Consider the following 136,355-nt stretch of genomic DNA (forward strand, 5'->3'; position numbering starts at 1 on the left):
TCATGCAGACAGTGCGCTTGTTCACAGCACACATCATGTATCCTTGTGGAAACTGTTGCCACCAACTGTTATAAGAATTATAAGTTCTCAAATACAGATGTTCATCAATGTACCAGGCAAACACACATACATAAGTATATAAACCTCGTGTATGAAATAGTACAGGAGAGCAATCCTGAAGCCATTTTTTACTCTCTCAAATTGACCTCAAATATTTCTTTGTGCAAGGAGGAATGAAAAGCTTTCCAATTGCTTTTGGACTGTAGGGACTCACACCTCCCTGCAAATACAGTCTGGCAAGTACAGTGGTACCTCAGGTTAAGTACTTAATTCGTTCCGGATGTCCGTTCTTAACCTGAAGCATATGTAACCCGAGGTACCACTGTATCTGAGCAAACTATCAATATGTTTAAGAGATTCAGGCACTAAAGTATTTACCATCTCAAAGGAATGGCCAGGCTACCCAGAAAATGCAATCAAGGAAGGCATTATCAGGTATCCTGGTAGGTAGGAGAGAAGCAACGCTTTCAAATTGTTTTATATGTTTTGTGGGGGTATCTTAGGCTACAAGGTGGGCAAGTGTCTTTATAAAGGCTTGCGCAGCATTGTTTGGGGTGCTCCTCCCTCCTGCATGCGGTGAGTGTGGACCTTGTTGCAAGTTTATTTCCTTTAATAAAGATCAGGCTTTGCTTTCATATACTCTGGTGGGCCTCTGCTTTCTCTCCGACCGATAAAAATCTCCTGAGGGACTCTAGACAGAATCTAGATATTCCACAAGGGAATTACAGGTATTATTTTCTTATAACAGCGCTTAAGTGGTTTTGAAACTACAGTACTGTAGGTACATTTGACGAGGAGGGGGAGGAGGAAGCAGCGTCCATCTGCCATAAGGGCGTAGTAGAGCCTCCATGTACAGGAGCAGAGTCTGCCCCTGAGCACCCGCGTCGAGCACGGGCCGAGGAGGCGCGCGCAGCTCGGGCCGAGGGAGGGGGGGGGGCGAGCGTCGCCGTTTGAGCGCGGCCGAAAACTCAGGAGCCTCTTCCCTCCGCAGACAACGGAGCGGCGCTCGGAGCATGCGCGCCCAAGCGTTCGAACGCCGAGGGGGGTGGTGCTTCCGGCGTGGGCGGGGCCTGCCCTGAGAGAGGAAGGAAGGAGGAAGCCGCCATCTTGTTGTCGCGTCGCCGCCGCCGCCGCCATAGTCCGGAGCAGACCCACCGAGTGACGGGCTAGGAGATAGGCCGACACCCGGAGCGGGAGACCGAGCGCAGCAAGGCAGGCGCGAAAGAAGGGAAGAAATAAAGGAAGGAAGGAGGAAGGAGAGAGCGAGCGAGCAGGCAGCAGGGCCGGTGAGGCGCTTCCCCTCTGTGAGGCGCGGGGGCGGCAGAAGATGGGGCGCGCGCGTGCGTAGCTGGGCCTGGGATCGGGGCCTCCCTTTTCCTCCTCACACGCCCCTCAGCGACAAGGAAGCAGGGAGGGGGGAGAAAGCGGGGCGGCCGGCCGACCGACGGGCCTCGGCTTGTGGGGTCGGCGGCGGGTGCCCGGTGAGGCCCGACGAAGCTGCCCCTGCTGAGGGACGGGCGGCGGCGGCGGCTTTGTCGGCCTTCAGGCCGCGCCCCCTCCCCTTCCTTTCTTCCCTCTGCTTCTCGGTCCAGAAAAGCGCGCGGAGGCCCCGGCAGACGCAGCAGTTTCCCTTAAAAGCGGCGGTCTGCGGGTAAAGGGTTCTTTGACTGCGCCGGGTGGAGACAGTGGCCCCGCGGGATTCTGGCCTAGGTCTTGGTGGCTGCTCACTTGTCCAGCCAGGAACGGAGGGTGTGGAGCTGGTTCCCCACCCCCTTCCCTTTCTCAAAACCCCCCTCCGCTTTGCCGACACATAATCAAAATGGGGAAAGGGTGAGGGGAGAGAAAGAGACGCCCTGGAACTCTCTTGTTCCCTCCTCGGAGGGAAGCCTGGAAGCCTCCTTCGTAATGAAAACGTTGCAGCCCCGCCCCCCCAAAAAAAATCCAAAAGGGGGAAATGATCTTAGTGTTATAGCCAACTAGCTTCTACACGGAGTAGACCCACTGAAGTTGATGGATCTAATCTAGCCATGCCTATTCATTTCACTGGGCCCTTTCTGAGTATGAATAGTAATGGATGCAATCCATAATATGCAGCTTCGCTCCGCAGCCACTACCTGGCCTGGCTGTGGAGAAAAATGTTTTTAAAGCTGCCACTTTAAAATTTACTGTTGGTTTTTTTTTTCAGGGTAGCAGGCCCCTTATTTTCATTTGTGGCAGCTGGTCAGCTAGTCTTAAGAAATGGGGTGGGGGGGTTCTTCTGACCAGTGCTGTAGTTCCAGCAGGCGTTAGGGGGTTGCTTTGTGGGTCTTTTGTGATTCTCTGCCTTGGGCGTATTGAGATGCGGTTGGGGGAGTGTACTACGCTCACGCACATAGTGACATTTTGGCCTGGGAATTTCTGGACTTGCCATTTTGGAAGAAATAGTAAATTAGTTCCTCAAATCACAACACTTGCAAAAGGAGGAATGCAGACTTTATTGAGTACACTATTGTATAATCAAGCTTGTATCAGCTACACTCTTGAGTGCTGGCAAGCACTTTGGGGATTGCTCAGGGAGGCCTAGAGTGCTTTTATCTTAGTCACTTTTCAGCAGAGTAGAAAGAGAGCTAGCTACACTGCAATATCAGTAACACAAACATTTCAGAGGCCTCTCAGCAGCTTCTGTTTAGTTTTCTGGTGGGCTGCAGCCTCTCCTGAGTGACTATACTTTTGTAACATATTCTCAGAGGAACAGTTGAGTTTTGAGGGTACATACCCTTCTCTTTACATGTAACTTCAATACCAAGACTTCAGCATGTGCCATCCATAAAGAGGCTTTGCTCTGGAATCTTTGTAAGCCTGTAAGATGCATCTGGCAAACTTCACTCCTTATTTCCAGTCAGGTGGCTTTAGCTGAAGAGGTGCTCTGCAATTCAGAAGCCAGACTTCCTGCTTGGAGCGCTTGCTTGTGTCTGTGAAGTGCCATAGTTAGAGCTCCCTTCCCTTAACATGATTTGCAAGCATGATTTGGGGCCACTAATTTTGTATGTGCACAGGAAAGGGCTTTTCAAACTCACCCTTTCATAAAAATTGGAGAGGGAACTTGTCACTGTCTGCATACTGTGTACCTCCATTTCATTTCCAAAACAAGTTCCCCTTTAGAAGTTTTTTAAAAAGGCATCACACCAGTGTGCATACTTCATTTGCAGCAATATTTTCAGCAGATAGGAGGTAGTGTAATAAAAACAGTACTGAAAAGAAGAAGACAGTACATTCAGGATCTTAAGCAAAAATTTTGTAGTTTTAGTAAGAGTTTTGGAAACAAAGTTTAGAGAGCTTATGGCTAGTTTATTAACAAAGACAATACACCATCTGTACTGGCATCCTTTTGCAATGCAGAGTTGCAGGGGAACTAGTGGGAGTCTTTTTGGATGTGTATCAAATTTTCTCATTTCCAGAGGTGTGCCTATGTTAGTCTGTTGCAGCAAAAATGAGTTTTACAGAACCCTCATGACACTAGGTCAGATCCATCAGGACACAAAGGATTCACTTTTCTCTCCACCCCCTACAGCCCCCACCGGCCCCAGAGGGTCCTTCAGTGTTTGCTGTTGCCCAAGTGAAAGTCCCATTGCCACAGTTGGGATATCACTGTAAAAAAAATTATTACTTGGTGGATTAGAGTCCACTTCATCAGATAAAGTTTGTTCTCAGTGGGCAAATTTATATACATCTGGGTGTAGAGAGAGAAATGAGAGAGAAATGTAAACAATGAGGTCAGATAGAAAGGAATGCAGAAAGCCTAGTAAGTGAAAATTGCATTAAAGTTTAAAACGTCATAAAATTACATAAAATAAGCAGGGTGATCATGATGATAACTTATTATTTTACTTTAATGTAATTTTCTGGCTTTATTGTTTTATTTCTATCTCATCTCAATGTTTATATTTCTCTTTTTCCCCTCATGTGTATATATATCCACCAACCCGGGAGCACACTCAGTGCGTTTGAAGGGGGCCTTAGTCCATCAAGGCTTGTGCCATAAGAAATTTGTTAAGTCTTTAAGGCACCACAAGACTGTTCATTGGGGTTTTTTCCTTATCAGTAGTCTATTAGTAAAATAGTTCTCCCAATCTGTCTGCATCATTGAGGACATCCTTCCAACTGTTATAGCTTGCAGCAAATAATTAGAAATACTAACAGTATTATCTTATCTTTTTCAGATTGAAGTGAGTGGTTTTTGGATAGAACTCAAGTTTGTCAGAAGACTTTTTTTTTTAAAGAGAGTTGTTCCACAGTGCAAGTTACTGCTTTACTCTTGAGTGACTTTACAGGTGCTTGCCTGCGTTGCAATAAAAGACTCATATATTGAGCAGGACCTTATTTATCTCTTCATCTTGGAGAGTCTAATAAACTATTACAGTTTCTGTACTCACAAAGTTTTGAAGTTGAAAAAGACATCTTTATAAAGCAAAACATGAGTACAGCCAGAACAGAGAACCCTGTTATAATGGGTCTCTCCAGTCAAAATGGACAGCTGAGGGGCCCCGTAAAACCCACTGGTGGCCCAGGAGGCGGGGGAACACAGGCTCAGCAACAGATGAACCAGCTGAAACATCCCAACACAATCAATAACGGCACTCAGCAGCAAGCACAGAGCATGGCCTCCACTATCAAGTGAGTACTTGCCGAACTACTCAGCAGCCATGTTGGTGCTTAAAGGATGACCTCCAGAGTTCTTCCTGTGGGCCTGTTTTGCCAACCGGAGCAGTACTTGATGCGAAGCCTTAACTGCCATCCTTTCTGTTCTGTTAGTTTTCATGCATTCTAATTGTTGATCATGAAATGCCCTCATGTGTTTGTACAGAAAACCCAGTGTTTCCATTGTTAATGAGATTGACAAAATCCACTTTGCTTGTGCTAGGCTCTGAGCACTTTGGACTCCATAGCTGCATTAATCAGACCTTAACTAGTGTACTGTGTCAGGTTCTGGGTGCTATGCTTTGAGGAGGATGCAGGCAAATGAAAATGATTTAGAGGAGGGCAACAAAGCTGATCAGCCATATGTAAAGGGAGTCATATGAAGGATGTGAATGTCCTGGAGGAAAGCCTAAGTGGTAACATGACAGCACTCTTCACATACCTGCCCCAGAGGACAGGATTAGGTCTAGAGCTTAAGTTACAGGTGGATAGATTTTGGTTGAAAATGAGGAAAGCCCTCTTGATGGTTCTAGCATCAAACAGGGAGGTGGGCTATATTTCCTACAAATCACCCTTCACCTCTCTGATTCTGTGGAGCTTCAACGATTTCAGCAAATACTTAATTGGGATTCTTGTACTTCATTTCCTAATGTGTATTTGTATCCATCAATGCACATGGTGCTTTAGAGAACCCTGAGAAGCATATAATAATAATTAAGCACGTTAAACATATTAATAACATATGGTTTACACAATAATTCAGTATATGCAACTTCAGAAAAGCTTTCCTAATCAGAGAAGCTTTGACTATTTCTCTGAGTAGCCTAGGCTCCTTGATCCAATAGCAAATTGCTGCAAGCACAGAAACACTATTGAGAGAGCTGTATTAATAATTGAGGCCAGCTACCCCAGAGAACAGTGAAACCCACAATCTCAGGAATATTGGACTTGTGCCTTAGAGGTAAGAACCATCATACTGATATTCACCTGGAAACAAGCTCATTGGCTACCAGAGGACTTACTCAGAATTGGTGTTGTGTATTCCCAGTAGCTGACATTGGTGATTATACTGGTGGCTGCATTTGTGATGGACTGAAGTTTCTGCATCATCTTCAAGGTCAGCTACACATAGCTGCATATTGGAAGAGTGAGGCTTCCAGACTTGCATAACAGTGGCAAGGCTACTTGCCCCCTGCCTTATTGGTTGAAACTGTTGAAATGTACTGCTGTCCGTAACTTCCACCTAAGAGTCCAGGAGGAAACTCCAGCAATTAACTTATTTCAGGAGTGTGACCCCACTCAGAGCAAACAGTTCCATCTCTTCTCTAGTTATAAGATTACCTACTATGAGCATCTGTCTTGTCTGGACAAAGTTTGATATTGACCCTCATCTTGATCATTACTGACTTCAGGCAGTCATTTAAGAATTATCTTATCTGGTTCAGATAGGAAAGGAATAGAAACTGGGTAATCTCTCCCAGTGGTTTCCTGTCTTGTATTAATATGGTGGGACAAAAGAGATACATGCAAGACCCCATAAGAGAGCTTCTGCAGGAAAGAAAAGCCCTTCATTATAATCACCTGTAATTGCCAGATAGGGCAGTAATGGAAGACCACAAAGTGGTCTCCCCAGTACTTTTTTCTGGGGGAGATGCAGGGCTACGCATACCCCTAAACATTTTGTGAATCTTTGTACTTTTGTCCATTTAATGTATTTATTTTTCCCAATTTGAACTATAAAATGGTGGTTTTCTTGAGTCAAAATGAGAGTACCCCATATCATTTTTGTTTTAAAAAAAAAGCACTGGGTCTCCTTGCTCACAAAACGTGTAGCACTTCCAGAAAGATGCCATAATCATTAGTTACAAAAACTGCTGAGAAGTTCAAGAGTATTGTTGGAGTTATGCTCCCCATGTCTCTTACTGGAAGTCATCACCTATGGTGATTAAGGCAGTCTGCCTGAAACCACAGCCAGAAGCCAGTTTGATATGGACCTAGATAGACAGCTCCTTATCTATAGTTCACTCAACCACTTTGGCTATTAGGAAAAGGAGTAGCATATTGGCCTAAAATTTCTTAGTTTATGGTAACCAGGGAATTTTTTTAAAAGTGGTCTTACTATAGAATTTTTTGGTTTAGATGAAAGGCATCTTTCCCCTAATGAAGAATTGACTATATTATGAATTGATTATAGTGTTTATTAAATCTCTATAGACAACTTTTATGGAAAGACCCAAGACAAAATACATAGCTTATAAAATTTAAAACCATAATAAAAACAATTGTCCATAAAAATAACAAAATCAACAGTGGCAGATAACACTTAAAGAAGAGATATTTATTAATGTGCTGTCAAATGCACATGATGTAGAAGGTTCTTACCTGGCACCACATAGATACAGCAGTTTCTGTGCCAGGTGAGCTTTGGGAGAATATTACAGAGGTGCAGAACCATCACTGAAGAAGCCTTCCATGAACATTTATTGGAGCTGACCAAATAGATTCATGTCAATAGGCACCTTCTACAAAGATAAGTGCCCTGAACCACACAAGGCGTTATGAGTTAAAATCAGAACCTTGAATTTGCCTGGAAACATAGGCAGCTAATGTGGTTGGGTTAGACATGTAGCCTGATCATCTGGCTGCTGCATTCATTAATTGCCATTTCTGCACCTATGTTCAGCAAAAATCAAACAACTTATTGGTTTTTAATACAATTTCAGGTGCTTGCTTGCTTAACATTTATTGTGTACTTGACTGCATAATGAGGGCTTTGGATCATATGTCAGAAGAACTTTGTGTCCTGAAACACAGACTAAGGTGGTGCACTGTCGGTTTAGGGAATCTTGTCTTGCTTAGTTAGTAGCTAGATTAAATTTGCCACTATTGCTTTCAGTTAACTCATTCTGACAAGTTTTCTAAGGCATGGATTTTGCATCTGCCACATGCGTAATATAAGTACAGTATATGGACCTCATCTGACATAGCTGCACAGTAAAGGTTTTACGCCATTTTAATTGTCATGCCTTCCCCATAGTGTCCTGGAAATTGTAGTTTGGCGAGTGCTGAATATTTTCCGTTGGAGAGCTCTTGTTCCCTTCACAGTCCTATGAGAGAAGATGGCTATTATATGAATTTAAGCCTTGGGGTACATTTGAGGAATCATTAGTTTTTCTTCTGTCATGTTCTCTGGTTTGCATTTCTGGCTCTCTGGTACTCTCAGTCCAGAGTGGAATGGTGCATCCTGTCAGCGGCTGACAAGTCTTATTTTCTCACTTCAGACCTGGCGATGACTGGAAGAAGACTTTAAAACTCCCTCCAAAAGATCTGAGAATTAAAACTTCGGTAAGGAGTTTCTAAACCTAGAAAGCATGCAAATATTGGGCTTTAAATATAATTGAGGGAGGTGTGTAGATGTTTGGACTAAAAAAGGTAAAGGGACCCCTGACCGTTAAGTCCAGTCGCGAACGACTCTGGGGTTGCAGCACTCATCTTGCTTTACTGGCCAAGGGTGCCGACGTTTTGTCCGTGGACAGCTTCCGGGTCATGTGGCCAGCATGACTAAGCCGCTTTTGGTGAACCAGAGCAGTGCATGGAAATGCCATTTACCTTCCCACTGGAGCAGTACCTATTTATCTACTTGCACTTTGATGTGTTGTACTAATCACATTGGCTTTGTAGAATGGACCGAAGGGCATGTGCATGCAAGCAAGAGCATCTTTTAGTATATATTCTCCATGATGAGCAAATGAACAGGAAGCAAAGGAAGCTGCCTTATACTGTTGGTCTGTCTTTCTGAGTAGTTTCTACACTGGCTGGAAGCAGCTGTCCAAGCTTCCAGGAAGGGGTCTCCTCAGCCCTATCTATAGAATGCCAGGGATTGAGCTTGGGAGCTTGTACATACAAAGGAGGTGCTGTCCCACTGAACTATCACTCTGCTACCTGCTTTTATCTGGTACTGAAACTGAATATGTGAGAGGGCATGAGCTGAGTGTTTTACTTTGCTTTTTCAGGATGTGACATCCACAAAAGGAAATGAATTTGAAGATTACTGCCTGAAACGGGAGTTGCTGATGGGAATTTTTGAAATGGGCTGGGAAAAACCATCTCCGATTCAGGTTGGTTTGTGTGACAGGAGCAGATGTAAGGTGCTTACCTGGTGAATGAAAATTCAGCTGGTAGAGGACTATTTGAGCTGGATAGTGCATGATATGGTGCTTTAGATTCCTGTTGAGCATGATGCTTTATTTTGCCATGTTGCTTTCACTGGCACTCTGGCAACTTTATCTAGCTGCTGTGTGGATAACTGAGACTCCTCCCTCACCCATGTGTCTCCAGAGTTCAGGAACATTATTGTTCAATACAGTTAATACAGAACTTTTCCTGCTTGAGTCATTCTTTTTCAGCAATTATAAACTTCTTATAGCTGACCAACTAGGAGGAAAGCCATTATTTTCTCAATAGGCCATTGGTGTCACAATAGCCTGAAAAATATGTGGATTCTGTATTAAATTGTTTGTGCATCCAGTCCTTGGCTGTGTGGAGGGCAACAGGGAGAAATCTTGACTCGTTGCTTTTTCTGTGACACTTTTACTGGAGGACAAGGCTCCTGTGCTTTGACTTTGGTTCATCCTGAAAACTATATCATCTGAAGAAACTGGAAGCAGCTATCTCTGCCCATTTTTGAAAAGGAAAAAAAAAACCCTAGCTAGTTAGTTACCTTTGAGTCACCGTACTGACAGGATGTGGGCCCCTCTGTAGCTTCTATCACTGCTTGTGAGAGGTCCAGTTCATGATGATAGACTTCTTGCTTGGGTGGCGGGCCATGCCGGGAAGATATGTGCTGGTTTGCCCTAGGGTCTTAACTAATGCTACATTAGCTCCAGTGCCTCTCCCCCCACCCTTTGCTCCCAGTAGAGGTAAGCATTGTGTTTTCTTGTGCTGATCCTTGTTCCTTCTTTTAAGGAGGAGAGCATTCCCATTGCTTTGTCTGGGAGGGATATCTTGGCTAGAGCTAAGAACGGAACCGGAAAGAGCGGCGCCTACCTCATTCCCTTACTTGAACGGCTTGACTTAAAGAAGGATAACATACAAGGTAAGTTGAAGATGGGAAATAAGTAAGCCCCATGAGAACTTTGTCTAGATCTTTAAATTTCACCCACCTTACTATCTTTAACTTCCCACTTCACAGATATCAGGAAAGCAAAGCATTAGACAGACTTTCTCAAGGTTGATAATGCTGCTTTATCCCTGCCTTTTCAACAACACCCCTTTAACCTTTAGCAGCACCTGTTAAGAAGGCTGTTCCTTTGATTTACAGAACACTTTTACAGGAAGTAAAAATTTGAAGGGTTGAACTGCAAACTTGCCCACCCCAGAGTTGTGAAACAGATGCTGAGATTTTCCCTGCATTATAGAGATAAAATGCTTGAGAGTAGATTTAGTTGATGAAAATTACAATGGGATGCAATTAAGTGTTTCTTGTTACAGTGTGCTCCCGCCAACTAAGAACATAACTTATTTTTTGAATCAGTCTGTCTTTAGTCCAATATTCTTGGTCCAACTGGATGCCTCGGGGAAGCTCATTTGCATACCAGGCAAGAGGGTGATAGACAGCCCCCAATATTTGTTGCTTAGAAATAATTGCTTCTGGACTAGGTGAAACTTCCTTTATTGAAGCTCTCTGAGCTAGTGACTTAAGACCACCACGTTGGTGAATTCAATCAATTAATTGTTCATTTTTTTTAATAACTTTTATGTCCTGAGCTTGCTGCCATCCTGTTTCATTGATCTTTGTAGTCTAGATTTTTATATGTTTGAAGAAAAATTCTCTTTCCATTGCCTCTGTTTACAATTAACACTTTTATTGTATCTCTGTATAAGCTGGTAAGAACAATGGGATTTTTGAAAGTCTTGTGTTGAGCCCTTAAAGGGTACAATATATGAATGCAAAAATCCTTGGTCTGCCCTGAATATTCTTCTTTCTTGCAGCAATGGTGATTGTTCCCACACGAGAACTTGCCCTGCAGGTCAGTCAGATCTGCATCCAGGTCAGCAAACATATGGGAGGGGCCAAAGTGATGGCAACCACAGGAGGAACCAACCTGCGTGATGACATAATGAGGCTTGATGATACAGGTAGGAAGTGTAGAGCCCTGGATGCCCTACGTGGCACCTGACTGTTTAGTTTCAGACTTCCATAATTCAAGTTGCAGCTCATCTCTGTGTGCTTCTGTGTTTTTGCAGTGCATGTGGTGATAGCTACGCCAGGGAGGATTCTGGATCTCATCAAGAAAGGAGTAGCAAAGGTGGACCATGTCCAGATGATTGTTCTAGATGAGGTAATATTAGCATTGCCAGACTCTGGAATCTGTTCTTTGCAAGTTAAAGTATCAGCACGTGGCAACTCCTGTTCCTTGAAATGCATTTTTAAATCAGGCCTGTATCCTGGTACCCTTGCAAAGGTTTATTCTTCTGCTTAAAAGGGGTAGGGGCTGCATGAAAAAATAAGGTCAAGTTGATTCTGGTTAAGGGCTGGGATACATTAATGTCTTTAGTGGCTGGGGAAACCCAGCCAGATGGGTGGGGTAGAAATAATAAATTATTATTATTATTTAGGCAGGCATGTTAAAGTGAAGCTGGAACTCTTATTTGGAACTACAGTAGTTGTAAAGACAGACCAGTAAGGATCTCTGAATGTTGAGCAAGATTTTATATGTTGCATGAAGACTCCAGTGTTAAATTGGTCCACTTGTATTTGCAGGCAGACAAGCTGCTGTCCCAAGATTTTGTTCAAATAATGGAGGACATTATTCTCACGCTACCTAAAAATAGACAGATCTTGCTATACTCAGCCACTTTCCCTTTAAGTGTACAGAAGTTTATGGTAAGTGCAGCGTTGATTATTTTCTTGGACTGTTGGCACTTGCTACAACATTTGATAAATCCCTCTTTTCTTAATGACCAAAAGAACAACTGTCAGGGTTTCCTGCAGGCTGCATTTTTACCCAAATGTCAAAATGCTTCTCTTTCAGAATTCCCACTTGCAGAAACCTTATGAGATTAACTTGATGGAAGAGCTGACACTGAAGGGAGTTACTCAGTACTATGCCTACGTAACTGAGCGCCAGAAAGTTCATTGTCTCAACACACTATTCTCCAGGGTAAGCTGTGACATCAGGCTTCCAATTCTGCCCCAAACTATGTTTCGTACATGGAATCAGATAGACCAAGTCATATAACTAAACAGTAAACTAAATAAAAGATGTTCATCTAGAAAGCACAGGTCTGAAGACTCCTGGAGAGGAAATGAGGGCTTACATGGTGGCCTCCTCTAACGTAGTCCGAATGAAAAGCTGTGTTTGCATATCTGTACTTACTGCTCCCCACCCCCCATAATTTTCCAGTAGAATAGAACTCTGAATGAGAAATTGTCATTTAAGAGGATATACATTGTTGTATGCTTCATGTTCTGGATTGTTCTGAAGCTACATTTCTTTCCTGAGTTGGGGCTTATGTTGTGAGGGGCTCAGGAACTATGCTGAACTGAAGCAGCCGCACCACTTGTTCATCTTGCAGCTGGTAACTTTTTACCAGAACCATTAGAACTACTTTGAACCACCTTTCCTAGCCTGATACTATCCAGATGTTTTGAACATCCAACTCCTATCGGCCTCAGCCAGGGGAGGATGATACATGGTTATGTGTAGGAAGTGTTTGTGCAGTTTATAAATGAGATGCTTTGTTGTGATAGTTTTGTTTTTTAAAAAAGATTAATTGCCTTGGAATTTTCAGACATTGAACACTTTGTATTTGTATTTAGCTCCAAATCAACCAATCAATCATCTTCTGCAACTCTTCCCAACGGGTTGAACTACTAGCTAAGAAAATTTCCCAGCTGGGGTATTCGTGCTTCTATATCCATGCAAAGATGAGACAGGTCAGTATGAAGTTAAAAATTAACAAGCATCTATAGGATTTTAATGCAACTTGGTTCCTGATACTAAGGGTTGGGGGGGGGCAGATGAGGAGATAGATGCTGTTCAGAGGTTCCCTTCTTGCTGCATGACACATTCAAATACTCTCTGGAACCACCTTTAGTTCTGTTACTACTACTCGTATGGCACCGAAGTATGCCAGTGTTTGAAGAGATTTCCTTCAGTTCTTAAATGAGAGTCAGATTGGTACTGGCACAATGGGGGGCTAAACAGATGGCTAAATTAAGATAGAATTGGGGTAATCTAGTGTGAAAGTGGAAGACAGGAACTGATAGGGAGTGGCCCCAAATATAGCACTTCAGACTTGCAATATCTGGTGCAGCAGTTTTTCCTGCAGTAAGTTGTGCTTTGTGGCATGAATTGTGCAAGCTGTTGTTTTCTTGCTGTTTCTCTGGAGATTCCCAGCTGCTTGGTCTCTCAACATCAGGGGATGTTTTGGTGAATAATCTCTTCCTGTTTCTTACCAGGAGCACCGCAATCGTGTGTTCCACGATTTCCGGAATGGCTTATGCCGCAATCTTGTTTGCACTGGTGAGTACCCCTTTTGTTTTCTCTCTGGCTCATGTCTCAAGCCTAGTGACTATTCAATATCAAATTAAAAGTAGACTTAGAATATCTTCTCTGAGCTTCCATTTTGGAAATTTATTAAGCACCTTCAGTCAAATAGGAGAATGCAAGAGGGGTATGGGCATTATTATGAATGGACGTAAGAATGAATAAGGGGGAAAGCAGTTTGGATAACCTCCCCCAGCTTCTTGTTGGCTTAGTAGTTATCGTTGAAGAGCATTCGCAACTGAATGGTGCAACAGTTTGAGTAGTCAAGAAACGCTTTGTCCAGGTTCTGAATTTTCTTGGTTGGGAAAAGTTAGCTATGGGACAACTGTGTATTGTTCATCATAAATATCTGTGTGGCTGTGAAGGGTCCTTCAGGGTTAGTCCTTTAAAGAATCCAGCAGCTCTTGAGGCTAAAGGAAAAACTTAATGCAAAATTAGTTGTGTCTTGGTTTCCTGCCCTGCTAATGCCTGTTGGCAGACAATCTTACCACTTCTTGGTTGAGGAGGGCTGTCCTTGTCACCTTTGTCAAATTATCTAAACTGAAAACTTCATTTTTCAGATCTGTTTACCCGAGGTATTGATATCCAAGCTGTGAATGTTGTGATAAACTTTGATTTTCCAAAGCTGGCAGAAACGTATCTCCACCGTATTGGCAGATCAGGTGAGAAAGCTGTGCAGTGAAAAATGACAGCTTATTTGGTAGCTTCTCGCCAAATACTGCTCAGTGAGCAAGCAGCAGCCAACTTTGACTTTGTCCTTCATGTTGGAGCCCATGGCCAGATTAGGGTTCTGTTGGTGCACCAGCCACCCCTCTGTTAAGCAGAGCTGATGTCATCAAGCTCTTTTCCTTTGAAAAAACAATCCGTGAGCAATATTAGCCTTATTCAGTCACTTATTTCTGCACAGTTGAGATTGCATTGGGGGGGGGGGGACCATGTGGGTCATCCCTGCACTGATACTACCCATGTGTTGGGGAACATGTAGGCTGTTATTGTTGCAGCTCATGTGGGTTTAGGAGGCTTCTCTTACTTCCAACCTTTCTACAATATGTGGACAGCATGGGGTGAAACATAATGGCAGGGGTGAAGCTAATGTGTGGGGTATCACTATCACTTATCCAGCGATCTTGATAGGAACTAGTGTTATTTCTGAAACCATTCAGAGGAAGGTAAACCAGGGGTAGCTATCATGGTACCTCCAGATGATGTTGGACTGCAGCCTCCATCATCCTTGACCATTGGCCATGCTGGGTGGAGCTGATGGAAGTTGGGAGTCCCACCAAATCCAATAGGCCTCATGCTTTCTATCCCAGAGTTTAAACAGAGAAGCCTTATTGAGTTCCCATCATCAATGCAGTCTCCTAACCTCCTGGTGCACTTTACAGAGGGCCGCCCTTGAAAACTCAGCTGGCGTAGTTGCAGTTCACCTGGTGTGGTAGTGGGTTGATACAGATGCATTCTCTGCAGCAGCTTTGTTGACTGCCAGTTTGATTAGGAGCACAATGCAGTGCACCAGTGAAGTCCTACTCAGGCCAAGTTCTTCATGATTCTGTGAACCACACCCCCTGTGGTACTACCCCAACCCATTACACTCTGAGAATGGGCACCTTTTCAAGAAGAGCTGGGGGGAATATTCTGAAGCAGGCTCCCCCCACCCCCATCAGGATTGTTGGTTGCCCACTGCAGGTTTGAGGAAGCTTTGCAGGGGAATAGCCTAATCTATCTTGTTTCAATTGCTATGCAGCAATTAGTTCCACAAATAGAAAGTTATTATCTATCTATTGTAGATAGCAACATATTTCATATGATATATATGTAATCTGTTTGGATTGAACAAGAAAAACAACATGCAAATAGCTTTATTACAGAGATCAAAATGTGAGTGGGCTAGTCATGCTTGATTCTTAACTTTGTACTTCACCCCTCCTCACAGGGGAATAGTAAAATGCCCTTATTATTTTTGTTGTAAGTTGAAAATACCAGAATAAATGGGGATGTGAAACTTGAAAGTGCAGCTATACAGGGTGTGGGAAGGAGAACAGGGTGGCCTTTGAGTCTCGCGCTGGGGTTGAACAGTCTTCAGCACTGCTGCTGAACCAGCCATGCATTAGCTGACAAGGGACAAAAGCTGCTGCAAGCCTGAGGATTTTCTCAACTTATGTCAGCCGATTTCTCTCCTTAAAGGTCGATTTGGCCACCTTGGGCTAGCCATCAACTTGATCACCTATGATGATCGGTTCAACCTGAAGAGTATTGAGGAACAGCTGGGTACAGAAATCAAGCCCATCCCCAGTAACATTGACAAAAGCCTGTATGTGGCAGAATACCACAGTGAGCCTGTAGAAGATGAAAAACCTTAACCGCTGCGTACGTATTTGACTTGGGGGCTGAAGGGAGAAGCAGGCTGAATTAGACTTTCCAATCACTTTTGGAGAGGTGGCTGAATAGGCCATTCCTGCTCACTTACCTGTCCTATGCATGCCTGTGCAAAGCAGTGCTACTTGTCTCCGCACTTTGCCCTTATTAGTTGTTAATTCCCTATATTTATGAGGTCTGATAAGAGTTTATAGCTTGGTCATAAGGATCACTGCTTTCTTGTGGCTTTTGGACTTGTGGAGTATCAGAGTGAGCAAATTTTCTACTTGACTCTTGGATGTACACCTTTCAAAGAGCCTGGGGGCAAGTTTACTATTTCCCCCCCAAACAGTGGTTAGAGAGAATTTTCTTTCTGCTTTCTCAGGCTCCATTAGTGGCTGTGAGAACAGATTGAGGGGCAGCTGATAGCAATAAGGGACTGTAGTTCAATGGTAGAGGATCTGCTTTGCATGCAGAAGGTCCCAGGTTCAGTCCCCAGGGAAGGAGTAGGTAAAGACGCCTGAACTGAAACACTGAAGAAGTGCTGCCAGTCAGTACTGAGTTACATAAGACCACTGGTCAGCCTTAGTATAAGGCAACTTCCTATATTGTTGACATCTGTCTGTCTTGAGAGACAATGGAGTGCACCTTCCAGGGTGAAGTCAAACTGCTGGAGAATCACAGCACCTGCTGTGGCTGCAGAGACGTGTACAATTGTTGGGTGCCTAAGTTGTTGGTGTGTGTGTGTGTGAGAGAGAGAGAGAAGAGAGAGAGAGAGAAACAATTTCTCACATGTACTGGAGTGTAAACAATTTCTCACATGTAATGTACATGTGTTACAGGAGTTTAAGGATGTCTTCCTATCAAAGGGCATTCCTATAGCTCAAAGAATGTACAAAAGAATAATAGAATTGTAGAGTTGGAAGGGACTAAAATACTCAAGCTTCTTGATTAAGAAGTAGCAGGGAATTATTTTTTTAATCATTTTTCAAAATACAAATAATTCTTCTTAAAAGTATACAAAGAAAAATATTATGCAGGAGGCAAAAAGATTATGCATGGGGAGCTAACCAGGAAGCATCTTTCCTTCTATTTATGCTGCCTTGCAGGCAGGCAGCAAAGCACACACCTTGCTACCTGGTTTTGAGCTGTGATCGCAGCTTTGGCCTACACACCCTATAGCGAAAGTGTCAACTTTCAATGCATTTTGTGTGATACTAATGTGAGTGTTTCTTCTTCCTTTCTAGGCTTTGCTTAAACACACAAGCTTAAAGCCCTTTGATCCGGATATGTGATACATTGTTTCTTTCGGGATGCCCTTCTCTTTGTGGGTTTTTCATCTATTGTTTTTGGAACTATGAAGATTAAAGAGCTGAGTTTTTTTCATTTTTTTTTTTTTAAATCTGGCTGTGAGGATGGAAGCAGAAAATAGGAAGGAAATACCTTTGTTTTTCCCACATGTTTGCACTGTGTGCTGACTGAACATTAGTTGCACTAACTGCTGGTTTTAATTTCTTTCTTTGTGGTGGAGAAGAAGAACTCTGAAAAGAGAAGACTCCCAAATTCAAGCTTGACTCTGCAATTTCAGATTCACCCACAGCCGCCTGACTGAGTGCATTTCAACTTCTCCCTGGCTCCTCATCTGTCTTTTAAGCTAAAGAGCTTGTTACTTATTTGTGCAAAGTGCCTTATGCTATGAGACCATTCAGAATATCACCTTTCAGATACAGCCCAAGGAGTCATTTTGGTTCAGGTCAAAGTATCTCTCCCCACCTCCACTCCCTTCCCCTCTCGCACACATGCTGGGCCGGGAGGTGACACTTGTCAGTAATACTTTTTTTTTGTTCAACTTTTTTTTTTTAAATGGAGGAGTTGAGATGCAGATGCAGTTCACCCACTCTGTAAATACGTGTATTTAAACAAAAGAACCCGGACCACCTGGGTTGATTTGAGTGCAACATCAACACCCCAGGAGGAAAGAGCCACTTGCCACCCACCTGCAATATGGAGCCATCCGAAAAGCCCTCCTTGTGCTCTTGTAGAACACTACAGACTGGTTTCCGTGAGTCTCCGTTGGTGGTCACAGCACTTGCTAGGTAGACTTGTCTCAGAGCCGTGGTGTTCTTTCCTTTCTGAAGCGTGTTCCACAGAAAATTGGATGTGTATACTTGTATAAACTCTGTAAATATGTGTTTTTTTCTGTTATGGGTTCATATATAACTTTCTTTTTTCTTTTTTCCTGTTTTGATGAAGTTTGCTGGGGTTAAAGGGATTATAGATAGATCTTGACAGCAGCTAAAGGTGAGAGGGGCTCAGTTTTCTGCAACACTACTCCATGCCAAGCACTACGACTTCAGACCTGGAAGAGATCTGGGGGTGGGGTAGAAGTGTGTCTGGGGAGCCCTTTTGGAGGCACACCTGGATTCCTGCCTACAAGAAACTCCAGGAAGGTGGCATCTGTGCTGGAGGGGGCACAGTCCTCCTTTGCCTTCTTGCAAGATAGAAAAGGACATGCAAAGTGTGGATTTGGGACTAAAAAGAGCAAAAACTGTTGGCCAATTCCAGAGTTCTCTTGGATTGCGTTGCCTCTTTCGACTTCTTTTTGACTTTGTCTCAAGCCTGTCTGCCTAGAGACTGGAGCAGGCCAGGGCAAGCCCCTCCTTGCCCCTGCCCAAGCCTTTGCTCTCCTCTCCCCTCTCTGCTGCAGGTGGCCCGCATGCCTTGAATACGACAGGCAAAAGCTTTAGGTCCAAGTAGTGTTGCTTTAAATTGTGCCCCTCCCAATATGCTTGATGTTTGGCCTGATCTGCAGGCAAAAGGAGTGAGTAAACTCGACCTGTAAACTTCTTAAGAATTCCCTTCCAGCCTGACCAGCAACAGGCTGCCAGGAGGCACCAGGGCAAGCACAGACCCTCTTTGCTCAGACATAGTCAGAAGCTGCACTTGCCACACCATCCTGCTTTCTCGCCCCAAGGAGCTAAGTTACCCTGATTTCTCCCACGATGGAAAATGACAACCTTACCCAGCCTACTGCTTAGAGGTCTGTGCTTAGAACCAGGTACTTCCTGGCAACACCTTTCAAAGTGAAAATGTTTTGTCTAGTAACTCCACAGTAACGTAGCAGAAGCTGCACTAAAGTATAGCTCCACTGCTGGGGACTTTACTGCAGCTGCATCAGACTGGCAAGTACTCTGTGTGGGGTGGGAGGGGGGGAGGGATGCTTTGTGGGTGGGAAATTCTGACCAAAAGCAAAATCTTGCTCTTCTGCTGCAGCCAGTCTTCTGTCTTCCTAGCAGAGGAGGTAAGGGGGTCATTTTAGTGCAAAGGTGACAAGTGTGCAGGAATCTAGAACCTCGTAGGAGCATGCACACCTGACATGGTGCCATGAGTTGAGGTGGCCCCCATGCCCTGTGCCATGCTCAGCCGGTCACTCTTGAAGCACAGCATTTTTAAATGGAAAGTATTACTTTAAATGTGGCCTCCTAGCAGGGGAGCAGCATTTGCCTAGATTCTTGAGCGCCAATTTTGGGTGGCTTTTGTTGGGTCAGAAAGCCACCTGGTGCTGGTTAGAAGCCCTCTCTAGGGCATAGAGGGACATGTAAATGGAAAGATGCTCCAGATATTGACTAGGTAGACCCTGGTCTTCCTCCCATTTCCCCCTCTTAATCTGAATAGAAACCCTGAAGATTATGGGCTCGTGTTCCTAAATTGCCAATGTAGCTCCATTAATATTCATTGTGGCAGCCTAGAGCAATCTATTTTATGTTGTTCCGGCTGGGTCCAAAGAGAATAAAACACTGATGTACCTTGTGGCTGGCTTATCCCCCTGGATTGTGCAAGGAGTAACCAATCTACATGATAAATCCCCCCAGAGCTGGACCAGGGGCAAAGCCAGGCTTGGGATACTTCAGTGTGTTCTTTCCAGAATGCCTGGCACTCGCCAGAGATTGCCCATGAGGGTGGGTGGGGGTGGGTAGGTCTTATTTCCACTCTTTTTTTATTTCTTTTGGAAAAAAAATATATCCAGAATGAGATGGGAGCATCTTTCCTTCACCTGCTTTTGTGTCTGTTGTGGAGCTGGATGAGATCATGTAAACAGGACACAAAGGCAGACGTGCTAACATCGGGCATCTCATTCTTATTTTTTATTTTTATTTTTATTTTGGGGTTGGGTTTACCTACACAGGACTCGTGGACTGCTGCCAGTGAAGGGAGGCCTTGTGCGGCTTCTGGTGCATGGCAGTGTCTGCCACGGTGTGCCATTGTTGCCAGCAGTAGGCTGACCTATGCTGCTGGTGCCAAGCATGCCATGGGTTTGTGGGGCACAGCTACCATTTCTTCCCTGGCAGAATATGGAAAGGGTAATCCCAAGTGGGAGCACGCTAGATCTGCTGTGGCATTTGTGATGCGCCTCTGCTATGCCAGGATCTCCCTTTTGGCAGCATTCCAGAGTTCTGTGCAGGGGGTGGGGGGTGGGGTGGGATGCAGAAATATACAAAGATAACGGCTCTGCTGTGTCTTAACCAGGAATTGTGGGGAGGGGGTATCTGGAAGAAAAATTAGTCTCTATTCCCCTTATTGAAACAAAACTGGAAAACGTCAGGGGGAGGGATGTTTTGTTTTCAGTTCAAGCAACATTGTATTTCATTAGTCCTCGGTCCAGGCCATGTTCACTGTGAACAGTGGGGACTAGAATTTGGAAACGGGATGGGGTGGGGCGGGAGGGAAGATAAAACTTTTTTTGAACTGGTAACTGGCAAATGTCCAGTAGAGCTCATGTTTTTGGTTGGATATGTGTCTGCGCACACAAGTATGTTATAGAAGGCTGACCATATCTGTGTCAGAGGGCAGAAGTGATGGATGATAAAAGCCTGACTTACTTTTCAAGAGAGAATTAGCTCAATAAAAACTCACTGGGACTCAAGCTTGCCGTTTCAGTTTCTTTCTTGGTCCAGTGGTGGTGGTTTACTTTTGTGGGGTGGTGAGAGTCCAGGAAAGATGTGATGCATAGGCTTGTCTACAGGACCTTGACAGCAAAGACTACCCCCCCCCCCAACTGCCGCCACCAATTTGCCTTGTGCCAGTATAAGCCAGGCCCAGAGGAACTGGCACCTGCTTCTGGTCTAGCTTGGCTCTGCTGAACACTTCACGTCAGGCAGCTCAGGAAGCCCGGCTGGTAGAATTAGGGCTTTCCCCAAGTGCCAAGGTGGAGCAGCTGTGTTTGGATGCTGCCTTCCCTGGTGTTTGTGCTCCTTGTAAAGGAATGAGCAACACCAATTGTGTGGGGGAGGTGGGAGAAGTAGCCAGGCAGAAGTAAAAGTGATCCTTCTTTGCAAGCACTTCATCTGCATTCATGAGCGGGGGGGGGGGGGGGGGAGGGGAGAGGACTTCCTTTTTATAGATCAGTCAGAGCCAGATTCTGCTACTCTACATGGAGTGCCATGGGAGCATAAACTAGACTCCTCTAGTGCAGAGTACTGTGCTCCAGTCCCTCCCGCAGGTGCCAGTCTGTGCAGCAGGCTCCACCCAACTTCCATAGCCAAATGATATTGGCCTGTGGTACACAAGCCACACCTACACATTCTCTTAATAAGTCCCAGGTCAGGTTCCAGAGTTGCTTTTTGGTCTTCACATGGGTAAAGTCCAACAGCTTTCTTTGCAGCAATTCTCCACAGCAAATAATTGTTCCACCAGGATGGCCTGGTGGGTGCTCCTGGGTATCTGCTTAGCTGTTGCTGGGCAGAAGGCAGTGGCAAGCAGCTTACCACCACCCTGTGACAGGTGAGTGAGTTTTCTGGGGGCTATGGAGAAACGGGGGTGGGGGTAGGAGGCAGGAGTATGAAGCTTCTCCAGGTTCTACCCAGGACAGCATTTTTGAAGACCTCCTTTGCCACTGCACTAAAACTCAAGGGATCCCGAGTGTGCTGCAGTGGTTAGTGCTGGCCTAGGATACAGGAAGATCCCTTCTCAGTCATGAATCCCACTGAATAAACGTAGGTGGGCTGGTCTCTGGAGAACTGTGCATTGCTCGCTGGGGGAACAGCAGGAAATAAACGAGGTTATCAGAGATGTTACAGTATGTTCTCCCAGGATGGGAGGAGGCACCCCAGTCACGGGGCTTAGATGCTGTTTGCTCTGAACCATGGTTGCTGATCTGATGAAAGGAGCAGCCGCAAGGGCCCCTTGCTTTGCCAGCATCAGGCAAGGCTCACTTTCATCTCGCTGCGAGAGTGTCAAGTGGTCTGAGCCTCCCCCTACTGGTTCCACACTGTCCTGCTGTTCTCAGATGTTCGGTGCAAGGCAAAGTAGCTGGCTGGTTACTTGCCAGGCAGTGTGTGGAGAACCTCTGTCCCCACCATGCCATGCCATGCCATGCTCCCTTTCCAGGATGACTGCAGTTTTCTCCCCTCTGGTCTTCCATGGTGTCACCTCTTCCTCCTCAGGTGTATGCTGTGAAAAATCAGGTCTCAAGTCAACTTTGATTGGGTGAAGATAGTGTGTATTTGTAGGATCCATGTGCAGCCCATGCTCACTGTAGGAAAGGATAACCCCAAGGTCTGGCAGGCAATTCCCTCCCCGCTCCCCACTGCCTTTAGAACAGAAGGATTCCGCTGGCGGTGGTCTTTGCTGACCCTCTTGCACTTGCTTCTTTCTCCCCACCCCTCCAGTGAGATCTACTGCACCGGGGAGCTGCTGAGGCAGGTCCAGCAAGCCAAGCTCTTTACAGATGACAAGTTCTTTGTGGACATGCCGCTGAAGGAAAGTCCAGGTGAATGGCCAAGGCCCAGTCAACCCCACCCTCCACCCCATGGGGAGATGCAGGACCCTCATTATTCCCCCCCCTTCTCACTGAGGCCAGAGCCTCTCCCCCCAAAGGGTGTATCTATTTGGCTTACCGAATAACAGGTTTTCCGGCTTCTGTAACAAGTCAAGGCAATTTGCTGGAGCTTTCAAAGTCTGAAACGTACACAGTTTGGAATGTGCCAGCTTTGGATAACACCCGGAATGGCAGCAAGACAAGCTTGCAGGTGGAACCTGCCATCTCTTGAATAGTGTGGGGGTCTTGGGGGACAGCCACCCAACCTCTGTTGGAGTGGCCTAATTTGCTGCTTGTTCACATGGCAAGAAATGTGCTGATGCTGTGAGGTTAGACTTCTTGGGGAGTGAAGGCTGGAGCTTGCTAGGACCATCCTTATCTCCTATGCCAGGGGTCAGCAAACTTTTTCAGCAGGGGGCCGGTCCACTGTCCCTCAGACCTTGTGGGGGCCGGACTATAATTTTTCGGGGGGGGGGAATGAATTCCTATGCCCCACAAATAACCCAGAGATGCATTTGAAATAAAAAAACACATTATACTCATGTAAAAGCACCAGGCAGGCCCCACAAATAACCCAGAGATGCATTTGAAATAAAAATACACATTCTACTCATATAAAAACACGCTGATTCCCGGACTGTCCATGGGCTGGATTTAGAAGGCAATTGGGCCAGATCCGGCCCCTGGGCCTTCGTTTGCCTACCCATGTCCTATACCCTGAGTCTAGACAAGGCCTGGTCTTTGCTGTGATATCTCTTCCCTTCACAGAGGTGGTTCTGGAGCGATTCCAGAGGTTGGCGAACGAGACGCCTGGCAGGGATTTGTCCCAAGAGCAGCTGAAAGTATTTGTAGATGAAAACTTTTCCCCACGAGGGCAGGAGCTTGAGAACTGGGAACCTCCAGACTGGACAGAGAGGTAGGGCTCTGTTGCTCAGTGTTGACACCACCTCCACCCACTTCCTCTCTCTACCAGCACAGCTTGGGGGCAGGTTTCGGGGAGCAAAAGAGCTGGGTCTGGGCGCTGTGTGCTCCCGTTCTGTGTCTTTAGGGCTGTGAGGTGCTTCAGAGCATTACAATGTCATCTTACGTGGAGCTGCCATCTAGGACTCTTGAGAAACTTTGCTGTAAAATGTAGCAGCACAACTATGAAGTGGGACTGCCAGGTCTTCAACACTCACACTGGCTTCTAAGTCCTTTCTGGGTTCTGTTCAAAATGTTGGCATTGACCTATCAGATCCTAAATGTATTGGGGCCAGGTTACTAGAAGGGCTGCCTCTTCTCCCACAAACACAAACCTGCCTGGTTGCTAAAGCTCAGGGGCTCCTCTTCATCTTGCCACCTTCCGAGGTGAGTTGGGTGGTGACTCATACACAAGGTGCCGCCCTTGTGGTAAGAATGGGCTTCTGTGCCACCTTGCTCATTACTTGAGGGAACACACCGTAACCACATTAAGTTGAGCACTGCCCCATTGCAATAGAAGAAATAAATGCTGGGTCCCTAACTGGACTCACTTTATTTCCTTGGCTCCACCTTTTATTTAAGAAGAAGATGAAGAGTTTGGATTTGATAACCCGCTTTATCACTACCCAAAGGAGTCTCAAAGCAGCTAACATTCTCCTTTCCCTTCCTCCCCCACAACAAACACTCTGTGAGGTGAGTGGGGCTGAGAGACTTCAAAGAAGTGTGACTTGCCAAAGGTCACCCAGCAGCTGCATGTGGAGGAGCAGAGACGCGAACCCGGTTCACCAGATTACGAGTCTACCGCTCTTAACCACTACACCACACTGGCTGTGTGTTCCCTCAACCAGGTGGTTTAGAAGTTCATTCTTACCACACCCTGTCATGAGAACATAGGAAGAGCCCTTCTGGATCAGGGCCCGTCTAGTCGAGCATCCTGTTCTCACAGTGGCCAACCAGCTGCCAATCGGAAAAGCACAAACGGGACCTCTGAGGACAAGTTCATCCTCCTCTCCTGTGCTTTTCAGCAACTGTTGTTCAGAAGCATTGCAGCCCTCTCATCATGCTGACAGAGCATAGCCATCATGTCTTAGGAAAGCTCTGAGTGGTGTGCCTGGCACTGTCCTCCTCCTTTGCCCAGGGCTCTTGTAGGTTTTGAGAACTAGGTGAGAGAGCCTCGTGCAGCGCCTCAAGGTCTCAATTGTTGCCTTCTCTTTGGGAGTTGCCATGTGGCCCTTGAGCAGATGGACTGGCCTCTCCATCACTCTCTTTGCTCTCTTTCTAGCCCCCCACTTCTTCAGAGGATTGCGGACGAGAAGCTGCAGTCCTGGGCCCGGGATCTGAATGCCATATGGAGGCAGCTAGGCAGGCAGGTAATCCCCAAGGGCCTCCAGAGCTGAGGGCTGGCTGTGCCCCAGCAGAGGTCGACAGACAAATCTTTGCGATTTCATTAGATCATTGGGGAAAACTTTGGAAATCAGATATTAATTTCACCACATGCATTACTATCAAAGAAAACATCATGAAGATGTTTTACAGGTGGTACTTAACCCCTGTAAAACTGGCAAAAAATTATAAAGTAACATCCCATCTGTGTTGGAGATATAAGGTATCAGAGGGATCCTTATATCATGTCTGGTGGGAATGTGATAAAAGTAATTTTTTTTTGGGGGGGGGATATACATAAGGAACTGAAAAAAATGTTTAAAATAACAATTGGTAAGAAACCGGAAACATTCCTTTTAGGAATTATAACAAATGACATCCCCAAAGACATGAAGAGAATCTTTTTATATGCAACAGCCGCTGCAAGGTTATTGACTGCAAAAAAATGGAAATCAGAAGAAGTACCAACATTGAAAGATTGGCAACATAATTTTTTTGAAATGATTGAATTAGCAAAAATGACGGCAACAATTAGAATGCAATCTAATCAAAATCTCAAACAGGAATGGAAATGTGTAGAAGAATACATCACCAAAACATGCTCCAACAATAATTTATTGATATATATGTAAACTAATTTCACAAAGTTAAGTTAAGCTAAGAAGATAAATAAGACTAAATGTTTAATTATTAAGATACAAAATTACAATCTCAATAATAAAGTTATAAAATAATAACAAGGAAATCACGCATGGGTGGAGGGAAGACACAGGGCAAGAAATAAGAAATGGATAAATGTTGGTACATAATGAAATGTGAATTTACGAATATAATGTACATATGTAAAGATTTCATATATGTATTGCAACATTAATAGCACTGGGCAACAATTTTTTACTTTTTGAATGTTGTCTAGATTTTTACAACTGATTTAGGGTATTTTTGCACTGCTGAATCAGGAAATGGCATCTGTTTCTCTCCATCAGGTCAGGTTTTTGTGCAATGTTGATTTGAAAAAAATCAGATCTTGTGACAAAATTGATTACATTTTTATGGCATTATCAGCTGATTTTTGTCAACACATATCATCCTAAATATGTTTTTAAGAGAACAAAAATGTTTTTCCAACAACATATACTGATTACCTGATAGAAACATCGATTACTGTAACTGAATGGTGGGCATTGATAAAGGTAAGTACACGTAAATTGCATGTTGCTTCACCATTTTTCAAACTCCAGGGCTTGAACTTTCATTTCTTGGAACTCCTGGAATGCTCAGCGGCAGGGAGGTCTCTCTTCAGAGTCCAACAGTAGTCAGCCATCATGACTGTGTCCCAGCGACCCTAATACCTGGTCTCCATCTCTTTCATGTCCTGATGGAATCTCTCCCTCTGCTCGTTACTCATTGAACCCAGGTTCTCAGGAAACCGGTCCATATGTGAAAATAGGTAGTGCATCTTGACGTTCATGTTGCAGCCCAGGTTTCTGAAAGCAGTCAGCATGTTGTTGACAAGTTCTGCGTAGTTTCTGGCCTTATTGTTGCCAAGAAAGTTTTTCACTACCAGAACAAATGCCTTCCACGCTTCCAGTTCCACTTCGTTCATTGAGTTTCCAAACTCTGGATCTCTGATGAGCTGACGGATCTGAGGACCGTCAAAGATGCCAACTTTCAACTTCTCCATGGTCAATCCTGGAAAAGCCTGGCACAAGTAAGTGAAGCAGTCACCATCCTTGTCCAGAGCCTCGGTGAACTGCTTGATTAAGCCGAGCTTGATGTGCAGCGGTGGGAAGAGTATTCTGTCTCTGTCCACCAGAGGGTCGTTGATGACGTTCCTTTTTCTGCAAGGCACCAATTCCTCCCGCACAGGCCAGTCCTCCTTCGTGTAATGCTGAGCACGGTCCCTACTATCCCACATGCACAGAAAACATGGGTACTTGGTGAAGCCAGACTGTTGTCCCAACAAAAAGTTCACCATCTTCAGGTCAACACAAATAAACCACTTATGCTGATCATAAGCAATTTTCTCCAGCACATACTTCACCGCTTGATAGTTCTCCTTCAGTGTAGTCGAGTGAGCTAGGGGTATAGAGGCAAACTGATTGCCGTTGTGTAGCAGAACACATTTCAGTGATCACTTACTGCTGTCAATGAACAGTCTCCAATCTTTGGGTTCGTACTGTGGCACTCCAAGCTTGAGCAGAAGCTGCGCAATATCTTCACAGTACACCAATTACTTCTCTTCCGAGAAAAAACGGAGGTACTCTTGGTGCCTGTTGCAGAAGAAGCTGATGCGAGCACTGTCAGAGAGGAGGTTTTTTTCCTTCAATCTGGATGCTAACAGTTCGGCAGAGTCCTTTGACAAGCTGAGGTCGCGAACTAGATCATTCAACTCCTTTTGGGAAAATGGATGTGGAGCATCATCTTCAAGAACCACTTCTTTTTCTTCATGTCCTTCAACACTGGAGGTATCTTTGTCACTAATGTCAGGAAGTTCTCTGAAGATAGGCACTGGAATTTCATCACAATGAGCTACAGGATGACGTGCTGATTGAAGATCAGGATACTTGAGGCTGCTCCGGTTCTTTCTGTTGATCCCAGTCACATTAACAGTGCAGAAGTAGCAGTCAGTGACATGGTTTGTCGGCTCCCTCCAAACCATGGGAATTCCAAAGTTCAGACTCCTCTTGCCATTGGTCCACCCACGTAGAGTCTCGGTGCATGCCTTGCACACCATGTGTGGCACCCAAGCTTTATCCTGGTCACCAAGTTTAATACCAAAATAACTTTATGTTTCGCCGCACCAATTTATGGAAGATTTCGAGGTTTTATGACTTCAAACTGATCCCTTTTCGACATAATCACCCAGAACTATCGGACCTGAATACTTCTTGTTATTAAAATAATCATTTCCAATCTAAACAATTATTCGACATGGCATTTTACCCCCACAAACTTCTTCTAAAATGCTCCACACAAGCGTACATGTGAGCAAAAACGTAAAAAAAGACATGTGGCCATAGCTCAAAAACTTGACCTGATTGAGCAAAACCAATGTGATTTTTGGATTCAGCGCATCAGATTCGTCCTAAATCAACTGAAAAAACGCAGACAACAAATTTGTTGTTGACCAGTGTAATAAATAGGTAAATAAAAAATCTTTGCCTTTCAGATGAAACCAGAAGTCAAAACTAGCCCTGACCGTCACTCCTTGATCTACGTGCCCAATCCACTGATAGTGCCTGGTGGGAGATTCATTGAATATTACTACTGGTGAGAACCGTGTAGAGTCAAGGATTTGGCGGGAGGGGCGTCCTGTCATGCCTGGCAGTTTCTTTTCGGTCTCTCATTTGCTGCTGCCGTCCTCTAGAACCCTGGTCTTTTCCTGCAGGGATTCCTTCTGGGTCATTGAAGGGCTGCTGCTCTCCAATATGACGGCCACAGCCAAAGGCATGATTGAGAATTTCCTCTACCTTGTGGACAAGTGAGATTCTCCTGGGGTGATGGGGTGGGTCCCCTCCTTCTGCTCTGGCTATCTCCCGAAGGGTTGAGAAGGGGGGACAAATGGCCAGCCAGAAGTGTTTGGGCTTATCTTTGGGAATGGAAGGGAAACAAATACCCCATCAGCGCACTGTGTGTGCGCATTTCACCGGCGCAAGCTGCCATACACTCTCCTGCTCCAATTTTGCTTCCTGATGACAGATTGGGCCACATCCCAAATGGGGGAAGGGTCTACTATGAGCGCCGAAGTCAGCCCCCCTTCCTCACCCTGATGGTGGAGAGTTACTGGAAACACACAAACGACACCGACTTTTTGAGGTAAGAGCCCTGGTTCTCTCCAGTCCCCCATCCTTTTCTTTTTTTTTTTTTTTGCAGCGGGCATGGAGGGAAACCCAGTTTTGTGCTGGTGCATGCTTCCTCTTCTGCTTCTTCCCCCGCTCTACGTGGGGCTGCCCTTGAAGCTGTCCCAGAAACTCCAGCGGGTGCAGAATGCTGCGGCGAGGCTCCTCACGGGGTCTCTGTCATGGGAGCATATTCTCCCAGTGCTTTTCCAGCTGCACTGGCTCCCGGTGGAGTACAGGGTCAGATTTAAGGTGCTGGTTTTGACCTTTAAAGCCCTTCACGGCCTAGGACCCTCGTACCTACGGGACCACCTCTCCTGGTATGCCCCACAGAGAGCCTCAAGGTCCATAAATAGCAACACCCTAGAGGTCCTGGGCCCTAAGGAAGTTAGATTAGCTTCAACCAGGGCCAGGGCCTTTTCAACACTGGCTCTAGCCTGGTGGAACACTCTGCCTCATGAGACCAGGGCCCTGCAGGATCTGATTTCTTTCCGCAGGGCCTGTAAGACAGAGTTGTTCCGCCTGGCCTTTGGCTTGGAGACAATTTGATTCCCTCCCCCTCTTTCTTTTTTCTTTCTCCTCCTGTGATGAGGCTGCATTTTAATATTTTAATGTTTCAATATTTTAATGTTGTATTTTAATCTTGTTTTTAAGTTGTATTCATTCAACTTGTTTTTATTATTGCTTGTTAGCTGCCCTGAGCCCAGCCTTGGCTGGGGAGGGCGGGGTATAAATAAAAATTATTATTATTATTATTATTATTATTATTATTATTATTATTATTGAGATGCTGGGTGTGGGGAGGTGTTGGACTGCCTGCTCAAGTAGGAATGGAGCTGGTGACGAGAGAAGGACAGAAAAGTGTCCATCTTCTTCCACCCGTTTCAGCCTCTGTGCTCAAATGTGGCTTTCAAGTGCCTTTCCTGATGCCTCTAGGACATGGGCAGGCAAACTAAGGCCGGAGGCCGGATCCAGCCCAATCACTTTCTAAATCCAGCCCGCAGATGTTCTGGGAATCAACATGTTTTTACATGAGTAGAATGTGTGCTTTTATTTAAACTGCATCTCTGGGTTATTTGTGGGGCATAGGAATTCATTCTCCCCCCCCAAAAAAAAAATTATAGTCCGGCCCCCACAAGTTCTGAGGGACAGTGGACCGGCCCCCTGCTGAAAAAGTTTGCTCTAGGAACTTTCCCAGCCGGGACATATCATGTCAATTGTGCCCAGTTGCTCTTTCTGGCTCTTTCCCCCCTACCTCAGGCACAATCTTCATCTCCTTGAGGCTGAGTACCAGTTTTGGCAAGATCATCGGGCTGTCAATGTCTCCTCTGGGGGCAAGGAATACACCTTGAACCGTTACAATGTCCAGGTTGGGGGGCCCAGGTGAGGTGTGCAATGCATCACATTTGGAATTGGTTGGGCAGTCACATGCCCATCTTCTGAGGTGGCGAAGGGCTTCTAAGAACTGAATTCTCACTAAATCCACATTATTTCACCCTCCTCCCAGACCAGAGTCCTACATGAAGGATGTGGAAACTGCTGCTGGCTTAGATGAAGGTAACTAGCCCTGCAAGCTTCCGCCCTTTGCATCCCTGTAGGGCTGCTTTCTAGGTTGGACCCAGAGCTGAGCCTGTGGGCAGAGGAGGCTTTCATGCTCCCCAGCCAGCCAACAGGGTCCCAGGGATTTCCCTCATGACCTGGTGGGGTGTTGCTTGGCCTTGTAAACCAGGGGGAGACAACAGGGGAGCTCCATCCAGGCCTTATTTGGGATACTGAAGGCAGTGCAAGGCACATTGGGGTGGTTTTCCCTGCCCTGCCTCGGTGATCATCTATTTTCTTCTCCTGTACTGTTTCTTTACACAGGAGACCGGGAAATCCTCTGGGCTGAGCTGAAGAGTGCAGCTGAGTCAGGCTGGGATTTCTCCTCTCGTTGGTTCCTCCCGGAGTCAGCCCTGCTTGAGGCCTCTCTGAAACACACCAAAACCAGTGCCATCGTGCCAGTGGACTTGAACGCCATCCTTTGCAGGGTGGAACAGCTTCTGGCCACATTCTATGGGGTTCTGGGTGAGACATCTGAGATGAGGTATCCCCTGGGAGCCCAATGAGAACATAGCCTCCAACACGCCGCAGAGGAAAATTGGGACGTGTATCTTTTGGGGTGGCAGGTTTGTGGGAGCCAAACCAGGACATCTCGGGATCCAATGAGAAGCTGGGATGACTTTTGTAATTCCTGGATGTCATGCTTAAAGTTATGGGGTATGTGGCTGCAGGGGTTTTGAATGGTGCAGCCCACATCCCTGGTGGGTGCAGAGCATATGGTCTCTTGGACTGGCTCCCAGGCACAGGATGACACAGCTGCATAGTCAGGGGGAACCTCGTAGTCCACCTCTGCAGTTGGTGTTGCACAGCTGCTGTGAGTGCCACCTTGGCAGAGGTGAGCTGGCATCCCTGTGTGATGCTGCGGAAAGGAGGTCTAGCCAGCTGGGGAGAGAGGATCCACCCTGGATTAATCGGAAGCTGAGCTTACAGGACAGAGGTTTTTTGGAGCTGCATAAATTGAGGCTGCTGTTGCCTCTCCAGGGAACAACGAGAAGGCCAACTTGTTCCAGGCTGCTCACGAGCAACGGGTGGCTGCCATCCGTGCTGTCCTCTGGAGCAACAGTACTGAAGTCTGGCTGGACTACAACCTACTAGAGCAGAGGCACAACAAGGCTTTCTATCCAACCAACCTCATGCCCCTGTGGATGGAATGTGGGGTGGATGTGGCCACTTCTGAGAAAGCCCTTCGCTACCTGGAGGTAAGCAGACGTAGGGAGGTGCGACTGGGCTGGGGAGAGGGGAGTATCACAGGTGGAGGCTGTGACCTCTCCAGCTAGCTGGAGGGAATTGGGAACAGTTCCAAGAGCTGGGGAATGTGGGCACCCTTCTCTTCACCCAGATGGATTCCTGGGTGCTCTTGGGGGCACTTTGGAGTTTAAGGCAGGCTTCAAAGGAAATCTGCCAGAGCAGGCATGCAGGAGGGAGAGTGTAGCCAGTGGCGAAGCTGCATGCACCGCTACTGGGCGCAGAGAGCAGGCGGGGGTGTGGCTGGCACCCCTGGGGGCGTGACATGCCTTCTGGAGGGGGCGTGGCACCTGGTGTGTGGGTTGGTGGTGCGTGTCCGGGGGCGGGGGCTGCCACAATGGCACCCTACCGGAATAGTGGTACCGGGGGCGGTCCGCTCCCTCCACACTCCTGTTCCTCCACCAGTGAGTGGAGCACTGTTGAGATAAGCCTTCCAAGCGCTTTGCCAAGTTTAGTGGGAGAGAAGCCCTCTGGGTTTTCAACAGGAGGCATGTTGAGCAAGAACTTCTGACCAGAAAGAGCAGTGGTGGAATGAACTGCCAGGGAAACCATGAGGCCTTCTCCTTTAGAGGAAGGCTTTGTGGAAAACCTGCACCAAGTCCCTGGTCAGGCAGCTACCAACTGTACCTCTCCCCAGGGAGGTTCAGCTGACACCTACATGATACACCATTAGGTGCCAGGCAAAAATGCTACTTTAAAGTGACATCCGATGCCCACTGAAAATGTCTGTGTGTGTGTGTGTGCTTGTTATGTATTTTGTAATTTTATATTGTAACCGTCCTGAGACCTGCAGGTATAGGTGGTAAAGGTAAAGGTAAAGGTAAAGGTACCCCTGCCCGTACGGGCCAGTCTTGACAGACTCTAGGGTTGTGCGCCCATCTCACTTAAGAGGCCGAGGGCCAGTGCTGTCCGGAGACACTTCCGGGTCACGTGGCCAGCGTGACAAAGCTGCATCTGGCGAGCCTGCGCAGCACACGGAAATGCCGTTTACCTTCCCGCCGGTAAGCGGTCCCTATTTATCTACTTGCACCCGAGGGTGCTTTCGAACTACTAGGTTGGCAGGTGCTGGGACCGAGCAACGGGAGCGTACCCCGCCGCAGGGATTCGAACCGCCGACCTTTCGATTGGCAAGCCCTAGGCGCTGAGGTTTTTACCCACAGCGCCACCTGCGTCCCGGTTATACATATAGGTGGTATACATATATAATAAAACAACATGCTAAATTTCACCTGCTACTTCTACCTCCCTACAGTACCTGTGATTTGCACTTGCCCAACTCTATGCACTGTGTTGCATGGGTGACCCCATGGCACCCTCTGCTACACCAGCCTCACCCTCTGTCCAGGCCACTGGTCCCTTCTGTCCTGATTCCTGAAGGTGCCCTTCTGCTCATTGTTGCTCCAGACACACAGTGGCAGACTTTGGGCTCTCAATTATTAAAATGGTGCCCTGTGCAATGCCGAAATTTGGCACACACACCGCTTTCTTGCTCCACTCTATAGCATTGTTGAGGTGCCCCCTGCAGTGTGGCCAAACGGGTTGCACTGCCCTAAAACTGCCTCTGAACCACACAGTGTGTTTGTGCCCGCAGTTGAGTTCAGCGCTCTCCTATCCCCACGGAGTGCCCACCTCTCTGGTTCGAACACAGCAGCAGTGGGACCTGCCAAATGCCTGGGCCCCTCTCCAGGACGTGGTGATCTCAGGTAAAGCCCTGTTCTGAAATGTTCTAAAGGGAAAACAGAGCTCTCTCTTTGGAGGTTTACTAGTTCCAGGTGTTGCAAATATATGCCCCTCTGCCAATTGCACAGAAGGGGTGTTTCCACCCACCCCTTCTTGGTCTGCTATTGCCAGTTGCAGCCTTGCCTCACCCAGGGAAAGATGCTGCACTGCTCCTCTGCAGGGCCGCTGCCACCCCTGCTTGCATTCTGACAGCACTTTGTGCTCGCCAGGTCTGGCCAAGTCCTCGTCGCCTCGAGCACAAGAACTGGCCTTCACTTTGGCACAGAGCTGGATCAGCATGAATCTGGCTGTCTACGACAAATACCACTACATGTATGAGAAGGTAAGATGCACACCCCCCCCCCGTGCTCCCAGACCAGCCTTGTCTTGCTGCTGCTACATAGCACATAATCCCGTGCCTGGTACTCTAGGCCACTGCCATCCTTTATTCCCAACGGGGTTGGCGAGCAGGTGTTTGCAAGCTCTCTTAGCTGTCCTCCAAGCCTGCTTCGGGCACAAGAAGAGAAAACCTTCCCTGGGTTGCTCTGGGTGGAGTGATTGTCCTGCCACACACTCCATACCCAGCGTCATCCTTACCCACAGCTTACTGAGGTTGTGTACCTGCCTGTCTGCCCTAACTCCCCCTTTTTTTCTCCAGTATGATGTCGAAGGCGATGGAAAACCCGGTGGTGGGGGAGAGTATCAAGTACAGGTGAGGCATTAAGCCCTTTCCCCCATCAAAGCCATAAACTGGTGCCTGCTTCCACCACATATGGGGCTGGATGTAGGGGCACCTGGCTGCAGCCGCTGTGAAGCCTGGATTGACCTTCCCATCTCCCTTTGCAGGAAGGGTTTGGTTGGACCAATGGATTGGCTCTGCGTCTCCTGCATCTCTATGGCGACCGCCTCACCTCTGCAGGCACATTGCTCTTTCGCTCCTGGCTCTGCGTTGGGGCCTGCCTTGTTCTGTCCTTGATCTAGGAGTGGCGGCTGCTGCTGGCCCAGAATGTTGCTCCATCACCAAAAGTGGCTGTCCTTTTGGTGTCTGTGTGGGTGGGCTGATGCTCTGCATGGTTGGGGCTAGAGAATAAAGCCAACTTGCTTGCTTCTCCTCTGCATCTCTCTACACGCGATAACCTGCCCTGACCACCACATTCCACTTGTGCAAAGCCTACAGGAAGCGAGGCAGTGTTGTGCAGTGGTTAGTGTTCGACTAGGACCAGAGTTCAAATCCCCACATGGCTGTGACACTCATGGGGTGTCCTTGGGCCAGCCACTGCCTCTCAACCTAACCTCCCTCACAGGGTTGTTCTGGAGATTGAATGAGGAGGAAGACCATGAACACCACTTTATGCTCCTTGGAGAAAAATTGGGAAAAGAAATGCAATAATGGCTAAATCAGCGCCTTGGGAGATCAGGTCGCTCACCGTCCTCCTCCTCCTCCTTCTGGATGTTGCTTAACATTGGTCCCTTCCCACAAATATCCATTAGACCAGTGGTTCTCAACCTGTGGGTCCCCAGATGTTGTTGGACTACAACTCCCATCATCCCTGAGCTCTGGCCTTGCTAGCTAGGGGTGATGGGAGTTGTAGTCCAACAACATCTGGGGACCCACAGGTTGGGAAAGGCTGCATTAGACGTTGCTGTCTCAGCAAGTGGTATATTGCCTGTGAAAAGGGCGGCTTGACTTAAGGATGATGCCTCGTAATCACTCCCAGATCTTGAGGAAAAGAGACAGGAGCCAAGGAAGGCTAACTAGAGCATGTCTGCCTGGTCCTACCAGAAGCTTTGACACTGCACTGCCTTTAAGCAGCTACAATACTGTGTACATCTCCGATTTCTCCCTTAAAATAAAGAACACTGTAGAGCAGGAAAAGGTTTGGACAAGAACAACCGGAATGACCAAGGGGCTGCTGCAAACATTTTTAGCGTAGGGGAAGTTAAGGGGGACAGGACTGCGGTATTAAATTTATTTTGGGTTATGGAAAAAGGGGAGAAGGGAGATTTTCTTGTAATACTGGGACGTGAGGGCCACCCAACAAAGCGGATTGTTGGAAGACTCAATTCAGACAAAAGGAAGGATTTCTTCAAACAGGGCCTAGTTAAACTACGGCATTCATAGTACAGTGGTACCTCGGGTTACATACGCTTCAGGTTACAGACTCCGCTAACCCAGAAATAGTGCTTCAGGTTAAGAACTTTGCTTCAGGATGAGAAAAGAAATTGTGCTCCGGCGGCGCAGCAGCAGCAGGAGGCCCCATTAGCTAAAGTGGTGCTTCAGGTTAAGAACAGTTTCAGATTAAGTACGGACCTCTGGAACGAATTAAGTACTTAACCTGAGGTACCACTATATCATAAGAGATGCAGGAATCTCAACTAAAGCATCCATGACAGATGGCCATCCAACCTGTGCTTAAAAACCTCCAAGGAAGGACAGCCCACCACCTCGCAAGGGTGTCCGTCCCACTCTTAAACAGCGCTTACTGTCAGAAAGTTCTTCCTGATTCAGTCCCACAAGTACTGACGCGCCCAGTAATTTTAAGACAGCTTTAAAAATGGGATTAGACTTAATTCCTGGAGGATGACAATGGGAGAGTATCAGTAACTTCTAAAAGTCAGCCTTGATGGCGCTTACAGTGGAACTTCGGGTTACATACGCTTCAGGTTACAGACTCCGCTAACCCAGAAATAGTGCTTCAGGTTAAGAACTTTGCTTCAGGATGAGAACAGAAATCGCATGGTGGTGGCGCGGTGGCAGCAGCAGGAGGTTAAGAATGGACCTCCGGAACGAATTAAGTACCACTGTACTGGTCTTGCCTCTGGCAGAAACACTAGGCCTCAACTCCTGCCTGAGACTGTGCCTTTGCCACTGTGAGACCTTTGCTCTGCCCAAGAAAGGCTGCTCAGAGGTTTCTGTGCAACTAGTGCCTGCCCTCGGTGCGATTCTGGCCAGCATCCCTCCAGGATTTGTTTAAACACAAGCAGACTTTGAACTTGTTTCTAATAATGCCCAAATCAATGCTGGGCATGGCTATGGCAACCAAGAGGGGATAGAGCTTGGCTCTCAGGACAGGCCCCCCCTGCCCAGGGGACAGATGCAAACCTGCCACCCTTTAAGAACACTACATGATGCGCACTGTGGGTGAAGTTGGGGGGGGGTGCTGCTGTTACCTCCTGGCGGTCCCCTTTACATGGAGGAAAACAAGCAAATGTTCAGGCTTTAGTTACATAAAAGGTTTTATTGTCCTTCTCCCCCCCCCCCAACAGCAGCAACCTCAACAGCCCTGAGGCACAGAAGGAGAGCTGCTGTAGTTTTTTAAAGCAAGGTATAAAAGTGACCACCGAGGCAAAAGAAAAGAAATCCATCTCTTCTGGCTGAGGGTAGGATGGGAAGAGGACTGGGCTGAGCTGGATCCCACCTTCGCCTGGCAGCGGGGAAGGTGTGGGGAAAGGTCTGCCTGCTCCCAGTACCCTACCCTGAGCCTTGGACTAGGCCAAGCCAGGGAGAACAGGTGTCGGATGCTACTCTCTCCCCCAACAAGGCACATGGTGGTAGGTGAAGCCCACCCTCCCCTGCGGTTTATAGGGCAGCTGGCACAGGCCATGTCGCTAGTCCTCAGGAGAAAGAAAACTGGGCTAAGCGCCAGAAGGCACCTGTGTCTCCCCCAGCTGACTTCTGCTGCTACGTGGGCCCTGAGCACTTATTTACAGGAACTGAGCATGGGGCAGAGCTGGGCCTGCCCTCTGGGGTAGCATGAGATCTTTGGCACAGGTGGCCCCCACGAGGCTGCCCTCCTGCAGCTGCGGCAGTGATGGAGGCCTAGCAGGGCCTTGTCAGTCCAAGCGAGGCCGACGGGTGTCTCTTCCTGCCTCCCTCGCAGAGGAAGAGGCAGCCAGGCCAGGGCTCACGGTGGCATCCTCTGGCCCTCCCCTCCGTCAGTTCAGGAACTGCGTGTAGCCCTCGGCTCCTGTCACGATGACATCCATCCAAATTCGCATGGCCTCGGCCGATGGGGCCACCATGTAGTAGAGGCGGTCGTGAGTCTTGACGCAGAAGGTGAGGGCAGGGTTGGGGCTCTGCCAAGAGAAGAGACAGGCTCATCTGGCTGTGCAAGCTGCCCCTAGCAAGAAGGTCTCTCCCCTTTCCCCCAAAATTGGTTCCGTTAGCACTAAGGAAGTTGGAAAGAGACTCAGGGCAGCTAGAGGGAGTGTGTTAAGAAACCAGCTTGTGGATCGGAGAGATGCTATATCTACCCCCTGACCAAAAACCACTGAACCCAGTTAAGAGTAAGCAGAGGCTGCTTTTCCACAAACACCCCCCCATGTTGCCCCCCACCCCCCAATGCATGGTAGGGAGCGTTGAGACCAACCTCTCCACTGAAGGGGGCAGGGAGAAGGTCGGCTAGGTGCTGGAAGAGAATAGAAAAACAGGAGAGAATTAAAGGCACCTTAGGAGGAGGAGCTGGGCTTGAAGGCTGGGTGCAGCCAGCAGGCATGGCTCAAGTTAGTAGCAGAAGCGCCCAAGGCCAGTTTGACTGCAGGATGAAACATGGTTGAGAGGAAGCTGGGCTGCGATTGCAGTCGGTGGCAGGGCCCTGTGAATGTTGCCCTCCAGCCTGCATCATTTTAGCTCAGATTTATTCTGCATTCAGAGGACCCAAATTCTTCACCAGGGAATACCAGCCAGTGTCCAGCCTGCACACTTTTCAATGCCATTCTGACAGCCAGGAGGGTTGTTGTTAATTATTATTATTTTGAGAAGTCATGGCACGTTGTTAAATCCTGTCTCTCGCTCCGCACACAGGCACTGAGCTCAGGTCAAAATGCAGCCGAAACCCTCCAGTACAAGGAGGCCGTGTTAGTTCAAATGCTCAAGGCAGTGCAGCATTTAGGGGGAGCCGCCAGGCATGCCTATAAAAGAGGATGGTACCTACACTGGCCAGGCTGAGAGAGAAGAATCCCTTCTGGAGGAGGAGAAAGAGAGAGAGAGAGAGAGAGAGAGAGAGAGAGAGAGAGAGAGAGAGGGGCAGAGAGAGAAGGGAAGTAAGAGTCTAAGAGGGAAGGAGGCTTGGCTGTGTTAAATCCAGCAACACCCTGACTACCGTCCAGCCCCCGCCCCCATGTGAAGTGGCTGCCCCCAGAAAGGGATCCTGTATCCCCTGCTTCGCTCACCTTGGCTGCGCTGCGCAAGTGATCGTAATAAACCTCCTCAATGGCCTGGAAGTAGATGAGGCCCTTGAGCTTCGTCTCATGCTTGTCTGCATAGGATAGAGAAGAGGGAGTCAGCAGAGTGAGGCTAATTCTGGGCAGGAAAGAGAGGGCAGGGCTGTTACAAGAATTCTAAGGTCTCAGATATAGAATAGATGTTCATAAATGTACCAGGCAAACACACATACATAAGTATATAAACCACGTGTCTGAAATAGTACAGGAGAGCAATCCTGAAGCCATTTTGATTCTCTCAAATTGACCTAAAATATTTCTCTGCAAGGAGGAAGGAAATGGGAAAAGCTTTCCAATGGTCTTTGGACTGCAGGGGCTTACACCTCCCTGCAAATACAGTCTGGCAAGTTTCTGTTAAGCTGAGCAAACTATCAATATGTGTAAGAGTTTCAGGAACTAAAGTGTTTACCATCTCAAAGGAATGACCAGGCTACCCATAAATTCCATTCAAGGAAGCATTATCCTGGCAGACAGGAGGGAAGCAACACTCTCAAATTTCTGCTGGAGACCTCTGCCTCCTGTGATGTATGTATGATGTTTTGGGGGGTGGTCTTGGGCTACAGGGTGGGCAATTTCAAAAGTCTTTATAGGGGCTTGCACACCATTGTTCAGGGTCTCTTCTACCTTTTTGCAAGGAGGGGAGGGAACTCCATTGCAACAGAAAAATAAAAATCTGCCTTGCCTTCTATAGATCTTGCCTCCATCCATTAATCTCTGACTAATCATGGACTTAGAGGACTCAGTCCCTTGGGGAGTTGGGCAGCAAAAACCAAACCCCTTAATTTTTTAAAATAACAGGGCTTACCTGCGTAGTAGGAAAGAGTGCGCCGCAGGCGGTCAAAAACGAACCATCGCTTCTTCCAGGACTTGATTTTACCCCCCATCTTGACCAGGTAGCCTTTGCACATCTTCTCGGAGAGGATGACGTGGCTGCAGGTGTCCACGCTGTGGCCAGATGATTCAATGTGCGAACGCAGGTCGAAGTCCTCTTTGCGGATAGGCAGGTAGCGTGTCAGAGGGCGGGCCTGTGTGAGGCAGAGGGCAGTTCCCACGTTGGACCCAGTGCAGCCTCCAGGGCTCCCAGCTCATGGGAGCCACACTGAAGGAGGAGCCAGAGCCAGGAGGGACCCCAACCAGCTGCAATCCCCAAGCCTGTTTAGTTGGAAGCCCCATAATGCCCTCATTTCACATATTTTGCTTTTGTGCCTGATGACTGAGCGGGTTAGATCATGCATGAACCTCATTCCGCGTCAGGGAGTGGCAACAGTTCGTTCAAAATGGCGGCACCCGGACTAGGCCAGGCCCAAGGAGGGAAGGAAGGGCTCAGCAGGGCTGACTATGAAGAATCCTGCCAGGCTCCCCTCTTAAATGCTGGTTGTCCTTTCAGACCCCCCAACCCCAGGAAGTTTCCCAAGGTCCAGTGGGAGAAGCCACATGGCATGATTTACTGGGCAGCGAAGCAGCAGCCTCCCTGCCACCAGTTCTGCCTCTCCTAACTGGGACCAGAAGAATAGGAGCTGTGCTCAGCCCCTTGCCCCCATCCCAGCCCATACCTGGGCAAACTGCTTTTCTCGCATCTTGACCTCCTTCTCAATGAGCTTCTGCCGCCGCGCCGTCTCATCCTGCAGACGCCGCTCCAGTTGCTCCCGCCTCCGCCGCTCGTCCTCCAGGGCCTGGCGCCGCAGCTCCATCTCTTGCTCCTGCAAGGGGCAACCCACATCAGCACCCTGCCCTGTGCCACCCTGGGATACCACCTGCCCATATGTATCCATACAGGGATGCAGACAGTCAGACCCGTTGGACCATGTAGCTCAGTACTGCCTACACTGAATGGCAGCAGCTCTCCAGGGATTCAGGCAGGAGATCTTCCCCCAGCTATACCTGGAGATGCCGAGGATGCAACTGAGGACCTTTTGCTTGCAAAGCAGATCCTCTAGCACCAAGCTTTAGCCTTACCTAGTGAGCTACTTTCTTTTCGAGGTGTCTGCTGTAAGACTCCAGCACTCATGGTTCAAAAGAAATGGATGGTGTTTAATGGGAACATAAGTTGTCTTATGAGATGACCGGTCCATTTAGGCTCAGTGTTGCCTACACTGACCAGCAGTGCCTCTCCAGGGATTCAGGCAGGGGACATTCCCAGCCCCACTTGGAGATGCCATCAAGCATTGAACCTGGGACCTTCTGCACTACCAACGAGCTACAGGCTCCCTTCCCTTCTTGACTCTGCACCAACATTTTCCCCAATTGGCCCATGTGATTGGCATCAGCCAGAGGGAAACAATCCCTCGCCTGCATGCCAAGAAAGCAGAGCTGATAAGAAACCCTGCCAAGGGGGAAGGAACATCTTTCGTTGGTGGAGACGCAACATCCATGCGAAATGCAGAAGGGGCTGCAGTGCCCAACCAAGGGGAGGGAGAGTACAAGAGACAAGGGGAGGTGGCTGGGATGTCTCAGCCCCCAGCTTTCCCCTCACCCGCGATTCCATCAGGCGTGACTTCTCCGCGTGGGCCTCCTTCAGCATCTTCTCCATCTCCTCAATCTTTCCTGCATCTGCCCCGCTGGCGCTGCAAGGCAAAGCCAGGCTGTCAGCAGCGAGCAATGCCAGTGGGCTTCTCTGCTACGGGGCAACACCCGGACTGGGCAGAGGCAACGCTCAAGAGCCATGCGAGAAATGGAGGAAATGGATGAATGGTGGTCGGAGGGAATACTCACTGCTTGCGGGAAGGGCCAGAGGGCAGTTCTCTTTCTGCCTCCCTGCAGGGAGCTCTGCCTTCAGACCCCAGGAGAAGCCGATAGAGACATTTGTGGGGCAGGGGAATGGGGAGAGGGGAGTAGTAGGGGCAGAGAAGGCAGCCAAGCCCAGGGTTGCCTTGTGATCCACAAGAGAGGAAGAGAGGGTAGAGCCAGAGATGGCAGCATCCTTCTCCTTCCCTAAGCAGGGCAGGGGCTGAGCTGCTCTCCCGGGCCTCAGGGACGGCGGCTGTTGTCCCGCTGTACCTGGAAACGTTGTCCGGAGAGCAGGCGGAGTTGCCGCTCGTGGACAGGTTGGTGTCGAGGCTGTCGGAGCTCTCCAGGCTGAGGGTGTCGTAGGCACGCTCCCCGTCTTCGTTGGCGCGCAGGCCCAGGCCCCCCGGTGGGTGGTGATGGAGGATGGAGTGGTGGATGAGGGGGGAGTACGGAGAAGGGGGAAGGGGCTGCCCATGCAGGGCCTCCCACTGGGACTGAGCCTCGGCCGCCGCTTTCTGCTTCAGGTCGGCCAAGCGCCTCCGCTGCTCCTCAATCACCTGCTGGCCTGCAGAGATGCCCAGGACAAAAGCAGGCTGAGCGCCGGGGGCAGCAGCTCAGCGCCCTCCCGCCAGTCCCTGAAGGCATTCCTACGCCAGGAAGACACCCACACACCCCAATCCAGGGCAGAGATGCCAAAGCCACCACCCCTCCCAACAACAGACCAGCAAGCAATGGAGCTGGCTGAGCTGCGGACATTCTCCTGCCCCCCACCCCTACCCAAACCACTCTCTCCCGCTCCCCAGCACCCACCCTTTTGCTGAAGGGCCAGTTGGCGCTTGCTCTCGATATCCTGCAGGGTGCTGGCCAGATTCCGAGGGAGGCTGCCGGTGCCATTTTGTGGGGACAGGGAGCTCTGCGGGAGAGAAGCAGTTTGGAAGACAGACCTCTCAGTCCCACCTGCCCCTAGAGCAGGGTGCTATGCTGTCAGGCTTCAGAGGATCCAACCCCACACGGTAGGTTGCCAGGAATGGATAAGACAAGGAAGTTCTTACCAATGCTTTCTATTCAATATTCACAGAGAGGATTAGAAATGTGGCTTCTTTGAGTAATGGTGTTGCTCTGAGTGAAACCCCACCCCCTCCGTCTCTCCCATTATGCATCATCCCCACGGCGGCTGAGCTGTGCCTTCTGCCTCTGAGCTCTCTGCTCTCCTACTTTCAATGCCCACCGGGTTCTGGGCAAGGGGGGGTCTGGAATACTTTCTAAATACACTGAGTCTGTCAGCTGTCTCTCCCCTGGTTCTTCTTCTTCTTCCTCCTCCTCCTCTTCTCCCATTATTTTCCAGCTTCCAGCTGCCTCTGAACTGTGATCTCCCTCAAACCCCTGTTGTAATTCTGAACTGTCTCCCTCTTCTCTGGAAGGGTCAGGCTAGGAAAGCGGTTTCCATCATTCCTCATCTGCCCAGTCCCTGACAAATGCTCACTGACTGAGGAAGGGGTGCTGTGCTCCACTGATACCAGTTTCTCAGCTCCATCAGTCACATTGGCCAGATCTTGGGGGGGGGCAGTTGCTTGGGGGGAGGGAGGATGAGAGACAGGAGGGTTTTCTGGAGATACTAGGCCCAGCTTGGGGTGCAAGTGGAATGAGGGACCTCAGGGGATGCAAGAGGGAGAAGGGCCTGAGTAAGGGGCTTAGGGGCAAATAAATAATAATAATAATGATAATAACAACAACAACAACAACAACAACAACAACAACAACAACAATAATAATTTATTTATACCCCGCCCATCTGGCTGGGTTTCCCCAGCCACTCTGGGCGGCTTCCAACAGAACACTAAAATACAATAACCTATTAAACATTAAAAGCTTCCCTAAACAGGGCTGCTGGCGAGGCTCCCCCCACACCTCACCCGCTGCCCCACTATACCTTGGGCGAGGGGCTGCGTCCCAGAGTGGCCATGTTGAGCTGTGAGGAAGAGCTGCCTCCTTTGGGCCAAGCCAAGCTGCTGGAGCCACCGTCCATCTTGGAGCGATAGACCTGCAGGAGGGAAAGAGGTTTGGCAAAGAGGGCGTGGCTTGTGCCCACGTGGGACGTGAGGGGGGGCCTCCAAGGGGCACAGCAGCACCTCATCCGGGGACGGTTCGTTACCTGTCGCGGGTCTGGAGACGAGTGAGCTTTAGCAGGCAGAGGAGGAGGAGGAGGGGAGGAGGAGGAGGAGAGACAAGCAGCAGGGGGGTCTGCTTCAGCCTCAAAGCCAGCTGGGAGGTCCTGGGCGAAAAGTGGCAGCCGCACTGCGCTCTCTGCCCACCATGGCTCTCTCTGAGGGTGACGGGCAGAGGGTGGTGGCGAAGGAGGGCAAGAGAGAGAGGAAGGAGACAGCGTGAAAGACTTGGATGGGCAGCTGGCCGTAAAGCAACAACACACAGGCCAGACAGATATTAGGCACCAGCCCCTGCCCAGCCTGCAAAGATCTGTGGGTCTGGCTCTCCTGCACCTTATTCTTCTAGAGGAGAACTCACTGAGTAGCAGGATACACTGTATTTTTCGCTCCATAAGACGCACCTGACCATAAGACGCACCTAGTTCTTAGAAGGGGAATGCAAGAAAAAAAAAGGTTTTAAAGGGAGTGCTGAGCAGAGCCTGTATGCATCCCAGGTTCTGCTCAGCGCTCCCTTTCACGAGCCGCATGGAGCGTGTGTGCGGCGCTTGCGGGCTTTTCCCCAAGAGCTGCACACACGCTCCACACGGCTCGTGAAAGGGAGTGCGGCTCTTGCGGGCTTTTCTACGAGGTGGGAGAAGGACAGCCCATCAGTGACAGGCTGCCTTTCTTCCACCTCGTAGAAAAGCCCGCAAGAGCCGCACAGAGTGTGTGTGCAGCTCTTGGGGGCTTTTCCCGCCTGCATTCCCTCCATAAGATGCACACACATTTCCCCTTACTTTTTAGGAGGGAAAAAGTGCGTCTTATGGAGCGAAAAATAAGGTAAGTATTCTAAATAAATACACCTCAAGGCCAAAAGAATCCTCCCTCTCTCTCTCCCACTGCCCCCAACAGACAGACAGACAAACACACACAGCTATAACTCAAGGCCCCCTGCTCCTCCACCCCTGCCCCAGTGCCTTGCCACGGTGTGCAGGGCAGCCCGCCTATCCCAAAGGAAGCGATGGAGGGAGGGAGAAGGTAGCAAGGGGGTGGAGGTTGCCACAGAAGCACAAACCTGGGGGCAGCTGGAGGAGCAGAGCAGCGCCGCCGGCAGCGCAGAAGCAGTGGAGTCTGCTGCAGGGGGGCTGGGGGAGTGGGCAAGCCCTACAGCCGACCTGACGCTGCCCAGAATCACTGCCAGCTGGTCAGTTGTCACGTACTGGGCAGGAAGGAAAAGGCAAAGAGTGAGAGGCAGGCTGCAAGCAGTCCGGGAGTGCACAAAGCCGGCAGAGAATGCGGGGGGGGGGGAGCTGAGGGGGAGGTGTGTGTGGGGAGAACACCAGCCTCCCCCCACAGCAGCCTTTTTGTGGAGGAGGCTATGCTAGGGACCCCCCAAAGAGTGGGCTGGGCTAGAGTAGGCTCCTTGTTGGGAGGTAGCATGGAATATGGGCGTACCCCCTTTCCCACCTGCCCCTAGACATCTCCCTCAGCTGCTTGTACTGTTGCACCAGCCCCAGCAATGGGACCGGAAAGGCAGGTACCTCATAGGAAAGTGGGGGCGCAGGTGAGGGGACGGCAGGTGCGGCGCTAGCATCTGGCCCCCAGCCGCAAAATGGGAAAACGTCAGAAAGTCTCACGTACTCCTAGAAGCAGCCAGGCAGAGAGGAGGAGGAGGAGGAGGAGAATCAGAGAGGGATTGGGGCACTGAGCCAAGGGAGCAATGTCACACAAACACACACACACACACACACACACACACACACACACAGCATGGCAACCTGGGAAGGATCTAACCTGCCTGTGGCCTGTGGCCCACAGCCATGCCAGGTGGCATCTACCTGCAAGAGCAACCAGAGTAGAGTGTCCTGCCCCAAGTGAGGCCATATTCTTAGTGCCTCTGCCGAACCCAGGAACACTGGCGCCCACTGCTCAATGCAGAGTTCTTGGGATCCGTGGGGAGCAGACATCACACTGGTGAAGAGCAGGGAAAGTCAGCAGGCATGAGTGTTTGTTTGCATGTGGGTCGGAGGGAAGAAGTGATGTATTCCAGAGTCAAGTCTGGGCTGAAACACCTGCCCACAGATCTAAGGCACGCTGCAAAGTCCAGCCACGGATGGGCACAGCCAAGCCAAGCAAGGAGGAGATGTTGCAGCGCATGCAACAAGCGGGAAAGCAGCTCAGAGGCAGGCAGGCATGCAGACAGGCAGCCACATAGCATTACCTCTGTCCTCCCTGGGTAGAGCTGGGCGGAGGAAGCAGTAGCTGCACAGAAGGGGCTTGCAGAATCAGCCGCCTCCCCCAGCTCAGAGAAAGGAAGCGTCTCCTGCGAGGATGGGAACAGCGGTGAGGGAGCTGCAAGAACAGCAGGACGCACGGAAAGAGGGGGGGGGGCACGAGAGGAAGGTGGCGAGGTCTGTCCGTGGCATCCAAACTACAGGAGAACCCTGAAAATGTCAGCTCAGGTTGTGGGGGGAGGGCAGGGGGGAGGAAGGAAAGAGAACACGCACAGCCGTCCCGCCCTTCCCCTCTTCCTTTTTCCTTTCTTCTTCTGTGATGGAACTCCTATTTGGGGACTTCCCTGGCTTTTCTGGCCCACGTAGGACCAGTCTGGACTGTTGGCCTTGGTGAAGACTTGACGTTTTCATCCCCCCAAAAAGTTTTTGATTGAGTTCCTACTGAAATGAGGCTGCATTTTAATGTTGTATTTTAATCTTGTTTTTAAGTTGTATTTCAATCAATTGTTTTATACGGGTGTTGGCCGCCCTGAGCCCGGTCCTGGCTGGGGAGGGCGGGGTATAAATAAAATTTAATAATAACAGTAACAGTAACAACAACAATAATAAAGGAACCCTCAGGCTGTTTGGGCATTTTCAGGCCTTCTTCTGCTTCCTACCCCACTAAGTGCTCTTGTGCCTCATTGCCAGTATGAGAGGCCCCCGCCCTCAAGTTTCCCCAGAAGGGAAAAAGAAAACAAGTCAGAGAAAGGATGTTACTGCTGGGAGTCTGAAAATCACACAGGCAATATAGAAAATGGTTGCAGCGATATTGTCGCCTGAAGAAAAATGGAGAGGGAACATGTATTTCAGGGGAGCCCCAGCAGTGTCCCCCCCCCCAATGTGAACATTTTAAAGAGAAACAACCCCTGCAATATCTTATACAGGTGGTAATTATGCAACACCTGAAAGAACAAGACAGAGCCACAGAATAAAAGTGCAGGAGAGCGGCCCAGACGAGTGGTTTTCTAAATATTTTGGGAGGAACTGCTCAATGCCTTCTGGGAAGTTTCTGTTAAATGCACAAGTTAGGGGCCGAAACTTAATTTTTGCAAATTTTTTCAGTGAAGGGTCTTAAAAATATGTTTTTGGGTGTGAGGAATTCAAATCTGCTATTATTTTCGTGACTGAACAACATTTAGCTTGGCAAATCCAAGTCTGATGAAGAAGCACATGAACTGCTTTCATAAAACCAAAGAATTTTATCTTCTGAAAATGACAGGTAGTGCTTAATAATAATAATAATAATAATAATAATAACTGCAAGTACTTGGCAATCATTTTTAATGATTTTTATGTGATTTTACGCACATTTTACTAACCAAGCAAAACTAAACGAAATATGTTTCGAGTTCCCAATACAACGTTTTAGCACACTTCATTTTTGGAATTTGAAGGTTGAAAAATTCAGCACGCCCTAGACTGGAAGAATCCTTTTTTAAATGGATCTGGAAAATCTCAATAATGGGAGATAATAATAACTAACTATCTCGGACTATGGGAGACTGGCTGGAGAAGCTCTGGGCATGAGGTACCAGCACACGAAGCTTTCCTGGGCAGGGTTTGCCTCTTCACCTCCCTTTCAGCCTCCTTCTAAGGGTAAAGAGAGATTGCCACCGAACTCTGGGCTGTTAGCAGGGTAAGGTGGGAGAAAGGCAGAAACAAGCAATGCTGCTAAGGCAAGGGCTCACTTCCCACTGAAAGTTCAGGAGGCTACAAAAGCCTGCACCCTTGGGGCTTTGCTGAAGCCCCCCACCCACCCACAGAACCTGGGCACCCACAGAGGTCCTTTTACCTCTCGCAGAGCTGTAGAGGCCTTGGGGAAGCCGGAGCCACCAGTAAGCACCCGGTACCGTCTCTCTAGCGCAAGGAGGGTCTCCTTCTCCTACCACAGGGAAGGAAAAGGGAGAAGATTGTTGGGGTGCTTCCAGCCATACCACCCAGCCTCCAGCTGCCTCTCCCCTATGGCACAGTGCCAAGGGGAGAGCCCTGCCCTGCCCCATGTCAATAGGCCAGGTCCCACCTAACCTTACCCCTATGGGGGAATGGTTCTGGCAAGACAGAAGCCCCACTCCAGGTGGCCCTGCCCTGCCTGCAATGCCTCGCCCAGCTCTGTCAGATGCCCTCCCTGCCAGGTGATACCTTCTGCAGCATCTGCAAGGTGGTGGCTTTCTCCTTGCCCAGCCGGTCAGCCTCCTGAGCAGCCTGCAGCCTGATCTGGTTGGCTTGACTCTCCAGCGCTGCCAGGCGTTCCTGCAGAGACATGGAAAGAGCGGGGTTGGGGGCTGAGCAAGTGCCACATGGCCAGTGCTGCCCCCCCCCCCGGCTCAAAGGGCTTCCTTCTCCGCTCTCGCCCACCCACCTTCCTCCGTGCCACGCTGCGGTGGCTCTCGGCTTTGCTGTGCAGGAGCTGCTGGCTGAGCATCTCGCGTTCCTCCTCCAGGCGGCTCTCCTTCTCCAGGTGCTGGAACTCCAGGTCCTCAAACAGCTTTGTCTCCGTCTCCAGGGCCTCCGCTTCCTGCAGCAGGGACACAGCGGCTCAGCTGGGACTCGGGGAAGGTGGCTGGCTTGGGCAGGGGGAAGGAACATTGGTCCATCTAGCTCAGCAAGGATTCCCAGGGGTTTTTGCTTCTGGAGATTCTGCTGGGGATTGGACCTAGGACCTTCTATGTGCATCTGGTCCAAGCCTTCCAGAGGGTCATTGGGCAGGTGGGACAAGGGTCCAAAGGCTGCAGAGCCAGCAGAGGCAACCTGAAGGACAGGGCTGCTCTGGCTCTCCTCTGCAAGCAAACCCTTGCAAAAAAACAACAACAACAAAATGGCGGAAGGCGAGCTCCTTTTTAATCAAAAGGACACGTAACCAGCAAAACAGTTCAAGGAGGAAAGTAGCCTGAGGGGCATTCAAGAGCTGGCAGCCTCCTGGAGACTCCTCTGGTGCCAGCAGGAGCCATGAGAAAGGGGTGTAGGGTGGGTTTCTTGAGGAGCAGCGAAGGACTTGGCAACCCTTGCTCCCTGCCAGGCTGGGCTCAGCTTCCTTCCAGGCTTAGCCCCTTCGTGCTCCGCAAAGAGGGCTCAAGGAGAGGAGGGCCCCCACCCATGATCTGAGCTCCCTCTTCCGGAAAAGCTGTCCTCCCAAGAAGAGCTGCCAGGGCGCCAGGCCCTGCTGAGTTGTGCCCCACCAACCCAAGCCAGCCTGCCATGCTTACCCTCAGCCAGGTGCTGACCCCGGCTGCAGGCGGGGAGATGGTGGGGGGGCAGGGGAGGAGACACTGACCCTTTGCATCTGGTCCTGCAACTGCTCCCTCATTGACTCAGGGCAGTTATCAAGCTGGTGCTTGAGCTCAGAGTATAGTGCCCGCAGTCGCTCAAGTTCCTTCCTTTCAGCATCAACCTTTGCCCTCTCCTGAATCCGGGAGAAAACAACACACACGGAAGAGAGAGAGAGAAAGAGAGAGAAAACACACTTCTCAAGAGCAGGCCATGCAAAGCAAGGGGGCAGGAGGTTAGCAAGGGGGCTCAAACTCTAACAGGGTTACCGGGCAGCTACTGGGAACCTCAGTCTTGCGTCTCAAAGTCACCATGTGCCCAAAGGGCAGGCTTGACCACCCACAAGTCCTCTCCGGCCAATTACTGGCCTGCCCAGAAGAGTCCACCATGTCAGCTGTTGCAAAGGTCTCTAGAGATACTCAGGAGTCCAGGAAATGGGCATTTTCAGGATGAGACACACACCCTCCCTCCAGCCCCAGCCCCATCCCAGCCACCCCAGAGTTGACTCATGACATACAAGCATTGCTATGTTTGAGACACAAAACTAGGCTGACACCTCTCTGGAGTTAGTGCAGCACCGTTTCCTGGGGGCTCTGGGCACTTTGGGGTACATGTCAGTGAGTGAGTTGGCAGCAGGAGAGAGGCACCAGGCCCACACGGGGGGCAGCAAGCACCTTGCCACCCGTGGCCAGGGCTGCATGCCGGATCTGACTTCACAGGCGTCCACAGAATGTGGCAGGGGCACACAATAAAAACCAATAGAATGTATCATCCAGTTTTCCTTGGGGCAGAATCTCAGGATCACTGGCAGAGGAAGAGGCATGCGGGGGGAGCGCACTGCCCCCAGCAGCGCTATCCCGATGGGGTGCCATTGTGGCTGACCCCCCGCCCGCGCTGGGTGCCACACCCCCAGGACGCGCACCATGCCCCCGGGACGCGCTTCACGTGCCTACGGGTGGCGTGCCACGCCCCTGGGACACGAGCCAGCCCTGCCCCGCCTACTCTCCGCCCCCTCCCCCTGGCGCCGGAGCATGAAGCTCCACCACTCCTCAGGGTGGGTGGGTGGTTGAGTGTCAGTTGCCGCTTTTCAATTCTGGGTCAGCTTGCCCAGGCGTCATGCCCTGGCACTCCATCCACACAGACTTTCCTGTGCAGTATTGACCCCCACCCCCTGGCTTTGGTCCTCCCGACCCTGTGAAATGAGATCACTTGCACAGCCCTGAGTTTTTATAGTGCATTTGGTGTGCCAGCAGTAGACCGGGTGGTTCTGCCCTGTCCTTAAGGAATAATCCAAAGCTGGGGAGGCCTACACACTGGGAAACAGAACAGCAAGCCCTGGGCCCGCCTTCAATGGCATCAGCAGTTGTGCATCCAAATCCGCAGTTGTGCATTAACAAACCTGCAAGTTTTCCCGCAGCTAGACTGAAGTGCTGAAGAGGCTGGAGCACCCTGCCTGTTGGGGGGCCGCTGGGATGGGCACCCACATGGGGGAGAGACAGGGCACTGCAGAGCTCCTTAAAGGCACCCAAGCCCTCTCAGCTCCCCAGGAGGTGCCAAGGCTAGGCCCTGGAGCCGTGTCCCTGCCAGGCAGCCTCCCATCGGGTGGGATGTTTGTACACATGCAATAGACCCTCCCTCCTCCTCCTCCACCTGTCTTTTGGGCTTCAGCCATGCTCCGCCTCACTGTCTCAGTTAGGGTGGCCCACCAGCAAGATGCAGGCAGGCAGGCAGGCATCCAAGCAATCAAGAGTCAGAGAGAGAGAGAGAGACAGAGAGAGAACGGAGAGAGGGTTAGAGCTGGTTAGTGCGAGGCGGGGGGTTAGTGGCAGCGCTTCGCAAGGTGTGTGCGTCCCCTCGGGCTCCCTGCGGGAGCAAAGGTTTGAGAAAGGCTGGGAATCGGCAGCCCCCAAACAAGCACCTGGGGGGCTAAATGCCAGGGAGTCCAGGGGGATGGTGGGAATCGGGTCCCAGGGGCAACTTGCTTCCATCCCCAGCCAGCCAAGGTGCTGGTCTGGAGCTGCCTGTCTTGCAGGCAAACATCTTCTTAATGCCTCTGGTCTGGAAAGATGGAATTGGGGCAAGGAAGGGCCCAGCCTTGAGCAGCGCCAGGGAGATGGATGCAAACAGCACTGCCTGGCTTGAGAAGAGACACCTCAGACACCACAGCTTGGAAAGGGAGGGCTCCACTCTGGAGCCCCAAGCAGTTTTCCAGCTTGCCACCAAGCACCAAGAGGAACCACCTTGAGTTCAGCTCCCGAGAGAGTCACCTCGGTTTGAAAACCCAGCAGAGAGGCAAGGGAAAGTGCCAGGGCCCCTTTGGCAACCCAGTTCCCCCTGGTGTAGTGTCCTTGGGGGCGGGGGGTGAGGAACAGAGCAGCCAAGCTGGGCGGAGCAGGGCCAGCCCAAGCCGAGGGCCACATGTGGCCTGGTTGTGCCTTCCCAAAGGGTGGCCAGGTGGCAACTGGAGCAGCCAGGAGGCCTCGGGCGCCAGCCATTTACCTTGTCCCGGTGGATGGCGGCGTCCAGACCAGACATGCGCTCCTGCAACTGCTGCACTGCCTTCTGCTCCTGCTGCAGCTGGATCAGCTCGGCCTCCCGCTCGCCTTGCAGGAGGGCCCGCTCCATCTCCGCCTGGGCAAGAGACAAGGAGCCCCCTCATGCTAAGACTCAGGCCTGCAGGCCTCCCTCTGCAGGAGGAGCCATCGGGAGGTGGGGGTAAGTTAGAGGCCTCCCTGAGCTCCAGCAACTCTTCATTCATGAATGAAGTCTAGGACTGGGCCCCTCCTGGGCTGTGCCCTGCCCATCAGCATGACCAAACGGGGCACAGCCAAGAGGAAGGAGCCCTACCCTTTGCCCTCATCCCTGCCTAACCTCCCGGGCTGTTTCCTGCAGCTGCTGCTCCAGCTCCTTAGCTCGGCTCTTCAGCTGATCGACGCTGGCCAGGACACGGGTGCGCTCCTCCTCCAACAGGGCCGCCTCCTGGCTGGCTTTGGTGCTGGCTGGCTCTTCGTGCTGTGGAGGGTTTGAAAAAATCAGCAAAGAGGGTAGCCTAATTAGAAGACTAATTTGACACCGGGCACAAAATAAAGCTGATGCAAGAAAACCTCATGTGTCCTTGATGACTAGGCCTTCCTGCTTCTCTTGGGTCTTTAAAACCATAGAGAATTTAATAAGAACAACATAAAGCAGGGGTCAGCAAACCTCTTCAGCAGGGGGGCCAGCCCATTGTCCCTCAGACCTTGTTGGGGGGCCGGACTATATTTTTTTTGGGAGGGGGTGAACGAATTCCCAAGCCTCACAAATAACCCAGAGATGCATTTTAAATAAAAGGACACATTCTGTAAAAACACGCTGATTTCTGGACCGTCCGCGGGCCAGATTTAAAAGGCAATTGGGCCGCATCCAGCCCCCGGGCCTTAGTTTGCCTACCCATTACATAAAGGATTGCCATATTGGTATCCTCAGGCTAGTTGCATCAAGGAAGCCTTGAAAGGGCATTTATTAATTCTCCTTTCAGTCATTCTTTGTATTATATTGCTATGTTGTGGTGTTCAATGCTTGCCAATGTTAATAGTCTAGTAAATATGTCCAAGAGGGACTATGTCTTGGTAGATTAACGACTTTGATAAAGTGGGATTATAAACCTTGGAAAGGTTATAATCAAAGGGGGGAATAATGGAAAAAAATCAGTGACCCTAGGTGTATATTTTTTATTTTAATCATGTTTCAATATTAAGTGCATTTAACCTTTGGCTAGAATGCATCCATGAATGATTCCTGCATGTCTGCTTTTGTGACTCTCATGCCTCATTCCTAGGCTGCATTCCATCTCTCCTATCTTACCCTGAAAGTGGCACAAACAGCAGGATGTTTTCCTATGTCTGTTGTGAGTTAGCACTGGCATCTCCTTGAGAGGTTCCAAGGACAGGCATGGGAAAGGAATGTCAACAGCCCCCATTGAATAGTTAGGACCAAATACTTTGGGACACCCCAGGAAAGTTGATTACCAGTGTGAGGTCAAGGATCTTTATATCCCATGACCTGTAACCTTTTTTGAGGTATGTAGAAAAATGCTTGATGTTTATGACTTCTTGTCTGCTGTGCTTGAAATCCTGCATAAGCTTTGTTACGAATTTGCTCTGGGCAGTCCTCCTAACTAGCATCAGGTAGGTAGCCGTGCTGGTGTATCTGAAGAAGTCTGCATGTACACGAAAGCTCATACCAGAACATACTTAGTTGGTCTCTAAGGTGCTACTGGACAATTTTTTTATTTATTTCTCCTAACTAGCAGTTCTGCTGAGAGCCTGTCCTATTGCAATAACTCTAATAGACTGGATCTGCTGAAGCTTGCTCCTAATTCTCTTGGTTCCATGTGTTCTGTTTAATAGGTGTTCCCTTTGTAACAAACAGGTGGGGTAGAAATAAATTCATACCATTTTTTCTATCAGATCTAAATGAGCAGATAACAGCAAAGGTTGCTAGGTTCATAGCAGGGACAATCAGAATAAGGGCCACTAACTGACAGCTGATTCAGGACTTTAAATTGTGCTCTTATATCAAATTTCCTTTCCTGCGTATACCGTAATGTTTTACTGTTGCTATGGCCATTGGCTAATGCGAATAAAGTTTTATCTGAAATTCATACCACAACACCAGCCATGAACTCTGTTAGCCAGATGTCTCCCAGACACACCGGGGCTGGGACAGGCATATAATTCTTCTCCCCAAAGAGATGGAGGAATGCACAAGCCACTCTCTCCTCTCTGAGCCTACTGAGGTTACATGCCAAGTCAGCTGCCCTCAACCTGTTGTGGAACTCCAACTCCCATCAGCCCCAGCCAGCCTGGTCAGGGAAGATGGCAGCTGTATTCCAAAAAAAGTGACAGTGGAAAAAGCTAGTTTGGGGAGCAAAGGAGGACTCCACCCAGGGCAGTCCCTTATGCTCCTCCTTGTCCTCCCAGCTCCAAGCCCTCTCACCTCCTGGCCGGCACTCTCCGTGCTGCTGCTTTCCTCTTTCAGGTGGTCCTCATCCGAGCGCTCCAAGCTCTCCCTCTCCCGCAGGCCCAGGGTTCCCACCAGCTGCTCCTTCGCTCGTCCAAGACTGATGGAGCCCTTGGAGGGCCTCCTTCCCGGCTGGCCAGCACCCTCGGCAGCAGCGCTGGGGAAGGTGTTGTGTTCCTGGCCCGGATCGCCATCGCTGTGAGTGTACTCGGCACACAGGCTCAGGATGGTCTCCAGCCGCTGCCGCTCCTAAGCAAAGGGCAGAGGGGTGAAAGGAAAGCTGTCAACATTGGCATCCTAAGACTTTCGGTGCTCTGACAGGAGCCACAGCTGACCCCACCCCACCCAGGCTCCCTCCAACCTCTTGGCTCTTGTGGTTGGCCGGTTCCCCAACCACTGGCTTTCCCCAGCCTTTTCACAAGGGAAAAGTGAAAACGTAGCATTTCGTGTTTTTGGCCAACCTCTTCAGCATCTTATCGCGCAGCTGCTTCCGTAAGCACAGACCAAAGCTGGTGAAAGACATTTTGGTGCGTGAGCAAAGAAGACGCAAAGGCATTTTGCAAGCACGGACTCCAGCTAGCCTAAGACAATATTTGCCAGGAAGGTCTTGGAGCTCCTATGTTAATTGCAGCAGAAGGGGAGGAGAAACACACCCAGACAGAGGGGCTTCCCTCTCCCTCTCATAACACAAGAACTGGGGTGTCATCTCATGAAACTCAAGGCCAATGAAATTCTGCCCTGGGATCCTCTGGAAGGCAGAAAGGGTAGGGCAGATACTCAGATATTTAAGCGAGGTGCCGAACAGCACCTTAAACCTAAGTTACAGTCGCCACAACGTCTATTCACCTTGGGGGTCGCTTCCAACGCTACAGCTCTATGATTCTATGATCTCAACTACATTGCTTGACTGTAGCTTACTCCATTCACTTGTCCCAGTATGCAAGGAAAAGAAACACACACATGGAAATGGAAATGGTATTAACCAAGACCGAAGTTTTGAAAACTGCGGCTGCCAACCTGGCGCCCAGAAATCTCCGCGTAGTCGCAATTGGACTCGAGCCAGTAGCAAAACGCACCTGGCGCCTGGGGGATTTCAAATGCTGCTTCCTGGGGGTAGGAAAGAATAGGGTAGACTAAGTGGAACCACTCAGGTCTGGACCAACTGCTGCAGCTAGCCATTGGACTTTTTATTTCTTGAAAGCCTTCACACAGCAGCTTACAATATTTATCTGGCATAAATGCAATTTGAAAATTAAGGCTTGTATGAGGCCTTCTATCTGAGCCGTATCACAGAGATCTTTCAGAAAAGTGCTAGCAGCTATCTGTGCCACTGCCCCCCCCCCCAATGCTACAGATGCCCGACTGGCCTCCCCAAGCAGTTGGGTATTACGTGTTGCTGCTGTTCCCATGCAGGCACCTTTATTTTTCACATTCAGGTTACTTTCAGAAGATCTTTTTACCTTCCCGCCGGAGCGGTACCTATTTATCTACTTGCACTTTGATGTGCTTTTGAACTGCTAGGTTGGCAGGAGCTGAGACCGAGCAATGGGAGCTCACCCTGTTCCAGGGATTCGAACCGCTGACCTTCTAATTGGCAAGCCCTAGGCTCAGTGGTTTAGACCACAGCACCACCCGCATCCCATAAAATTGTATACTGTCCTGCTATATGGTGCAGACTGAAGATATATAAAATATTTTCAAACAAGCAAGCAAACATCTGATTCGGCGAATGAAACAATAAAGCCAGCAGCTACCTAAAACAGGAGTCCAAGGAAATTAAAAGAGCCTCCCCAAGCAGGAAGATGGTCAGAGCAGGGAGGGCTCAGGAAACTTCCCGAGGGAGCTGCCTGCGCAGTCGCAGCAGCTGCCCTGGGGAAAGAAAGCGTTTCTCCTGCTCTCGTGCAAGGAGTCACATCATAGGGTTCTGAAGGTTCCACAGGTGTGCTTTCAGAGTATGTCCCCTTGAGAAGCCTGATACACCTTGACTCAAGGCTGGGCCACCTCAACGGGGCTACAACAGGTGCCCTTTAGAGCTGGCAGAGAGAGAAGCCAGCAGCCAGCAGGCATGAGCAGCTTGGCACCCTTGAGCCTCATCCAGCCCACTGGGAGATGGGCCTCGCTTGCCTATGCGCCTTTTCACTCCTGCACAGGTGTCCAGGTCAGCTGCTAACCAATGAAAGACAGAAGAGGCATTGCGGGGGGGGGGCAAGGGGGGTAGGAGAAAGAGAGGCTGCAGGGATACTAAGGAAGCACCAGAAACTGCCAAGGAGAAGCTCTGCCACTTTCCCTCCATGTCATAGTGAAATCCAAGTCTAAGGAGAGCACCCCCATTTTAGCTTGTATGTAGCCCAAGTGGGGGGAACACACAGGATCCTGTGCCAAGCTAAGCTTCACCAGGACTAGAGCAGGCTTTCGTGGGCAACCCCCAACACTCATCTCTACCACCCCACACTACTACAAGAGATCAAAGCAAATTCTGTCCTGGGAGAACAGCCCCCCTGCCGCTGCTTCGGCTGTGCAGAGTGCCAAGTGGGATGGAAAGGAAAATAGCATGCAACATGCACAGAGGCTTACGGTACTCACAGTGAAGTCCAGAGTGACTCTCATCTCACAAACACATCCCTCCAGGCCTTTCACAGGCAAGGAACACAAACACCTCCAGCCTCCGACAACAAAGTCGAGAACCAAAAAACGCTCCCTGCTTACCCCAGCACATGACCAGGCTAATGGCAGGGTGCGTTCCCAGCAGCAACAGCCTCTCCCCCCCCCCAGCCTATTTCTCCTCTGTGAATCACACAAGCTGTGCAAACAAGCAGTTGTGAGTCAGTGCCCAGCCACTGGCGAGACAACAGGCAGCCTGCAGGGTGTAGCTGGGGGCTGGCACAGCAGCCCAAGGTGGCACACTCCACCAGTCTGAGCCAGGCAGACACACAGCCCAGGCCCAGCTGGGCAAAAAGGCTGCAGAGTTACTCCGGCTAGGAGCTGCGTGGTGCAGCTGGGTTCAGAGGCTGGGCAGAGGACCAGGCGCACAAAACACCCTGCCCTGGTGTTAGCTCTGCCAGGGAGGGTCCCGCCCAGAGTCAACAGTTAAGGACGTAAGAAGAGCCTTGCTGGATCCAGCCAATGGAGTATCCGGTTCTCACAGTGGCCAACCAGATGCCTGGGAATCCGCAAGCAGGATTCAAACACAAGAGCCATTTCCAGCGACTGGCATTCAGAAGAACTGCTTCTTCCAACTGTGGTGGCAGAGCACAGCCATCATGGCTAGTAGCCATTCGTAACCACAAATTTGTCTAATCCTCTTTTAAAGACTATCATTGCCTCCTGGGGGAGGAAGTTCCATAGCTTAACTGCACTCTGCATGAAAAAATGCGCTCTCTCATCGGAGTGCATTGGGGCCCCTTCTGTGCCATTCCCGGGGAGCACTGGGGCCCGTGATGGGCAACATCCAAATGTTTGGTTAGAAGGTGCTTATCACCAGATAGGAACCGCAAGAGTTAACTCCAGGCAGGCGGAGCATAAAACAAAGCGACAAATGCCAAACGGAGCATGCTCAGTCTGGGCCGCATGGGAAAATCCCAGAGAATGCACCGTTTCAGGCCTGGGGGTTACAAACCAACTTCCCCCACTCGCAGCTCCACCTCACCTCTCATCCCAGAGCCAGGTGTGCCTTGGGGGAAAAGCTTGTTGTTCATCTGCAGGGGACCACAACCCACACATTCCTGCCTCACTTCCCCAGGCAGACACTCTTGCAAAGGGGTCTGACTCCCCTGTGTTTTGTACAGAAACCGTTCCACGCAGCTATTTCTGCCACCACCTTGCTACCTGCCTGACACACAGGCTGATTTTGCCCACCCCCTGATAACACATCTTGGTAACTGCAGCTCAAGGCTTGGGCAAGTGTGAAGCTGGAAATTCCAGAAATATCATTGACTTCCACCCCCATCCCCCTCAAACAATTAGCACCCCTAGTTGTTGGCTGCAAGGAAAAGCATGTATTTCGCTTAAGATTCCTAATGCTCCTGGCAGGGCAGCCCCCCAACCTTCCCTTCTCTCTGGGGAACAGTTATTCCTTCAGCCTGCCCAAGATTCCCTCATTCATTCCACATCTACAGTATTAGAAACTCAGATATACAAGCTAGTTGCCAAACGGCACCTTAAACCAAGGTTACAGCTGCCACAACGGTGGTGGACTTTTGAAAAAAAATATTAATATTATTCATTTCATTTCTCTACTGCTTTATATTTTAAAGAAAAAGATCTCAAAGCGGTTTACAACACACTAAAACATCAAATACAACAAATTCAAGCTTCAAGAAAAATGCTTCAGTTCATTCTTTAAGGTTCGTTTTGCCTTCCCCTTATTTATTTACCTACTTAATTCTGCTGCCCCCTAGCAGAAGTACTGTAGGAAGACAGTGTGGTCTAATGGTTAGAGTGTCGGACTAGGACCTAGGAGATCAGGGTTCAAATCCCCGTTCAGTCAGGAAGCTCACTGGGTGATCCTGGAGTCAGTCACAGCCTCTTAACCTACCTCACAGGGTTGTTGTAGGAATTAACGGGGGGGGCGGGGCGGGGGTGAACCATGTACTCCTTAAGAGAAAAAACATGGAAAAGAAATGCAGTATGCAAGCTCTTCTGCCTAGCTGCTCAAGAAAGCTGGAGAGGTCAGACAGATGGTGATGTCAGTCTGACCTCTCCTGGTTGCAAAAGGTCCTGCGCAAGTCACAACACATGCCTGGTGCCTGGCTAATTTCTAACACTGCAGCCCAACCACCTCAGAGGCACTGGCAGACCCGCCCCCCCCCCCCCGTCATTACAGAGGTCCTTGTGCCTGCCGCCTGAGCAGGTGCCCACTCACCAGCCGCTCCATCTCCTGTTCCCGGAGCCGCTCCTGGCGCTGCCAGCGGTGGTATTCCCTCAGCTCCCCCTCATCGCCACTGAGCTCTGAGATGCTGTGCTTGCGCTCCCGCAGGGGCCCCGGCGTCAGCTCCAGCCCCCCAGACAACTTCCGGTGCAGGCGGGGGCTCTGGCGCGGCGAGGCCGAGGTCAGGGAGCCCAGGCTGTAGGCGGGGCTCAGGCCGGTTGCATAGCTGGGCTTGCGTTGGCCAGGCTCCCTGGCGAGCAGGGTGGGCGAGGGGCTGCGTCCCCGCAGGCAGGAGAAAGAGGCAGACATAAGGTCCTCGATGGGCTCCCTCCGCCAGCCACAGGGGGCCTCGCCGGCCTTGGCCTGCACTGGGGGGCCACCATGTGGGGCTGGCGACACTGCCCGGCGGGACAAGGCAGGGCTGAGAGGAGGCAGCTCCCGCATGCTCTCCAGAGGCCGCCGGCTGAGTCGGGGGCTCTCGGGGGGCTGCAAGGCCCGGCTCGACTGGCTGAGAGGCACAAACCCGGCAGGCTCAGCCGGCGGGAAGCCTTTCCCCAGCCCTTGGCGGGAGGTGCCAGCAGGCGTGTCCCGCGCTTCCCGGAAAGGGCTGGGAGGCCTCTCCTGCAGAGCCGTGGCCTTGGTCCGTGGGGTGGAGGGCGACTGGAATTTGGGGGCCAGGCGTGGGCTGGTGGGTGGCTGTACCCGAGGGCTGCCCGGCAGGCTCTCGCTCAGGCCAGCGGGCAATGCAGGTGGAGGGGAGCTGCGTGGGCCCGGGCAGGGGTTCTCCCCCGAGGGCCGGGCCCTGCGGCTGGGTGTGGGGCTCCGGGGACTCTCCTGTGTGGCCCTCCGAGCCGTCCGCGGGCTCCCCGGCCCCCGGGCCGGGTTTGGGCATCCGGCGCTGCTTGGCAGGTCCAGGCTGGCCCCGCCGTGAGGAGTCAGCATGGTGTGGTTGAAACTAGAGGAGCGAACGGGCACCACGGGAGGCAGGGCAGGGCCCTGGTCCTGGGTGCCAGGCGAGTGGCTGGCACAGCTGCTGCTGCTTGCGGGAGAGGAGAGGGGAGAGAAGGGCGGGGAGGTGTTTTCGTAGCTGGATCCCACAGACATGGCGCCAGGGCTCTGGGGAGGCGACAGCAGGTAGCGCCCGCCCCTGCCATTCACGACGGAGGAGTCTGGCGACGGAGCGTTGCCGCGGCTGCTGGGGAGCTGCCTGGGAGTGCTGCCTTCCTCCTCCAGCACCAGGGAGTCCATGATGTCCTGCAGGTCCCGCTCGATGGAGCTGACCAATGCGCTGTGGCTGTGCCGGGAAGCCTTCGCCGTATCTTGGTTGCCATTCAGACGGCTCTGGGCCTCTGCAGAGAGAAAAAACAAGGTGGGCTGGGGGAGCTCTTGACCCTCCACTGCTCCTGCTCCCACCCCACCCCACTGTTTCTGCAACTACTGCAGCTCCGTAACCCCACACATGTTGCCTATGAGCCATGCTCAACTTCTGCGGGCGGGAAACTTTTTTTCCTGAAATCAAGGCTTATCAAATTCTCTGGACTCAAGTGGCAGCTGAGACATCATCGCCATCACCATTAATTAAATTTGTATAATTTAATTAATGCGTATCCTGGAAATGATTTCTTTCAGCTTCTGCCTTCCGGAAGAAGGTACAGGGTTATAAAGACTAGGACTAGTCACCAGAGAAACAGTTTCTACCCAAATGCGATTTTGGTTTTAAATGCATTATAAGGAGTCTGTATGGGAGTATATTATATTTAAAAATGGGGTATCAGAGTTTTAGGGGGCTAATCAGGTTAGGATAACTGGGATGGCAGGCTTGTTGGGTTTTGAATGTCTTATGTAGATTTTTCAATTTCGTTGTTCTGTATGGGACAATGACAATAAAGATTATCATATCGTATATTAAATTTCTATATCCGCAAGTCTCAGGGTGGTTGCAACATAAGCTCACGATATAAAAACACAAAATACATAATAAAAACAAAAACAACCCAATAACACAACCCTCCTCAACACATTTTAAAAGGACATTGGATGTCAATCGGCCAAGGCAATGTTTTTGCCATGCGCCTAAAGTTGCATAATGAAGACAGCAGGTGAACTTCCTGGGGGAAAACATGCCACAGACAGGGGGCTACTGCAGAAAAGGCCCGTTCTCATGTTCTCCTCCAGACCTCTCATGGAGGAGGCACCCAAAGAAGGGCCTCACATTTCACATTTTACAAGGAGCTGCAGGAATTCCAAATCACAGCACAGCAGAAGATTCCCCCACCCCAGACATAATATCCCTGGACAGGGAGCTGGGGGTGCTCAACCCCCAACAACCCCATGGTTACGAAGGCCAAGGAAACATCAGGGGCAAAGGGTCATGTGGCTATTCCAAGTGACTGCAAGGATGGGGGGGGGGGCTGTGCTGTGCCTCCCAGAACCCCACCTAAACCTTGACCTTGAAATTCTCCTACCTGCTGTGAGCCCATGCTGGGGTGCAGGGCTTCGCCCCACGCTGGGAATCATGCTTTTCATCCACTTCGCCTCAGCCGGGTGGTTGAACCGAAGGAAGGTCGACTGGCCCAGGCAGATCATACACCCTGAAAGAAAATGAGAAGACTGATGGGGAGGGGGAAGATTCACAGTGATCTCACAGACTGAGCAGGAAATCAACCCTATTAAAACATACTTTGGGGTCACACAGCAACCTCCCCTCTCCCTGCGCTTTGAACCCACATCCCACAGGGGTTGCAAAAAAGACTACTCTGCCTTGGGGCCTCTTCCAAACAGCTGGGGTTCAGATATGACTGACCCTGCAAAGGGCCCAGTACCAAGACAGCCCACTGTCACTTTCCCAGGAAAGTCACATGGGAGAGTCCAGCTGGGTCCCTTTTAATGGAGTTGGTGCAACGCATACAGTATGATCTTGGAAGCACGTCAAAAAGTGATCAGGTGGGTGCCAGATGTGACATGGCAACAAGCTGTGGGCAGAAAAGGAACAGCAAAGACCACGAAACGCAAAAATAGCTACTAGGAAGAGTTAAAGCAGGAGTTGGGGGTGCATCTGTGGCTCCTGAGAGGCTGTCAGGACTTCCAGCTCCCACCAGCCCTCAGCCAGCACGGCCAATGCCCAGGGATCATGGCAGCTCCAGGCTAGCAACATTTGGCGGTCCACAACTGTGACCCACCCCGAGTTAAAGGAATAGGACAAGACCAGTCTGGCCTGCAGGAGGCCAAATGAGGCCACCCTAAGAGCAGCAACCTGCTGACGGGGTTCAGATGCTGGGAAGCTGGCTGAGGTTAAATAATAGCAGCAACAGTTTCCACTGTGAATGCTGTGGGGGCCCAGCCTTGCATTCCCACTCCAGCCCAGCTGTCCAAGTCTGTGAGCAGCTCTGTGAATGGCAGGGCAATGACAAGCTGCCTTGTGCACACAAAAGGTGTGGCGGGGGGGGGGGGGGGTCGTGCGCAGAGGCGGAGCAGCAGGATTCTATGCCTGCAGGGGCAGGATTCCAGCTCCCTGGCTGGCCGACAAGCCAGCTCCTGCCTGGAGCGCTGCTGTGGAATGTGCAGCAGCATTTGCGGAGAGCAAGGTGTGGAAATGAAGAGGCCTGCCACACCCCCTCCTGCGCACTCCTCCTGACACCACCGGTGCACTTGCAGAGGCGCCGACTTTGCCCACCCAGCCCCTGCCACAGAGGCCACCCTGCTTCTAAGGAGGGATTGGGACCTGTCCAGACAGAGAGCCAAGAAGGGCATTTCTTTATCTTACTTATGCAAAAGCTCAGCTGACATCCCACCCCACGGCAGACCCCCTAGCTTTCACCAGGAATTCACAGCCCCCTCCTGGATACCTTGATCATGCAACAAAGCAGGAGGTAGAAGCAGCTTCTTTTGGGAAATGGGACAGGAAAAAAAACTGGCACCAGCAGCTGCCCCTTCTGCAGTGGCGGCTGCTGGCTTCCTGGCCACAAGGAGAAAAACCCACAACTAATTCCGGTCTTGCGCTCCCCAAATGCTAGAGTCAAATCCCTCCAGACTCACCAGAGCCTGGCCAGGGCAGGTCCACAACACCCAGAGAAGACACACACACACATTCCTGGATTTCAGAAACTGCTGTGTTGGCAAGCACGTTCCTGGCCATTTTTAAAACAAACCAAGGAAATTGAAGGTTACTAAAAACGGAGTCTTTGGGTGCTCCGTAATAACACTGAGCAACCCTTCCCCTGGCAGGACTGGATGCAAAGACAGCCCTGAATTCAAGCCAGGAGCACCTTCCAGGCAGGTTGCCGTTCCTCTGGGGTGCAGCTGCTGCTTTGTGTTAATCAGGTGCAGTCACATGGCTCCCAAGATCAAATGTGCAAACATCACAATCATCCCACCTCCTTCTTAATGGGATCGCATGTTTAGCTAATCCCAGGAGTCTGAACCACACAACCCTAATATCTGCTCCTTGCCACATGGGGAGCGGGAGAGGGTGTTCAGAAGCATCACCGCCCCCTACTGGAGACACAGAGCATAGCCACAATGGCTACTAGCCATATTTAGGGCTATCCTCCATGAATTTGCCTAAGACTCTTTTAAAGCCACTTAGGTTGTCGACAATCCCTGCCATGAGTCTGAGTGTTGAGAGAGGAATAAAAACTTTTCTCTCTCCACCTTCTCCATGCATTATTTTATATACTTCTATCGTGTCACCTCTTATCTAAACTAACAAGTTACAATTACCCACACACACGTAAAGGAGGAAAAGCATGTAAAAGTTGGAGGAACAGAGCATTTTTCTCCAAGGACGGCCACCGTCAAGGTCAGTATGCTGAAATGTTCTCGAACTGGTTTCTGAATGCAGCCATCGCTAATGTCTGATTTGTGTGTCTTTTTATTATTTTGTCTATAGAGTGCAGGAGGGCTTTGGTGGTTGGTAATGGAATATAGGGCATTTTGGAGGAGCTGGCAAAGAAACTCGACGTTATGGATCACGTTACTAGGCAGAATTCTGGAGAAGTGAAAATTGCTGCTCAATCCCTGCATGTTTCTCCCCCAGGGACAAAACTGGTGCTGCTACACATCCTCAAAAAGGACAACTTGACCAGCCTCACTGAATTTCTCTCCCAACCCCCACAGCTCTAGAGGGGAGCTGCCAGGTTTATCTTACAACGCAGCAATGAATCTTGCAGCTCTGTGCGTGTGACACAATATGTCTCCTCTCAAGGAAAGGCCTGGGGAAGCATTGGTAGCGCTGCCCCCTCACCACTCTTCCTTCAGGCAAAATGAAAAGAGGACTTGTGGGCAAGCTACTTCCCCAGGGGGTCCGCTTAAGCATCTCCTCCACTGGGCCGCCCAAATGACTTACTGTAAGTTATATGGGCAACACAGACATGTAAAAATTCAGAGTTCCCATCCCACCTTTCCTGAGTCCCCAAAGACTTCATACCAGTCAGGAGGCAGGAAAGATCACTCTGGGGAGAGGGAGGGAGAGAGGAGAGGAAACCATTCTGTCCTGCCTGAACCCTGGGAAGAAGCGGAAGTACGTAAAAGCAGGAGCCAGCAAAAGAACAGGTGGCTGTCCTGCAGAGGAGGGAGGGGGGGCAGGCTGTGCCTCTTTGCCATCCCTATACAAGGCACAGAATGTGGAACACAGCCAAGGAGGGGGAGGAAAGGGGCAGTCGGGAACGTTCCCAGGGCTTTGTGCCCCACCAAGCTCTGGTGTACTGGAGCACCAGAACTGCCACATGTCAAATCCCCCCTCCCAAACAATCTGCTCTGTAAATCTCTCTGCTCCCCTCCCTCCTCGGCAGCATCGCTGGGCCTTTGTGCTGGGATCTCAGAGATAAATCACCCACGGCTGAGCTGCTCCCCATCTGGACTTCTGATCCCGATGGCTGCCTGGGAAAGGCACATATGGACCCTTCTCATTATAATGTCTATAGCAGTTCAGCTATGCAGCAATTAATCACGGCCTCTACCTTGCTCACAACAACCGTGTAAGGTAGACCACTGACGTTCCTTTTTAAGGATAAACTGTGGCTGAAAACAGTGGCTTGCATGACCTGCTGTTCATCTTCTGGTCCTAACAGGCTCAGTGCCTAACTTCAAGTTTGACCAATGTTATAGGGCTGAGTGGATCCCCAGCACAGGACCACATAGCCCTGAAGAGCCTTCAGTCAGGATGGCACAGAAAAAGCGACTAAGTTACCAGGAAACCTGATGTTTGGCGCAAGTCAGCCAGCAGATGCAAACATCCAAACCAGGGAATCGATCCCAGCCATCCAGGGTGCAGGTGGGCTGCAAGCATCATTCCCGCCCGTCCCCGCACCCCGTGGCAGCCCCCTGCCCTGCCCATTTTTGGCTGACCTTCTGGACCTTGCTCCCTCAATTCTCAGACCCCTCAACAGAAGCCACACTCTGAGCGCAATCTGCTCCTCTTAGCCAGCGCGCCACCCACTGGCCGGTGACATAACTACCCAAGCATGGGGGGGGCATGAAAGAGGGGGGCGGTTGGACTCGTCCAGGGAAGGCCTGAGGACCACGCGGCCCAGGCAAACCCCCTGGTCGCTTCCAAGACCATGTGATGCGCCCCCCCCCGCCCCTCCCGGCGGGTGCCACGTCTCCTGTGGGCAGCGGAGGCGGCAAAGAGCGCAAGGGCCGCCAGGCCTGGAGCAGGATCAGAAGCCGTCCCTCGGGGAAAGGGCAGAGGGGAGGCGCGCAAGGCGAACCGGATTGCGGGCCCCAGCCTGCCTCGCTTCCCGGGGCCCGCCCCGCTTCTCTACGCCGGTAGCGACAGCGCGTTGCGCCGGGGGAGGGGACCGGCATCTGCGCCCGGCCAGGTCCAGCCGCCGGCGCCACTTTGGGGACTCCTAAAAATAGCGCCTGCGGCTGGAGCGCCTGTTGCAAGCCCGCCGAGGCCGGGGCGCCCGCCGCCTTTTCTCCCTCGCAAGGCACCGCGGCGGCGGCGAGGACGCGCCCCCGCCCCCGCCCCCGGCGCACTCACCTGCCCCCGTCGTGCCGCCGCCGCCGCCGCCGCCGCCTGCTCAGTGCGGCGCGCCCGATCCCGGTCTGGCCGCGCCTTTCGCGGTGCCAAGCCCGGCCCCAGCTGGCGGGGTCTATTCAGGGGGCGGCTCCTCCCCTGCTTCCGTCGCGCAGCCGGGCAGGGGAGACCGGGGAGGGGGCGCCGCTGAGGCGGACCTGGGGGGGGTCTCGGCAGGAAGAGGGGGCGCAGCGACGGGACCCCTGGAGGCGGGGGGTGGGTTGCCGCGGAGGCCCTTGCTCTGCAGGGCCGGGGTCGCCACCGGCGCTTCCCCCGGAGCAGTGTCTGGGCGGCAGAAGGGCTGCGCCCTCGTCTGGCCACGAGGCGGCTGGCCGGGCTTTCCTTCGCGCAGGTCGGTAGGGACAGAGACTGCCCGTCGAGGCTGGGACTCGGGGGCCGCCCCCACCCGGAGGTCTCGCTATTAGCAGCAGCCCTTTCGCTCGACTCAGCTCCGGCTGTGGGTGGGGGGTGTGGCAGCCATGATACTGGCCTGCCTTGCAGGGCTGTTGGGAAAAGTGCCCGAGAGAAAACCGGAGCCATGACCAGTTGAGAGCTGCGGAAAGGCGCCGCTCTCACCCGCTTTTATTCCGCCAATAAATTCTGTCCTGGTGGGTCCTTAAACTGTTTCAACATCCCTTTGAAAGAAGCGGGCTCTAGTCGAAAAAACAGCGCCAGACACCTCCCCCCCCCCCAAAAAAAAAAACCCTTTTTGTCTCCCCATTTAGGCTCTACACAATTTTGGACTCTTCTTTGCAGGCGGCTGCCAAATACAAGAGCATTATTTTGAATGTCCTCTTTTCTTTGGGGGAGGGGAGAAATCACCCCCTGCAGCGTGGACCTTGCCCACCCGCATCTGCACCTACGAATGACACCATGCAAGAGCCAGGCTGCTTAAATTGTTGCATTTTCACTGTGACTTCCTCCAGATTCAGCTGATCAAGGAGTGTGATTTAATGCATGTCCCCCCCCCAAAAAAAAAATCAGTTTAGTTGCCTCAAGGGAGATAGCAGTGTGCCTGAACAGCTAGCTCACAAGCTCCCCGAGAGACAGTGTGGGTGCAGTGCACATCAGACACCTATGGGAGAGGCTTGCTCTTATCGTGCACCTTAAGCTCCCTTTCGGGGCCATTGTGAAGTGAAAATGAGAGTGAGATGCACTGAGCCCTGAAAGAGGGGCAGGAGAAAAGGTTGACAGACACAGAAAGCAAAGCAGCCACCTCTTCCCTTCACTGGAAGGTGACCACTCTGGGGCATGAAAGGAGGGGGGCAGCAGGCTCCCCCATGGATGCTCACCTGGTGCCTGCCCCAATGCCAGACCTCTTTTCACTTGCCCTGGCTTTTATACTGCTTGGTCCGTTGAAAACTCAGCTGGCTGCTTGAAACTGCTCTTTGGTATGGCCATGTTTTAAAGCTTGGTTTACATAGGTGTGCTTTTTAAGTTTTTCAGCGGGTGGCACTATGGGTTAAACCACAGAGCCTAGGACTTGCCGATCAGAAGGTTGGCGTTGCTCAGTGCCTGCTCCTGCCAACCTAGCAGTTTGAAAGCACGTCAAAGTGCAAGTAGATAAATAGATATCGCTCTGGCGGGAAGGTAAACAGCGTTTCCGTGTGCTGCTCTGGTTCGCCAGAAGTGGCTTAGTCATGCTGGTCACATGACCCAGAAGCTGTATGCTGGCTCCCTTGGCCAATAAAGCGAGATGAGCGCCGCAACCCCAGAGTCAGTCATGACTGGACTTATGGTCAGGAGTCCGGTCCCTTTACCTTTTTTAAGCCTCTCTGGAAACCTGAAGATGGTGCCTGATGTCGGTGGTGGCATAAATAAAAAAGAAACTGGGAGAAAAAGAAGGTACCTCAAAAGAAGAACTGGAGAAGCCCAGTGCCTTGGATGGCCTGGACAAGCCAGCAGAAACTGAAGCCAAATCACCCCTGAAAAGCAAGAGTCCGCAGGCTAGTAGTAGCACAAGCCACCAGTTGACAAAGGGACAGGAGAGATCCAAAGGCCAGGTTGTACCCCAGCTATGACTAAAAAGGGCCAGAGTGAAACCCCAAGCCCCCTGCCTTCAAAACTCGGGGTGCATCGCCCCCTGGGAGTTTCTGCCCCCTGCCAGGATCCCATTTTTGGTCAGGGTGCACCTCAACCTCCTGAGCTGCGATTTGGGATGAGATTTCAAGGGACATGGCAATGATGTGCTTTGAACTAGGGCAGCCTTGGTGGGATTTACTAGCATGGAAAATATAGGGCAACTGCAGGGTCCTTTGAAGGGTGATGGGCTGCTCCGGCTTCTCGCTGCTGCTGCCGCCGCCGTCCCTCCCACATGTGAGATCACAGTTTAGCAGCACAATGCGGGGGGAGGAGAGGGGGGAGGCATCTATAAGAGCACATCTGTGTCTGCAGTCTGCTCTCTCTCTCTAGCCAGGCACAACAGGCTTCGGCCCACGCCTTGCGAAAGCATTTGTGTGTGTGTGTGGCTGGGATTGACTCAGTCATGGAGAGAAGTAGCTCAGCTATTTTCCTCTCTCTGCCCAGGGGAGTCCTCGGGGCTATTAATTTTTAAAATATTTTTAATGGGATTCTTTTTCCAGGGTCTGGGCGGGCAGGGGAGTGGGAAAGAGAGTGATTCAGGCAGGAAACATGGAGTCTCTTGGAAAATCTGACACTGTGATCTTTGTATGAAAGGGCTGGCTGCTGCTGCACCCGGTGGTGTGTGGAGGAGCTCCCTAGAAAATGTGTGTGTTTAGGGCGGCGGAGGCGGGGGGAGTCCATAAGGAGGTCACTAGTTCCAGATCCCCATTCTTTGCTCTGCAGAGAGCAACAATTCGCTTAACGGTTTCTTCAGTCCACACCAAAGCACAGACACCGAGCCCATCCCAAAGAGAAAATGACAACAGGGGGAGGAGGAAATAAGCGACTGAATATTGGAGAAAAGGAATGGCAGTGCTATATCTTGGGGCCGGAACCAGCACATGCTTAATTCCCAGATGTGGGTGCAAAATGGGAGCCTGTGTTGATGTAGGCATGTGGTTTTTCAGCCCCCTTTCAGGCAGGTGAGACCTCCTGGGGAGGCACCAAAGCTCTCCACTGTGTTCCAAGGCCAATGCAAAGAGTGTGTTGGTTTGGTGTTTTTATTAATTATTCTTATTCTTATTCTTATTATTAAATAGCAAAGGCCCCAAGAGCAGGAAACTCTGTGTGCAATGCTATAATGCATCCTGAACATCAGTTCAAAAATGAAATTGGGGCCATTACATTACTAGGCACAAAGAGTGCATACTGTTTTGTGGTATTTTGGTGGGCCTAAACATTATTTTTTAATTTTCTTATGGACCAATACGACTATGCTTTACTTTTTATGTGACCTGAACATGTCACTCGATGTGTCAAATAAATACTTTAAATCTCAAATTAGTCAGCCACGTTAACTTGCAACATCAGGTTAGATCACCATCATCAATAGCTGAAGAAAGCTGTTGCACTCCTGTCTTGCTTTTAGGCTTCCCACAAACATTTACTTGGTCACTGGGAGGAAGAAGGTGCTTAACTGGCTGTTCTAACCCAACAGGGCTGTTCTTAAAGAGGGAAATGAATCTCCAAGGGCCACAGCTGAACATCTGATTTGCATGCAGAATGTCCCAGCTTCAATCCCCAGTGACATTTCCACATAGGACTGGGAGAGACCCCACCTGAAATCCTGGAGAGCTTCTTCCTGCCAGGCAGTGTTAAAAAGCCTGAATTAGATTGACTTAAATGGGCAGACTTCTCCATGGAACTGCTGTGGGTGACTAGTACTGGTGACAGACATGCTGTCAATTTCCTGACAAGTGTTCTGGGAGATGGAGAATGAAGTCAGGGAGGAAGTGGTGTACTAATGGGCAAATTGAACGAATTTCACTCAAGTAAGACTGGGCTCATGTATGCTCCGCTCATGACAAAAAGGTCTATAGATACAGTACCCTAAATGATTGATTGCCCTAGAACAGCTGTTCAAGGAACCAACCAGAGAGGAGGTGACCCTGGACATAATCCTAAGTAGCACCAAGGAGGACTTGGAGAAAGATGTAAGTAGGCAGTTTCCAAGAAAGTACAGTCACATTTGACTTCAAAAGAGGAAACTTCTGCAGAATGAGGCGATGGGTTGAAAAGGAAGTTTGCAAGGGAAAGTCAAAAGTCTCATTGACCTTTGTCAGTAAGCACATGAAGAAGGGTGTTTTGGCAGAGAGTACATCCTTAGACTTTCAAAAAGCATTTGATCAAAGTCCCTCACCAAATATTCCCAAGTAAGCATATCAGTTATGGAATAAGATCCTCTTATGGATCAGAAACTGGTTAAGAAACAGGAAGCAAAAGAAAAGGAATAAAATTGCAGTTTTCCTGATAGAGGGGAGCAAGAAATGGGGTGCCCCAAAAATCTGTATTGGGACCTGTGTTTTTGAACTTGTTTATCAATCACCTGGATTTAGGAGTGAGCAGTCAGATAGCCAGTTTGCTGATAACAGCAAATCGTTAAGTATTTTTTATCTATCACTTTCCAACATGTATGACTTCAAATAAGTTTCCATATGGCAAGTCATATAGTAAAATAAAATAGGCTGGCAAGAACAAAAAGGGATTGCAAGGAGCTCCATGAGGATCTTTCCAAGTTGGATGACTGGGCGTTGAAATAGCAAATCCACTTCCATGTAGGCAAGTCTAAAGGGATGCACTATGGGGCAAAAAGTCCTCAGTTTACTTACACACTAATGGGATCTGAACTGCTAGTGGCTGCCTAGAAAAGCAGTCTTGCAGTCACAGTAGACAGTGCAATGAAAACGTCAACCCAGTGTGTGGCACCTGTGAAAAAAGTGCACAACTGGTGCCTCTCTCTGAACCTGGTATCTGCTTTCTGCTGGCTCTTGTACTGTACCCACCCAGCCAGGAATTCTGTGCAAGTTCACTACAGATAACTGGTGAAAGCGTCACTAAAGATCAAGCACCAGGGAATTCTGAAATCCACCTTCCCATTCCCTAATCCACCTTCCCATTCCCTGTCCCCCAGCTGCATAGCTGCTGTAGGTTGTAGATTGCAGACAGCCCAGTCCTACTGCAAAATTGCCTCCCAACCAGCTGCCTCCCTCCTGCCATACTGGTCAGTATCTGCACCATTGATCGGGACGTGTCATGCCCTTCTACTCTGGGTGTAATTGCCCAGGTGCACTCCATCCTACTTTGCCAGGTGGGACCAGCACCTGGACATTCGGAACCACACATCTAGAAGATCTCCCAAGAATCCAGGATGCAGCCTCAGTCCTACCCTTCCTTTGGCAGTAGAAAGAGTAACATCTAATAGCAGCATCTCAAGCATCTGCAAAACAGTCAAGGGAAGGAAACACTGGCGAGTGGACACATTCAGCAAACCACCTTCCACCCACCAGTGATGTTTGGGAGTGGATCCCAAGGGGGCCAGTTTGTTGAGCGAAGGCAAGGTCTGGAAGACCCCAGCTGGGAGAAAGCCTCTGGTCCTCTCCAGAGTCAGTTATCTACCTATCAAGGTAGCTGCAGAACCACGCAGGCTTTCCCAGTCTGCCTGGAGCCACCAAGTGAGTGTTGCAGAACTGCCAGTTTCATGGACTCCCAGCAAATGCCAGCTTGGCATCCGCCAAGGAACAGCCCCCTCCTCCCCTGCTGTGTCCCTGGCAGCCCCAGGGACAAGGACAGGCAGACGAGCAACAGCTTCTCTCTTTCCCCCCCTTCTCTATGTGTGCAGAGAAAGAGTGTAGCAAAGCGCTATCCAGCAGCCGGCCCAAACTTGGGAGGCTAAAGGCATTCTTTCCCTCTCCGAGCTTGGACTTGTCACTGTTCCTATTTTGTTGAATTTCCCTTTGTTTGTGCCAGCAAGAGCCTGCCTGCCAAGGACAAAAAGCCACAGAGAAGAGAGATTTGCTGCAGTGCCAGCATCTTGGTGCGGCCCCATCAGTGAGCCTTCCTCAGCAACAGCAGCGCACACTTTTTGGGGGTCTCAGTGGATGCTCCAGACCCCCCAGGAAGGGGGTTCCCCAAGTCCCCCTTGGGGCACTGCCTGGCCTGGAGCTCACCAGCCGCCCACTTTCCTCAAGTGTCCTTCTGCACAGACAGTCTCGGCCATTGTTTGGGCCGCCCACGTGCCAGTGCTGCAGCTGTCAGGAAGGACCTTTGATATCTGACAGCAGTCTAATCCTTGCTAAGGAGGGGCCTTGCCTGACAGCAGCCCCTCCCCACAGCTTCCTCAGGCCAGGCCAAAGGCAGAACTCGGCAAATCATCGGGCAGAGCGGAGCCAAAATTCATTTGCAGATTATGAAAAACCACACCGGCAGCAGATTCACCGCTGTCCTCCCTAGTTGTAGGCCCCAAGCGACTCAGCCTTGCCTCAGAAACAAGTACCAGACACAGGCAAACTGAAAGAGTGCCTGACCAGCAGCCACCTATGGCATAGCTGTCAACTTTTCCCATTTTTAAAGGGAAATTCCCTTATTCCGAATAGGATTCCTCGCAAGAAAAGGGAAAAGTTGACAGCTATGACTATGCTGGAGTCAGGCCTGGCTGTCCACAGGCCAAGGACCCACCTAGGCCGCAGCAGGCGTTGCATGGCTAAGCTAAACTCTAATAAGGTAAAAGCAAAATGAGCTCTGCAGCCCCCACCAGAAATCAGGATGCTACCCCCACCCTTCTTCTCCCTTCCCCCAAGGTTGATCCTCGAAAGAATGTGGGCACATATTTTATCTTCTGTAAACCACTTGAGAATTATTGTTTTGATTTTTTTTTTTACATTCGAGCAGTGTATAAATCTTAAGAAAATGAACAAAATGTTTGGTTTCCTGGATCCTCCAATAACCCTTTGGACCTGCAGGACATCCTATGGGTCTGCAGGTCCCTGTCCCACACCTCCAGGCACCTCCTGCATCCAAGGAGCCGCTGCCTCTGCTCATCAGCTGCCATGACCCCTACCTGGGGGAAGAGAACAAAACCACATCCCACTGCATCCCTCCCAAGGGAGTTTCAGGGGTCCCACCTACTGGCTTCATTTTGGGACAAGGCAAAAACATTTGTTGCTTTCCCAGGCCTTTGGAAATGTAATCGGCTTCCTTGCCAACAAAGCTCCTCTGTATATGTGGTTGACAGAGGTTGTTAGAGTCATTTTTTTTTATTGTCGGGCTACAGTGCTAAGTAGCTGTTTGCTCCCACCCGTAGAAAGGGAGGGATATATTAGTAACAAGGAAAACCACCAACCCATCAGCCTCCTTACCTTGAGAAAGGCGTGTGGGGCGTGTGACTGCCAAGCCATCTATGGCACACGGGTTGCCACAGGGGTGCAGTGTGAGAGTCCCGTGCGTGTTCTCGATGAAGCAGTGCTTGGGTGCCACACCAGCCCCCTGCAGCACAATGTCTCCGGCAGCTGAGCCCAGCATGGTTTTGCCTGCAAGGAGACACAGGCAGATGCTCAGCAGGGCAGGATGTGGGGCAGCCATTGCCCCCCCCCAGCGGCTCTTCTGCCTGGCTAGTTCCCAGCAGGAGAAGCAGGTGCCCCCTCTCACCTACAGAGCTTGACAGCCAGGGGCCTGAGAGTAGCCAAGGCTGCCCAAAAGAGATTCCTAAACTGGATGTGCCAGTGCATCAAGGTTGGAGAGATTCTGTTGTGCCACCTTTCCTGGCTGATGCCCTGATATTGTCCTCCACATGGGAAGGGGCTTCCCAACCAGCCCTGCAGGTACTTACCTTCTTCCAGAGGCAGGAGAGTGATGGCAGTGCTGAGACGCCCGCTGCCCAGGCTCACGAGATGTGGCTTTTCAGTCTGCACTTTCAGGCCTTTGCCTGTCTCGGTCAGGTCTAGAAGACTGTTCTGCAAGGTGGAGAATAGCTTTAACTGGCTGCAGCTCCTCTGGAGCCTCCATCTTCACCCACCACCACGAGATGTGGGTCTAAGGGAATGGGGTGGATGGCCAAGGCATGGGGCTGGCTGAGATTCGGGAGAAGGTGGGAGAGGAAGGAAGAGAACTGCTCCAGTTGCAGGCAGTATCCAGGGTCTGTAGCTCACTCTAATAGGATCAGAGAACAAGCCAATTAACCCTAAGGGATTTAGGGCCAATCCTCCTAATTGGACAATAAGAGGAGCAGGGAGCAGCCCTGCTCTGTTGAAGCCCAGAAGGCTGATGAGCCAAGGAGAGGAGGAGGCCATTGGTACTGCAGTGGGGGAGCATCTCCTGGTCATTTGGGGCTGATGTACATAAAGGTTGCAGCCCCTGTGCCTGCTTCAGGGTGGTACCCCTTGTGGGGAGAGATCCTAATAAAACCAACAATAGCACAGCACTTAGTTACAACACAGAACTAGGGAAAGTCTTCAACCGTTGCCAAAAGATAACAAAGTTGACTCCAGGCCAACTCCATAAATAAGGGGCCAGCACCGGAAAGGCCCTGTATTGCCCTCCCTAGGCTCACTCTCTGGCCTGAGGGTGAGAACCCCGCTTTGTTTGCAAGTATTTCCATTCACAATATCCCAAGTTGTTGTTTTTTTCCATTCACAACATCAGCTCACCTGAAGACGTGCCTGCACTCGACCAGCTGGGCTGGCCACATTGCGGTTACAGGTCTCCATGGCAACAGTCCCCCTAAAGGAAAACGGAAGGTCAAAAATCCTAGCCCAGAAGATGACCCAAAGTTCCACCTAGGAGATTCCCCCCCCCCCACAACACATCCTGAGTGACCATCTTGTTTTGACTTCTGCATCAAAGCTACTTTGAATAGTGTAGGGGGGGGGGTTAAAATAAAATCTAGGTTTCTCAGACCCATATGTTGAATCTGGGATTAACCAAGAGTAATCCCTTGCCCCCCCCCATCAACCCCACCTTCAGCACCCAACTGTGTCTGCATACATACCCTACCCCCTTGTTCCCTGATCTCTCACCCCATCTGAAATCTAGATTGTAAACACACCTACCTGCCCCTCTGGCATGATTATTAGAAAGACATGTTGCTTTCTCAAGTACATGGAAGAGTGTACATGAAAAGCAACAATATCACACTGACAAGATGTTTAATGCCCCCACAGCTCCAGCGATTCTACTTCATTGTCCCTTTTCTGTTGTTGTTTTTTTTCTCTCTCTCTCAGCTGCACCTCAGATCTCTGCACCCCCAGCCCCCTTCTCAGGAGCCCACCATGACAACCACAGTGCGCCACCTACAGGCTGCGTCCCAACACTGCCCTACCTTGCAGGAGCCACCTGGGCCCCCTCAGAGAGGCAAAGCAGTCACTCACACACCCCTGGCACAGGTCAGGAGCCCCCAACCCACAGCCCCCTCTGCGGCAGGGCAGAAGCAAAGGTCTGCCTCTGCCCTGAACTCTCCCTCCCTCCCTTTCCCACCTCCCTGAAATGAACACAGGTCCTCTCCAGGGGATGCAAGAGTTCTTCATCAGCAGAAAAGGCAGCCAGAAGTCCTGTCTTTTTGCCTTTCTTTCTCCTCAAGTCTGAGGGAGGGGGGGGGACACCTCCTCAGGAACTGCCTTGGTGAGGGGGTGTGTGGGGGGGTGGTCTCCCTGTTCCCTTGCCTCCCCCTCTCTCCTCCAGAGCTGCTCCAGCAGGTCACAAGCCCTGACAAGCAGCCTCTGTTCTGGAGAAGGGAGGGAGAGTGGGCACCCCACCTTGCCAGCAGCGACAAGGCGGCTTTCTTCTCCGTGAAGAGGTCAGAGAATGAGGCGCTTGTGTGGCTGGGAGTGGCCAGGCAGCAAATGCCAAAGGGTCGGAGCTCCAGAAAAAGTGGGCCTGGGACGGCTGCGAGCCTCCTCTTGGGCCTGGGGACCGAGTGAGTTGCGGGGGCTCCTAGCCGGACCACACACACAAAGCACACAGAGAGAAAACAGAGAGGAAGAAAAAGGGTCCTCTGAGGGAAGGGGAAGGAAGGGAGAAAGGGCAAATCTGCCTGTGAGCCCCAGCTGTGATGTGGCCCCTTCCAGGAGAAGCTGACAGATCTCCTTGTGGGCCACTCCCTTCCCAGGCAAGGGTGCTTTTGGCCTGTCCTCCCCCCCTCCCAGAAAAGAGCCTGGGAAAGTTGGGGGCGGCAGCTGGGCCAAGGCCTGGCCGCCCACAACGGCTGGATTGCCAAAAAGCCTGTGATGACACAAGAGCAGGGTGACCAGCTCCACACACCCCCCCACACACATCGAGCTGGACCAGAGTGAGAACTGTTCTGCCCATCCGCACCCCTCCAGTCCTCATGCAGGAGAGTCCGCCACAAGGAGAAGGAGGGAGAGCCAGTGGTGGGGCACAGATGGCATTGGCTAAAGAGGGCTTGTCAAAGAGCCACGCAGCAGCAGAGCCTTCCCCGCGGTGCCAGGAGGCATGTGTGCATCCTCCCCAGTCTGGGCCTATAGGTAAAGAGGGTCCCCCAAAGGCCTCCAGGCAGGGAAGACTCACCTCAAAAGTCTTCCAAGACAACCATCCTGACTCCTGGAGGGGCACCCGAAAGCTCTGCCGTTCCCACAGCTGGCAAGAGGCTCTGGAGGCCAGTTCCCTTTGCAATCCTGAGTCACCAGGAGGAAACAGTCTTTCCTGTCCCATCCACAGGCGAAGAGGGGAGGCCCAGCCCAGGCCACAGGTTGCCAAGGCAACAACAGACAATAACAGGGGCAGCAGCCACTTCCCCTTGGAAAACAAACCAAGAGCTAGATCTATCCACCAGGCACACTGGCTCAGGAGTCCCTCTCCCCAGTTCCCCGAGGGGCAGAGGTCTCCTTTCAGTTCCTGTGCCCCCAAATAAGTCAGGCAGCAACCTGGCAGCTGCAGCCCCCAAAAGCAACCGTGGAAGCCCACCAATGCCCACTGCCACATGGGATGCTCACAGCCATGTGCTTCTCCAACATTAACATTAGCAGATGGATATTTCAGATCCTGGCTACCCAACTCAAGCTGGGGAGAGAAACCAATAAACTGGGTGAATTCAAAATTGCCACCAGATAAGCATCCAAGTACCAAGAGAGAGGTGTCCCTGGATGGCTCGCTGTGGCTGCCAGAAAATGTCACGCACACACGACGCCTTCCTCATTCCCAGGACTGGCAAATCCTGATTAAATTAAGGGGGGAATTGCCCTCCGCTCATTAAACCCTTTCATGGGGCAGATCCAAGAGCAACAGGCTCCCTGGTTCATTTGTGAAGAAAGTCTCAGAACATTCTGGGCACCGCCCTGAGCACAAAACAGAACTGGCCCCAAGGAGGTTAGCCACAACTAGGCAAGGCAACCAGGCAATTTGTCCTTTGCCTCCAAAGGGATCAGCCGTCTCAATGGTGGACCGGATGCCTCCCACTCTGTTGCTGTAGAGAGAACTGATCTTAAAGATGCACTAAAAGTATTTGCTGTCCCAAGGTCTCCAAAGAGAAACTCCCTGAGGATAGGGATACTATCCTTGGTGGGTCGTAAGGGCTAAGAATTACTTTTAAAAGAGGACTCCGTATTCTTGTTCTTTTTGTGTGTGCTTTTTGTAGCCGCCGTTTTATTATATTATGAAAAACTTTAATAGAAATCTCATTACAAAGAGGAACTCTCTAAGAGTCCTGCAAGTAAGAGACAGCATCCCTCCACTCATCCTCCACCAATGCCTCCTGTCACTATGACAGGCAGGAGGTCCACAGGTTCAGCCAGAACATCATAGCAAAGCCATTCTCCTGTACTGGGAGAGCATTCCCAGGGATTCTCTGCTAGGGGTGTGGGGAGGTTATGGCTTATCAGTCCTGCTGCTGCCCACTCTGGGTGCCTCGGCTTTTGGGGTGGCTTCAGCCCAGTGCCTTTGGAAGACCCTCCACCTTGTCCTAAATGAGTCCAGGTGCTATCCCTCGCCTTGCTCCCCACCTGGGCCTCCCATAAACCAGCAGCGCAGGCAAACAGAAAGAGGCTGTCACCGTTAAAGTCTCCAGCCGACTCCCTTGTCAGCTCAACAAAGGAAACGTGCACTTTTTAAAAAGCCAGAAAAGCATTTCAGGTGGGGAGAGCGACGCACACGGCTTAATCCTGTCCACAAGCCATATTCGATGACCCAGATCTTTTGTCCCTAAGTCTCCACCGGAACTGTTGGAGGAGATCTGTACTCATAACGTCCCTTTAGGGCGCTCGGGATTCTGGCACAGGATACAGGAACCCTCTTTTCTGCTCCCCAGCAGCGCGGGGAGGGGGCTGCATGCGGCTGCCAGTCTCCCCTCCTGCCAAGACGCCGCAGGTCCCCCTTCTCCTTCTCTCCCGTCCCGAAGACTCGCTCGCTGCGCGGATTAGGGAACAGAAATGCCAAAAATGTGTGGAATGCGCCACGTCCGTCCAGGCAGGGAGGCGGGCAGGCGAGCTCCCCCACCACCACCGGTGCCCCCTTCAGGTGCCATCCAGGAAGGAGCTCCCTTGGAGATAGACAAGAGAGGAGTCGAGCCAATCGCCTATAAGGGAGGGGGCACCGCTGGCTACATGGACATCTCGCCCCCACCCAACACTCGTATATACCTAGACACGAATACGAACAATAGCTGGGGGGAGAGGGGAAGATTGGGGGGGGGGGGTTTCGAAGGGGCGAGGAAACCGCCCCAAGCCCAGGAAAGTGCCCCCCTCCCCATCCCAGTTCCATCCCCGGCAGGTGCGTCCCGTCCAAAGAAGGGAATTATCCTTCGCCGCCCCGTCCCGCTTACCTGGATGGTGGCCCCGACGGGGCGCCCCCACCTGCGGAGCCCGCTCGCTCGCGATGCTTCCGAGCGGAGCGCTGGAACCCGCGTCTCCTACTCTCCCAGACCGGACTCCTCTTTCCTCGGCGAGGGGCCGTCCCTCCGCCTCAGCCCGAGGAGGAGGGCGAGCCGGAGGAGCCCCCGCCCCTTCTCCCCGGGCCTGGCCTTTGTTCGCCGCCCTTCCTGGGGCGCTCTGTGCCAGGCTGGGATGAGCCGCTGCCCGGCGCGTGACCTGCCAGGCACGCCGGATGCCGCCCGCCCGGGGACTGGCAGTGCCCTCCGGCTTGTGCCCGAGGAGGAGGAGGAGCAGGCAGGGCTGGAAACCGGAGAGGCGCTGCTCGCTGGCTGCAACCCGAGCCGCCGCCGCCGCTGCAGGAGAGCCTGAACAAAGGGCTGGATCAAGAGAGGTGCCGGGGCGCAACTGGCTGGCTGGCTGCGCCTGACTTCGACGCCCCGTCTGGTCCCTTGGCAGCGGCACGTGCTCCGAGGGAGGGTGGCCTCCTCCTTCTCGGGAGAACGGAGGAGATGGGAGATCTCCTGGTCGCAATGGAGAGAGACTGCAGCTTAGTGGCACCAGCTGCTTGACATGCTAAGGTGACAGATTCAGTCTGCACTTCCAGCGAGGGCTGGGAATGCCCCTGCGTCTGAAATCCTGGAAAGCTGCAGCCTGTCTGTGTGGACAGTACTGAGCTAGATGGAACTAACGGGCAAGGCAGCTCCCTCAGTCTTGCTGCCCTGGGTGCAACACCCAGTGGAGGTAGAGGACAAAGACTCCTTTGCCCTAGTAAGCAGCCGGTACCCAGAGGTATTTTCCTGCAGGAGGTGAGATTGCTGGAAAAGAGGATGCAGCAGGGCAGCTGAATCCACGTGGACCTGCTCTTGTGGTCCTTCCTGAACCACCTGCTGTCTGACCTTCCACAGGTGAGGGAAGAAACAGGGAGTCCCCTCCTTTTGGTGTCTGGGCACTGGGAGGCAACACAACAGCTCTGCCTGGACTCTCCCAGCTGCCTGATTCAGAAAGAAAGGTATGGGGAAAAGAAGAGGAGCAGGAAAGGAAGCGTGAGGACCAGAAAATGTCTAGAGGCAGAATCTGGGCCAGAGACAGTCCCAGGGATTTTCCTAGCCCAGTTTCCTGTACCGAGTCATGGGCTGGGGGTAGACAGGCCGGGCAGGGTCAGATAAGACATCCTTCTGGGTCCCAGCTCCACCGCAGGTGAAGTTGTGGCCCACCCACCACCTTGTGTGGAGCTGGCAATCATTCAGCTTGGAGGAGGAGGGGGTGATGGAGATCATGCGTGCCGGCCAGATTCCCCCTTTTTCCCACAGTCCAAATATGCTGGCAGAGACCCTGCAACATCTGGAGTCCATCAACCCCCCTCCCTGCTCTGTGTTACACAACGGGCTGCACAGCTGTTCAAAAGAGTGACTTCCAGAGGCCCAGAGCACATCAGGCAGCAGCAGCCCCCACAGGACTTCTAGAAAAGGGACAAAGCTACAGCCACAGCTGGCAAAAGAAGACCCCCCTCCCCCTCAACTGGGATATCTTCCTGAGTGTCAGGTAGAGTCAGTGTGGTGCAGTGGTCAGAGTGTCAGACTAGAGCCTGGGAGACCAGGGTTCAAATCTCCACTTAACCAAGAAGTTCACTGGCTGTGTCCTTGGGCCAGTTACTGCCTCTCAGGCTAACCTACCTCACAGGGTTGTTGTGGGGATTAAATGAGGAAGGGAAGAACCATACACGCCACCTTGGGCTCCTAGGAGAAAAAGCTGGGATATAAATCTTCAGATGGAAGATGGAGCAAATTTGTTTTCTGCTGCTCCAGAGGGTAGGACCCAAACCAATGGATTCACAGTACAGTGGTACCTCGCGTTAAGAACTTAATCCGTTCTGGAGGTCCGTTCTTAACCTGAAACTGTTCTTAACTTGAGGTACCAGTTTAGCTAATGGGGCCTCCTGCTGCCGCCACATGATTTCTGTTCTCATCCTGAAGCAAAGTTCTTAACCCGAGGTACTCTTTCTGGGTTAGTGGAGTCTGTAACCTGAAGCGTCTGTAATCCGAGGCACCCCTGTACAAGAAGGGAGATTCTGACCAAATATTAGGAAGACCTCTCTGATGGTGAGCTGTTCAGCAGTGGCAAAGACTAGCTCAGAAGGTGGCGTTGGAGGTTTTCAGACAGGTTAGGTGGCTATCTGTCAGGAATTCTTTGGCTGTTATTTGTACATTGTAGGGGGACGAACTGGGCCCATCACCTCCTGGCAAATAGAAGGGGAAGAAATGGAGGCAGTGAGAGATTTTACTTTCTTGGGCTCCATGATCACTGCAGATGGTGACAGCAGTCACGAAATTAAAAGACGCCTGCTCCTTGGGAGAAAGGCGATGGCAAACCTAGACAGCGTCTTAAAAAGCAGAAACATCACCTTGCCAACAAAGGTCCGTATAGTTAAAGCCATGGTTTTCCCAGTAGTGATGTATGGAAGTGAGAGCTGGACCATAAAGAAGGCTGATCGCCAAAGAATTGATGCTTTTGAATTATGGTGCTGGAGGAGACTCTTGAGAGTTCCATGGACTGCAAGAAGATCAAATGTATCTAAAGGAAATCAGCCCTGAGTGCTCACTGGAAGGACAGATCGTGAAGCTGAGGCTCCAATACTTTGGCCACCTCATGAGAAGAGAAGACTCCCTGGAATAGACCCTGATGTTGGGGAAGATTGAGGGCACAAGAAGAAGGGGACGACAGAGGACGAGTCTTTAAGCAGAGGCTTGACAACCATATGTCAGGAGTGCTCTGATGGTGTTTCCTGCTTGGCAGGGGGTTGGACTCGATGGCCCTTGTGGTCTCTTCCAACTCTATGATTCTATGATTCTATGAGATGGTTGGACAGTGTTCTCGAAGCTACAAACATGAGTCTGACCAAATTGCGGGAAGCAGTGGAAGACAGGAGTGCCTGGCATGCTCTGGTCCATGGGGTCACGAAGAGTCGGACACGACTAAACGACTAAACAACAACAGGGTGACGAATGAGATGACCCTTGCTGGCTCTTCCAACTCTACAATTCTCATTCTATGAAATGCAATTAATAAATAAAAATATAGAGGCCTGGAAGGTCACACACGGTCCCCCACCACAGCAGTATGTGTTGCAGCAAACCTTACAACAGCTCTGCGGGGCTGGTCAGCGCTATTTCAGCATTGTGGCAGAAGGGGCTGTGGGCAAGAACAGGACACCCCAATATCTGGGCAGTTTCCACCCGCCAGTGGAGCCCCTCCCCCATTCGGAGGAAGAGCAAACAGAATAAACAGCCCCAAATATTTCCCAGTTGAAACAAATTCGCTCACACAAGAGACCAACCTAATTATAGCTGAACATTACATCACCCAGGGAAGGGAGGTCCATGGCGGATCTTCCTTTCCCTGCCCCCTCCAGCCCTTTTGAATAAAAAAAGGAGCCCTTGCATATTGAGAGGGAGATGCAATCCCACTGTGTGATGAATCCTTTCATCTTCCAGCATAGTTGAGTTTAAAGGGCCCGGATGCGCCCTGGATTTGCCTTTCCGAGGCCAGGAGGCCAACAGCTGCAGCCTCTTGAGAGGACCAGAACGGGGGGGGGGGGGGGGTGAAGACCCAGCAAAAAGGGAAATGAAAAAAATAACAGCACTGCTGCTGGTTTTTCAGAGCAGAGCACAGGATCCAGCATGGAAGCTGGTTGCCTGACGTGTTGCTCCTCTTTGCAGTGGGAAAGACAGCCTCATATGAAGCTTTCTGTATTGGTGGATACAGGTGGTTTTGCTGGCACACTGACCTGTCAAGAAGCTGTAGGGATGCTCAGGCAACCCAGCTAGCAGGAGATAAACCAGGTGTGGTGAACCCCTGGCCTTCCCCATGTTGTTGGACTCCCAATTCCTACCAGCCCAAACCAGCACAACCAATGGCTAGGGATGATGTATTACAACAACATATGGGAAGTCACAGTGGAGGAGACACCTGGGAGAGACTAGTGGGCCCCCATACTGGGGGCGGGGTGGGTGGGGGGTGGGAAGGAAACTACTGTAGATACATGATTTTTTAAAGAATACTAAACATGAAGTGAATGTAAAAGAAGAGAAGAAAGTGGCAGTTTGGAATGAGAGAATAACACAGAAGTGTGAAAGGAGGAGAAATTACAATAAATGAGTAAAGCTACCATAGTTTGAGAGCCTTTGGGTTGTTAGCCAATAAATGCAAATTCTTGTTCAGGAGCTATTTTTGGACTGGTTCATAAGAGGGACAAAATTGTATTTGGGTTTTCTATTAATTTCCTTTTGTTCCAATTCTTTGGTAAACAGTGGGTTTTCCTGGAGGAGCAGCGGGACAAAAAAATCTCTCTCTCAAACCTGTTATTATTGTTTGCTACAAAATGCTAGAAACTGGTACAAACAAAAGTGTGGTTGAGCGCTAAATTATATCCAATTAAACCCACTGAAATTAAGTTATTCATATCTATTATTTTTAGTGGGTTTACTCTGAATAGGAGTATTGCTGGACACAACCCCCTAGATAAGCAAATTCTTCCCAAAATGTGGAGTTGTCAGAATACCTCCACAGCTAATGCTTATATTCAAATGTGTAATCTACAATTCTGCAGGTGCAGCTTCCTGAAACACTTTACACATACACAGTTGAGAATTTCTGTCTGCTGTATCCATAAAATGTATTGTTTACAATTTCAGAATGCAGAAAGATAAAGCTTTACCTTATTACGTATTTATATTTGGGTGCCACCCTTGTAACCAGAAATTGGGGTGAGAGTGGATGGCAGTTTCATAACCCATGGCTAGATAGATTGCAGTTCTACACAGGCTCTTTCAGGGCAATATCTCTCACCTGTGACCAACAGACTTGAAAGGTTTGCAAGCAGACCAAGGGGCTCAAGGACTCCGCAAGTTAATTACAGTCAAGCAGCTCGATGCTATTAAGTTTGCACCCAGAACCTTATTCCAGAGAACTGTAAATGAATATCCCAAGCTTCTTATTATAGGAAACAGCAATGCATCTTGGGGTCAGTTGTCTCCTGAAGAGCCCCCCTTAACCTCCCGTTAACATACCATTAGCGAGTAATATTCCATTTCTATTTAAATAGAACTTTAAAAGGGAGACTAGACTAGCCATTTTATCAGAGGACAAATCCCAGTTACTACTATTATAATTTGGTAGCAGTCAGGGCAGTGCTCATTTATCCTTCCACCGGGTGAGGAAGAATTCAAAGACAGCAAAATACATTTGGAACTTTTTCAGATCAGCTGTGAACTCCTTTCGGAATCTTCATCAGCTTTCTAAAATTATTTTTCACTTAATAATTATTAGCCACTTAATAGGCATAAGGCAAGTTGCAAGCACATCTTACCCTTCTGAAAGGTACTTCCTTATTCATTGTATTTCTTCATTCTTTGGTTAGTGTGGCATGGTGCCCTATCCAGTTTTGCCTCTACCATGGAGTTTGACTGCTCTCAGTAGCAAAGGGGTGCACAAGAGCCCCAGATTGGTCTGTTCACTGAACCTGGAATCTGTGCAAATGAAGTTCCATTATATGTTACAAGTACCCAGCACCTTTTGATTTCTGCGTGCTATTCAACTGAATTGTATTCAGAGAAGACCCATTTATTTTAACGGGACTACTCAAGAGTATGACTAACACTGGTTAGCAGCCCCATTATCTGTTATCATAGTGCCTGGGCTCTGCAGTTTGGTCCATGATGGAAATCAGAGACAGCCTCAGATGCCTCTGCAGTCTTAAGAGAGTACTCCCTTGTTTGTATTTACATATGCAAACTTTTCTCTTTTCTTTTCTAGATTTTACCAGAGACTGATATTTTGCAACAAGGACCCTCCACCCCACATTCTGTGTTTCTGCGGAAGGGCAAGGAAGTCACTTTGGCCTTGGAGGCTGGTAGCTCCCAGCCTTGCTGTTTGTCAGTGCATGGCCATACAGAGCAAGCTTCACAACTGTAGCAGAGGTAGGCAGAGAGTCCATATATCTTATAGATACACATGTGTCCAGCATCGCCACTCAAACCTTGAGCCGATTCCTTGTTCTCCAAACTGAGCTGTCAACAGGAACCCAGAAACAGCTGCTTCAAATGCTCTGCGTTTAGTTCCCCACTTACAATATTAGCTCTAAGATCAACCCCCGTCCCATTCCAGGCAGCTACATAGCTTCACGCATCTCATTTTAGAATAGTCTTTATTGGATTCAGGGGCAGGGATTCTTTTGTGTACACTGGAATGTGTTATAGGCCCTAGCTCTTTATGTTACAGGGTTACAAAATCTTATTTAAATATCACTCTTCCCCCACCCTCCTCAATGTAATTTAAGAAAGAAAGAAAAAAAGCCTCCTTTGGTGGAACTAAACTTGACTCCATTTTAAAAATCAGACAAGACAACTCTTGAACACAGCTGGATCAGTAAGATTCGTAGCTACTCCTACAGTACAGGCCTAGACCACCCACCCCCGGGGGCATTTTGGAAAGGGTCACATCAGCAATGAGGCAGCGTGGGAGAAGCTGGTGACTTCTCTTAACAGGTGGGCACAAACTGGCACATGCCCATAGCCACTTGGGAAGCCAGTGCCTGCCACCGCCTCCGCCTGCCCCAATCAATGGGCAGTTCAAGGGATTCCCAAGCAGGGAGGGTCAGAGACAGTTGCTTCTTCTTCCTCCTTTGGACAGGCAGCAGCAGCTTCAAGAGAGTGAAGTGTCTTCAGAGAACAGTCCAGGAAGTGGACAGTCAGGAGCAGTGGGGCCAGAGGTTCCCTCACCCAACACCTGGTGCAGGGAAAGGGGTGCCAGGGACTGACCTCTGCTTCCTGCCAGGTTAGAGGTTGCTGGATGTCCAGGCTGGTCTCCCTTGACCAATGCTGGGATTAAGAGCCATTCACCTCCCATCAGAGTAAGGAATCGGTAACGAAAAGGGACACCTTGGGGACAGGGAAGGGGAAAGTTACTGTGAATTAAAGCACAGGAAGAGGAGGAGGAGGAGGAGGAGTGTGCCTAACGAGTAGGGAGGCTGGCTGAACCAGAGAAGCAAGCAGCCTCTCCCTGCCTGACTGGCTGTGACCTTGGAAATGTTGGTGGGCGAGCAAACATGTCAGTGTCCCCTGACACAGAAAGGGTTGCATCCCTCTCCCAAGAGACCACAGCCTCAAAGTCTTGCTTGCTGCTTCCCTGCAGCAACAGTTACAGGATCTCATACTTGTCCACGAGGAAGGTGGTCTCTGTGGAGAATCTCACAGGACTGTTCCCATCTACCTGGGTCACTTTGGTAACCTGCAGAGAGGAAGCCATATGGTCAGTCAAGATGAAATAGCCTACTACTGGTCTTGGATCAAATTGCTCTTGTGGTACAGCGGTACCTTGGTTCTCAAACAACTTGGAACCCAAACACTGCAAACCTGGAAATAAGTGTACTGGTTTGCGAACTTTTTTCAAAAGGCGAACTTGCTCCGTTTTGAGCATTACGCTTCTGAATTGAGTGCCACACTTCCTTGTTGTTACGCTGAGGTCTGTCTGTTTTTGCTACGTTTTTGTGGCTCTTTTTGTGTGTGAATGTGTGGAACCCAGTTCAGCTACAGTTTGACTGATTGTGTGATTGCAGTACACTGTTTATTGCTTTCATTTTATAGATCAATGATCTCATTTGATAGTAAAATTCATGTTAAATTGCTGCTTTAGGGGTTGTTTTTAAAAGTCTGGAATGGATTAATCCATTTTGCATTACTTTCTATGGGAAAGTGTGCCTTGGTTTTGGAATGCTTTGGTTTTGGAACGGACTTCAGAAATGGATTAAGTTTGAGAACCAAGGTACCACTGCACATGCTATGAGACCAAAACAACTCTCAAGGTATGCTGACCTGTGCCTCTCCCTTGCACACTTCACCTCCCAAAGTGAAGGAGACACTTTGAGGAAACATTATTAGCCTATAAAGGAACAAGGACAATCTACACCAATGTGTCCTTTACACACAAAGTCATGGTGCCAAATAGGATACACCTCAAGGGGAGCCCCCCCCCATTGCATGCAGAAGACCTGTATTCACTTCCAGTTAAAAAGCTTATGCATCCCCACCCACGTTCCTGCCCTAGACAGTGTTTGTGGGGGAAGGGTGTGGCTTGCCAGCTGTTCTGGGTGCCTTAGCACACAATTGCCAGGCAGCCCCCTGCCCCCTTGGGAGCTATACCACTGCCAGGAGGATCCTTTTCCCACCTCTGCATTTTCAACGTTGGAAAGGAAAGCCGATTGCTCATCACACTTGCCAGATGGAGAGCATAATTGTGGGCCATATGGAAAGCCAGGGTATTTTCCAAAATAGAAGCGGGCAGCGAACACAGCCTCCACTCGAGGCACTTCCCAGACTCACCTGGATGTTGCAGTAGTTCTTCTTGGAGACGAACGAGACGTGCACAGGAAAGAAGTCATTTGGCTGCCCGTTGATGCTGAACTCCAGGCTGCCACTCTTGTTTTTGGCATCGATCACAGGCAGGCACCACTCAAGGATGTTTCTCCGGCTGTCGTGGCGATACTCGCCATCAATCTCCCCAATCACAGGAGCACCCACGTTGGACCTACAGAAGCAGCAGCGAGTGACCACTCAACTCCCTTGCATCAAGGCTGACCTTGCAGCTGGTGGGTGAATTGGGGATCAGGAGGTGCAATGGGTACTCACGGCAAAGGGATGGCGATCACCACGTCATTTAACTCCAGGTTCTCCTCTTGCAGCTCATACTCAATGTTGACATCACAGCCACTCCCGCTCTCTGATGGCCAGCAGTTAACTAAGACACAAAAAGCACCCCTGCTCATCACATGACCTTCTGCCAGCAGCAATGGGCTCTCCTGAACAGGGACAGGAGGAATGTCTACTGAACCAAGGGAGCTGTGCCTGGTTCTAGGCTAATGGGAGTGTTATGTCCACCAGCCCCTCCTCAACGCCCAACCAGATGTGCTCACACTTACTTGTCAGTGGAATGAATGACTCCTCTGTGGTCTGCAGCCGCCACTTCAGGACTCCCACATCACTATTTATGGGGAAAGACTTCTCTGGGTTCTTCAGGCCAATCAAGGACTCTGTCGTAAAAAGCTTCTTGTCAACATTGGGGTGAGTCTGAAAAGAAAAAACTGGTAAGATTAATCTGTAGATCCAAAAATTAACCGTGCCATGCTCCAAATTCTGGAAGACTTTTACTAGATTAGCACAATAGCCTGCCACTCAAATCTAGAAAGCATTGCCCATGCACAGCATAGACAGGCTGGGAAGCTCCTGGTGAATCATTCGTAGCCAAAGCCTACCATAAGAATATACAATTTTTTTCTGTATTGTCACCATTGTTTACCTCAGTTCCTCAGACTCCCATCCTGTGAAAGATAGTTCAGGCACAGAGATTTGCCCAATATCTTCCACTGTGAAGACTGGTACATAGAATTAATTCAGCTTCTTTGGTAACTCCCTTCTCTTCAGCACACATTTGACTCCCTTGTCAACCAAAGGCTTAGCCACCTTCCTAGCCAGTCTCTAATACTACCATTACTCAAGATTTTTTAATTGTTGGTTTCTATGTTTTCAGAAATTTGCTCTTGCACTCTCAGTGTCTTGTTCTACCCCTGCCCTGTTTAACCCATCACACATGTTTTTGACTTAAATCTTCAGCCCTATTCCAAACCTAATGCTCTTTAGCTCCTACTGGCTTTATACCTGCCATCAAATTCTCCCCTCAAAGACAGACCTTGGAGTACTGCTAACATCAGAATCAAGTGCAGCAGAGCTCTAAATAAGGATGCCCTCCACCCCACCCATGGAGCTCAATTAAACCCCACAACTTGTATCACGGACAGCACCTTTCCACCTGCAAGGGTGGTAGTAGGAGCAGCAAGGCCAGCCATACCTGGAGCTGCACCCCTTTCTTGTCCTCATTCTCAACGTGGATGCGAATCCGGGAAAACTTTTCATCCAGGATCCGCAGCATGATCATGCCGTGGAGCTCCATGTTCTGCAGCCCTCCATCCCGGCCGCAGGTGAGCGAGATCTTCTCCTCTATTTTCATGTGCACACTAGAGAAGAGAAAGCCTGAATCACCCCCATGCATAGCTCTGCACTGCCTTTCCTTTGGCAAAAGTAGGTGGGCCCAAACAGGATGTGGAGGTTTCGCTCCCACTGGAATGGCCCTCCTTCCAAGAGCGAATCTCCCCAGGCTTTGCTAGACTAGATGAGCTGCTTGCATTTCCCATCCTTTAACCTGTTCCCCTCTCCAACCCCAACATCCTTCCCTCCAATCCCTGTGGCTCAGGGTAGTGACTGGATCAACCCCCCCCCCACGCCGTGTTATGTGCAGGACTTATACCTCAAAGAGATATCTCTCACTCCTCATTGGGACACACTCTGGGCACCTGCCCAAAATTCTGTCAACTCCCAAGAAAGCCACCCCCCAAAAGGAAGGTTAAAGTTGATGATACCAGGTGGTCTAGGAAACCACTCTGAATCCCAGCCACAGTTTCACTGTCTTCTCCCACTGCAGAACACAAAAACCTACCTCTCCATGTTGATGGGTGGAGCTAGAACAGTGGCTGCTTCTGAGGATCGCTTGCCAACCAAAGTGACAATGTTTTCTCCTTCAGAATTTAGCTTGTCCACAAAATTGTCCACTTCCTTCCCTTTTGCGCCAAGCTTGAGTGCCTTGTTTGAACCAGATGGCCTAAGAAACAAAAAGCAGTGCAGAAGTTTTTGAGACATCCTTTCTCCATAGAAAGAACCCAGAGAGTGTCTGAGATTCATAGTGGCAGTGCTGCTACAGCCTTCCCCTTATCCTCATGCTCTAAAGTTGCCCTCTCAGGAAGGAAACACACACGGATCGTATGTACAGTATGGCCACCAGAGAGCAAACATGTCATTCAGCTACTTGGGAGACACCAAAGCAGCCCTCCACAAGAACAGTTGAAGAAACCCAGAGGATCCAGATTGGAGCACCATCAACAGTCTCAAAAAGACCCAGAACTCTCCCACTTCTGAAGGTGGCCACTCATAGCAACAAGAGGTCCACAAGCCCTCACCTGCTTCTTGCCCAACCTTTATACCTGGTAGGTGCTGGAGTCACTTTTGGTCGCTCCGTCTCAATGATGGTTTCGGTAATCATGGCAGCTGTGCTGCCTCCTGACATGGCAGAGCTTCCAAAACCACCAAACCCTGGTGCTTTGGTGCCCCGGCGCTCAGCATCCCTTCGAGCTTGCTGCAGTTCCTTGGCTTTCCGACGCATCTCTGCTTTGGCCTCCCGCTCCTGAGTCTACATATACAAATGAGAAGAAGAGGACAAGAAAGGAATTGATGGCCTGGACCAAATGCACCAGAGTACTGGGCCTGGAGGCCACAGAAAGCTTTTGGCCTACCTCACGGACAGCTCTGAAGACTTTCTCCTCATGAGAGTCCATCTCAGTAAAAGTGCGGATCTGGGCCAGGTTGACGTTTTCCCGGTAGCCAAGGGCAACAATCTCATCAAAGGCAAATATCAGATCAAAGCAGTGCTCAGAGATCTCATTCTCCTCCAGGGCTCGGCAGTATTCTGGGATCTGGAGGGAGTCGGGGAAAATGGCATTCTAATGAGGCAAGGCAACCATGGCCAAAACCCACTCCACACATCTTCCTAGACTTGCAAAGTCCCCAAAGCCTCTACACCTTTAGCTGAACCTCATTGGTCCAGGAGCCTGTTTCAAGGGCAAACATTCTCCCAGCTAGCACCCCACACTTATCCTAATGTGATCAGGTGGATCAGCTCTTCACTTTCCAATTCCAGTATCAAATAAGTAAACACAGCAATGCAACCCAAGCAAAAAGCAAGCTCCATAGGACAGCTGCTCCATGTGCAAACCCTCCCTCCCCCCTGGGTATTTTGCAAGCCAGGCAGCTTGAAGCAAGATCCTCACCACTCTAGAGAAAAGCCGGAGAGTTTCAAGGTCCTCCAGGATGTTGCTGTTTTTTGTGGTGATCAGGACCATGTAGAGTTTCTCCATGGGCTGGTAGACGTAGCGGACACTCTCTGTCTCTACGAATGTGTGCTGCTTCCCTGTGTTCATGAGCTTGGGGAAGGCTGCCAGCAGCCCCTCAATGCGGGTCCGTGTCATCTCTACAAACTGGCGTGAGACGATCGCCTTTCCGGCTTTCGTACAGACGGCAGCTGCCAAGAGCACCTGTGGGGACAAGAGCTTTTGTCAGCCTCATAACTACATAGAAAAAATAAGAGCCTTTCAGTTGAATCAGTGGTCAGCCAGATACCTATGTGAAGCCTGGAACAGGGCCTTATGATTAGGGCTGGGTGGTATATCAATATATCATCCAACACCGGTTTGAAGTCCACATCGTGATGTTGCTTTCATAATTTTTGACCTGGCAATATATCACGAATCATGGTGTGTGTGTGTGTGTGTGTGTACTTTGCAAAAATCACAATGTGGGAAAAACCGTGAAGTCACCCAAAGCTACTCTCGATTTCTGCAGTCCCCGTTAACTCAGCCAGCTCAGCTCTCGCCGGCAAAAATCATGATGCGGGGAAAACTGTGAAGCCAGCATATGCTGCTACACAGTAGTTCCATCCTTATTTCAGACATGATATATCGGTATATTGTGATGTTTAGCTGGTGAAACACCACGATGTTGAAAACTAGGTATCACCCAGCCCTACTGACAACTGGTAAGCAGGTGGAGGTAATATACAGGAACTGTGCCTAATAGCCATCATTAGCATTTTCCTTCCTTTCCTGCCTTATGAGCAAGGGGCAAAGGTTCACACAAAGCCTGTCATCTTCTTCCTATAACTCAAGGAGGCCTCTGCCTGAACTTTGCTGCTGAAGAGCCACGTTTAATTCACTGCCACGAGGTAGCCTTGCTCAGACCAATGTCACTCAGCCTAATCAACCTCAGAAAGCTGTTGTGTGAAGAGCCACCATTGTGCTGAATTATAACATCTCAAAAGTCAAAGGTTTGTCTTAAGGAGATCCAAATCAGCTGGCCTGTGAAAACCATGGCATAAAGTTAAAAAATCTGAAATTGCCACGATTTGTGATTCATGCCCAAATAATCTGCAATTATATATAAATATATATATATATAGCAATACAATAATCCATATACTTGACATAAATGGAGAGATTTTCTATATTATCCAATCCAAAACTCAACTTGCCCAACCTTTTGCTCTAAACTAGTTTTGCAACATGATTTGCACAAAAAAAGAACCCTGCTGCTTCATCCTTGGCCAAGCTAACGGCTTCCACAAATACTCCGCAACTCCTGGCGTTTGACACAGGCTTTTGCAAACCGTGAAACATTTTGACACCAGCAAACTCACTGGTGGCTATGTTTACCCTCCTCTCTCCCCCAGTCTAGTTTCCCTACCAGAGGAAAACCTGGTGGTTTTTTTGTGGAGCAAGTGAAAAGTGCAATTGCAAGATTTCTGTGCCTACCAGTTGCAGGACGCCTTTCTCAGTCCCAGCTTGGAAGTAGTATCATCGCGACAGACTCAAGGCTGCCTCTTGTGACACGTTACCTTCCACCGGCAGCCACCGGCTCACGGAGGGAGGTGTTTGGGTGGCGCAGGCGGAGGCGGAGGCCCTTGAAAAGCAGGCAGGCTCCGGAGGGGCTTCCACAGGCCCTCCTCCACCTTCGGCCTCGGAAAGACGCCCCCCTCGCCCCGGGAAGCAGCGCTTCGCCCGCGGTGTCTTGGGAGGCGGCCAGGCAGCCGGCAACGGGCGACCGAGGAGCACCCAGAGCCGACTGCCCGCTGCTCACAAGGGAGGCCGGAGAAGGAGGAGCCCCATGGAGGCCAACGGGATCGAGCAGGGCCTGCCGACACCCCCCTCCTCCCCCAGTAGCAGCCGCTGACCGCGGAGGGCAGCGGGAGGCCCCGGCCGGATACTCACCATGGCGAAGGTGACGGCGAAGATGGCAGCAGCGGCAGCGGCGTCTCCGTTTCCTCCTCTCCCCTCCGGGCCGAGCACCTCTCCGCTCCTTCTGCCTGCCACACAAGATGGCGGCCCCGAGCCACGTCTCCCAGGCGGAAGCGGCGGCGTCACGCACGCAGAGGGCACGCCGCCACGCCCCTCGCCCCAACGGGTGTCCGCCAGGCCCCGCCCACCCGAGCCCATTCGCCGGTGGCAGCGCCGCCGCCGCCCTCCCTACCGGTAGGGGCCGCTGCATCCCCTCGCTCGCTCCTTGGCCACTCTAGCGGGAGGAAGGCGAGTTCTCGCGAGGGCCTCGTCTCCCGTTTCCCTGGAGACGGGGCCGCCTAGGCCTCGCTCGCTCGCTCGCGGGGAAGACTTGGTCCTACTTGGCGATATGGCGGGTGCGCCGCCGCCTCCCGCAGCGCCGCCTGAGGCCGGCCTACAGGTGAGGGAGGGCGAGCCTTTCGCGGGCTGGGTGCTCAAGGGGGTCCGGCTCACGTCCTGTTTCTCGTAGACGCGGATCGTGGAGAACCAGCCTTACGATGAGAGCCTGGACGTCAACGAGACGGAGGACGTGGCCAGCATCTACGCGCCCAGCCCTCCGCAGCCAGGTATGGGGGGCTGGGACAACAGGGGCAGCGCACACGGTCTGGGGGGTCGGGGGTCGCCCCCTCCGCCTCTGACTCGGTCCTTCTCTCCTGCCACCGTCTCAGGCCCTCGCCGCGTCCGCTCCCAGCACAAGAGCCTGGCCGAAAATAGCAGCGAGGAGGACGATGAGGAGATACTCAAGGTACCCGCTGAGCAGCAGCCTCCTACCCCCTCCCGTCCCCTTCCTCCTGTTTCCTGCCTGGAGGGCCAAGGGAGCAGTGGACTGGGGCCGTGGTGGGGCTGATGGGGCCGCTTGAGGGCCGAGTTGGCTCCCACTCCTTCGCTTTCCCCCTCTCCCCCAGGAGAAGAAGGCCTCCCAACTGGCCTCCCAGCCTCGTTTCAGTGGGAACGAGGTAGAAGATGAGGATGACGACTCTTCAGAGACGGACTCTGATGACGACGACGACGATGAAGAGCACGGCGCTCCTCTGGAGGGGTATTTGCCATGTGGGGAGGGGGAAGTTGGCTAGGAAGGGCATGTGCTTGGCCGCCAACATATTTGCAACTTGATAGTAAGCTTACATGCAGTTGTGCCCTAGTTTCCATTTGGCATGGCGTGTGCCAGCCTTGAAGACTAGACTGCCCAGGAAGATGCTTTCTAAGTCGATTGATTTTGGTGGGGCAAGGGATGCCTAACTCCTCCAAGGATCCAGTGAGCAAAAACAAGTCCTGGAGCCTTCCTTGGCCTTCAGTCTCTTTCACCCACACACTCCCTGCATAGGCCAGTTGGAAAGTTGAAAAGGTTCCTGTGTGATAACTTTCAAGCACTGAAGTCACACCTTTTAAGTGAGGCTTTGCTGGCTTCCAAAGTCCCCATATACTGTCATTTGGGTAGGATAGCAGTTCATAATATTGGGTTGGGGAACCTCTCGACCTCCAGATGATGCTGAACTACAACGCCCATTACACCTGACCATTAACCACACTGGCAGCTGGGGCTGATTGGAGTTGGAGTCCGGCATCCTCTGAAAGGCCACCGATTGCCCACCAGTTCTGTAATATAGCAGCCAGGTAGAAGATGGTTGAATGTCCAAGCAGATCACGTGTCCCATGAATATAGTGGCTTAGCTAGACCAGTCAGTCTGTTTGCTGTTTTTGGCAGCCCCACCCCTATTAAACTGTGTGCTACATTAAATGTGTCTCTGTGTGCAACTTAAAAAATGGAGTGTGAGAATAATGCAGTTGCTGAGATTGCAGCAGGTGTGGAAGAATGTAAACCTTCCCCGATGCGGTGTTTTGAAAGGTGCTATTTGCTTCATGGGGGAAATATCTTTGGCGCGTGGGGGTGGCAGTCTTGTTTAAGGGTGGTGGGGTGGATGGAGGAGAGTGAGAGTGCAAGCTGGCTTTTCTTTGTCTCTCCTTGGAGTCAGACTCTCCCTCACCCTGCCTTTGAACATATCCTATTTCCATTGCCTCCTGCCCAGCCTCATCACTGACTCTTTCCCCAGGGCATACAACTCAGCAGATTATGACTACCTGCCAGTCTCCCTGGAGATCAAGGAGCTTTTCCAGTACATCCGGAGGTGAGTTGTAATGTGGATCTTGGCTGCATTGTGGGCAGGCGTGTCTCTTTTCAGGCTTCTGCTCAAGGTGTCTTCTCCTCAGGTATTCTTCACAAATGATTGACCTGGAGCACAAGCTGAAACCTTTCATTCCAGACTTCATTCCAGCTGTTGGGGACATTGATGCCTTCTTAAAGGTATTGCATTCATTCTGACGCTCCTTTACATGCACCTAGCTGAGAACTGCCACACAGGACTCTTTCCCTGCAATGTCCATAGAGAACTGTCGCCTCTCTATGGAGGTGCAACAGGGCAGCACTGTCAATGCTTTGCCTCCATACCTACAGTCAACAGTGCTGAAAGGTTAGCTGCTTTGCAGAATCCTTGTAGATAAGTGGGAAGAATTTTTGTTGCGCTCAAGTGATGCTTATGGCTTTCCCACTGAGCATCTGCTTGGCCACTGAGAGGACAAAATGATGAACTAGAGGGGCCTTTGGTGTGACAGGGCAGCAAAGGTTTCTTTCAGATCCTTGGCTTTCTCAGCAGGCAGGGCCACATTTTGTTTGTTATAGTGATTGACCATTCCCAGCAGAAACTCTCTTGACCGGTCTTGTACCTGGGTGTGTACATGAAGAATAGAATAATGGAAACTCTCACATGCAAAGGACACCCTGGCTTGTTTCTCATAGGTTCCACGCCCTGATGGGAAGCCAGATAATCTTGGATTGCTGGTGCTGGATGAGCCATCGACCAAGCAGTCCGACCCCACTGTTCTCTCCCTCTGGTTAACGGAAAACTCTAAGCAGCACAATGTGGCCGTAAGTGGCAGAGAGGGGGGGTGAAGCAACTCCTCTTGGATGCAAGGCAGCCCTTGGCTCTGTTGAGGAGGCACATTGGGGCATGTTCTGGTCTCTTGTTTCCAGCAGCAGATTAAAGTGAAGAGCCTGGAGAATGCTGAGAAGAATCCCAAAGCCATTGAGAGCTGGATTGAGAGCATCAGTGAGCTGCATCGCTGCAAGCCCCCAGCTACAGTCCACTATGCTAGGTGGGCCTCTTCGAGGGAGGGATAAGGGCAAGGGCAAGGCCTGCCAGCACTCAGCCCCACCTTTGCTCTGTGCTGGGGGTGGAGGAAGAAAGCCACTCTGCAAATGCACCCTCTGTGTGGAGGAACCATGGCCATTTCAAGCTGCTCTCTGGTATTTCTTCCTTGTAGGCCCATGCCTGATATAGACACGCTGATGCAGGAGTGGTCCCCTGAGTTTGAAGAGCTGCTGGGAAAGGTAGTGTCTGCCAACTGTCCCCCTCTCCAACTTCTAGTTTTGGCCTGGCCTAAGAGAGGGGGATTGTCAGCAGGAGGGAGAAACTTGTGGGCCTCTAAAGAGATTCAATGCAGAGAAAGAGAGTACTGAGCTAACCTTTCCCTCTCTGTTTTTCAGGTGAGCCTTCCCACTGCAGATATTAACTGCAGCCTGGGAGAATACACAGACATGATATGTGGTGAGTTCCCTTTTGCTGATGTGGTGCTCACCTATGCCAAGCCTTTTAGGGGTAGAGATCTGCTCCAGTCGGTGTTGGAATTGGCCTCTTCTCAAAATGCCCCTCAGCTATGCACCACCCAGCAAGTGTCTCCTTGCTTTTTGGAATCAGACTAAATAGCCATTATTTTTTCTCTTCAGCTATTCTGGACATTCCTGTCTACAAGGGCCATATCCAGTCCCTGCACACCCTTTTCTCCCTCTACTCAGAATTCAAAAATTCACAGGTAGGAGACACAAGGATCTGAAGAGCAGCAGCTCTGGTCTGGTGTCCATGTTCATGTGGGGGCACTGCTGAATGGATTGCTCCCTGAGTCTTTTCCCCAGCCTCACCTGGAGCGGCCTTGCCCTCAAGCTGCCTAAAATGATGGTGTTCTCCCTGCCCCCTTCTCTCTCCTGCAGCATTTCAAGGCTCTGGCTGAGGGCAAGAAGGTTGCAAGCCCTCCCTCCAATCCCCCCTCACAGGCTGGCGAGACAGACATCCTGAGCTTTACCTGAGACGTCTCCCTTCCCGCCCCAGGTGGGACCTGTTCCAGAGAAGTGCCAGCCTGTGATGCTGCAGGGCCCGAGGCCTTCTTGTTTGGGCAACTGCTATTCAGGCTTCCAGTGGACCTAATGGAGCACAGTCAGGATCTGGCTCAAGGGCCCCTGACCACTAAGAAAGCCACCAGCATCTCATCTACCTTTCTTTGTACAGCTTCTGTGAGAATTTGCCTTATTAAAGTTTTGCTCATAGTGCTACTTTGTCCTTGAAGGAGATTCACAGCTGTGGAGGGTAGGCTGCAGTCTGAGTTGTGGATGGACTCAGAACAATTTCAGAGTACTGTGGCTATTTGGGGCTCTTAAAGTGTCATTTACCAGCTCAGACACTGGCCAGCTCAGCCCAATGAGCATTGCCAAACCTGTTAGTGGTGAACAGACACAATGTGTATTTCCTTCTGAGCCCTGCCTCTTTTGCCTGGGCTTAGGCTTTGGTTCCCTCCATTGGCTTTCTGAAGGGGAAGGACAGGGACGGCACTTTGATCACAGCCATTTATTTGTAAAGTGCAGAAGCTACAAAGCAGCATGCTTCAGCTCAGTTGACAGCAGCAGCGCCGGGGCTTGCCAGTTTCCCGGTGGCCTGGCTGGCCCCCTTCATGCCAAGGAAGAGCCATCACATGCAGATTGAGCCATCCCTGAGGTTGGGAAGAGGAAGGAGGAGTGGGCCAACCGATGGCTATAGTGGGAGGGACGTTCTTCAGGGGAACACTAGTCACTTGGTGGGCCTAGAGATGTACTGCAGCTTGGGGTGGGGTGGGGGCAGCCCTTGGCAGCTGCAGGTCTTCCTTGGACCACAGTCATCAATATCCTCCTTTCAGGCACTGGGGCCTCACACATGGGATCTTGCTTTAGAGGTGCAAGGCCCCATCCCTGCAGTTCAAGCTGCCTTGGAAGTCCGCCTCCTCAGGACTTCCGCTGCTGCTCTTCACACCTGCTGGTGGGTGCAGCAACAGCCGTCACAGCCAGATCTCATCACTGCTCATGCTGGAAGCTCTGTAGATGTATCCAACCATAGGGTATCGGCCAAAACCTGCAGGGCCAGAGAAACTGAATTGGGCTACTGACAGATATGCAACCCCAGCACGTATTGTTTGAGAGGCTAGATTTCAGTTTCTTTGGCCTTTTTGTTAAGAAAGGGCTGAGTATGTCTATCTGAATGGATGTAGGCAGTGTCTTGTAAGCCAGAGTGTGGGGAGAGCCAAACAGCATTTGCAAGACTCAAAACCGGTGGTTCAGGGCCCTCCCTATGAGCATAATCCAGCCAAAAATGTCATCCTGTCTAACTGGGGACTAAGGCTACAGCTGTCATCGTTTGGCCCAAACCCTGGTATATGGAGGTATATGCTGCTTCTGAATGCCAAAGTTCCATTTACCTATTCCAAGGAATTGCCACTGATAAGACTTCAGAAACTTGCCATCTTTTTAAAGCAGTGGATCCCAAAGTGCAAGTCTAAACTGATGTGATATGACAACCCCTTGATTTACATCACATGAATTTTGGGCCTTAAAAGTCTTCTCTGCCACCAGAGTGGTTCCCAAGTGTTAAAAATGAAAGACTCGAGTCTTTCTGATGTTAGAAGTGTTAACACAGGACTATAAAACAACAAGAAATAGAAAAGCTGCAAGAGCTATTCTTCATACTGGTTAAGGATTACCAGCAATGGTTATTTTGTGTTTGCTTATAAAGCCTGAGACCCACTTGCAGACTTCACAACCCATAGGTAGGGAAACATTTTAAATTGATAATTCATTATGTGTTGTATGAAAATGGCCTTTACCTCTATCCTGAAGCTCCCACTAATCAGATTCATTGGCTAACGTGTTATGAATAACCCCACCACTTTTGTCATAACAGGCATACTTGTGTACACCTCTGTTATGAACCCTCATCTTCTTGACTAAAAAGCCCCTGACTTTGTACTTTTTATCATAAGAGAGCTACTCCAGCCCTCAATAATCTTCTGAACGTTTTCCAGCTCCTCAATTACCTTCTCTGAGATGAGGTGAGCAGAAATGGATGCTCTATTTTTATGTATTTATGGATTTGTATATAGAGATGCTATAATGCTGGCTGTTTTGATTTCAATTCCTTTCCTAACAACCTTTCAGGGAATTTGCCATTTTCATTTTCTAGTCACAGTGCACTAAAGATCTCTTTCCTAGTTAAGTCAAAACATAATTTTTAAAATGGTTTTTCTTTTGTCTGACCCAGCTCTTCAGATACCTCCCCAGAAGAAAGCATCTCTTGGGGGGGGAGGCATCTGCCCAATATCTGGTGCAGCTTCCCTTAGCCCAAACTTGCCTCATTAAAACAAAATAAAACTGGCGTTCAGTAAAGAGGGCAAACTGAACCCCTAGCTGTAGAGAGCAGGCACCTCCCAGCCCTCGCTTCTTACCTCTTTCTACAAGGGCGAAGTTGTTCTCTGGCTCAGAGCGGGCCTCTTCCTCCTGTTCCACTGCAGCTCCTTCCATCCTGACCTTGGCTGTAGAGGAAAGTGGTGTGGGGCTGGGGCCTTTCAATGCCTCCCCCCTCAAATACCTCCCAGCCCCAGGGTGAGACCTTCAGGCCCCTTTTCACCCTACCTTTGGTCTCGGGGGTGAGGTCGTTGAGCTGTAGGTTGGAAGGGAGTGACATATTTGCCCGGGGAAGCCGTGCTGCCATTGGCCTCAGGTTGTTGGAGTCACTGTGGTGAGAGCAGAAGAACCCATTGGACTAGGCTTCATCTCTTTCCCCAAGTCAACTCGAGGCAGATCTGAGACCACATTCTTTCAGATTCTCCACCCTGCTCCTGGTTCTCTGGGCTGTTCCAGTGAAGACTGGCTGGCACCCTTCCAACTTGGTTCCTTTGCCGCCAGGACTAGACTGTGGTCTCCTTGTGGCTAGTGCCTAGCAAACTGGGCTGCTCTCTTACTGCCAGGGTCCCAGTGTGGTATCCATATAGACAACGGCAGGGGAAGGCAGGGAGCAAGCAAAGCATTTTTACCCCAAACCCAGTCCCGCTAGAAGAGGAGCTGCAGCTGGGAAGGTTACCTCAGAGGCAGCGGCGCTGGTGGGGCAAGTCCTGCAGGGTGAAGAAAGAGAATTGGGGAGGGCCAGTCCTGGCAGGAGGAGGCAGAATCCTGCTTGGCTTCCCCTTCACCTACCTGCCGCCTTCTTGCCCTGCCGGTAGATGGCACAGCTGATGAGACCACCAAGGGCTAGGACAGTTGCCAGGGCCGCCACACACCCCACCACAAGCACCAGAAGGGAGAGCTCAATGCGGGTGTCCAGGAAACCTGAGGAGACCAGAATTGCCTGTCAGGGCTCTCAGAGTGTTTCCCACCTTCCAGCTCTGCACCCTGAGGCCTTCACTGGTATGGGGTGAAGGGAGAGCCTCTCCCCCAGACTCTCAGACAGGAGACCAGTTATTGGGCAGGCTGTGGCATGCAGGGCACTTGCCCCAAGGACTCACTGCCGTGGAGGCTGACCCAAGCAGAAAAAGGGAGGACTTGCTACTTACTTATTGGGCCCGTCATGCAACCAGGACCCCCAACCGACGGTGACATCCCAACCCCTACCGGGCAGCGGAATAGAGGAGTTGATGATGCCCACATCATTGGAGGCGCTGAAGGAGTAGTTCTGGGCCCGGCTGCTGAGCTGCACTTGCACGGTGTGGTTGGTGAGCCAGGGGTAGGTTTTGGTGTCCACAATGAGGAAGTTGGAGGTGTTCACCATCAGCTGCCCATCCTGGTCCACCCAAGTGATGTTGGCAGGGGGGTTGGCTTGGACCAACACAAAGAGCACCAGGAGGAGTCCCGGCTCCCTCGCCTCTTCATAGTGGGCATCCATCTTCACGATTTCTGGTTTAACTGTTTTCGGGAGACACAAAACCAGACAGTGTACCCCTAGGCATGCCTGCAAAGCGCTGTCTTGAAGCAGGAGGGCTCCAGGGTGGGGGGGACAGAAGGATAAGGTGGAGGTGACACCTCGCCAGATTCATGGGAGGTAGGAAGCCCCGGTTGCAGGGCTGAGCTTGGAAGTGGCTGGGCATTTCCAGGCGCCATCCATCAGTCGCTCACCCACCCACCAGCCCGGGAGCCCCGCTCACACTGCACGTTGAGGAGCACGGAGGCGTTGGAGACGTGGCCCGTGGCCGGGTCGGTGGCGGAGCAGTTGAGCTGGCGATCCAGGCGCCGCGCTGTCACCACGAAGGTGCTGCTGCTGCTCTCCTCGAAGGCGCCTCCGTTGCCACTGCCACTGCCGCCGTCGCCCGTGGCCAGGAACCTACCGGAACCGCTGGTCTCTTGCCGCTCGCCGTTGAGGTACCAGGCCAGGCTGGGCGCCGCGGAAAGGCAGGTGAAGGCCCGTCTCTCCGCCTCCTGCAGGCTGCTGAACGACAGCGCCCGCCCGTCGATGGTGGTCTCGGGCTCGGCCAGGCCTGCGCAGAGCAGAGCAGAGCAGAGCCCAACTTAGCCGGCTCGAGGGGGCGAGCAGCCATAGTCCGGGACCCCTCGGTGAAGCGCGCGCTCTTCTCACCTGGCGGGGGGAGCAGCAGCAGCAGCAGGGCCGACAGGGGGCTGCCGGGCGCCATACGCCTCCTTGGCCGCCGGCCGGGCAGCAGGCAGGCGCTCCGAGGAGACGATCTTGATGGGCTCCAGTCGGCAGGACGCGGGGCCCGCGGGGTTCTGGCTCCCCACACTGCGGAGCCTGCACCGCGCAGCCCGGTCCCGTCGAGGCTGCGGCTGCAATGATTGGCCGGCAAGAGCTGCCCGCCGCTCCGCCTCCTCCTTCACGTGGGCTCCTTGGCAATCCCGGACTCTGGATCCTTCGCTCCGCCGTGTGTGCGGGAGGCGGCGGCGGCGGGAGCCTCACCACGCTTCGCAGGCGGGCGGAGGAGATTTGCTTCGTAGCAAACCCTCGAGGGCAAAATGGGCTGTCGGCCGCGAGCTTTTCCAGAGAACGGGGGAGGGGGAGGCGCCTCTGCCAGCTGCCCCCCCCCTCCACTGGCCCCTATCCGCTGCATGACGAAGAGGTGCTCTGCCAGAACTGTCTGGCTGGCTCCTCCTTATTCCAAAGCAGTCTATCCCTAACATTCTTGCGTTGTAGGGGGTTGGACTAGATGACCCTCGGGTGTCCCTTGCAACTCTACAATTCTTTGACTCCTGAGCTCACCCCGCCAGGGAAAGCTTTTGCCTTCACTCCGTCTCCTTTTGAGTTCCCACAGGCATCAGGAAGGCCGCCTTTAAAACACTTGGAGTTTAAGACTGGTGATTCTGAGAAGTGATGGGGTTTATGAGTGCTTTATTAGTGTGTAAAGCAGAACTTGGCCACATGAGTGTGTTTGGGGCAGGTCATCTGCCATCAGGACTTTAGATCTTTCCTGGTTAGTTCAGACCCCCTTAGCAGGTCTGTGAAACTTGGATTATTATTTTTCAATCCATTGTGCATCACTTTATACTTACTTATACAGAATTGCATTTGCCATTTTACTGCTCATTCACTCAGTTTGGAGAGATCCCTTTGCGCAGATCTCGTGTGTTGTGAGGCCACACCGAGTGGGTCACAGAGAAGCTGGATTCCAGCTTAGGCTGAGCAGACGAAAAGGAGCATTGCATGTGTGTCTAGGCTAGGTCAAGTTCCGGATGAGACACCCATTTTAGCAATTTCTACAAATGCTCTGATGTGGCAGGAGAAAGGCAGGAGCCAATTTTTAATACGATACATATTTCTGGCCGGTCACATGCCTGTTCCTTTCTCCTGCCACATTGCAGCACTGGTTTTCATTTAGTAGTAATGCTAAGGCAACACTATGTATATTGCTCTGTTAATTGCCATTTTAGAATTAACAGCGTGCACTATTAGCAATATTAAGTATAAATTAAAAGTGAAAGTGGGTCCCATGTTGCAGCTTGGGACTCAGAGGTGGGTCTTGGGTCTGGATCTGTTGAATAACACTGCTTTAGAGCTCCTCCTACTCCCTGCATAGTAATGTTGTGACTTGTATGGAAGTGAGAGCTGGACCATAAAGAAGGCTGATCGCCGAAGAATTGATGCTTTTGAATTATGGTGCTGGAGGAGACTCTTGAGAGTCCCATGGACTGCAAGAAGATCAAACCTCTCCATTCTGAAGGAAATCAGCCCTGAGTGCTCACTGGAAGGACAGATTGTGAAGCTGAGGCTCCAGTACTTTGGCCACCTCATGAGAAGAGAAGACTCCCTGGAGAAGATCCTGATGTTGGGAAAGATGGAGGGCACAAGGAGAAGGGGGCAACAGAGGACGAGATGGTTGGATAGTGTTTTCGAGGTTATCAGCATGAGTCTGACCAAGCTGCGGGGGGCAGTGGAGGACAGGAGTGCCTGGCGTTCTCTGGTCCATGGGGTCACGAAGAGTCGGACACGACTAAACGACTAAACAACAACAACAACAATTGGTTTCCACCAGTTTTCCAGGAGCAGATAAACAAATAGGCCTGTAATTTCCCAGATCCCTTCTGAATCGTTTTTTAAAAGTTGGTGCTACATTGACCGCTTTCCAGTCCTCAGGTATTGTTTCTCAATCTGAACAATTAATACAACATAAAATTACAATTTTGTCACAGAGATCTTTATTAAGAAAGAAACAAAACTTATTACAAAGGTTTTTCAGGGTGCTTAATTTCCATAGTTTATTCCGGACCGTAACCCAATGGAACATTGTTTTTATATGATATTTGGAGCTTGAAAGGTGGGGAGTAGCACCCCCAGCTTGCCTTTGGGAGAGAAATTGCAGGCTGAGCCCTCGTTTGTCCTTAGCGACACACTTTCTCCCCAGAGGAAGCCTCCAGCTGAGGCTCTTTGCTTGGGCCCCTCAGTTTCTTTATCATTTCGGAGAGCATCTGATTGCAGAGGGCTGCGTACGGATTCATCAGGACCAGCTGACGACGGGCAAAGGCACTACCCAGTCTGGCCGCTTGCTCAAAGTCCCTATGGGCCTCTTGCTCGTGGCCTTGCAAGCGCTGGATCAGCCCTCGCTGCACAAACGCCTGGCAGGCTACACGGCCAACGCCCCTGCTAAGCTGCAGTGCCATACCCAGGTCCTCCAGGGCACCTGACGGGGAGAGAAGAAATACATGCAAATGATGGAGGGGAACGCCATGGAACCTGCCTTGTGAATCATAGCAGAGATATTGCAGAAGGGGAAGTGACAGCAGCTGTGCCCACACAGTGGCACCATCTTCAGCACGGACAGAGTTGAAATGGAAAGCAATTGTTTTATTAAGACTGGGGACTGTTTTCAGTTGTTTGGGTTCCACTTTAGGTAGCAGGTTCTTAGCTCAGAGCTTTGCTTCTCAGGGACCTTGTAGGGCTGGCTGTGGCATGGGGAGATGCCCTGGTAGGTGAGTTATCAAGCAAACAGCAGCACCACCAATATTGAGCCCAGAGAACAGCTGGTGGGAGGGTCTCTGAAAAGCCCTTGAAGAGGACAAGGGACGTGGTGTTCCCTGTCCAGGGGCTTTGCTCAGCCCTCCTTTTGCTAGGCACAGGCTACACAGCAGACATGGTGCCTGTCCCAGGGGAAGGGCCCCCATCCTCTGTGTCAATGCAGAAATGGGGAGACAGAACAGCACTGCCTTGCTCACTTACTTGCTGTGTTGCCCTTGAGGCGGAAGGCCTGGGCCCGGTTGTTGTAGGCTGCGGCTCGCTCAGGAAGCAGCTGAATGGCCCGGTCAAATCTCTCCAAGGCCTTCTGCAGGTCTCCAGCTTCGGCAGCTTCAATGCCCTGGATCTCTAGCTGAGTGGCTTGTTCCAGGAGCGCCGGGTCAAAGGTTGCTTCTGTCTCATTATGAGGAGAAGCACAGTTTTGTTAATAGCTCCAGGTCAAGGGCGGGGGGACAGAAGACAGCTAGACTATAAAGGTATGCACCCCCCCATTCTACAGCCACTGGAACTTCCACTGGCCTCCAATCCAGTGCTAATTACATGGCTGACTACATCACAACTGCTAAAATGCAGCAGTTCAAGAGAGCCCAGAAATTTATCAGGGACAAGGGGACAGAAAGCCTGTGGGGAAAAGCCCACCCACCTTCTCCAGGGCAAAGTGCAATGAATTGTGGTCAGGTGACGATCAGAGGTCAGGCTGCACCACCATGGATGTGAAGCCTGCAGAAAAAGGCTGGCAAGTTTCTGAAAGCAGCCTCCCCCCACTGCAGACCAGGGGTGCCAACTTGAATAAAATATTTGGGGGGCAGGTATAAACCCCAACCCACCATAATCGATCATAAGACATGGTGCATACACATAATTTGAATGGCAACGCCCATCAAATTTTGGGGCCCCCAGACCCCTTAAATATTTTATTGGGGGGTGTTGAAGGGATCTCGGCCCCTAGGAGTTGGCTCCTATGCTGCTGATGGTGAGGGAGAGGCCCTCTCTTCCAGGGCTATGATATGAGAGCCTTGTAAAGGTCTCCTTAATGAGAAACAGAGGGATTTGCTGCTGCTCCAATTACACAGAGATGGGTAGGTGGGGCTTTCCCCTTTGCAGCCCCCCACCATCCTTGAACCTCCACTTCTTGGCAGTTTGAAGCTGCTCTGATGCCTCCAGGAGAGACGGGAAAGTCCCTCTCCCCTGCCCCATCTCATGCAGAAGCCAAACTCACCTTCTCCATTGAGGGTCTCCTGCTCCTCTAGCTCATCAGAGAGGTCGCCAAAAGGGGCGTTGGGGTGGAATATGCTGTGCAAAACTGCCCTGTCGTGTGCTGTTGCCATGTCGGCTCCTGCGGATGAGATCTTGAGTGACCTGGGGAGAGCAAGTGGGGGTGAGAGAGAGAGAGGGGCTGGCTTACCAAGCAGCCAATAGCAATGGGGGAGGAGATGGGGCAATGCCCTGCTGCTGCGTCTAGGTCGAAGTGGGTGCTATTGCTGGAGCTGAAACAGGGAAGTTTTTTGACCCTCAAGCACACTCCCAGGGCTGGGGGAGGAGCAAGAAGGGCGGGAACTAACACAGTAGGAATAACAAAAAAGGGAGAGGGCGCACACATACCTCCAGCCAGCCCAGATGCTCTGTCCCAGAGTTCCTAGCATCACCGGTGGAACAGCAGGGCTGGAGAAAAGTTGACCCAGCCGCTTTCCCTGCTGCAGTAAAGACCAAATTTTCCTAACAGGCTTTGGGGGATTTCTGTAGCTAATCCGGATTACATTTGCTACGTTTTACTATGCTGTGTTACGGTGCAGTTCAAACCACGAATCTGCTAGACTGGAAGGGGCTAGGATGCAGTGCAACTGCCCTCCACAGCAGAGGGGAGCCCACGCTGCTGGGAATCTGCTGCTGCTGCCAGAAATTCATCTGTCCACTAATGGGCAGCTTGGTGGATGAAGGTCAGGCCTGCCACTGATCTGCCTGGCAAAAAAGGGGCATGTTAGAAGCCAGCTGGCTGCCATATACAGTGGTACCTCGGGTTACATACGCTTCAGGTTACAGACTCCGCTAACCCAGAAATAGTACCTCGGGTTAAGAACTTTGCTTCAGGATGAGAACAGAAATCGTGCTCCGGCGGTGTGGTGGCAGCGGGAGGCCCCATTAGCTAAAGTGGTGCTTCAGGTTAAGAACAGTTTCAGGTTAAGAATGGACCTCCAGAACGAATTAAGTCCTTAACCCAAGGTACCACTGTATATGTAACCCCTGCTCAAGACTGCAACTATGCCTGGATGCTATGCCTGCCAAAGGGGCAGTGCACAGGGACATGTCCCATGGGAAACAATGGGCTCAAGCTAATCTGGGAAAATAAGGCCCCTGCCCCACTCACTGGCTACCCTCATGGTGGTATGAGAACACTCTCCAGATGTGGTGGAACCATGCAGGCGATGAGTGTTTGGCAGGATATAAACCACACCTGTGCCAGCCACAATTATTGTTTCTCTTGTGCAGTAACACTATGCCAGCTGCACTACTCTTGTGGGGACTTTTGAGTTTGGGATGCATTCCTTGAAATGCTACTCTTGCCATGCACAAGGCCAGGTAAAAGAGCGAGCAGTCTCACGCATGTATGAGACAGTGGTGTCAGGAGGCAGGGCATGGATTTGCAAGATGCCAAGGGACGCGGGTGGCGCTGTGGTCTAATCCACAGAGCCTAGGGCTTGCCGATCAGAAGGTCGGCAGTTCGAATCCCCGTGACGGGGTGAGCTCCCGTTGTTCAGTCCCAGCTCCTGTCCACCTAGCAGTTCAAAGGCACGTCAAGTGCAAGTAGATAAATAGGTACCGCTCCGGCGGGAAGGTAAATGGCGTTTCCGTGCGCCAGCAGCAGCTGTCATGCTGGCCACATGACCCGGAAGCTGTCTGCAGACAAACGGGCTCCCTCAGCCTATAGAGCAAGGTGAGTGAGCAACCCCCGTCGTCCGCAACTGGACCCAACGGTCAGGGGTACCTTTACCTTTGTGGGACTTTTGGGGACAAGCTGCACCAATGCAAAAGGGATGGGCTCCACCTGAACCAGTTTGCTGGCACCTAAAATGAAAAGGGTGGCAGAGAAGCTTTTAAACTCCTAGTCAATGATGGCTGTGTACTACTTCCAGTATCGGAAGCAGCCGAAACATCAGTTTCGGTGTACCAATGACAGGGATACCCTTTGCACTTGGGTCTTCACTGCGGGCTTCCCTTTGGGGCATGTGTTCAGTCTCTGTGAGAAGAGAATGCTGGACTAGACGGGCCTTTATTTGGATTCAGCAGGATTGTTTTTATGAGGTATCTCTTTCCCTACAAGGTTTCCCTTTTGCTTCTGGACAAGGAAGCATGTAAGACTGTTGCAGCACGTTCACCTTACAGAATATCAGATATACAGTCATCCGACTTCCAAAACGTTTGGGAACCAAGGCACAGCTTCTGATTGGCTGCAGGAAGCTCATGCAGCCAATCAGAAGCCACGATGGACCTTCGGGTTCCAAATAACGTTCACAAACAGGAACAATCATTTCCAGGCTTGCGGTGTTCAGGAGCCAAAATGTTCATCTTGAAAGGCGTTCAACTTCTGAGGTATGACTGTATTGCAAGAAAGAATCCCAAGAGGTGAAGTAAATGGTCTTACCTTGTGTTTGTATGGTGCAGCCTAGAAGAGGTGGCTTCCTTTTTTATTGTTTCTTGAGAGCTATATACAAACTAGCCCCCCTCCCCTGCTGAAAACCTCCACAGCCTTGATCAATAAATGAAAACACCATCCTCTGAAGCAATAAACTTGACATGTTTATTAATTAAACTATCACTTAAATAAAAAAGTGCATAGAAAATAAACATGTTTAAAAACTCCTTTTTTTGTACAACTATATACACTTATTTTTACATTCAGTCTTTCATGGAACTTTTCAGTCATTTCTTGAACTACTGAAAGTACTTCCTTCATCCCTGTGACGATGACAGGGAATTAACACTGATGCAGCACGAGAGACGCGTTTCCTCTTTTTAAAGAAAACAAACAAACAAACAAAAACCCAAACAATCTGGAAGAACACAAGAAATAAAACGAAGAGAGAGAGAGATTGGTTTTACATGATAAGTTGCTTTTTCTCTGGAACAAAACCCTGTTTGCGTAGCTTTTGCACGGTTTGAGACAATTATTCACTACCTTGAGCTATTAAAAGACGGCTACGTTGAATCAAAGGAACATCACGAGCACAGTTCTCGGCTGAGAGGCAAAGCTGCAGGACCTTGTTAAGGTACCAGGAAAGCAGATGATGCCGTTTTGGTACCTCAACAATCAGAACCCAGGAGGAGGCAGCGAAGGCGGCAAGAAACAAGTTGTACAAGAACTGACTGTTAACACTGAAGGTCAGGAGAATTCATAGCCAAGCCCCCAACAGTTCCTGGGGGTTTGCATGCAGGCAGACGGAGCCAGAGCATCCACCCCTCCACCCCCCGGTCCCTTACCCAGTCCTCCTTGGAGGAGGGAGACGTCAACTGGCCCTGAAGCCTCTGGCTTGCTGGTTTTCCTGCCTTTTGAGCAACTGGAACACAACTCTTATCTATAGTGTTAAAGAGAATTCAAAGCCAGGCTTCAAGACATGGTGCAGTACGATATTTGTTCCTATATATACCATATTTATAGTTATAAAAACTTGCAGGTGTGTGGGAGGAGATGGTGGAGGGGAGGAGGATGGAGCAGCAATCTGGGTGAGAACGACATGATTCTGCACAAAGAACAAGAACCCGGTATTGCTTCGCAAGGGAGGACAATGAAGAGAAGATTATTATACCCCAGCCCTTTGCAGTGACCCGCTTTTCCTTTAAAAAAATAAACACCTTAAAGGTTTGACTCTTAGTATTCTCAGGTATCATGATCTGTCAGTCCTTAGAAATTATACATTCATATTGCCAGGAAGCCGCGTGGAGCTCCTCACTTTGCTCCACGGATCAGAGCCAACACAACTGGCCAAGACCCCAACCCTTCCTTCTCTCCGTTCCTGCTGGCCTCCCCATGGAGCCCAGGCACAGTGGCATGCATGCCTTCTTCCTTGGGTTACTGGCCATAGTGGCTGCCTGCTGCTGAGCTCAGTCAGAACAGGGTTTAGCAGCAGCAACAGCAGCAGCAAATGTCAGTGAGCTTGGACCCCAGTCCAGCTCTGCCCTGAGCCATGTGCTTGTGCACCTCCTCCTCCTGTTCCTTGCTTGGAACTTCCTTGTGGAAGAGAGGAAGAAGAAGGGACGGAACTCTCTTTTGACCTGGCAGCTACTGGCTCAGGGCTTGGGTAGCAGCAGGGGACACGCAAATTATGTTCCTCTTTGGCCCACAGGATGTGGCTGCCTGGAACAGGAAAGCTGGAGGGCTACTCGATTCCCCAAAAACTCTGCCACATTCACCACAGGCAACCCAAACTTGGGTTTTGCGCCCCCCCCCAAATAGGAGAAATGGACACACGCCCTGTACCACTCCAGCTGGAGCGGAAGGCTTAGTAAGTGCTGGCCTGTCCTCCCCAGGCAACTGGAAGCTGGGCTGCAGGAGAGGCAAGATCTTCATAGGGAATGTGCTTGTTGGCCCAAAAGAAGCCTGGCTGCTGCTGCGGCTTTACTAGGCAACCATAGGAAGGTTTGCTTGCAGTTTCAGAGCCAAGGAAGTTTAATCTGGTGGCATGAGATGGAGCAGACCAGAAATGTTGGGTTACTGAGGTGTGGCGTGGTGGGATTTTGGCCTCTTCCCAAGAGAGAGGAAGGTCAGGGGGTCCCCCCTGTGCTGTACTCCCACCCCATGTTAAAACCCAGCCTCAATGCTGGTTTCAAAACACTTCTTGCAGATGTGTGTGTATCTTCTCTCCCACAATGTGTAATTCGAGGTCCAGCCGAAGCTTCCAGAAAACTGGAAAGGTTCTCCCCGCTGCCCCCACTGCTCTCTAGAGGAAGGTTCAGACTGCAGGCCTGGCCAGCAACCTCCTAAAGCCCATCCTATTAAAATAATAAGGTCATTAAAAACTGATTCTTTTAAATTAGGATGACAACCACAATTGAAAAAATAGTTTCATAAGTGCTCTTCGCTATGAAGTGCTTCTCATAGAAAAATATACAAAATATATTTACATTTACAAAACCTTAAATACTAAACTGTAAACAGAAGAACCAAGTAAAATCCAATGACATAATAATTCAAGAGGGTGCAACTGAAGGAGGCTGAAAGGAAGTTGTGCTGCTTGTGTTTGCTTTTAAACGGGCACATGATCCCACTAGGGAGATCCATCACCTTTTGGGTCCCCCAATCTTGGACCAGGGAACCCACAGCCTTCAGCTTGCTGGGAGTGTTGGCACTCCCTGCCTTTTCCTATGTCAGAGAGCAGCTGGTAGGGAAGGAAATGTTATCAGCTGCTGTAGGCTGGTGCTCAGAGAGGCGCCAGGCCCACTGCCTGTGGGGCTCAGTTTCCTCTGGAGTCCCAACTGGAGGGCAGATGCAGGGCAGGGAGAGGGCTCTAGGGACAGAATGCCTGGCAGGACAGCCTGCTTCCTAGGGCAGGGAGTCCTCCTTGGCTGCACTTCTAACCTAACCTCATCCAAAGCGCATGGAAGCCCTCAGTCCGCATTGCTTGCCTGCTCAAATACTGATGAGCTATTCCTCGACAAGTCATGGGAATTTCAGAGAACAGCCAGACAGAGGCAAGACACAAGGGCAGCTCACGGAGACCTGCAGGCCATGTCTCCAAGTCTGAGGAGGCAAGGGCCCACCAAAGTGTGCGGGAAGGGAAGCCCCACCTCTCAAGGCAGTCCGTGGCTGCTGCAGCAGCCCAACACTCCAGCAGTTTTCCTTGCAAGACGGGACAACGAAGTCCATCATCTGAGCAGGACCTTTCACAAAGCCAAGGAGGCAGCAAACAATACCAGGCCTCGACCACCTGCTGCCTGGCTTGACCCACTTGCCATGGGAGGGCCACCCCACCCACCCCACCTTCCACATGCCTGAGACTGGCGGAGCCCAACCCCTACGACAGCCAGGTCAGGTCAGCGTTCAGTTGAGGAACCGGCGGCATTTCTTGGCACCGCAATTGCAGGGCAGCTTGTTGCTGGCGTCTTCGATAGGGAACTTGTAGTCGTAGGTCAGCTCCTCGCCGCGGTAGATCTTGCGCATGGCAAATATGACTATGTGCTTCTGCCCATCAATGTTGATGACTCGGGAGTAGCAGTTGGGCTCACAGGAGTGGTTGATGAAGCGGGCTGCGTTCCCGTGCATGGTGGCGTCCACCACCTCAGAGTCATCAATGCGGAACATGTAGCAGCCGATGCCCTGGGCCAGGAGAGGAGGGGGCAGGGAGAGAGGATGGGCTGGTTTCAGGTCACAGGGCACCACCACAGCTAACCCTTCAGACAAGACCAGCTGCAACATAAAAGCCAACCTATGCCTGTTCAACACGCCTTTTAAAAGGTTAAAAGGTTGCCAAAGGACGTAGTTCACACATGCCAGGGAGAGTCTGTAAAGTTTCTGCGAATTGTTACAGGTCTTTATTATAATGTATTCTTTATTTATGACTTATACTTTTGTTTTAAAAAGAAAGTAAGCCACTTGGAGATTTTTAAAGCAGAGGCTGGATGGCCATATGTCATGGAGGCCTTAGCTGAGATTTCTGCATTGCAGAGGGTTGGACTAGAGAACCCTCCCAACTCTACAATTCTATTTCTTTTTTGTGCTGCAAGCATAAAACTTCACTAATCATAATAGTACAACTGGGGGCCTCAGTCCAATCAGGATTTACATTTCAGCCTATGTGGTAAGAGTGCTGCTAAGGCTAGCAACCTGATGGCTTTCCTGTCCAAACGCTGAGCCTTTCCCCAAACCTGAGCCCAATAAGGCTCAAGGAGCCCCAAACCAGTTTCCTGAATAGGGAAGGCGGGAGCAGAGCCAACTCCAGATCCCTGCATGAGGATTTGCTAGACACACTGGCAAAATCTGGGATGGAGAGCCATGCCTTCTATGATGTGGAGGGGGGCGGGGAGAATGCATGGCAAGAGCCCCACAACCCTTCCACCCTCTCTGCCCCAGCAATTGCCAGATCTTGCAGCAGCCCCTGCCTGCACCTGAGAAGGACCTGACTACCAGCTCCTAGGAAAATCAGGTACCAATCCTGTCACCTCAAGAGGCTCCTAGGACAAAATGTCCTCTCCTGATGGGAGAACAGGGGCCACTGCGAGGGAGGACTAGCTGCTCTCTGAGCCATCTTCTGCTTCCCAGTTTTCCTGAAGGCAATAGCAACAGAACCTCTCTTCTCAGCAACCCAGAAAAGGATTACAGGCAAGCTGTCACCCTACCTGCACTGGGAGCTGGGCAAGAAGGAAGGGTCGCCAACCCACTAAGGGGTAAATTCAACCTAATTTACATAATCCTGCCTAGTGAAGCAAGTGGGAGGGACAACCCAGCCGAGGACCCCCCTCCCTTCTGCAGGAAAATCAACCTCTTCCTGTGCAGCCACCACTTCTCATCCCTCTTTTGCTTCCAAGGCTTAAGTGCTGGCACTTGCCTTACGTAAGGAGGAACTGCTCAAGTGTGGGCAGGGTGACCCCTGCACTGTGCATTCTGACCAAAGAACCCAGGGCCTGCTTTTCCCAGTGCTTTACTGAAGGCCTAGGAAGCCCTTGTCCTCGCTCAGGAGAACCTCAGGGCCCCCGTGGCCAGCACTCATGACCAGCTGGGTTTCAGCAGTGCCTCCGCTGTTGCTAAGGCTTACCTTGCTGTCGTAGTACTTCTCACGCTTGTCAGTTAGGATGGAACGGATCACGTTGCCGGCATACTCGATCACCATCTCTCCTGCATCGATGTTTCTTTTGCAGAACAGGCCCCGGCCGTGGATAGGAGACCTGCCAAGGAGGAACACACAGCGCAGCCACGGGTGTTAGGTGCTGCAACCATAGAGGTAGCAAGCCTCACCCTGAATGTGGAGGCAGGCAGGCAGGCAGGCAGGCAGGCAGGCAGGGAACCCAGCTAGGAGCAGATCTGTCCACATGACCTAGGAGAGTCGTTCCAGGCGCTTTCTCATTGCTGTTCTGCTAAGCCCTGCTGGCTCAGGCTGTTCTACCCTCCCCATCGTTTATCCTGCTAAAGTGGCCTCCACCTACCAACAGTGGCGGAGAGCAGGCGGGGGCGTGGCGTGCATCCTGGGGGCGTGGCGCGCCACCTGTGGGGGTGTGGCATCCAGCGGGGGCAGCTGTGATGGAACCCTACTGGGATCGTGCAGCCGGGGGCAATGTGCTCCCCCTGCCCCCCTCTTCCTCCACCAGTGCCTACCAACTCCCACGCACCTACCTGTAGACACCAACTGCCTCCTTGGAGGTTTTCTTCAAGTGTCGGAACCGCATGGGCATGGGAAGGTCCATGCTGGTTGCCCTCCTGAAGAGAGGAGGAAAGAGGCTGCTTGAGAGAGTTCAACCAATGGGGCCTTTCAGCTGCCAAGCCCCACCTTGCTCCGCAAGCCACTTTGCAGTGCCAACTGCTGAGAGGCTGGCTTATGGGGCAGCTGCAGGAGGCAAAATCTGACCCCTTCCCCGTTCTTTAGCTTCCCACCACTGCCGACAACATCAAAAATGAGCAGCCTTCTAGCCCTCCCCACCAACTCGCCTCCGCACCCGCTATGTACCGGGCAGACTTCAGCTGCACCTCCTCTTCCTCCTCATCGTTGGGGTTGTACTCTGGCGGCTGGCGGTGCTTAGAAGCCAGGAAATTGAACATGTCGAAGGCAGACTTCCTGCAATGCAGATCCAAGAGGCGTGAGACTGGCTCTCAGGGTTAACGGGCTGCCTTACAAGCCACACAATGCTCCTCTCTCCTCCAGGACAATGAGACATTCCCAGACCGGCTGCCAGAAGCCCACTAGGCTCTACACTGGCTCCCCACACTGTGTGGAGAAACTTCAAAGTGTCTGAACTAAAACCACAGCAGCCCCTTTGTAGAGCCTTCTGTGGGATTCTAGCAACCTTTTCCTCCCTGGGGGTAGAGATACTCTGGCCTTCCATCATGTGACCCTCCTTGTCTTGAACAGTTGGGGCAGTTAACCTGCTCCTTCCTGGATTCCTCCTATATGCCAACTAGGGAGCACCTGGGCCCAAGCCTGTTCATCATTGACCTTGGGCCCAGGTCTGTTCATTCAATGATGACATGCTATTCATGTGCCTCCCTGCCAAACTGATATTTGAGGAAGAATTTATTTTCACTGTCTCTCTTGAAAGCCTCACCCCCAAACCACTGAAGGATCTCTGAAGCAGGTGCTTTGGTTTTAATGAGAGCAGAGTCTGCCACTGACCTGAGGTGCACTTCAGCTCTGGCAGAGCCATGTGGGTTCACTGGGGGCTCCTTGGCCTCCTCTGGCTTATGGAACCGGAACTTGTAGTTGTGGCAGTGCTTTGCTCCAGACAGCTGTTCTATCAGGAACACAACAGCATCGTGCAGAATTCCCAGCATCCTCAATCCACTCACACCTGGAATAAGGAGAGAGTAGACAGGGAAGGCAGCTTGCTGGTAGAAGAGGCTGTCCAGCCCAGGCTGAGCCCAGTGGCTCCCTTCAGTCCTCCTTGTAAGAAGAAGCTAGGTGGTGGTGGCGGCAACATGGCCCAGCCTTTAGGCAAAAAGCAGCTCAAGAAACTGGTGGAGCAGCTCAAATGGGCCCAAATCTCCACGGCCAGGCATGGGCTTAAAAGATGCAGAGGGTGTCCTAAAAGAAGCACAAACCCCATTCTTTGTCCTTAAGCTGTTTGTGCAACCAAAGTACTGTATCCTAAGAAAACAGGGCATCCTGTGAGACTCTTTCTAGAGTTTATGTAGCGCAAGGAAGCAGGCCCAGGTGGCAAAGTCCCTGCCTAGGTCTTGGCCTACAGGACAGCAGTGACATTCAAGGCACTTTCTTACTGTCTTCCTATCCATGCAAGGGGTTTGGATTCCCAACCCTGCTGCTGCCTTTCTTACCTGCGAAGGATAGCTGCTTCAAGCGGGCATTGGAACGAGCCTCCTGAACCTTGTCAGTTAGGGATTGCCAGGCCTCTGAGATAAAGATAAACAAGAAATGATTCAGTGGGAGGGAGGAGTGTCCCAGAAAAGCTTCCCTTTCGCTCCTTTTTAAACCGTAAAATTCACAATTGCTGCCAGGTGGCTCTGCATTCCTGCAAACTTCATGCAGGGCTGCCCCCTGCAGCACTTGGAAAGGGTGCAAAGCAGTTAAAGGTGACCTTTGTAAGATGAGCACAGCAAAAATGCATCTAACCCCAAAGCAGCTGCATCAGATGTCACCTGCCCCACCTGCCCCATTTCCCACCTTCAATACTTTCAGCACAGATCTGAAATCCATCATCGCTTGAGATCTCAAAGATCAATCCTTTCTTGGGCTTCTTCTCAGCGAGGCTCTCCTTTCTCTTCCGCTCTTGCTGCAACCAGAACATGAGTGGGGAGCTGAAAGTGCTCTCTTCATCCTCAGAAGCTCTGGAGTCTGGAAGGAAAACAAGATCTTCTTACCTCCAGAGTCCTTGGCAAAGCCAAAGCCACCAAATAATGAACATTAAGAATGTAGGGAAAGGCTCTCATGAACTAAGAGAGCTGCTGAGGGCTCTCTCAAGCAGGGCTGTCATACAAGGAGAATCATAGGGCAAGCTTACAACTGGGAGTAATAATAGTAATTTTATTACTGATACCCTGCCCATCTGGCTGGGTTTTCCCAGCCACACTGGGTGGCTTCCAGCAAGGTATAAAAACATAATAATAATAAAAAATTATTTTGAAGATATATGTGCCTTTCCAAGTGGAACGTCTGTGAACTGGTGCTCAGTTTGTACTTGAGGTCGATGGACAACATACCTGTGGGCTCTTGCTCACTTGCAGTGCTCTGTGCTGTCTGTGATTCTGGAACAGATGCCGTTTGCCTGTGGAGAGAAGCACAGCTGGAAACAAGGCAAGAATCCGCTCCTGTTTCAACAACTGAAGCCTTTTAGGAGTTTTGATTCCCAAGCAGATGCCAAAGGGAGAAGCTAAACAAAACACTCTGAGCCGTGAGTCTCCACTGGATGGAGAGGCCTGCTACTTATAATACGTTTGGCTGAGTGGCAAGCGCTCCAAAAAATGGACCAAGCCACAGCACAGCACTGCCCGTCTTTCTAAACAGTAGGGCAGGTGGAAAACTGGGATGTTCAATGCAAAGAACATCACTTGGAGCTTTCTGAGAGGGGTCTCCATGTTTTAGGCAAGTAGAGAAAACTTAAAGCCTCTGAGGTCAGCAGTAGAGTGACCCTACTGTAGGCTCTGGTTATCAGTGTTTCATTGTTGGAACTGCCCAACACATATTAAGAAGTGTGCTTGCTTTCTTGGGGCAGAACAATGTTTGTGCAGCCAGGCACATGTGTACCTCTGCCTGCCAACATCCCTCCCGCCCCACAACCTGAGAGACTGCCTTACCTGTCTGCCACTTTGGGTGGGGGCTGCTCTACACTTGCGGCCCCTTCCTCTTCTTCCTCCATGTGCATCTTCAGGGTAGGAATCCTGGAACAGACAAGATTATTCAGGAATACTACAATGACTAGTCACAAGCCAGATAATGCTCCACTTGCAGCCAATGCAAGACTAACCTCTCTGGCTCTCCAAGAAGCAACATTTATCAAGCAGCATTTACAAGATAAACTCCATTTTAAAAACGTAGCTGTTGGGTTTTCTAAAGGAATCTCTCATAATAATATGGAGTAAAAGAGGTATCTTGAGCTGCGCTGCCACTGAGGCCGTCAAATCTAATTCCCCCCCACACACTTTCCCACTTAGTACAGTCCCATCACACCCACTGCTGCAAATAAAGAAGATCAGTAACATGAACAGCTAGCAGCTCAAGCAGCTTCTCCCTCTTTCCTTCAAAGAAAAGGCCCTCAAGCATCACAGCTCATATTCAGGAGCTGCATCAAATACATGACAGCTTCCTGGTTCAAATGGCAGACAAGCAGACTGCCTGCTGGCTTTTGAATGAAGCTCGTTTTCCATCTAGGCTTTGTTGCAGAGGTTTCTACAGCAGAAGTACTAAAGAAATAAAAAGGATGACGGGTTCAGAAGGGGCTGGGAAAACAGGGGGGAGACCAAAGACCTCTCTCTCTTACCCTCCAGCCAAGTCCTGGGCCGCAGAGTTGGTGCCTTGCTGGGGAATGTGCTTCTCAGGGGAGGTGGACCAGAAGTGAGACATCTTGTGCTTCTTCCCAGACCCTTTGCTGATGCTGCTGTCTGATGAGGGCTGAGACCGTTTCACTTTGGCTTTGACTTTCATGGAGGAGCTTCCAAGCGGCTGGTCAGAGGATGTGGAGCTTGCGGGAGAAGTTGAGCTGGCACGCGTGACGGATGAGGTGGTCTTGTTTTGCTCCAGTGCTGCAGGGTTACTGATGTCCACCAACTGGGGAAAGCCTGAACGCGGAGGAGCTTGGGATGGCACAAGTTCCACCTGAGGCGGGACGGCACCAGTTTTGCTGGCCAGGATCTGTGTCAGAGGCCCAGGCTGGTAAGATCCTTCAGGGTCAGTGGTCATGCCCATAGTCTGTGCAGAAGGCAAGACACAGATGCTGGATGCTGCCGTCCCCGCCACTGAGACTGTGGACTGAGCCGATGAGGCATCGCCTAGTGGTGAAAACATCCCGGAGCCAGATGGTGGCACTGCGGCGTGCTGCTCCGGAAGACCCAAGCTCTGTTGAGTGGCTTTGATTAAGAGGTTGCTGATGGAGCCCATGTCAGATACTCCTTGCAGCCCAGAGCTAGGTAGTGCAACGGACCCCCTCCCCAGCCCATGTCCGCTGGGGACTGATGTGCCCGTGGAAGGTGCTGATGATGTCGGCATTGACACCACATTCAGCATGGATCCAGCAGAGGCTAGGCCTGTCACTGGCCTAGTTGCAAGATGACCACTGTCTGGCCCGGCCACGCTAGGGGGTGTTCCAACTGCTGCTGCAGTTGCTCCCACCCCTTGGGGCAGCAGAGGGGTCTGCTCAAAGTACATTATCCCAGACTTTGAACGCTTGATGATATTGGGGACAGTTCTGTGGGATGCAGGGTTACTGGCAGTTCCCAAATCTAGCAGGCCTGGATGGCTGGGGAGCTGGGAAGGAGTGAAGTTAATCAACGTCATGTTGGGGACCATGTCAGACGGGGTGATGGCGGAAGGGGCAAGCTTTTTGTTCTTGCGCGATGGCAAGCGCGAAATTTGCCTTTTCTTGCTGAGGCCAGAGGGTGGCGTGGTGGCTGTGGACCCAATCTCGGCTCTCTGATTTGCTTCGGGGTCAGGTGGTTGCTGGACACCAATCAAAAGTCCTGAGGCAGGACTGCCAAGGGAGGATGGGAAGCTGCTTTGGGGGGCTGCAGAAAAGGAGTGCAAGTGTTGGTGATGGGGCATCGGCAGTAACCCTTTGCTGGTTGGTGGAAAAAGAGGCTGGGAGGAGGAAGGCAAGCTGGGGTTTACACCGGCCCCTAGTGCCAGCCCTGGGCCCAGGGGTCCAAGCACAGAAGCGCTGGCCTCCAACACGCCCTGCGCAGAACTGACAGAAGAGGTCAGCTGTATCTTTTGCGTGACACCATTGGGAAGAGTCTGAAGGACGTACAATGGCTGCATGTTTTGATTAACCACCAGGAGCTTTTCTGCAGCTGCCTTGAGGTGGAGGGGGGCTGTCTGCACAGCAGCATTGGAAATCTGAGATGGGCCAGGGTTCTCTGTGGAGTTTGGGCCATACTTAGGATTCTGAAGTGGGAGGGTTGGAGAAACTGGCACTTGGAGACCAGGTGTCCCGCTATTTCTTGCCAAGTCTTGGCTGGCTGAACGGCCTGGCTCTCCTGGTCCACATGGGGGGCTGGCTATGTGCTCTGCTTCCATGTGACTTTGAATAAAGGGGTCAGGGGTCAGGTGTCCTTCAGGACTTGGATCCACTCGTGGGCTCAGCAGAGCTGGCTCCCCTTCACTGGAGGCAGCTTTCTCTGTGACAGTCACCCTCTTCTCGGCAGACTCCGTAGAAGGCAAAGCTAAGAGTGATCTCTCCCCTGACGAGGAGGAGGAGGAGAGCGAGGATTCTGAAATGACAGCAAGTCTGCCGTGATTTTGGCTGGGCACTGTCGGGCTCCGAGTAGTCAAGACAGAGAGGTCAGAAGGCAGTTCCAGAGGCAGCTCAAACTGCTCCTCTGCCGAGATGGATGACGAAACACTGCTGTCAACAGGCTCTGTGGTTGGCAGCTGCTGAGAGAAGACTTCAAAGAGGCCCATATCCTTGCCCCGGTTGGTGGTGTCAAGGCCCAGCCCATCTCCCAGCGTCAGGAGCTCAGAGGACGATGACTCAGGGCTCTCTCCGAGGGCTTGCATGGAGGGGGTGTTTTTCAGCACAAAGTCCATGATGTCAGACGGGAGAATGTTCCCGCAGTCGTCACTGTTGTTATTGTCGGAGTCGGACTTGAGCAGCTCTGTGCTGAAGGTATCCAGCAGGGTCTTCTCCGAAGGGGTGCTGGCACGAGGGCGGCGGCTGGCCTCTAAAGAACTCAGCTGAGCTTCCAGAGGATCCTGGCTCTGGGTTTTTACGCGGCAGTTCTCCATCTTGGGCTCAGCTGCTTTGTGGCCAGCTGAGCTCTTGGTGACTTGTGCTTTCTCCCCACTCTCTTCGCTCCGATCAAGTTTTAAGCTTTCCGTTCCATTTTCTTTGCCACTCCTTTTGGTCACTGGATTGACTTTCCTGGTTGTCACCGTGATGCTTGTGTCACTTTCTGTCCCATCATCCACACCATCCAGCTGAGAGATTTTGGGAAGGCTGCACTGTTCCTCCTCCCGGAATAAGTTGTGAGGAGAAGCAAGATGTTCTTCTGTGTTTGAGACCACTGTCCTGGTGAAGTTGTAGTAGTAAAGGTCATCCTCGTCCGACGTGCTGAGGTCATCGGCACCATCTACTTGCCCTTCAGCAGACCTCTTTCCCCGCTTCTTCCCAGTGGAGTTGCTGTAGAAGGGAATGTCTTCTTCCCCGTAAGACCTCACGCCATACAATGGAGTCAGCCCAAAGAACATGTTGGATCTGGCCCGTGCGCTGCGCCGGGGGTACCGGCGCTTGTAGGCCCCGTCTTCCTGGGCTTTGGCTGTCTCCTGGAGCATCAAGTTGCTCTCCTGAACAGGAAGACTCTGGTAGGCCTCGCTTGGAGCCTCGGGGACTGAAGCACAACTTGGGCTGTCTTGAACCAGGGAGCCGTTTCCTGACCGTTCTGGAGTGGAAGAGGATTGTGCCAAGGAAGCTGGTTTGCTCTCCTTAGGCTGAGATTCTACATCACCCTCCCTCTGAATGTTCTTGGACTGGCTATCACCTTCCATCTTGAGAGGAGTCAACGTGACTTTCACTGTGCGCTTCTGGGAAGCCTGCAGATCCTTGGAAGTGGCCACTTCACCCTGGGAAGGAACCTTGGAGGTCTTCTGGTTAAGCAGCTGTCTATCGGTGGCCTTCTCTGAAGCCACAACATTGTTACAGAGCTTCTGGTTCACATGCTCAGGCGTCACAGCTTGATTAACGAATTCTGGCTCTGCGCTGTCTTTGTTGCTAGGTGTGAGGAGGCTCGGATTTGTAAAGAGTTTATTGGAATGTCTCTCTTTGGCTCCCCTTTTCCCCTTCTGCTGCCGCCTATCTCTGCCTGCAGAAGGTGCTGGGTCACTTATGGAAGGAGGAGATCTGTTACTTGCCCCAGAAAGCTTGGAGATCTTTGCTTCTGGGTCCTCGTAAGAGCAGTTTTTTTCTGGCTTTACAAGATCCACCTGCTGCTCTTGCTCCTTCTTTGGGGGTCTCTGATGTAAAGGTGGAAAGGCTACTGCCTCTTTGGAAGAAAACAGCCCAGAAGAGGGCTCTGGAAGCTTCCCTACTTTGCTGGTGTTTGGCTCGGTGCCAGAAGCACTCTGCACAGGAGTACTGGCCTTCAAATTACCCAGGGAAGAACTTGCGTCTTTTTGGCTCATCAGTTTGCTCTTCTCTGTCCCCGGAGGCCCCATTGCTTCTATTGACAGCGCTCCCTCCAAGGAAGTGCTTGTGCCTCCTCCACCTGTCCCTGTTGGCCTCTGACCACCACAGGGAGGGGCAGAGCTACTCTGGGTGGCAATGCGTCCAGCTGCTGGGCCCGAAGAACGCTCTGAAGGCTTTGTGCTCAAGTCATGTTCTGGCAAGGGAGACAGGCTGGGTGTTGAAGAGATGCTGTGCCTGGAGGAGTGAGTGACCCCAGCTCTGCTGGAAGGCATCATCCAGGACCTCAACTGTGGAGGGGGCAGAGGAGAGGAGGTGCTGTGTCGTCTGGAGCCAATGCTTCGAAGTCCAGATGACAGCAGGGGGTCTCCCACAGTCACAATCTCGTGTGTAATGTGGGTGGGGCTCCCTGGGAAAAGATAGAAGATGGGGAAGAATATTAGAACTGAGTTTGAGGTCATCTACTGAATGCAAAAGGGACGCAGGTGGCGTTGTGGGTAAAACCTCAGTGCCTAGGACTTGCCGATCGTATGGTCGGCGGTTCGAATCCCCGCGGCGGGGTGAGCTCCCGTCTTTCTGTCCCAGCTCCTGCCCACCTAGCAGTTCGAAAGCACCCTTAAGTGCAAGTAGATAAATAGGTAACGCTTTATAGCGGGAAGGTAAACGGCGTTTCCGTGTGCTATGCTGGTGCTGGCTCGCCAGAGCAGCTTCATCACACTGGCCACGTGACCCGGAAGTGTCTGCGGATAGCGCTGGCCCTCGGCCTCTTAAGTGAGATGGGTGCACAACCCTAGAGTCGGACACGACTGGCCCGTACGGGCAGGGGTACCTTTACCTTTACCTTTTACTGAATGCAAATATCTGGATCTATGCAGACAAGGAGTAAAGTAAAGCCTAAACCCCCAGAGTCAACCGCTTTCTTGATCTAATTATTCCTTCTACTGTTGGCTTCATTGAAACAAACACTCTATAACTTTTTCCTTCTGACTTCAAGTTGCACAGGAGCATGTTTGGTCTTGCCTACCCAGAAATATTTCTTAACTGTAAGAACAGCAGACTGAACTTTCCCCGAGGTTCTTTCAAATTCTGATCCAGCTCCCTGACAAACTCCTATGGCTGGGGAAGAGGAGGGGGCGGCCATCTGAGCTGCAGATGGAGTTCTGGGCTTCAATATCCTGACAGGCCTTTTCTCACCTAGGCCAGGTCTTCTGACTTCACAAGGTGAGTCAGTCACCAGCTAGGAGGTCGGTGAGCAGAATTTGCAAAGAACATTATCTTTCAAGGCGTGGTTTAGAGTTCTTAGTTCAGTTCTGTTTAAAAATGGAGCCCACCTCAGCCCAAAAGCTCAGGGAGGTTTACAAGTTGTCAACAACTCAAACATGGTTCACACAACAAGGTTAAATGTGAGGAAAAACTACATGTTAAGTATGTAGGTGAGATGCCCAGAAAGCGGGAGGGGAAATGACTGAAGATGCCCCCCTCTACCAGCATCCTCAGCGCTTGGCCTTTGATGATGAGGACGGAGAACAAGTCTTTTGCACCCCAGCACTTATTAAGCCCTAAACCCAATAGAGAAGGTGGAAACAAGGTTTCATGCCATTGAGGACAGCCTGAAGAAATTGCTTAACAAAGAATGAACAGACGTCAAAGAAAACCAGAGAAAGCAGCAGAGGGAGGTGGAGGGCCAGACCTGCAGAGGGCAATGGCCTTGAACCAGGAGATCGCAGGGCAGGAGGAAAACTTGGCGCTCTGATCCGCAGAGCCCTGCAGTTCTGAGAATGTGGCAGGAAGTCTGAAGAGGGAGTGCTCACAACCGCTGACACTGCATGGCCTTCTCTGGCTGGAATTTCTGATGAAGAAGAAAAAGAAATAAGGAACTTATGGATTCAGGCAAAACCCAGGCTGCATTTGAACAAAACAGCTTCAGGGAAGTAGGAGAGTACTAGAGGCCTTTCCCCTCAATAACATCCTTTCTTCCTCCCTCAGGGAATGTTGACAGAAAAATCTTTATACATGGAGGGAGGCAGAAAGTAAAAGAGGGGGGAAAAAGAAAAAAAGGCTGCAGTCTTTTGGCATCTAGGCCAAAACCAGAATGCAAAGCTGGACATTGGGAGCAGGTGAGCGCCAAACATTAAGAGTACTAGGTAGAAGCACACCCCCACCATGCCCCAAACATCTCAGAAGGACCAAGTCCCTTGTTGTTTCAGATCAAGCATACCATAATCTAGTCTCCAGAAACGCATGACACCTGGGCAAATGCTGGAGTGTCTTTCTGCACAGAGCAGAGTTGGGAGTTGAAGACCCCCAATGTTCCTCCCAACACTTATGATTCTGTGACTCAGTTATGGAACAAGGGCCAGGATCCACTCCAAAACCTATAGCCAAAGTAGAGGATGTGATCTTTACCAGGGAACCCCCCCTTTTTTGCCCTACTCCAAGTGTGTGCTGCTACTGCTGTCACCAAAAGGTATTACAAGCCCTGTCTCATAGCAAAGACTGACCAGAAGAAGGAAGCTTTTGTCTTTGGAAGAGCTGAGCAGTACAAAAAACAGGCACCCACAGGTCTGGCACAAAGGCCACAATCTCAAGCCAAGCCATGCAGGCAGAAACTTGCCTGAAAGTGGCCTGGGGCTGTGCGTGATGGTCCTATTGTCATCATGCTCTACTGTGCTGTTGATGTCTGGCTCAAGGATAGGAGGGCGGCATTCCATGATCTTGCAAGTGTACACACAGCGCTTCCGAGCATCCGTTGTGCTCCAGTACACTCGTGAGCACCTGGGAAAACATTTGAAAGTTACAACATCTACACAGAGAGCTGTGTATGCCTGCAAAAGCCCTTCCCTGGGGCAAGAGGAGAAGGAAGGCCAAAGACTTCCTGGGTGGTCCTCACGGCATCTTCCAGGGAAAATGACATGGATTCTGCTGCTGCTGCCGCCTATTCAGGAGACAGCTCCTACTTACTGATAACCAATGGGGAACAGCTTGTCTTCACAGTCAGACAGATCGCTCAGAATCCCGAGGCAGTCAATCGTCATGGACCCTACAAGAAAACCAAAGAGGCAAAGTTCTGTGTGAGGAAGGCAGTAACTAAATTCCACCAGGCACATTGCCAAGGCCAGAGGCAGAGGGCCCTCACCAATCATCATGTGGATGTTCTCTGGCTCCAGACCATGAAGAAACCTTCGTCTCAAACTAATCCCTTCAAAATCCACAAAGACTCTTCTTAGGACTTCAAAGCCATTCTCGGGAACCACCTACAGCAAGCACACACAAAAAGAGGCCTATACAGTATTAATGTGAAAACACACAGCCTGAGCTGAGAAGAGCAGGGAAATGTGTGTGTGGGGGGGGGAGTACAGCTGGGCAAAGGCCTGAGGGTGGTGGCTGGGCTCACCTCTCCTTTGATCAGGTCCCGGTGACGCTGGCAGTAGACTTTCTTATCCTCCAGGAAGACACAGTTCTTGGCCCGGGAGCACATGAAGTGATAGTTGCTTGTGCAGGAGGTCAGGCAGCAGCCCACTGTGGCACCCGACTTCAGGCAAAATTCACATCTCTGCAAGGTTCGAGGGTTGGGTTTTTAGGGAAAGCATCTTGTTGTTATGGCCAATGGCCTAAACAAATAAACTGGACTAGTGCAGCACTGTCAATAGCAGCAACACCCCTAATATGATTATCTATGACATGCATATCAGGTTGCCAACAAACAAAGAGAAAGCTATAGAAGTGCTGCTGTTCCACCACTCATTTAGCAAACACAATTCATCTTGCCCAAAACAACCTGTTAGTAATCTGAGTGCAGCCTTTTTTCATTGTTGTTCATTTACAAACTCACACATTGTCTGGACTTCCCAATTTAATTCCAATTCAGAAGAAAGGGTTTTTTTTAACAGTTTAAAGCAATTTCTGAGCATGCAAAATGGATAGGGTGATTGATTAAGAACACGAAAAAGCTGCCACGGCCACTAGCTGCAACTGCTGGCAGTTGCAGGACAGCAGCCCAAGCTGCCACCTGTGATTGTGACTTCCTATACTTCAGGCCACTGAGAGTCCACAGAAGACACTCCTTCCTAATCATTACAAGGAGACGCGGGCACTTGCTCACATCTGTCTGCTGCAGAAGCCAGGTGATGATCTGGTTCACATGCTACTATAATAGAGCTGCTTGTGAATGTCCAAGTAACCAGTGCTTTTGATTCTTTGCAGTCTGGTACTGCTGGAAGCTGAATTCAAGGATCTCTGTCTTTTTCAGATACAACATCCTGTGAAGCCCATTACTTCTACTGTGGAGAATCATGTGAGGCTTTTGCTCTTTTTAAAGTTGGGCCATTAACATCAAACCTGAGCTGTCTCTCCATGGAGACATGCTGTGGGCTTTCCAATACTATTCTTTGCTGTTGTAACAGCAGAAGAGCAACATTTTAGTTGCTTTTGAAATGTAAATCCTCATTCCTGAACAGACTCCTGAGCCCAACCTGTTCCTACTCACCAGCTGTTTCCCTCTGATCACTGCCACGTGCACATTCTTCAGGGAGCCATCGTCATCTTCAAAAACTTCAGCTGACCACAGGGCACAGTTCACATGGGTCCACTCATTCTGGCCGATGTAGAGGAGACGGCCAGCATCCTGCAAGAAACAGAAAGCCACCAGATACACTCAGAAATCAGTCAAGTGCACTCCCTACCCCACAACTGCTGGGCACATGTTGCAGCAGCCACAGTGAAATAAAAGCTGGCAAACATAAAGGTGGCTCATGGAATCAGACCGTTTAAAGGGTCTTTGCAGCTGTCTAGTCCAACCCTCTGCTCAGAACAGAACACCCAGTGCTAGGTTATTATGATTTATTAATTTTTATACCACCCTTTGCATCCCCAGCAGACAGAGGGCTCTCCAGCCTCTGCTCAAAGACCTCTAGAGGGGGAGTATTTCACCACCCCTCCATTGTCCAGCTGCTCTTACTGTCAAGAAATTTCCTCTATTGTTCAATCCAAATCTACCCTCCTGTAACTTAAGTCTAAGAGATATAACCCTTTGACCCCTGGAGTCATGGAGAACAAGCCTTTGCAAACTCTTGCATGTGACACAGCCCTTTCAAGGATTTGTAGAGTGCTATTAGGTTCCACCTCAGTCTTCTCTTAGCTAAGCATAACTGGTTCCAGTTATGGACTTGTCTTCCATACTTCTGACCATCTTTACTATCTTCCTCTGATCCCATCCCAATTTGTCTACATCCTCCTTAATATGTGGAGCTAGAAATGAACATAGTAATCCAGATGAGGTCTGACTACTGCAGAATAAAGTCAGTTATTCCGTCTTGTGACTTGATGATGGCTCTGTTAATGCGGACTAAGATCTCACTGCAGCCACATCACACCCCTGACTTGTGTTCTGCTTTGTGATAAGCTACAGTCCTGAGATACTTTTCACATACCCTTCTGCCGGGCCATGTATTGCCCATTCTATCCTTGTGCATCTGATTCCTCCCACACTTGTTCAGAACTTTGCATTTGTCCCTACTGAATTTCTTTTTGTTGGGTTCTGCCTATTTTCCCTTCTGTCTTCTGGGGTCCTAGCTGTCCCTCAAAGTTCAGTGCCATTTGGAACTCTGGTAAGGATTCCCTCTATGCCCTCATCCAATATTTAAATCCTTATCAGATTTCCAGTTCCCCCCAAAAGTCATTGATTGTTGGAAGAATGCCAGGCCCAGAACAGAAGCCTGCAGCACTCCACTCAAAACATCCCTCCAGTTTCATGAGGAACCACTGAAAAGTGCCTCTTGACAGGGCACTTTTCTAACCAGCTGTGAAACCACCTGATATTATCACCTGTCCCCATTTACAGAGTTTGCTAATCAAAATATCACAAGGAGCTTTGTAAAATGCTTTGCTGCTATCAGCTAAATTATGCCCGCAGCATTTCCACAATTCACTAAGATAGTAACCTGCTTTTGCTTTTTTAAGAAAGGTAATATCAGTCTGGCTCAGCTGGACTGAGTGTGCAACAAGGATCAAGCCTGCCTTTCAACCTTAACTAGAACCAGAAGGCAAAGCCGCTACAGCTCACAACACACATTCTTGACAGAGCCACTTACATTCCCACCATCATCGCCATACTTCAAGCAAAGTGCACACTGCCGGTTATCCTCCACATCTGGAGGAGGGGTAAGTTCTGGGCTGTCCTCCAAGCTTCTGTCAGAACCTCAGAACAGAGAGTGAAAGAGAGAGAGAGAGAGAAAGGACTGATCACTCCTGAGAAAAAATGTTTGGAAGAAAATGTGGGCTGGGAACTGATTACTGGAGAATAAAGTAGCTTGCAAATGCCCAGAGCAGAAAACAGTTTCAGCTTCTCGCTTGAATTGAAAAGGTTTTACTTCACTTTAAAACAAAACACAATTTAACGAACCATGCAGATGTAAGGGGGAGGCAGAGAAAGAGGCTTGGTTCAGACTTCGAAGTCCCGGCAGATGGTAGGTAAGGCAAGGAGCCTCTCTGTACCCTACTCTGGCGGGCCCAGACTTTCCCCAGAGTCTAAAGCCTGCCTCCCCCAGTGTCACCCTCATTCCCTAGCACTTCCCCCAGACAAAAAGGCTCAGTTTCTCACTGGATATAGGTGGTGTAGAAGGATGCAGTGGAGTTGGAGAGTCTGGCTCTCCAGGACCTTTGGGTTTTGGTGCTGGAATGATTTTCTTCATAAGAGGAGGTTGTTGAGCACAACTGTTTTCTTCACGCTCCTGCCACTGTGCGTAGTTATGGTCGAGTGATGGCGGCAAGACAGCATTAGGCAGCATCCCACTGCTAGAAATGAACAAAAGGTAGCATCAGGTAGCACCTAGGAGGCCCCAACTATAGCCCTTAGGCAGGTAAAGCTCCTTCATTCACTGCAAAGCCATCTCTGCAGGGCAAGGGGCAGGACTAAAACACAGATTGGTACAAGAAGGACCACAACCCACTTCTACTTTCTAGATCAGGAACTAATTGCAGCCAGTTGCTTTGAGAAGCAGGAGAGGCCCATCTGGAAATTCAATTCTGATCTTGTTTCCAAGGGGCAAGAGCGCTGGCACCACCTTTGGCTGAAACAGGCAGGTCAATTGCAGCAAGTGAGTGCTGGAAGTGGAACAAGTTACTTACTTGGTTGTAACTTTATTAGGTTCCCAAAATCTTGATTTCTTTACACTGAACCATGGAAAAACGCGTTCCATTTGCTTAAAAACAAACAAAACACCCACAAATGTATTAGAAATGCTTTACAGGACTCAACACTAAACACTTGAAGAAGTCTACTGTCCAAGATCTCTGCAAATTTACAGTCAGGAATGATTTATAATGAACTTAAAGGTCTACCCAGACAAGATCCTAATTTGTTTCACAGACAGCCACACAGTAGCTTGAAGAGAAATATGGGCTCCTTGGGGAGTATTAAAGAAGCAATTTCAGTGCACCAGTTGCCAATTTATTGAAAATAAGATGCAGCTTGGCTTACCCGAATGAAGAAGGACTTCACCATGCTGTTGGCCTTCTTAAGTTCTGGCTGCCCTCCATCAGCATTCATGGCTGCTTGGATTATCTTTACAATATCATCACTAAACTCCAGCTGCAAGATAGACACACACAGAAATCAGCTTACTATCCTCTTCTGTGATATACTTTATCCACCCCTTTTCCCCACCCACAGGTGCTGAACATCAAGTGGCAGAAGTTCACCTTTTCCTTTTCAGTTTTTGAACTCCTTTTTATTCCCTGCCTATGTTTCAGAAGAGCAGCATGGCCAACATAAAACACTGTAGCGTGGCCAAAACATCCATGCACCTTCAAGGCACCAGGGGGGAATTTATAGCAAAAATGTAGCATTTTAGGACCACCTCAATGCAGTTCACAACAGCAAACTGATTTGTATATCCCATCATTTCCCTCTCCTCATGGAAGCTATGATGAAAGCAAGAAGGGGATGCTGACTTAATTGTTAACGCACCACAGAAATGTAGCCTCCTTGCTCCATTTTTCTTTTCACTCCTTCCAGGTCCAGCAGCTGCTGTTCTTCTTGCTTGCTGACTTCAGTGAGCACAGGAGGGTCTGGGCCTTCTGGGGAACTTCGGGATGGGACGCTCTCTTCCGTCTCAGGATTTAAGTCAGGGGGTTTGGCCGCCTGGAGACACAACAGTAAGAGAGTACAACAATTTTTGAGCCCAGCACAAAGCATTTCTTTAGTAGGTCTGTGGATAGAGGTTAAGAGCCAAAGAGCCTGCAGGATCAGGCCAATAGTCCCATCTAGTCCAACATTCTGTTCTGATGGTGGCCAACCAGATGCCTTTGGGAAGCCTGCAAGCACTACCTGAACACAAGGATCTAGTTGACTGGAAGGAGGTGCAGAAAAGTACAGCATAACAGAGGACTGGAGGAAACAGGCCCCCTTCATGTCTCAATTGTGGGAGAGGGCAACATGTCTTGGAAGGGGCTGCACTGCACCCCAGGTCACCAAGTTTGGCCCTCACATTCACACCATAGGTGGGAGCATCTGCAGGGGAAATGCCTCTACCTTGGTAATACTCTAGCTCTAGACACAGACATTCACATAGAGCTCTATAATATAATAGAGCTCTATAATATAATATAATATAATATAATATAATATAATATAATATAATATAATATAATATAATATAATATAATATAATATAATATATAATACATAATATAATAGAGCTCTAGACACAGACATCCACATCTAATGCATGAATTCTAAAGCCCTTGGAGGTAGAGCCGCCCTGCAGGCCCTTTCTGGCTATAGTCTCCTCGGTTGGAAAAAAGGCTTAGGGAAAACAAAAACAGCAGAAGGGGCGTGATGGAAGTTTATACAACCTTGAGTGGTGCAGAAAGCACGAAAGGGGGAAGCATTTCTTTTCAAGGCCCAAAATGACAGTTAGCAGTCAAGACACAGGCAAGGTAGTAATTCTTCACATCATGAATGTAAAACTCTAGGCAAAAATGCTTTAAGGAATAAACACGAGGAGAGGTCCACGGTGAATGGCACTTATGGAGGGTCCTTCCTGGTTGATATGGAGCAAGGGCCACAAGTGAGGCCACAGAGAAGGGCAGCCAGTGCTGTGCAAGCTTGACCAATGGCCTGGCCCAGGTCAGGCAGATACAGATGTTCCTATAGACTCCCTCCTGCCCGGAACATACTCCCTCTCACATGCTGGCAATTAGCAAGGCAGAGTGGTAGCCATTGCCATATGGGTTCTGCTCATGTTATGGGTTCCTCTGTGATATCCATTGCAAGACAGAATATCAAACATTTGGTTGGAACCTTTGGCTTGTCACCCTCTCTCCCTCTCCCCACCCCCTCCCCCCCACACCTGCCACTGCATTTCTAATGCTGTCTTTCTTCTAGAAACACTAGGAAGAATATTGTGCTTTCAAGTCCAACAGCACCACTCTGAACAGCCAGAATTCAGGTACATTTGTATGGTTCATAGAAGGAGGCCCACCTGTCTATAACGCAGCAAATGGCTGGATGTCCTGGAATTTAATAGGGCTGTTAGAACCTGCTTCAAAGAAAGCTGCAGCTCTTTTTCCAGTGCTAGCCGCCATTCAGCAGGAGGTTGTTCTGTGCAGTTAATGCAGGTGTAAGCCACACTCTCCGGCAGGTTGGAGAGGATCTCGTACATCTCATCTGAAGGGAGACAGGGCAAGCATTAGGGGCAGAGGGCAAGCCTCGGGAGGCTAAAAGTGTCAGATCTGTGGGGAATCTGGCAGCATGGTAGGAGGTTACATTGTGCAAAGGGGCTCAGCTGCAGGGATTCCAATGCCTGTCTTGGGAAGTGATTCAACAGGGAGAGTGTCTCTCTGCACACTCTCAGGAACCCACAGCACAACTGCTGCCTGCAAAGCTGAGTTCCGAAGTCCACAGCTAAGCGCGATTAGCTCAGGATATTCACCTCCTTGGCTTCTGCACCCTAGTCTAAGAAGAAACAACCCACCCATTAGACCAAGATGAAATTGCAAAAAGGATCTCAAGCACAAGGTTCCTAGTTGTAAATGTTCATCCTACTCCTCCATATATGTAGGGTTGGAAGCAGTCCTCACCGGAGAGGTTTTCACACTTGGAGTGGACCCAGCGGTCACATTTCGCACACTGCATCATTTTGCTCTCATAGTCGTCGTCATCGTAGCATTTGTCACAGACGGGGCAGAAGTTCCCTACAAGCAAAACAGATAGGCGGTCCAAATCTCCCACCATCAGTATACAGAGCCAAACACTCAGGGCTGGCTAGCGGTCAGGGGACTCCACGCAAAGGGCAAGAATGGCTATCAGTCACTACCACTGTTAACAGCCAGCAGCAAGTACTATACTTGCCCCCTTTCAGTGTGAAGGTGCTCCCTGCTGCCGTCCCCCGCTTCCCTAGAGGAAATACTGGAATTTAGCAAAGCAAGGGCTGCATCTGCACATGGAACTGCAGCTGCCAGCATTTCCTAGGCCATTCAGCATGATACAGCATACTTCCGCAGCAGACCAGACCTATCATGCACCCAGCCTCTCCACACCTTTAGCGAAGAGTTTGGCACAATCGTGACACAGAGAGAAGTCGTGAGACCATTGGGCATCCCACCCTTTGCCTGGCGTTGTCGCTCCACAGCTCTTGCAACGGACACATTTCGTGCAGATCTGGAAAGACAGACAAGGAATAAAGGGCTGCACAGCCTCTCTCTGGGATCATAGAATTCAGTCATAGCAGGCACCAAAGATGCTTCCCTCTACAGGTGAGCCATGGAACAGAAAACCATGCCTCAGCCTGCCTCTTTTGCAATGGCCAGTTGATGGGGTTGCCATATCCAGCAGTTTATGATTCAGACCGATTTTATTGCATATCCTTGTAAACAATGGACCACTTTCAACATCAGGCTAAGACACCTGGCAGTCTGATTATAATAAGAGGGGAAGGTATCCCTGCCTTACAAGTGTCCCCACGATGCAACAGAACTCACCCAAACCTTCTTTTTCTTCGTAGGTTTTGTTGGGTAATTTGGTCCCAGGCACTCTGGGTGATAGCTGTTTCGGCACTTGTTACACTCCAGCAACTGCTATGGAAACATGGAAAACAGCAGCAAGTCAAGCCTAGACGCTCCAGTAGTTGCTTTAGACCAGAGCTTTCCAAACTGTGTGTCATGACACATTAGTGTGTCAGCTGCAGTGTGTAGGTGTGTTGTACGAACACTCCCCATGCTTTTCCCGGGGCTGGAAAGGGGATAGTTTAACCTCCAGTTTGCTAGTAAAACTGAATTACTATGTTGCAAAATGATGTATGTCTAAAAAGTGTGTCACCAACATGAAAAGTTTGGAAAGCTCTGCTTTAGACATTTGATGACTCCTAGTTCAACATAAGGAAGCTGTGTTGGGGAAACTGAGCATCCCCGGCGGCCATCCCTTGCGATGCCACAAACCCCACATTCCAGAGGGACAAAAGGAGACAGGCAAGCTCATCAAGGGACTCCGACTACCTTGGTGGCCTGATGCTGCCTCCCACACACATGGCAGAACTTGCAGCGACGACAGCACCAGTTTTCCAACTGGTCCTCCAGGGGGCGCTCACTGTCCTCCAAACAGAACTTGTGGAAAGGCTCACAGCACACCTGGCAATACACAAACTACAAGGGAAGGGGCAAGTCAGCAGGTCAGCCGCATCCTGCAGCAGTTGTGCACTTCAACTTGCCCCAGATGGCTGGTTCCAGAGGGAGAGGGAGGAGGAGGAGAAAGTCTTTGGTCACCCCACCCTCATGGTTTAGCCCCCAGTTTCACATAACAGTTGCTTCAAAGAGGCTTAGAGAGCCCTCTTCCACCACCAAGTTCTGCACCATTTGTCTGTGGGCTGTTTTATCTCCAGAGCCCCTCTGCAAGAGCAGCATGTATTAGTGAAGCTACAAAAGGTCAACTGGTGCCTAGAGACATAAGTGCTTATCTGACACCACACCTCCTGCTTTGAGAGGCAGGTAAAGCAGCATTTCAAATGGTAGTTGAAGCTGCAGCTCTAACTGATGGCCTTTATCAGGATTCAATTCCAGCTTCAGATTTACTTTCGTTTTAGATGGCTGAAATAATATCACACACACACATACACCAAACAGCTTGGTGTGGACTGTCCCTGTGGGACCTCACCCTTACCTCCACATGCCCACTGCTGGCACAGAGGAAGCAGACCACCCTGGGAGTTATCGGGACAGAGGTCAGGATACCCAAACCGCCCATTTCCCAAACGTTCTCAGCCTCACAGTCCTCCTAAAAAACACAAAAGGAAGAACATGGAAAGGGAATTATCCTTACACCAGGCCCAGGGGTGGTGGAAATGACAAGAACTGGAGCAAAGCACGAAGATCCTGTACAAATCACTATGAAAATGTTTTGTTTGCCAAAGCTTTTGTTACATACAAAGGAATGTGCTGGATGGACTTACTTAACCTCGGTTCTCTCCACACCAGTGATACATACCTAGACATCTTCTAAAGGGCACGTGGCAGCAGCATATGCATGCCGATGTACTGCCTAACTAATGCTGTTGCTAACAATAAAGACTCTCCTAGGGTATTAAGAGCCTCAGGAGGCTGCCTCGGTTTACGGAAACTGCTGGTATTCCCTTTTGTATTCATCACTCTTTCTCATCCTCCTGTGTGCTATCTTAAGAAGCAACAGGCTCTACAGAAAACTAAACAACTTTCACCAGAACAGCTCTTTGTAGAAAGATGGGAGTTTCAAGGAAGAGATGTCACCACATCCTACAAACCCCCAAGGCCAGGTTTCTGGCGGAGAAAGGCAGGGGCAGCTCCCCAAACCACCCTGTTACCTTGAAGTCTACTCGGATCCTGTGGACTCCATCTATGAGGGGTTTCTGTTTGGAGCTGTTCCCATTTGATAAAGTGCTCAACAGGTTGAGGGTACCATTATCTGGCTTGCTGACTGGGGGTGGTCTCTCCTGGTGAAAGAGGGCAAAAAAAAATGGCATTTTCTTTGCTCAAGCAGCAGAAGGAAAACCAACATTCAATATATATGCAGTTAGTTATGGGCTGGAATCTAAGGAGGACTCTCTTCTTTCACATTTTGAAAAGCAAAGAGCAACAGGGGTTTCAGAAACTGGAAAGCAAAATCTGAAATTTTTAACTGGTCAGTCTTGTTTTGAAAGCAAACTCAATCCAGTAGGTATCCACCCCCAAACATGAATTGGAATCTATTAGTGTTAAAAGGTGCATGGCCTTGTCTTTTCTGGAGGGGAAGGCCATTCCATGCACAAACTATTGGCGGGGGGGGGGGGGGGGGCGGCGGAGAGAAGAAAAAAAAACCATAGTAAGAAGCATCATCATCTGCACACCAACCTGAACTTTGGAGAGTCAAGCAAAAGGACCCCTAAGAGCCTAGAGCCACTGTAAAAGCAGCCCATCTGTAGGTGGTGCCATCACAGGGTCAGAACTTGTACCAAAGGGCATCCTCAACTTGTGCTGTCTTCATGGGCTCTCTAAAAGCCAGGAGAGCTACATGCAAGGAACCAACTATGAAAAAAGCTCTTTCTGTTCACTGAAGACATAGAGCAACTTGCAGGTTACCTTTTCTTTTGGCTTCTGTTTCACTGGTAAGCTTGGACGAGGAGTTATTTTCTTCTGTCTGCTTTGCTCGATCCCTAGGAAAAGTACAAATGCAGTTTGTTAAAAGCCAAGAGTTGCTTCTAGCAGTCAAACAGAATTTGGGGACTTAAGGAGACAACAGCAACCTCTTAAGACACTGTTGTGGAAAGCTGAAAACAAAACACAGTGAACTAGCAATTCCAATTTGTTAGGGAGGAGTGGGCACTATAGGATTTCCTGCAGCTTGCCACACACTTGCTAACCTGCCCAGGTGTGTCCAAGGCTGCTCTTTCCTGACCCACTTAAGAGCCCAATTAGTACAGCAGATGTGTTCACATCTCTTCCATGAAGTCCAGAGGTGGGCTGCTTGACTTTGCAGAGGCAGCTAACAACTACCTTTGCTGCAATTGAATACCTACCCACTTCTGGTGGTGGAGCTGCCTTCTTCTTGGGCTCAGCAGGGATGGTTTTGGGGGCTTCCTTTTTTGGTGGGCCTGTACTAGGCGGTGGGGTGGGGGGCACCTGCGTGGGGGGCAGTGCCTGCTGCTTGCCAGCCTTCCGGGCTGCAGGGGGAGGGGCCTGCTTGGTGTCTGGGGGAGGCGGAGTCAATGGTGGTGGGCCCTCCTCACTCTTCTCCTCACTGGGCTTCCGGGCAGGTTCACTGCCCCTTTTGGAGGCATGATCCTCTTTCGCCAAGGTGAGCTGAGGAGCAGCTGCTTTCTGTCCAGCCTCTGGCTGGCTCTTCCCAGCATGGATCTCTTTCTTTTCACTGGACTTGGATTTCTTCTCTTTCTTTTTCACAGCTGTAAAGCAAAAGCAGCACCTCAGATGCAATGACCGGTAGCGCAGCCTATGGCACTGGCCTCCCCAAGTGACGGATGGCCAGAGGGGAGGGTGGTGCCTGAGGAGTATACGCCAGCCTGCCCACGGCCTCACTGCCTAGATGGAGCTGAGGCTGAAGCTGAAGCAAAGACTCTGCAGCTGTTAACTATGCCTTTCTCTCCCCATCGCAATAGAAATAATGAAAAAAAGGCACCTACCTTTGGCTTGCTTCTGGAGATAGGCTTTTGATGGCATCCACTGCAAATTCTGACACTTCCTCATCCTAGGGGGGAATAAAGGAAGGAGATGGCAAGATGCATCACCCGACACAAACAAGCCTTTGGATTCCCAGGCATGTTGCAGGCTGCTGCATCTCAAGTGGAAAGATATCTGCTTTGGAGCCATGCCAAAGTTTGAGATCAATGGCAGGCCAATCTGGCTAAAAGGATGAGAAAGATCGCCCCAGCAGACCAGCTCTGCTATGTCAGCCTTTCTGCTATGCCGAAAAGCAACTAGTTTTGAAGCATCTTCAAAAAGCCTTACTTTCAAGATGCGAAGAAGATTAACTGTTCTCCCTCTTTGTTTAAGATCTGAAACTTTTTCTGAGGTTTGGCCAAGCCACTGTGAGAAGGCTGCTCAGAGGAAGCATGCTGTGGCACATATTCAGCCAAGGGATCAACTCTCCACACTACACTTTCGTTTTCACGTTCAGCAGACTACACAGCAGGGTAAACTCAAAACCTGAAAAGGCTGAAGAAAAGAGGAGGTAGATCTCTCCACTGTCCCACCCAACCCTGCCCATTTCCCTGCCACTCTCTTGAGAGCCCCCAACTGCCACTTTGAACTCCAAGAGGAAGGAAAGGCAGCAGCCAAGCTCAGAGGATGACAAAGTCACTAGTCTTCTGCTCCTTAGCTCTTCTTTGATGCAAGTGAAAGGATC

General features: G+C 50.6%; 8 protein-coding genes across 23 annotated transcripts in view; 3 read left to right on the plus strand and 5 right to left on the minus strand.

Moving 5' to 3' along the window:
- The first annotated feature begins 1,135 nt into the window (after positions 1–1,135).
- Positions 1,136–20,568, plus strand: DDX6 (DEAD-box helicase 6). Its single transcript, XM_079956146.1, has 14 exons — positions 1,136–1,346; positions 4,260–4,713; positions 8,019–8,082; positions 8,751–8,855; positions 9,703–9,832; positions 10,729–10,875; positions 10,984–11,078; positions 11,501–11,623; positions 11,772–11,900; positions 12,560–12,676; positions 13,202–13,265; positions 13,850–13,951; positions 15,474–15,656; positions 16,892–20,568. The coding sequence occupies exons 2-13, from the start codon at positions 4,514–4,516 to the stop codon at positions 15,647–15,649; spliced, it is 1,452 nt and encodes a 483-aa protein (XP_079812272.1). The 5' UTR covers positions 1,136–1,346; positions 4,260–4,513; the 3' UTR covers positions 15,650–15,656; positions 16,892–20,568.
- A 685-nt stretch (positions 20,569–21,253) lies between these two features.
- Positions 21,254–34,318, plus strand: TREH (trehalase). The gene is made up of 15 exons (XM_079956145.1): positions 21,254–21,425; positions 22,313–22,413; positions 23,230–23,377; positions 24,704–24,791; positions 27,977–28,077; positions 28,196–28,288; positions 28,507–28,623; positions 29,907–30,029; positions 30,154–30,203; positions 30,510–30,710; positions 31,227–31,444; positions 33,082–33,193; positions 33,440–33,552; positions 33,868–33,921; positions 34,056–34,318. Exons 1-15 carry the CDS (start codon positions 21,277–21,279, stop codon positions 34,188–34,190), a joined length of 1,803 nt encoding a protein of 600 aa, XP_079812271.1. The 5' UTR covers positions 21,254–21,276; the 3' UTR covers positions 34,191–34,318.
- Positions 34,319–36,430: 2,112 nt separating this feature from the next.
- PHLDB1 (pleckstrin homology like domain family B member 1) lies at positions 36,431–78,844 on the minus strand. Of its 14 annotated transcripts, none has more exons than XM_079956123.1 (27): positions 78,397–78,844; positions 74,273–74,345; positions 73,456–73,579; positions 72,986–73,156; positions 61,177–61,302; positions 58,706–60,060; positions 53,821–54,093; positions 51,715–51,855; positions 51,343–51,474; positions 48,851–48,979; positions 47,939–48,094; positions 47,719–47,829; positions 47,372–47,461; positions 45,525–45,626; positions 44,845–44,946; positions 44,379–44,522; positions 43,312–43,482; positions 43,090–43,200; positions 41,970–42,072; positions 41,430–41,724; positions 40,906–40,996; positions 39,986–40,132; positions 39,238–39,457; positions 38,382–38,467; positions 38,144–38,173; positions 37,580–37,618; positions 36,431–37,286 (listed from the first exon to the last, which is right to left on the minus strand). In XM_079956123.1, the coding sequence occupies exons 2-27, from the start codon at positions 74,330–74,332 to the stop codon at positions 37,146–37,148; spliced, it is 4,650 nt and encodes a 1,549-aa protein (XP_079812249.1). In that variant the 5' UTR covers positions 74,333–74,345; positions 78,397–78,844; the 3' UTR covers positions 36,431–37,145. The 14 variants fall into 14 exon arrangements, with proteins under 14 accessions (XP_079812249.1, XP_079812255.1, XP_079812256.1 ...); XM_079956129.1 differs by lacking the exon at positions 78,397–78,844 and adding an exon at positions 76,149–76,255; XM_079956130.1 differs by lacking the exon at positions 37,580–37,618.
- Positions 78,845–84,630: 5,786 nt separating this feature from the next.
- On the minus strand, positions 84,631–92,515 carry ARCN1 (archain 1). Its single transcript, XM_079956147.1, has 10 exons — positions 92,364–92,515; positions 90,372–90,635; positions 89,838–90,017; positions 89,529–89,734; positions 88,988–89,149; positions 88,343–88,508; positions 87,417–87,564; positions 87,127–87,235; positions 86,821–87,025; positions 84,631–85,729 (listed from the first exon to the last, which is right to left on the minus strand). Exons 1-10 carry the CDS (start codon positions 92,364–92,366, stop codon positions 85,640–85,642), a joined length of 1,533 nt encoding a protein of 510 aa, XP_079812273.1. The 5' UTR covers positions 92,367–92,515; the 3' UTR covers positions 84,631–85,639.
- A 155-nt stretch (positions 92,516–92,670) lies between these two features.
- Positions 92,671–96,807, plus strand: IFT46 (intraflagellar transport 46). Of its 2 annotated transcripts, none has more exons than XM_079956150.1 (12): positions 92,671–92,829; positions 92,899–92,995; positions 93,098–93,174; positions 93,335–93,468; positions 94,481–94,555; positions 94,638–94,731; positions 95,224–95,352; positions 95,458–95,579; positions 95,748–95,814; positions 95,971–96,031; positions 96,211–96,296; positions 96,472–96,807. In XM_079956150.1, the coding sequence occupies exons 1-12, from the start codon at positions 92,779–92,781 to the stop codon at positions 96,565–96,567; spliced, it is 1,089 nt and encodes a 362-aa protein (XP_079812276.1). In that variant the 5' UTR covers positions 92,671–92,778; the 3' UTR covers positions 96,568–96,807. The 2 variants fall into 2 exon arrangements, with proteins under 2 accessions (XP_079812276.1, XP_079812277.1); XM_079956151.1 differs by having other exon boundaries at positions 95,461–95,579.
- A 280-nt stretch (positions 96,808–97,087) lies between these two features.
- On the minus strand, positions 97,088–101,400 carry TMEM25 (transmembrane protein 25). 2 transcript variants are annotated; one of them, XM_079956148.1, is made up of 8 exons: positions 101,126–101,400; positions 100,698–101,027; positions 100,168–100,458; positions 99,754–99,885; positions 99,641–99,671; positions 99,193–99,293; positions 99,006–99,092; positions 97,088–97,639 (listed from the first exon to the last, which is right to left on the minus strand). In XM_079956148.1, the coding sequence occupies exons 1-8, from the start codon at positions 101,178–101,180 to the stop codon at positions 97,566–97,568; spliced, it is 1,101 nt and encodes a 366-aa protein (XP_079812274.1). In that variant the 5' UTR covers positions 101,181–101,400; the 3' UTR covers positions 97,088–97,565. The 2 variants fall into 2 exon arrangements, with proteins under 2 accessions (XP_079812274.1, XP_079812275.1); XM_079956149.1 differs by having other exon boundaries at positions 100,878–101,027; positions 101,126–101,399.
- A 1,771-nt stretch (positions 101,401–103,171) lies between these two features.
- TTC36 (tetratricopeptide repeat domain 36) lies at positions 103,172–105,482 on the minus strand. Its single transcript, XM_079956166.1, has 3 exons — positions 105,228–105,482; positions 104,213–104,401; positions 103,172–103,676 (listed from the first exon to the last, which is right to left on the minus strand). The coding sequence occupies exons 1-3, from the start codon at positions 105,334–105,336 to the stop codon at positions 103,378–103,380; spliced, it is 597 nt and encodes a 198-aa protein (XP_079812292.1). The 5' UTR covers positions 105,337–105,482; the 3' UTR covers positions 103,172–103,377.
- Positions 105,483–107,782: 2,300 nt separating this feature from the next.
- Positions 107,783–136,355, minus strand: part of KMT2A (lysine methyltransferase 2A) — a 47,445-nt gene continuing 18,872 nt past the window's right edge. Inside the window, exons 6-36 of the mRNA XM_079954904.1 lie at positions 135,634–135,698; positions 135,013–135,396; positions 134,576–134,649; positions 133,822–133,950; positions 133,146–133,259; positions 132,485–132,631; positions 131,972–132,067; positions 131,531–131,651; positions 131,072–131,185; positions 130,474–130,658; positions 128,958–129,131; positions 128,469–128,579; positions 128,117–128,190; positions 127,590–127,783; positions 127,081–127,187; positions 125,478–125,615; positions 124,386–124,544; positions 124,128–124,245; positions 123,953–124,031; positions 123,606–123,766; positions 122,682–122,840; positions 117,140–121,400; positions 116,457–116,540; positions 115,863–115,927; positions 115,327–115,497; positions 114,981–115,055; positions 114,322–114,496; positions 113,659–113,766; positions 113,328–113,411; positions 112,753–112,882; positions 107,783–111,317 (exon numbers count right to left, since the gene is read on the minus strand). Coding sequence (XP_079811030.1) covers positions 111,042–111,317; positions 112,753–112,882; positions 113,328–113,411; positions 113,659–113,766; positions 114,322–114,496; positions 114,981–115,055; positions 115,327–115,497; positions 115,863–115,927; positions 116,457–116,540; positions 117,140–121,400; positions 122,682–122,840; positions 123,606–123,766; positions 123,953–124,031; positions 124,128–124,245; positions 124,386–124,544; positions 125,478–125,615; positions 127,081–127,187; positions 127,590–127,783; positions 128,117–128,190; positions 128,469–128,579; positions 128,958–129,131; positions 130,474–130,658; positions 131,072–131,185; positions 131,531–131,651; positions 131,972–132,067; positions 132,485–132,631; positions 133,146–133,259; positions 133,822–133,950; positions 134,576–134,649; positions 135,013–135,396; positions 135,634–135,698 — 8,332 coding nt within the window. The 3' untranslated portion in view covers positions 107,783–111,041. The remainder of the gene's footprint in view (positions 111,318–112,752; positions 112,883–113,327; positions 113,412–113,658; positions 113,767–114,321; positions 114,497–114,980; positions 115,056–115,326; positions 115,498–115,862; positions 115,928–116,456; positions 116,541–117,139; positions 121,401–122,681; positions 122,841–123,605; positions 123,767–123,952; positions 124,032–124,127; positions 124,246–124,385; positions 124,545–125,477; positions 125,616–127,080; positions 127,188–127,589; positions 127,784–128,116; positions 128,191–128,468; positions 128,580–128,957; positions 129,132–130,473; positions 130,659–131,071; positions 131,186–131,530; positions 131,652–131,971; positions 132,068–132,484; positions 132,632–133,145; positions 133,260–133,821; positions 133,951–134,575; positions 134,650–135,012; positions 135,397–135,633; positions 135,699–136,355) is intronic.

This window comes from Podarcis cretensis (assembly GCF_951804945.1).
Source record: "Podarcis cretensis genome assembly, chromosome: 15".
Lineage (NCBI taxonomy): Eukaryota > Metazoa > Chordata > Lepidosauria > Squamata > Lacertidae > Podarcis > Podarcis cretensis.

What these genes read in the sequence shown, in the direction of transcription:
- TTC36 (XM_079956166.1), bottom strand. Translation starts at nt 105,336, where the DNA reads ATGGCAACAGCACACGACAGGGCAGTTTTGCACAGCATATTCCACCCC. An exon ending in GGAGACCCTCAATGGAGAAG is followed by an intron (nt 104,402 to 105,227) that starts GTGAGTTTGGCT and finishes ATAATGAGACAG; the next exon opens with AAGCAACCTTTGACCCGGCG. An exon ending in CCTCAAGGGCAACACAGCAA is followed by an intron (nt 103,677 to 104,212) that starts GTAAGTGAGCAA and finishes TCTCCCCGTCAG; the next exon opens with GTGCCCTGGAGGACCTGGGT.
- TMEM25 (XM_079956148.1), bottom strand. Translation starts at nt 101,180, where the DNA reads ATGGCGCCCGGCAGCCCCCTGTCGGCCCTGCTGCTGCTGCTGCTCCCC. An exon ending in GCAGGGCAAGAAGGCGGCAG is followed by an intron (nt 99,672 to 99,753) that starts GTAGGTGAAGGG and finishes TTCACCCTGCAG; the next exon opens with GACTTGCCCCACCAGCGCCG. An exon ending in CCAGCGCCGCTGCCTCTGAG is followed by an intron (nt 99,294 to 99,640) that starts GTAACCTTCCCA and finishes CTCTCACCACAG; the next exon opens with TGACTCCAACAACCTGAGGC.
- TREH (XM_079956145.1), top strand. Translation starts at nt 21,277, where the DNA reads ATGGGTAAAGTCCAACAGCTTTCTTTGCAGCAATTCTCCACAGCAAAT. An exon ending in CCTCCAGACTGGACAGAGAG is followed by an intron (nt 23,378 to 24,703) that starts GTAGGGCTCTGT and finishes CTCTCTTTCTAG; the next exon opens with CCCCCCACTTCTTCAGAGGA. An exon ending in CACATTCTATGGGGTTCTGG is followed by an intron (nt 30,711 to 31,226) that starts GTGAGACATCTG and finishes TTGCCTCTCCAG; the next exon opens with GGAACAACGAGAAGGCCAAC.
- PHLDB1 (XM_079956123.1), bottom strand. Translation starts at nt 74,332, where the DNA reads ATGGAGACCTGTAACCGCAATGTGGCCAGCCCAGCTGGTCGAGTGCAG. An exon ending in GCTCCTCCAGCTGCCCCCAG is followed by an intron (nt 43,483 to 44,378) that starts GTTTGTGCTTCT and finishes CGTCACCCTCAG; the next exon opens with AGAGAGCCATGGTGGGCAGA. An exon ending in ACTTGCGCAGCGCAGCCAAG is followed by an intron (nt 38,174 to 38,381) that starts GTGAGCGAAGCA and finishes CTCCTCCTCCAG; the next exon opens with AAGGGATTCTTCTCTCTCAG.
- IFT46 (XM_079956150.1), top strand. Translation starts at nt 92,779, where the DNA reads ATGGCGGGTGCGCCGCCGCCTCCCGCAGCGCCGCCTGAGGCCGGCCTA. An exon ending in CACGGCGCTCCTCTGGAGGG is followed by an intron (nt 93,469 to 94,480) that starts GTATTTGCCATG and finishes CTCTTTCCCCAG; the next exon opens with GGCATACAACTCAGCAGATT. An exon ending in ATACACAGACATGATATGTG is followed by an intron (nt 96,032 to 96,210) that starts GTGAGTTCCCTT and finishes TTTTCTCTTCAG; the next exon opens with CTATTCTGGACATTCCTGTC.
- DDX6 (XM_079956146.1), top strand. Translation starts at nt 4,514, where the DNA reads ATGAGTACAGCCAGAACAGAGAACCCTGTTATAATGGGTCTCTCCAGT. An exon ending in TCAACACACTATTCTCCAGG is followed by an intron (nt 11,901 to 12,559) that starts GTAAGCTGTGAC and finishes ATTTGTATTTAG; the next exon opens with CTCCAAATCAACCAATCAAT. An exon ending in TCCATGCAAAGATGAGACAG is followed by an intron (nt 12,677 to 13,201) that starts GTCAGTATGAAG and finishes GTTTCTTACCAG; the next exon opens with GAGCACCGCAATCGTGTGTT.
- ARCN1 (XM_079956147.1), bottom strand. An exon ending in TCTTCAGAGCTGTCCGTGAG is followed by an intron (nt 89,735 to 89,837) that starts GTAGGCCAAAAG and finishes TTGTATATGTAG; the next exon opens with ACTCAGGAGCGGGAGGCCAA. An exon ending in GTGACTCCAGCACCTACCAG is followed by an intron (nt 89,150 to 89,528) that starts GTATAAAGGTTG and finishes TTTGTTTCTTAG; the next exon opens with GCCATCTGGTTCAAACAAGG.